Source organism: Lacerta agilis, chromosome 14, assembly GCF_009819535.1.
Source record: "Lacerta agilis isolate rLacAgi1 chromosome 14, rLacAgi1.pri, whole genome shotgun sequence".
Lineage (NCBI taxonomy): Eukaryota > Metazoa > Chordata > Lepidosauria > Squamata > Lacertidae > Lacerta > Lacerta agilis.
Genome location: NC_046325.1, coordinates 43,822,057 through 43,964,625, shown reverse-complemented (window position 1 = coordinate 43,964,625; position 142,569 = coordinate 43,822,057). Strand labels below are relative to the sequence as shown.

General features: G+C 45.4%; 5 protein-coding genes, 4 long non-coding RNA genes and 1 pseudogene across 9 annotated transcripts; 4 read left to right on the top strand and 6 right to left on the bottom strand.

Moving 5' to 3' along the window:
• The first annotated feature begins 17,937 nt into the window (after nt 1-17,937).
• LOC117058735 lies at nt 17,938-18,347 on the top strand. The gene is made up of 3 exons (XR_004427873.1): nt 17,938-18,003; nt 18,109-18,185; nt 18,290-18,347. It is a non-coding gene; the product is annotated as an uncharacterized LOC117058735 (long non-coding RNA).
• A 5,610-nt stretch (nt 18,348-23,957) lies between these two features.
• Nucleotides 23,958-24,545, bottom strand: LOC117058733 (proteasome maturation protein-like). The gene is given in 3 exon segments (XM_033170079.1): nt 23,958-24,176; nt 24,178-24,371; nt 24,373-24,545. Coding segments are annotated over 3 exon segments (414 nt in total). The 5' UTR covers nt 24,529-24,545; the 3' UTR covers nt 23,958-24,112.
• Nucleotides 24,546-32,820: 8,275 nt separating this feature from the next.
• Nucleotides 32,821-41,977, bottom strand: LOC117057986 (centromere protein C-like). Its single transcript, XM_033168825.1, has 4 exons — nt 41,795-41,977; nt 38,046-38,136; nt 36,255-36,327; nt 32,821-33,072 (listed from the first exon to the last, which is right to left on the bottom strand). The coding sequence occupies exons 1-4, from the start codon at nt 41,975-41,977 to the stop codon at nt 33,057-33,059; spliced, it is 363 nt and encodes a 120-aa protein (XP_033024716.1). The 3' UTR covers nt 32,821-33,056.
• A 706-nt stretch (nt 41,978-42,683) lies between these two features.
• LOC117057985 (centromere protein C-like) lies at nt 42,684-52,197 on the bottom strand. Its single transcript, XM_033168823.1, has 7 exons — nt 52,043-52,197; nt 49,337-49,407; nt 47,779-47,844; nt 46,674-46,778; nt 43,879-43,968; nt 42,928-43,021; nt 42,684-42,687 (listed from the first exon to the last, which is right to left on the bottom strand). Exons 1-7 carry the CDS (start codon nt 52,195-52,197, stop codon nt 42,684-42,686), a joined length of 585 nt encoding a protein of 194 aa, XP_033024714.1.
• A 277-nt stretch (nt 52,198-52,474) lies between these two features.
• LOC117058736 lies at nt 52,475-52,893 on the bottom strand. Its single transcript, XR_004427874.1, has 3 exons — nt 52,813-52,893; nt 52,631-52,707; nt 52,475-52,537 (listed from the first exon to the last, which is right to left on the bottom strand). It is a non-coding gene; the product is annotated as an uncharacterized LOC117058736 (long non-coding RNA).
• Nucleotides 52,894-60,689: 7,796 nt separating this feature from the next.
• On the bottom strand, nt 60,690-88,693 carry LOC117057984 (centromere protein C-like). Its single transcript, XM_033168822.1, has 17 exons — nt 88,609-88,693; nt 86,912-86,958; nt 86,474-86,541; nt 85,138-85,232; nt 82,983-83,085; nt 80,573-80,702; nt 80,069-80,257; nt 77,391-78,563; nt 76,055-76,125; nt 74,801-74,866; nt 73,748-73,852; nt 71,410-71,499; nt 70,472-70,561; nt 69,572-69,726; nt 65,833-65,923; nt 64,098-64,170; nt 60,690-60,764 (listed from the first exon to the last, which is right to left on the bottom strand). The coding sequence occupies exons 1-17, from the start codon at nt 88,618-88,620 to the stop codon at nt 60,749-60,751; spliced, it is 2,574 nt and encodes an 857-aa protein (XP_033024713.1). The 5' UTR covers nt 88,621-88,693; the 3' UTR covers nt 60,690-60,748.
• A 321-nt stretch (nt 88,694-89,014) lies between these two features.
• LOC117058737 lies at nt 89,015-94,682 on the top strand. The gene is made up of 2 exons (XR_004427875.1): nt 89,015-89,094; nt 94,609-94,682. It is a non-coding gene; the product is annotated as an uncharacterized LOC117058737 (long non-coding RNA).
• An 8,446-nt stretch (nt 94,683-103,128) lies between these two features.
• On the top strand, nt 103,129-103,699 carry LOC117058734 (annotated as a pseudogene).
• Nucleotides 103,700-110,308: 6,609 nt separating this feature from the next.
• Nucleotides 110,309-110,704, bottom strand: LOC117058100. Its single transcript, XR_004427836.1, has 3 exons — nt 110,653-110,704; nt 110,471-110,547; nt 110,309-110,366 (listed from the first exon to the last, which is right to left on the bottom strand). It is a non-coding gene; the product is annotated as an uncharacterized LOC117058100 (long non-coding RNA).
• A 13,263-nt stretch (nt 110,705-123,967) lies between these two features.
• LOC117059250 (centromere protein C-like) lies at nt 123,968-140,523 on the top strand. The gene is given in 11 exon segments (XM_033170855.1): nt 123,968-124,075; nt 125,486-126,664; nt 127,706-127,776; nt 129,270-129,335; nt 130,282-130,386; nt 133,067-133,156; nt 134,003-134,092; nt 134,838-134,992; nt 138,578-138,652; nt 138,654-138,669; nt 140,447-140,523. Coding segments are annotated over 11 exon segments (1,944 nt in total). The 5' UTR covers nt 123,968-124,055.
• Nucleotides 140,524-142,569: the final 2,046 nt, after the last annotated feature.

The following is a 142,569-nucleotide window of genomic DNA, read 5'->3' as shown; positions in this document are numbered from 1 at the left end:
GACCAGCTGACCTTGATCAAAGGACAGATTCATTTTACTACCCTATCGTGTGTCCTACACTTCTACCTGATTAGACTAGAAAACCTTTAATCGCCAAATGAATTAATAGACCATCCTTGATTTCAAAGTCATCAGCATTCTCTAATTAATTTTAAGTACTCCACGGGCGGATATTTTTAAATCGGGGGGGGGGGTTAACCACACACAAACCCTCCGATATCTAAGGGAACTATGGAACAATATTAGTTAAACCAAATCATGGAATGGGGAGAGAGGATGATGGGAGAGGAGGTGTAGATGTTTGGAAGTCTGTCCCACACGGCGTGGGACAGTGTTGTGATGTCTACCCTTTTTGGAATTCCCCCATTAAATAGTGTCTTTTTGGCACTGAATCCCTCCAACAAACCTTTCGAGCCGAGATATCTCCCAGTCTGTGTGTATATTTGGGATGGTTTTTAAGGTGTTTTTAGATCTTTTGAAGGTTTCATCATTTCTCTGTTTGATGCCCTGGACTTCTTGGGGATGGAGGGTGAGATATAAATGTTTAATAATAATAATAATAATAATAATATCATAGATTAATCATAGAATCATAGGGTTGGAAGGGATCATGAGGGTCCTCTAGTTCAATGTGAGTCTTGTATCTAGGACCTTGAGATTAAGAATCCACATAGAATATGAGAGAGACATTGCATTACCTCTGTAAAGCAAGAAAATCTTTAATAAAAAATATTTTTTTAAAAAAAAGAATCCACATAGAAATATCACTTGAGTAGAAACTCTTCCCCTGAAACTAGCTTTGAGTTGCTTGCTGGAATGCTGGAATGCAGTTTACAAATAAAGGTTAGGGGGATTCTGCCTGGAGTTGGAACCAGCAAACCTTTCCAAGTGTTCACGTTCTTCCACACAACGCGTAGGATTACTTACCCTGTGATGTGACTTTATCAAGTTGTGAGTTGATAAGGCAGCAGCCAAAGGCATAGAATTGGAGTGGAGAAACTTATGCTTTACAGGAGAGGAACACTGTTTTGGTGACACCCTTGTATTGTGTGCGACTACAACGCCCACCATCCCTAGGACCAGCGGTCAGGGATGATGGGAACTGTAGTCCAAAAACAACTGGAGACCCAAGTTTGGGAAACCCTGAGCTATTCAGACTTCCTGTCCCTGAACTCCTATTAATGAAGCTGTCATCTGTGCATGCATTGTCATTTGAGCATGTGCAACGGCTGTCTTCAGAAGTACAGATCTCTGCTTAACTGTGAAGCAAACGTGGCTTAGATCTTCCTTTCCAATTGGCGTTGGTTCAAGGGGAAACTCACAAAACAGCTGAATTTCTCAAGAAACTACAAGACATCTCTGCATCGTGGGTAATGTCTGTGTGTGCAAGGCAGCGTAAATGGCAATGTGTACATGGCCAAATTTCCAAATGTGGCAGGTGGGAAGATGGTAAAGTGCAGGGGTCAGCAAACTTTTTCAGCAGGGGGCCGGTCCACAGTCCCTCAGACCTTGTGGGGGGCTGGAATATATTGGGGGGGGGATGATTGAATTTCTATGCCCCACAAATAACCCAGAGATGCATTTTAAATAAAACACACATTCTACTCATTTAAAAACACCAGGCAGGCCCCACAAATAACCCAGGGTTGCATTTTAAATAAAAGCACACATTCTACTCATGTAAAAAAAACACGCTGATTCCCAGACCATCCACAGGCTGGATTGAGAAGGAGATTGGGCCGGCTCTGGCTCTCAGGCCTTAGGTTGCCTACCCATGGTAAAGAGTGAAGTAACAAAAAAATGAACACCAACCAATGCATCTTAACACATTGGGTTTCATGGACATGTTGAAGAAGCACATGATTATTCCAGGCATAAAGGGCAGAGCAAAGGAGAGTGAGTGGGTTCGTTGAAGAGAGCATGAGACCTGAGTGGATTCGGGTGGTGGAGCCGAAATTAAAGACAAAGATCAATAAATGTAAAATCAATAAAGGCAAATGAGATCAATCAAGACCTGGCAGCCTCTTCAAATGTTCATTTGCGAAAATAAGTCCACTGTATCCACAGCGCCTAGGGCTTGCTGATCAGAAGGTCGGCGGTTTGAATCCCCGCAATGACGGGGTGAGCTCCCGTTGCTCGGTCCCAGCTCCTGCCCACCTAGCAGTTCTAAAGCACGTCAAAGTGCAAGTAGATAAATAAGGAAGGTAAACGGCGGGAAGGTAAACGGCGTTTCCGTGTGCTGCTCTGGACACAACTAGACCTAATGGTCAGGGCTCCCTTTACCTTTACCTTTATCTGAAGGAATGAACAGCTGCACATGAGACTAGAAGCAGTCTGCTCTCTTAAACATGTATAGTATATCCTCGCTCATTTCTGCTAACCTAAAAACAAAAACAAAAAAACCTGCCTTTATAATATGCATAGAACATGCAGACTTATTTGTGGCCCACAATCCATTGCGGCAGGTTGTGAAAAAGAGAGAGAACACTTCATTTTACTTCAGCTGATTCTGAATGAGATGAATATATATATATATATATATATTCATTCTACAAAAACTGAAAAGGGAGAATAAGCAATTTAATTCCACTTCACTGGATTGTGAGCACCACTTCTATGAGAAAGAACTGCCCCCCCCCCTCCCCATGCTGATGTGGAAATTGAACACCTGAATTAAAATACGTAGGAAAAATGGGGGGGGGAGGAAAAGGACACTACGTTTGGTGAGCAAGTGGGACACTTGTTCTCTGGCATTGTACTGACCTCTAGCGTTTATCTGACGATATGTTCCAAAAAGTTCAATTGCATTTCAAATACAGTAAGGTAAATTCCAGATTTACTTTTCCATAAAGGAAGCTGTGACCGTCTATATTGCAGCAAAGCCAAGAGTCTTGTGGCATCTTAAAGACTATTATTTATTAATTCATATACCATTTAATTGCCAAGGTGGCTTATAAGCGGTTTACAAGTATAAAACCAATTACCAAATGTGCATATAATGCAATACACACACACACACAAAACCAATTTAAGTGAAACATAGGGGGGGAGAGACACACCCAAAATTTAAATGAACAACAAACCATGTCTGTTAAAACACCCCAACAATTCAAAGAGTTAAACAAGAAATTAAAACGAAGTCAGGGGGTCAGAGGAATAACCTGATGGCCGTCTGCTATGGATGCTTTAGTTGAGATTCCTGCATCGCAGGGGGTTGGACTAGATGGCCCTCAGGATCCCTTCAAACCGTACAATTCTATGATTCATTGTCTGAAGAAGTGCCCATTTTTAAGAGCTGACAGAACACCAATGGAGCCTCTTGCATTTCAGCAGGGAGATTGTCCCTAAGCTACACCACCCAAAAGTGTTAATTCCTGTCATATATGAATAATGGTGAATATTATTTCTGACATCTGCAACGACCGCTGTGTGTGCAGCCACAATTTGAACTGCATTTTTGTTTGTGAATTCTGGGTAATAGGAGATTTTACAGAACTTTGGAGGTGAATTTAAGTCAAACGTTTAGGTGTGCACACTTTACAGTTGTTGTTTAGTCATTTAGTCGTGTCCGACTCTTCGTGACCCCACGGACCAGAGCATGCCAGGCACACCTGTCTTCCAGAAAACTTATTAAACTTAGTAAAATGCCTTTTACCAACCCTAACTGCTGTGGGAGCAGCATGGAGATGGGAGAGGCTACTACTATGTGGGGTTTATCAGGGTTCAATTTTATCCCCTATGCCAGGCACGTCCAACTCTCTAGCGACTCTAACTCTCTGCACACGAAAGCTCATACCAAGAACAAACTTAGTTGGTCTCTAAGGTGCTACTGGAAGGAATTTTTTATTTCATTTTGTTTTTTCTCTAGCGACTGCGATCTACTCCAAGTATAATAAAACTGGCAGTTATCTACCCATTGCCATTGCCTATAGTTGTGGAGCTTTTGTTTTTAGGGGGAGGAATCAAGGTTTTTAAGGGGGGGATCAGATTTTTGAGGTTTTTGGGGGGGCAATCAAAGTTTTTTAGGTGGGAATCAAAGTTTTTGAGCTTTTGGGGGGGATGGAATCAAAGTTGTTGAGGGTTTTTTTAGGGGGAGAAATCATAGTTGTTTGGCTCCTAAAACAGTGCCCGGGGGGGGGGGATTGCTGCATTCTGGTCGCCCAACACCCCACTGCCCTCATCCTTCCACCACTCAGCAGCAGTACACACAGAATACAACCTCTCAAAGCTGCACCAACGGAAGGGGGAGGTGCGTGTGGACGTCACTATAGTTCAATTGGGCGAGCGCTGTTTAAAATCGCATGGCACGGGGAAATAGCAACGGGGCCAAGGCACGTATCGATCAATCAGGATCATGCGATCGACAAGGATCGACCAGGAACGCCCAGTGATTGACCGGTACATCGCGATGCTATCTAACATCTATGCTATGCTATCTAACATCTATGCTATGCTATTTAACATCTACATGAAACCGCTGAGTGGAGTTATCCGAAATTTTGGAGTCCATTGTCAGCTCTATGCTGATGACACACCGTTGAAGACTTATTTACATCTGCAGGTGGATGTGCTGGACCAGGGCTCAGCAAACTTTTTTAGCAGGGGGCTGGTCCACTGTCCTTCAGATCTTTTGGGGGGCCGGACTATATTTTGGAGGAAGGGGAATGAATGAATTCCTATGCCCCACAAATAACCCAGAGATGCATTTTAAATAAAAGCACACATTCTACTCATATAAACACACGCTGATTCCCGGACCATCTGCAGGCAGAAGAAGAAGAGTTTGGATTTGATATCCCGCTTTATCACTACCCGAAGGAGTCTCAAAGCGGCTAACATTCTCCTTTCCCTTCCTCCCCCACAACAAACACTCTGTGAGGTGAGTGGGGCTGAGAGACTTCAGAGAAGTGTGACTAGCCCAAGGTCACCCAGCAGCTGCATGTGGAGGAGCGGAGACGCGAACCCGGTTCCCCAGATTACGAGTCTACCACTCTTAACCACTACACCACACTGGCTCTGGGCAGGATTTCAATGGTGGTTTGGCCGGATCCAACCCCTGGGCCTTAGTTTGCCTACCCATTTGCTGGACCGTTGTCTTGTCTCGGTAATGGACTGGATGAGAGCCAACAAACTGAAGCTTAATCCAGGTAAGACAGAGGCACTGTTAGTGGGCAATTCCCTAGACCAGATGGGTGGGAGGTTGGCTGCAGCTCCCTCACATGCTGGAGGCAAGTTCCCAATGGGAGCCTGTTGTGGAGGCGCCAGGTTGTGCCCCCTCCAAAAATGCACCTGGGGCGATGACACCCCCAGCCCCCAGCCCCCCCACTATGCCACTGCTAGGGGCTAACCCTACCCCACCCTGATTTCATGCTAATCCAGAATTGTGATGAGGCCCTACAGATCCTCCAGTGGGAGCAGTGTGATGACAACCTTGCATTTTTATTTATATAGGAAGATATATTTTCCTTGTTTAGAAATATATAAGCAGAGGAAAACCAGTTGGACTTCTGCAAGGCAGATTCCAAAAGAGACCCTATTCAACATGAAGAGCTCCCAGAAAAAGCTTAGGAGCAGGTGCTGGGACAATTTAACACCGGTCCTAAAGAATTTACGATGGCTTCCGGTTTGTGAGCACCATTCAAAGTGTGGGTCCTGTATACCTGAAGTAGGGTTGTCACCTGGTTCTTAAAAAACAGAGTTTTAAAATACTATCTTTGACCAAAAGAAAACAAACTTAAAAGGATAGGAATTAGACTGCAAAACCTTGTTTTGAGCAAGTCCAGCTATGAAGCCAGCTGCCTTCCCTCCCTTTGCCCCACTCGATAAAGAATCAGGCATCAACCTGTGAACTTTAAAAATAAGCTTTACTTACTTTATAATCATGCATTGGTTCACAACAATAGAGGCATTAAAATATGTGCAGGAAAAATACTGCTGTACATTTGCAGGAGACCCTAAACCCTTGAAATTGATCAACGGTAGGATTTTGATTAATTGGGATTTCAATGAAAGTACAAGCTGCAAAACTGTGCCAGACGAGGAATCCCTGGGCTGACTTTTGCAAACCAGGCCAGTCTAGCAAAGAGCAAATCTGTTAACACACCGGAGCTTGCTGGGCACACGACCCCAGGGTAAGTTGGGATGAGCCCCAAAGGTATGGTGGGTACACAGCCTGTGGGTTTAAGGTTTCTAGCGGGCTTTAGCTCGCACGAGGCAAATAGCGTAGTGAGATTTATTTGGTATTATTTGTTTACACCATCACTGCGTGTGACCCTTTACAAAGAAGGTCCTTAGACGCCTTAATTTGATGCAAGGAGGCAACAGCGAAAGGTTGAGGGTCCGTGGTGGTCCCTGAGTCCCTGCTGAAAGACCTAAGCCAGAATCCGTCACTTTAGACTTCTGGGTTCCCTGGCATTTCCCATATGTAACCTAACAGGGGCCTCTGCTTTTATTTTCCTTTCTGTCTCCCGGGTCCTCAGACATGCTAAGGCGCCCTAAAAAAGAGGAAGCTACACTGGAAATTGTGGTAGGTTAATTCCATGAGGAATCCATTCCTCACATGTGTGACCCTTGATAAAAAGGTCCCTGCCCCGAGGGGCTTACAATCTTTAATATGACACAGGGAGGGAACAGAGAAAGGTTGAGGTCCAGGGTGGATCCTGTGTCCTCCTGCGAGACATAAGCCAGGGGCTCTGAGTTTAGACTTTGGGATTCCCAGACTTTTCCCACCTGTAACTGAGGCACCAAGGTACCAGAGGGTAGGTAGAAAGAGCCACAGAACCCCATTTTAGATGCAGCTTCACTTTGATTCCATTTTATAAGATGCAGTTCTGCTCACTCTAGCTAAAGCTTAGCACTGCAGCTTTTTTAGACATATCAGCAGTTTCAGCAGTTCAGCAGTTCAGCAGAATGCCAGTAAACGGCCGACCACAGACTTCCTCTTTTTTAAGACTCTGTCTGGGTAGCTAACCACAACTCACCCTGTGACCAAGCCATTTCCTGTGAACATCAGCAGAAGCCAAAATAAGGTCCCAGGTGCAGTTGGGGGTCAACGGCTAGGCATTTAGGCACTGAAATAATAGCATATAGCACCTCCTGGCGGCTAAAGCAGCTTGAAACAGACAAAGGCAGCCGGACAAAGGAAATGTTCTGATTTGCTAACGCAGTATTATAATATTAGTTCTGATAGGCCAGGAGGAGGGATTTAGGAGGAGCTTTACTATGTCATAGAGAGTACTTAAGCTTGCCCCACAGGAGGTGGGGTGTGCATTTGCCTTTTGCTTACTGAATGCACCTTATTGCAATAAAGAAACTTTGCTTTTGGAAACTTTGCTGCCTGAATCTTTCTTCTGGTCTTATTGGGTCAAGGCATACAGGCGTAACATTTCTGGTGCCGTCAAGGACTCGGATCGGGCCTTAAGCCCTCGACCAGAGGCAGCCCCCTTGCCTCCAGGTAGGGCGGCAGGTGCTGGTCAACAGCCCTGTGACCTTGCGCGCACCACCTCAGTCTTCAGAGTTGGAAGGGATCAGAAGGCATCTTGACCCCCCTCCGCCCTGCAAGGAGTGGCAACGGACAAAGAACCGGGGAGACAGGGAAGACAGCCGGCTTTTGGTGAGTACTGACCCTCTATATTAATTAGAGGAAGGGGGACTTGATCTCTCCCCAGCGTATGGTATTAGCCAGCAGGTAAGGGGTCCTCTGGCGAACCCATATACGCAGAGGTAGGGCAGGTAGGACAGGTAGGGCAGGTAGATACATAGATATGTGTAGGTAGGCAAGAAAGGACAAAAGGGGGAAAACTTTGGGAGGTATATGTGTGTGGTGTGTGAATAAGGTACTCCAGTGATTGTGTGTATGCATGAGAGGCCGGGGCGTTAGTGCCACTAGCCAAGCGACGTGTGGTCCCGAGGTGCGGTTTCAGGTAGCGAGAGCTCACCTGGCCACTGACAGGACGTGGAGAAAGGTGTGTGATTGTACCCTGGTAGGAGCGGAGTACCTCAGCAGCCCAGGATGGGAGGAGGGTCCAGCAAAGGGACTCCCCTCCAGTGTTTTCTGGACCATTGGAAGGAAGCCACAGAGGGCGACGATTGGGGATTCCCGTTGAGGAAAGAACGCCTACGATCCCTGTGTGAAGTAGACTGGCCAACACAGGGTACAGGCTGGCCCTCCGAGGGAAGCTTTGATGAGAATCTCATTAATCCCTTATGGCGGACTATAATTGACAATCATCCAGACCAGATCCCATATATCTCAACGTGGAAGGATGCTGTAGACCATAATCCCCCTTGGCTGCGAGGGTGCAGAAAATTGCCACCAAGGGCTAAGATCTGCAGTGTACAGAAGTTAGCAAAACACCCGCCAGTACTGGACAGTCAAGAAGAGGAGCTTATGGTTCCGCGGCCACCCCCTTATGCGCCCCTAGTACAACAGCCTCAGAACGCAGACCCACCGGCTGGGGCAGAAGGGGGACAGGGGAATAGGGTGAAGGTCCCTAACACCCAAACCCTGGAAGAAATATACCCAAACCTCAGAGAATTAAGGGAAAAGATAAGCCGGTATAGGTCCTCCAATCCTAAGCATAAAAGTGCAGCGGCAGCCTACAGCAGGGCCCGTAATCAGGCACTGAAAGACTATGCAAAAAGGTGCAAGGAAGCACCACCAGAAGACCTAATTGCCCCCCTTCGGGTGGTATGGGACAATCCACCCCCACCTGATGCACCTTTAGTCGATGGTGGACCCCCACCTCGGACGTACACCATGCAGTATGTTCCCTTTACCACCACAGATTTGATGAATTGGAAGGTACACACACCACCCTTTAGTGAAAAACCTAAAGCTATGGTGGATTTAATGGCATCTATCTTCGCTGCCCACGAACCAACCTGGCCAGATTGCCAGCAGTTGCTGAATACCCTTTTTACCACAGAGGAAAGAAGGAGGATAGATCAACAAGCATTAGAACACTTGAAGGAACAGAGAGTGTTAGAAACAGATTGGCCCACTCGATATCCATCGTCTGATCCCAAATGGAACGCAAACAATGATGGAGACCGAAACGCCCTGAAAGCATATAGGGAAACTCTCCTACAAGGTATTCGAAGGGCAGCTAGGAAGCCAACAGACCTGTCCAAGGTCTCGGCTGTGACCCAGAAGGCAGATGAGAGCCCTGGAGATTTTCTGGAACGGTTAATGGAAGCCTATAGAATCTGGACTCCATTTGACCCCGACCTCCCCGAGTATGCGGTGATGGTCAATAGCTCATTTATCGCACAATCCACTAAAGATATAAGGACAAAGATACAAAAGCAGGATGGGTTTCAAGGAAAGTCCCGGAGTGAATTGATGGCAATTGCCCAGCGAGTGTATGACTATAGAGGGGAGGAGGAGAAGAAGGAAAAGAGGAAGTGGATGAAGGAGAAGGCGGCAGTTATGGCGGCAGCTTTGGCCCAAGGGGAACCGGCGACTCGGGAGGGCCAGAGGGGCCCAGAGACAAGAGGTAGAGGCCGGGGAAGAGGCCAGCCGCTTGGAAGGAACCAGTGTGCGATATGTAAGAAGGATGGACATTGGAGACGGCAATGCCCCCAGAATCAGGCGGGCAGGATGGAAGGAGGACAGAGGGAACAAAGAGGACAAAGAGGAGGAGTGTTTGGAGGAAGATATGCTAGAGGACCAGACAGGAGAGATTTCGTGGGCCTTGCAAGCATGGAGGAGTATCATGATTAGGCAGGACCGGGTTCTTCTCTCAATTTAGGCCTCCGAGAACCTATGGTCAGGGTGAAATTGGGAGGCCGCATTATGGACTTTATGATCGATACCGGGGCCCAATACTCTGTTATAACCAAACCTGTACAGCCTGAAAGCCAAGAGTCAGTAAATATTGTAGGGGCCACAGGGGATCGGTCCCGAAAACCGTTCTTACAACCATTAGAGTGCCAAGTTGGAGGTCATCACCTCACCCACCAATTCTTGTACATACCAGAGTGCCCAGTGCCATTGCTGGGAAGGGACGTTCTCACCAAGTTGCAAGCCCAAATCGCTTTCACCCCCAAAGGACCAGAATTGAGATTGCCCCCACAGGCAGCAGGCATAATGAAGATCACAGTGCCCAGAGAACAGGCCTGGAAATATCTGGCATACATAGGCCGCCCAACTACCCTTGCTGAAGTAATAGAACAAATACCTGAAACCACACTCCAAGCCCCTCCAGGGGTGTGGGCTGAAGACAATCCCCCAGGAATGGCTAAGAATATTCCACCCATAATTGTTAGAGTGAAGCCATCAGCGACGCCAGTCGCTGTAAGACAGTACCCTATACCGAGACGAGCAGCGGAGGGAATCCAAAAACATCTAGACCGATTGTTACAATTTGGCTTACTCAAACCCTGCCAATCTGAATGGAACAGCCCATTGTTGCCCATCAAAAAACCAGGCCCAGGAAACGAGTTTCGTCCGGTACAGGACCTTAGAAGTGTGAACCAGGCCATAGAGACCCTACACCCTAATGTACCCAACCCGTACACCCTGTTGAGTTTGATTCCACCTGAAGCTCGATTCTTCACGGTGTTAGACCTGAAAGATGCATTCTTTTGTTGCCGGCTGGCACCACAAAGCCAACCCATATTCGCTTTCCAGTGGGAGGATCCACTAACGGGAGCCAAGGGACAGTTAACTTGGACCAGGCTACCCCAGGGTTTCAAGAACTCCCCAACCCTATTTGGAACGGCACTAGCCAAGGACTTGTCTAAATACCCCTCAGTGCCTGGGGAAAAGGTTCTGCTACAGTACGTTGATGATTTGATTCTGGCAGCAAAAGACTTTAGAACATGTAAAGAGGGCACTGAGGAGTTATTACATTTGTTGTGGGAGGCAGGATACAAAGTCTCCCGGAAGAAAGCGCAACTGTGCTTGGAGGAAGTTCAGTATTTAGGCTATAATGTGTCACACCAGCAAAGGGCTTTGAGACCAGAGAGGAAAGAAGCCATATGTCTTATAAGAAGGCCCATGACTAGGAAACAGTTGCGTGGTTTTCTAGGAGCAGCAGGATGGTGTAGAATTTGGATACCAGGATTCAGCATAATAGCAAAACCTCTAAACGAGAGTACCAGGGGAAAGGAGAAAGACCCTTTTGTGTGGGGACCAGAGCAGCAAGAGGCTTTTGAGACTATTAAGAAATGCCTAATGGAGGCTCCGGCCTTGGGGCTGCCAAACCCAGAGAAGCCCTTCCAACTGTATGTACATGAGCAGAATGGCGTGGCAGCTGGAGTTTTGACTCAAAAGCTAGGAAGTTGGAATCGGCCTGTAGCTTATCTTTCAAAGCAACTGGACCCAACGGCTAAAGGATGGCCACCCTGTTTGAGATCGGTGGCAGCCACTGCAGTCTTGGTGACAGAAGCAGATAAATTCACCTTTGGCCAAGAAATGTATGTAAATGTACCCCATGCTGTTCTCACCCTCATGGAGTACAAAGGGAGTTACTGGCTGACAAACCCCCGAATGGCCCAATACCAGGGCCTGCTGTGTGAAAACCCAAGAGTGCACCTAAGAGTGGTGAATACCCTTAACCCCGCCACCCTGATGCCCCTACCAGACGACGAGGAAATAGAACACCATGATTGTCTCCAGGTGATGGACGAAGTCTATTCTAGCAGACCAGACTTGAAAGATGAACCCCTGAAAGAGCCTGATGTTGTATATTACACAGATGGGAGCAGCTTTGTATCCAATGGCGTCAGGAGGGCTGGGTATGCTGTGGTGACCAACGATGAGATTGTAGAGGCAGAAGCTCTGCAACCGGGAACCTCTGCCCAGAAGGCCGAAATAATTGCACTCACTAGAGCCCTGCAATTGGCAGCTGGATGTAAGGCGAATATATATACAGATTCAAAGTATGCCTTCTTAACCCTGCATGCGCATGGAGCTCTATGGAAGGAAAGAGGTCTGATAGGAGCCCATGGAAAAGCCTTGAAGTATGGACAAGAAGTGGAAAGTCTATTAGAGGCGGTGTGGGCCCCTGAGAGGATTGCTGTAATGCATTGCAAAGGACATGGGCGAGGCAAGGATTTGGTCACCAGAGGCAACCATAAGGCAGACAAGGCTGCCCGAGAAGCAGCTATGCAATCACCACCTTCAACCGTGGCTGCACTCATCCCAGAAATATCCACTGAAGTCTTGGAACCTCACTATTCTCCTGAAGAGCAAGAATGGGCACAACAGGAGGGAGCCCGACTGCAAGATGGATGGCTACTCCTCCCAGACAACCGAGTGTTCGTGCCCCAACACTTGGCCAGCAAAATTGTGAGAAACTACCATGAGTCCACACACTTGGGTGGCACCGCTGCTAGGGAACATCTCGGGAGAAAATTGTATGTGCCTAACCTCTCACAATTAACTGCTGCTATCTCCCAGAGGTGTATCCTTTGTGCCAAAAACAACCCCAAGCAAGGAATGCAACCCCCACCGGGTGTACAACATGTGGGATACAGCCCTATGGAGAATCTGATTGTGGATTTTACTGAGTTGCCACCTGCAAGGACTTGCAAATATCTGCTAGTGTTTGTTTGTACGCTGACCGGATGGGTAGAGGCGTTCCCAACACGGACTGAAAAAGCCAGGGAGGTAACTAAGAAACTTCTAACCGAACTAATACCCAGGTTCGGACTGCCCAGGAGTATAGGGAGTGATAATGGACCAGCCTTTATCGATCAGGTAGTGCAGGAAGTGTGCAAGACACTTCAGATAAAGTGGAGACTGCACTCTGCCTATAGGCCACAGAGTTTGGGGAAAACTGAAAGGATGAACCGGACTTTGAAAATCCAATTGGCCAAGTTAACCCAAGAGACCGGACTGAAGTGGACAGATGTCCTCCCTATAGCTCTGTTCCGAATTCGAAGCGCCCCCACCAAGAGACTTAAATTGTCACCATTCGAGCTCCTGTATGGGAGACCACCTCCCTTCGTTCGTGAAATACCAGCTAGTTTGGGGCAAGTGGGAGATCATATCACCCATGAGCAAATACAGTCTCTCTCTCGTGTTTTTGCTTCTCTCAACAGGTGGGCCCTCGAACGAACTCCGTGCAGTCTGGCGGAGCCAGTCCATCGGTTCCAACCAGGCGACAGCGTGTGGGTGAAGGAGTGGAAGCGCGACCCTCTCATTCCTCGGTGGCGCGGCCCGTATACAGTTCTCCTATCCACGCCAACAGCAGTGAAAGTAGCTGAGGTGACCCCCTGGATCCACCACACTCGTCTGAAGAAATCGGAGGGAGTCTGGACTTGTAAAGGAAAACCTGCAGACCCTTTGAAACTGACATTCTCAAAGAACCCTTGTGTCTAGACCCAGGAGGACAACGAGGACGACCGGCCTGCTGCAACCACACCCGGAAGCTGGTTGCCCTGCGCACGCCTGAAGAATTAAGGAGCAGCGGTACGCGGGAGGACCGAGACCTCTGATCCTGTACTTGTAATTAACTGTGGGCTTGAAGGGAGGAGGAAAGGGGGGAGGTGGCCAACTGGCCTAAAGGGAATTGAATGGGAAGAGATTTGATTGTACAAGTAGTCACCAAAAGAAAATTAATTTTGGACCTCTCCCGGAAATCAGTATTAGGCCACCCCTGGATTTTTGAATATACTTGTGGTTGCCGAGTGGTGGCCTACCGCATAGAGGACTGCCCCAACCCCATAGAATTAGGACGGCGTCCCTACCGGGTAGGTTGTCCCAATCCAGAAGTACACCAAGGGGCGCATATCCTATACCAGTACCAGGAAGGATAGGCTCCTCATGCAAAGGCGCCCCTCCCCATCAGAGGAATATCAGGAAAGTTGGTCTGAGGCACAGTGCCACAAGTGGTTTGTCCGTCCTGTTGCTCGACAGGGAATTCTTTTACAAGTAGGGAAACTGAGATGCGAGCATTATAGGTTTATGTTAATGCAACACCCGAGTCTTCCACTGTGGTTACTCTGGAAAGCCTCTGCGATAACTGAATGGGCCCATAGACCTTTCCTCCTCATTCGAAGGGTAGGTGGTAAATTTGAAGTGTACCGAGTCCACTGTCACCTTTACAGTCACCGAGGTCTGGCTGTGTATCAGGCTGGATTAAGTGCAACCGCAGAAAGATACTGTCCACGAATAATCAATTACCCCTATATAGATTGGGAGCATCTCACTTGCGGGCACTGTGAACCTGAGTGAGACAGACGGTGAGAGGCCCACATGTTCGGATCTTGGTGGGTTTTCCTCCCCCTGAGCGGAGGTGTAGCCCTATTTATAATTCTCCTGTGTTATTGGTATAGTTACCTGTTTTGTGGCAGGAAGCGTAGTCAGTGCCCCACTGAGCAAGATGAGGAGACCGATCATCCTCTTCCTGCTGATAACTCTCACACCGTGGATGGCCAAGGGATGGAAGGAAAATACATTCCTAAAACTTACGTCTTCTATAGTCCGGAACCTGAACCAATCGAATTGTTGGATATGTGTGCATGTACCGATGCATCTGGGACAGGGGATACCAGTAATAGGAATTCCAATAGACCTCAACCAGACTAACACAACACTCCATAGGCCTGACGCAAAGCCTGAACGTAAGCAGTATTATCGGTGGGTCGAATGGAGGATCGTTTTTTGGCAAAGCCTGCCCTACATCCCACCAAAGGGTTTTCAGGATCAAACGTGGAGTATTGATTGGATAAAAGAGGGAGGCCCTTGTCTTTACCGACTTAGATCCCCAAAGCCCGGGGGACCGTTTGTGGGTAACTACACGCACTGTAGCGGAATCTATGAAGATCAGATAGATTACTATCCGAACCTCGCCTGGTTTATCCCAACTGATGCCGAAAAACCCCCTTCGTGGCACTTCCCATTCAAAAGCTGGGCTGGGGTATTCTACCTATGCGGTAATGCTGCCTACAAGATGCTGCCAGCAAACTGGTATGGGACTTGTACCGTAGGTACAATATCCCCGGGCATCACATTTTATAAAAGGCTCCCAAAGCAAGGTAGGGGACGGTTTCGACCCCGCAGAAGGTCAAACCCGCTGGTCACACGTAATACAAGATATCATTCTTTCGTAAGGGCTTTCATACCTTGGCTCGGTGTTGACCAATTAGAAAGGGCACTAGTGAATATTTCTGCAACCCTAGAGAATTTCGCTGCTTCCTCTGCAGATGCCTTGTCAGCCCTCCAGTCGGAGGTGGTCCGGATAGCTGAAGCAACTAATTCTACTGCAGATGCCCTAGCAGCCCTCCAAGCCGAGATTATCCAGATGACCTCTACGACCCTCCAAAATAGGATGGCTTTAGATTATCTCCTTGCTAGCCAGGGAGGGGTATGTGCCCTCCTAAATTCCTCCTGTTGTGTTTACATTGACCAGAACCAACGGGTAAGGACCGACATAAGCCACATTAGAGAATCGGCCTCAGTGTATAATGAAAGCCAACGTGTTGACAAAGATATCCGTAAGATCAATAAGGACGCTGACTTATTCCATGAGGTTAGCCTAGACCAGGTGGATTCTGGATTCCCAAGTTTATGGAATTGGATAAGCTCATTGCTCCCGGGATGGGGTTGGTTAAAAGAAATATTAGTGGTTGGGATTTTCATTGTTATTATCTTCTCTGTTATAACTTGCTTATTGCCATGCCTTATCCAAATGGTACGTCGCATGATTACTCGCTCAGTGAATGCTGCAACACGAACTCATGTATTGGTCCTATATGATAAAAGCTCAATGGGTCAATCTGAAGAGGAAGCAGAACAAGCTGCTCCTCTCGATTGAAAGGGGGGAAATGAGGCACCAAGGTACCAGAGGGTAGGTAGAAAGAGCCACAGAACCCCATTTTAGATGCAGCTTCACTTTGATTCCATTTTATAAGATGCAGTTCTGCTCACTCTAGCTAAAGCTTAGCACTGCAGCTTTTTTAGACATATCAGCAGTTTCAGCAGTTCAGCAGTTCAGCAGAATGCCAGTAAACGGCCGACCACAGACTTCCTCTTTTTTAAGACTCTGTCTGGGTAGCTAACCACAACTCACCCTGTGACCAAGCCATTTCCTGTGAACATCAGCAGAAGCCAAAATAAGGTCCCAGGTGCAGTTGGGGGTCAACGGCTAGGCATTTAGGCACTGAAATAATAGCATATAGCACCTCCTGGCGGCTAAAGCAGCTTGAAACAGACAAAGGCAGCCGGACAAAGGAAATGTTCTGATTTGCTAACGCAGTATTATAATATTAGTTCTGATAGGCCAGGAGGAGGGATTTAGGAGGAGCTTTACTATGTCATAGAGAGTACTTAAGCTTGCCCCACAGGAGGTGGGGTGTGCATTTGCCTTTTGCTTACTGAATGCACCTTATTGCAATAAAGAAACTTTGCTTTTGGAAACTTTGCTGCCTGAATCTTTCTTCTGGTCTTATTGGGTCAAGGCATACAGGCGTAACATAACCTCTTCCTCTGTTTTTATTTTCCTTTCTGTCTCCCAGGTCCTAAGAGGCTGCTGTGCTGCAGGCCACAAATGAAAGAAGGGTAGGCTCTTCAAGTTGTGGTGTGTTAATTCCATAGTGCCAACCTAAGCAAAATAGGCCTGGGGGGGGGAGCAGGCCCGTCTCACCCCAGCCCCTTGCCCCCCCTCCTTCCAAGACAGGGGTCGGGCCCTTGTGTGCCCAGGCAGGTGCAGTGAGCGTTGGCAAACAGTGGTGACGTGGGCATGGGCAGCATGGCAGGGGTGGTTGTTCTGCCTCCTTCCTCCCCTGGGTCAGCTGGCCATGCACCCTCGCCAGCGCTCAGGGTGTCCGCACACTGGTTTAGGGGTTGCTCCCCCAGGGGCCCTATGTCCCCCCCCCCCGCAGGAGGGCCCTGCCTCCGCTGGCTCTCCTTCCCTACTCTGCTTCTGGGTTGCTGTGCAGGAGAAGGAGGGATGTGGCGGGGGGGGGGCAGAAGACTGAGGGCGGGAGGGAGCTGGGAAGGCAGATGGGGGGGGAATATTGAGGGGGCTGTGCCCCAGAAGGAAATAATTGGAGAGGCCGGTGCCCTAGAGTAGATGCATATGCTAGGAAAATACAATGTCCTTCGTCTCTCCCAGGGTCATGGTCTGAATCCGGCCCATCAGCAGAAACAGCCCAGCGGTGTGAGGGCGAAAACCCAAACATGCAGGTATGCTGTGAATCCCACAAGTCTCCCCACCCCATACGTCCTTCCTTCCTTCAGACAGAAGCAGACATGGTGTGTGGAAGTGGACCAGGGGAAGAAGTGGCTCTCCCATTGCTGGGGGTGGGGATTGCCATTTCCTCATGCCAGCAATGGGACAGCCAGCTGGAGGAGGAAGGCCTGGTTTAGATATTCCTGTAGTTTTTCAGGAAGTGTTTCTTTGTGGTCCACTTCTTTCCCCCCCATCTATTGCCTTGGGGAACAGCCCCCCCCCCCAGGAGCTGACACTGTGGCTTCAGAACTGCATGAATCTATACCAGCCTACTAGTCCATACCTAAATATTTTGAGAAATAGATACAGTAGTTCTCCATGTTTGGGCTTCAGTTTAGGCATACAGCTGTCCAGGACCACCTAGATCTCAAACAAGGGCATGTTGTGCTTATTTTTGCCACCTTCTTCTTCTTTGGAAATGCTGCCCCGTTGAGAAATCTGATGAAATCTCAAAAGGTGGCAGAAATACATTGCATTACAGGTTCTTTGTTTGCCTTCTTAGCCCATATTTCTCCTTATTTCTCCAGGTTCGAGGCTCCAGCTCCTGCTCCCGGGAGGAAGAGAACATCCCGGCGGTTCCCGGCTGAGATCCCTCACGCCGCTTCCCCACTGCCCCTCCTCTGTACGGCCGAGGCTCCTGCCCGGCCCTGTTTGGCGCAGAAGCAGCAGCCAAAGTTTCCTCCAATCCTTCGAAGAACATCTCAGGATATTTTAGAGAGGGAGGAAACTTTGGCTGCTGCTTCTGTGCTGGGCCGGCCGGGACGGAGCCAAGACGCCCGTACAGAGGAGGAGGCGAAGTGGGGACATCGTTTAAGATCAGGTAGGAGGAAATGCCCCCTTCCCAGGTCCCCCACCCTCCTGCCCCAGACTGGGGCTAGCGTGGCTGGGAGCCAGGCGCCTGCTGAAGTCTCTCTTTGTTTTGCAGCGAGGGAGGGACTCAGCCTGGGAGCCGCCGCATCCCGGGAGGGACTGGAGCCCAGGCGGAGGATACCTGCCTCTGAGGTAATGGGACAGGGGGAAGGAGGGGGAAGGAGATAATGGGACAGGGGGAAGAAGCCCTTAGCCTCAAGTTCTCCCCTGCTTCAAAGATCCCTTCTTTCTTGCAGAATCTCACGCCTGCACTCCTGCTGTCGCTGCTGCCGAAGCCGCCCCCCAAAAGAAAAGGTAAGAGGAAGGGAACCTTTGCAGGGGGCGGGGAGAACACCCTGGAAGTTGAGTGGATGTGTTCCTCCTGTGGATGCGCTTCTGGAAAAAGGTGGACACTAATATGACCAGTTTGGGAAGTGGGGGCCTGCTAAAGGTGAAGCTCGATTACAACTCCCATTTTCCTTGACCATTTTCCTTTTTCTCCTGCTTTTCAGCCAAACACGTGCGGTGGGCAATGGATGTAGAGGGGATTTAGGAAGACTTCTGCTTCAGCCGTGCAGGATGGCCGAAAATTCCTCCCCCCCCCCCAAGACAGATAAATATAAAATAAAATATGTTTATAATCCATAGTGTTGTTTGCCTTCTCCGTGCGGGAATGGCTCCTTCCCGGCCCTGTTTTGCGCAGAAGCAGCAGCCAAAGTTTCCTTCCATTAAAACAGCTTCTCGGGTTATTTCAGAGACTTTGGCTGCTGCTTCTGTGCTGGGCCGGCCGGGACCTGGACGGAGCCGAGACGCCCTTATGGAGGCCAAGTGGGAGAAGATAATAAGATCAGGTAGGGAGAACTGACCCCTTCCCAGGTCCCCCCCCTCCTGCCCCAGACTGGGGCTAGCGTGACTGGGACGCAGGTTCCTGCTGATGTCTCCATTTCCTTTGCAGGGGGAAGGCAGGGGGGCATTAGGAAACACACAAGAAGGGCCTGCAGGATCAGGCCAAGGGACTGTCTGGTCCAGCCTCTTCTCCCAGTGGGAAAGCCACAAACAAGATTCAATCCCAAGAACTCTCTGCCCACCTGGGTTCTCCTGCAATGGCTTTTCTGAAGCACTGTCCCTGGCGTTTGGTCTGTGGCAGACCATTCACGTGTTCAGGGATTCTTCCCTCGAAGCAGCACATAGCATCCAGTTCTCCCCTGCCTCAAAGTTTCCTTCTTTCTTGCAGGATCATTTCGCTTGTGCATCGCAGTGGCTGCTGCTAAAACCACCAACGAAATAGAACAGGTAAGAGGAAGGAAAGATTTGCATGGGGCTGGGAGAACACTGGAAGGCCAATTCTGGGTCCAAACGTCCTTCCACAGTTTCCTGGCAGTTTCCTGACGGGAGTCGTTCACTGTGAGGATTTGCCGAATGTGCCTTCCTCTTAGCTCGTTTCTTCCTTTCATCCTGAGTTCGAGCGTTTTCAAAGTCCATGACACCTTCGTAAAGGCTGTTCTCCAATTGGAGCGCTCGCAGGGCAGCCTTTCCCAATTGTTTATACTACATTTTGTTCAGATTTGCCTTGAGAGAGTCTTTAAACCTATTTCGTTGACCACCAGCATCACATTTTTAAGTTGCTTGGGAAGACGATAATCAGGTGTAGCCCAGGTGTGCAAAGCAGCTTTCCAGGTAATAGGAGGGGGTGGTGTGAGGCACCTGGGCCTTAGCAGTACCAGCCAAGCCCTGGCTCCATGGCCCCCCTAAACCGAGGGAATTCTGTTCCTGGGCAGCTGGCAGAGCCCCTCTTCTCTCGTCATGGAACGGCCACATTCCCCGGGCGATGGCGACTGGACTACTGATCCTAATCTGAATAGCTGAGCTGCCCAGCTTCAGGTCCCCCACCAAGTGCCCCCTTCCAGAAACCACCGCTCTCAACCGACTCTCAACTGCCTCCCCCCCCCCCAACATTCAAACTCCCTTTCCAAGCCTCCTCCAGAATTCCACTCTCCCTCTTCCCCCCCCCCTCCCTGCTTGACATTCCCTTGGGAATTCTTATATCCTCATCTCAATTATCCTATTGCACATTTTTTAAAATATACATTTTGGGGGGATACGCACTAAACCCTGGAAATTGATAAATGGTAGGATTTGTGATTATTTGGGTTTTCAAGGGAGAAACGCAAGTTGCAAGGGCCGTTAGGAAACTATTCAAGGCCCCTGAGAGACTAACTGGAAATGCAAGAGAAGTCCTTCTCCCAAGAAGAAGAAGAAGAAGAAGAAGAAGAAGAAGAAGAAGAAGAAGAAGAAGAAGAAGAAGAAGAAGAAGAAGAAGAAAGAGTGTGGACTCCAACTTGGGAAGGCTGGCTGCCCTGCTGTGGGGGACAAGTCCCTCTTGAAAGGGCCCTGCTGTACTCTTTCCTAAAACTACAACAGTCTCCGCCATGTCTCAGTTCTCCAGAGGTGAGAGCCTGGAACCCCTTGGGCTCTTGCCTCCGATTGGCAGAGAGAGGGGAGACACCCAACTTTTGCAGCAATATTTCATACATCCTATTAGAAGCACCTAACCTTCCCGCTCCTGCTTCCCAGGAAATTGGGGAAAGTGAGCAGCAGGTTCTTTTCCCTGTTCTAAAAAGCAGGTGTCTTCCCACAAACGATTCTGGGAATTGTAGTTTGTCAGGGGTTCTGGGAATTGTAGGTCTGTGAAAGGGATGCTCCTGCTTCCTAGGAAATTGTGGAAATGAGCTGCATCTTCTCTTCCCTGTTCTAAAAAGAGGGGTCTTCCCCCTAACGATACTGGGAATTGTAGTTTGTTATGGGTCCTGGGATTTGTAGGTCTGTGAGAGGGAAGCTGCAATGCCCAGGATCATTAGGTGCACTTTAAATCTAGTCCAACCCTCTGCAAAGCATCTGGAACTAAGGACCTGGGGTTTTAGATCAGAGGAAAGGACTTCAGGTCTGGTTTTCACTTCTGCTTCTTTCCTTTTTTCCTTGTTGAAAACTCCATCTTCAGGTATCCCAGTTGCTGATTGTGGTCCTACCCTGTGCCCCCACCCCACCCCCCTTCGCACATATATTCTCAGCAGAGGAACCAGCTTCACGAGTTACACTTACAAGCCGATTTATAAGGAAACCAACTAAGAGGTTGTTTTTGAACAAAGATCTCTGCTTGGAATGTAGTGATAAGCAGAGATACCATTCAGCCGTTCTCCCAGCACTGAGGCTCAGCCACGTGGAGACTAATCCTGTACACAAGATTTATGTTGTCTGCTTGATGTTGCTTTTGTGATGTTCTATTGCGTCATTATGGGACGCGGGTGGCGGTGTGGGTTAAACCACAGAGCCTAGGGCTTGCTGATCAGAAGGTTGGCGGTTCGAATCCCCGCGATGGCGATGGGGTGAGCTCCCATTGCTCGGTCTTTGCTCCTGCCCACCTAGCAGTTCGAAAGCATGTCAAAGTGCAAGTAGATAAATAGGTACCACTCGGGCGGGAAGTTAAAGGGCGTTTCCATGTGCTGCTCTGGATCGCCAGAAGTGGCTTTGTCATGCAGGCCACATGACCCGGAAGCTGTACGCCGGCTCCCTCGGCCAGTAATGTGAGATGAGCGCCGCAACCCCAGAGTCGGACACGACTGGAACTAATGGTCAGGTGTCCCCTTATTGCGTCATTGTTATTTATTGTTTGTAAACCACTTTGCGATTCATGCAAATGAAAAGCAGTATAGAAATATAATTGCATGTGCTACAAAACAAACAAATAAAGGGGGGAGTATATCTGTTGCCTCCACTGCTTGAGTTATCCTGCTTGAGTTACACTGAGTTGCTGTGTCCCGTGAATAGGCCTAGGATGCTGCCTAAGTCCCACCCTGTTTGAGGGCTTATGCCAGTTTCAGATCAGCCAAACTCAGCTCAGCTGTCTAGGTTCTGGCTAAGCCAGGCTGAGGGAGATACTCCAGATTCTCTCCCGATGAGCTGAGGATAAGGAAGTTAAGCCTGTGTAGTCCAGCTGCTCCAGAAACCTCCTGGCTCAGCTAGAGATCCAATGGGTGCTAACCTGCTCATCCCAGTGGATCTTGCTATAGAAGAAGAAGAGTTTGGATTTGATATCCCGCTTTATCACTACCCAAAGGAGTCTCAAAGCGGCTCACATTCTCCTTTCCCTTCCTCTGTGAGGTGAGTGGGGCTGAGAGACTTCAGAGAAGGGTGACCAGCCCAAGGTCACCCAGCAGCTGCATGTGGAGGAGCGGAGACGCGAACCCGGTTCACCAGATTACGAGTCCACCGCTCTTAACCACTACACCACGCTGGCTATAGGATTGCTCCTTTGGCAATAGAAATGCTTTTTGTTTGTGAAGGTAGCAATTCAAAATAAAAAATAAATTCCTTCCAGTAGCACCTTAGAGACCAACTAAGTTTCTTCTTGGTATGAGCTTTCGTGTGCGTGCACACTTCTTCAGATAAGGCAGCAATTTTGAGTCACAATGATAGGAAAAAGTACAAGCTGGCTTCAGTGGGGCAGAACTAACCACCTAGAATGTATTTGGAAAATATATGTGACTCCTGTTGCTGATTGCTAGTGTGCCCTGGTGCCCATGCAGAGCAGTAATAAGTAAACAGATCCTGGAACAGATTTTCCTTTACTTTCTTCCTGCTCCTGGTTGTCAAACCCTTGCAGAGTTCTAAATGAGTGATGGGAAGCAGTCTCTCTTCAGGGTGAGGCCTTTATCCCTGCAGGATGCAACTTAGCTGGTCATCACAGTCCCGCCGATACTTGCCATTCACAGCATTTATATTAGAATCAAAGAATTGTAGAGTTGGAAGGGACACTGGGGGTCATCTAGTCCAACCCCCTGCATTGCAGGAATCTTTTGCCCAATGTGGGGCTTGTGCATTGCAGGGGGCTGGACTAGATGATCCTTGTGGTCCCTTCCAGCTCTACAATTCTTTGATCCCTTCTATGCCCATATGACGGGACGCAGGTGGCGCTGTGGGTTAAACCACAGAGCCTAGGGCTTGCTGATCAGAAGGTCGGCGGTTTGAATCCCCGCAACGGGGTGAGCTCCCATTGCTCAGTCCCAGCTCCTGCCCACCTAGCAGTTCAAAAGCACGTCAAAGTGCAAGTAGATAAATAGGTACCGCTCCGGCGGGAAGGTAAATGGCGTTTCCGTGCGCTGCTCTGGTTCGCCAGAAGCTGCTTTGTCATGCTGGCCACATGACCCAGAAGCTGTACGCCAGCTCCCTCAGCCAATAAAGCGAGATGAGCGCCGCAACCCCAGAATCGTCCGCGACTGGACCTAATGGTCAGGGGTCCCTTTACCTTTGCCTCCATGCCCATATACTCTGAGACTAAAGGTTTAGTTGTACCCGGTTCTTTCCACCCGATTTTCCCCATGCGGTTCTGACCAGCTCTAGAGTGGACTCCCTTATTTCACTCCCGGACACTTTTCAAAAGTTGTTCCACTTTCTTTCAATTCTCTCTCCTTATTTGGATTTAATCTGGGAAGTTTTCTCACTCCGGGGACAGTCTTGGAGGCTGTGTGCTGATGAGCTGGTCTCTCCCTCTACTGCCACGGCTCATTTCCCAAATTGCGACAGCCTGAACTCTTCAGAGATTGCATTGCCCCGGTGGGGAGCTGGATTTTTTTGTTTGGTTATGTTTGGTTATGTTGCATTTATAGAAAATTTTACTCATTGTTTTTAAAAGATGGCATGTCAAGTCATCAAGCATAAGGAAAGAAAGATTAAACAGCAAATACCTGGGCAATATATGGCAAAGAACAAGAACGTTCCATCTAAAATGTCCCTTTTCTATAGACTTTTTAATGTCTACAGTTCCAGTTGCAGACATGAAACAGTAATAGAGATATTTCCCGATTGTTTTTTAAAAAAATACCCAATTACAAGACATTTGTACTGACAGTAAACACAGAACAAAAGTAATATATTTAAGCATTTAATGAGCCTTTTCCCATCAAGGTAGGTGAGAGATTATCAAAACAAGTGCTGTACAACTACTATTTAATATGGTTTACTTGAACCTACAGGGACACAGGTAAGAAACATTTTCATAAACAGAAGGATGCAGTATGTGCGCTTTATAATAAACCAAGTTTGTGTTCAACCAAAAGATGAGGATCTCCCATTACTTCACTCTGTGCCGTTCAAAATGTCCTCAAAACCAACGCAGTCACAGTTGCCTTTCCAGATATCCAGGGACAAGTTAGAACTAGGAAGGAACGGAAGACGCTGGACCTGCTTCACTGCTTGGAATTCCATTAGCAGCTTCAGCGGTGCATGCAGCCCCAGAATATTTCTCAGAGAAAGAAAATTCATCTTATCTTGACTTAACAACAACAAAATTATCCGGTATGTCCAAAGGATGAACAGGGAAACGTTCGCTCTTCACATTTGTAAAGCTTCTGTTTATCACAGTTTCAGATGCTCCAGCAGCTGAAAAATCAGAAACTGGAATACAGTTGTTCATCTGAGATCCAAACACTCTGGAATTCATCTTTGAATCCTCAACCTGTTTTTTCATGGCTGAAGCAGGTCTTCTTAAATCCCCGCAAACCGCACGTGTTTGGCTGAAAAGCAGGAGAAAAAGGAAAATGGTCAAGGAAAATGGGAGTTGTAATCGAGCTTCTGGCCTGACCCGCCCCATGCAAAGGTTCCCTTCCTCTTACCTTTTCTCTTGGGGGGCGGCTTCGGCATCGGGGGTGGGGGCGGCAGCGGCAGCAGCGACAGCAGGAGAGCAGGCGTGAGATTCTGCAAGAAAGAAGGAATTTTTAAGCAGGGGAGAACTTGAGGTTAAGGGCTTCTTCCCCCTGTCCCATTATCTCCTTCCCCCTCCTTCCCCCTGTCCCATTACCTCAGAGGCAGCTTTCCTCCGCCTGGGCTCCAGTCCCTCCCGGGATGCGGCGGCTCCCAGGCTGAGTCCCTCCCTCGCTGCAAAACAAAGAGAGACTTCAGCAGGCGCCTGGCTCCCAGCCACGCTAGCCCCAGTCTGGGGCAGGAGGGTGGGGGACCTGGGAAGGGGGCATTTCCTCCTACCTGATCTTAAACGATGTCCCCACTTCGCCTCCTCCTCTGTACGGGCGTCTTGGCTCCGTCCCGGCCGGCCCAGCACAGAAGCAGGAGCCAAAGTTTCCTCCCTCTCTAAAATAACCTGAGATGTTCTTCGAAGGATTGGAGGAAACTTTGGCTGCTGCTTCTGCGCCAAACAGGGCCGGGCAGGAGCCTCGGCCGTACAGAGGAGGGGCAGTGGGGAAGTGGCGCAAGGGATCTCAGCCGGGAACCGCCGGGATGTTCTCTTCCTCCCGGGAGCAGGAGCTGGAGCCTCAAACCTGGAGAAATAAGGAGAAATAAGGGCCCCTGCAACAATGGATCACCATAATAAATCTTTTTTGTTTTGCGTAATAAAACAAAGACGTATCACAGCTTACCTGCCCATTTGGGGCTTCCCCCTTGCACCGCTGGGCTGCTGGGCCTTCAAACCCTGACCCTAGGAGAGACGAAGGACATTGTATTTTCCTAGCATATGCATCCACTCTAGGGCACCGGACTCCCCAATTATTTTATTCTGGGGCACAGCCCCCTCAATATTCCCTCCCGCCACCCCATCTGCCTTCCCAGCTCCCTCCCACCCTCAGTCTTCTGCCCCTCCCCCCCAAGCCACATCCCTCCTTCTCCTGCACAGCAACCCAGAAGCAGAGCAGGGAAGGTGAACCAGCGGAGGAATGGATTCCCCATTGAATTAACATACCACGACTTCCAGACTAATTTGCTGGGCTTCATAGCATTTCAAGTGATGGATCCTTCCTTTTGGAGCCCCTGGGAGACAGAAAGGAAAATAAAAAACAGAGGAAGTTACCAACCAGTTTTTCACAACAGAAAATATCATCTGGGGAGCACAGCTGAGGACCTGCCAAGCTATCAACAGCTGTGGACAAGGCAAGCCAGGGAGCCAAGCCGCATGCATCAGTGACAGGTGATGATGATGATTATTATTATTATTATTATTATTATTATTATTATTAATTTATGACTCTCATCTCCTCTGGGCCTCCTACCTACAAAATCCATTTTCCTCTCAACCATCATCTGACAGGCATCCCTCTTGCAGGGCAATATAAGGCTTGCTTGCAAAGGGGCACTTTGTGACATCAGCTGGCAAACAGGGGCCAGGCTGCTGAGTTGCCAGGCAGCTGAATTAAGAAAAATAAAATCAGGGGGGTCAAACTGTGCTGGGATGAGGCCACCGTGGGTCAGGCCAGAAGGTGCTGCTGGGGTGTGTGGTTGTGCCTCCCCTTGTTCTGCAACTTGCTCCCCTGCCCGTTCCTTTAGCTGCTCAATAGAATCATAGCATGGTAGATTTGGAAGGGATCCCAAGGGTCATCTAATCCAACCCCCAGCAATGCCAGGATCCTGCCCACTGCCAGCTCTGGCTGGGCTCCAAACTCCGACCATCACCTTACCAGCCAGATGCACTGACCCCTTGCAATTCTGCATGGGGTGGAGAAAGGGGAGAGAGAAGCGTTTTGCCCTCTGTCCTTCAGGACATGGATATGAGAGCCACGCCATGCAGCCCTGTCAATATCTCAAGCGCCATCACAGAGAGAAGGGAGGAAGCTTGTTTTCTCCTGCTCCAGAAGCTCTCAGGACCTGAAGCCGTGGCTTCAAGCGACAAGAAAGGAAATTCCGATAATTGGAGGTTTTTGAGCAGAGGTGGGAGGGCCGCCTGCCATGGATGCTTGAGCTGAGATTCCTGCATTGCAGGGGGTTGGACTGGATGACCCTCAGGGTCCCTCTAATCCTATGGGGCTCCAGGTTCTCACCTTTGCGAAACTCGCTCATGGCGATGAAGAGTTGGAGCAGTACACGATGGTTCTTTGACAGTGTGTTTCAATGTTGGGGGGAGGCAGTTAAGAGTTTGTTGAGGGCGGTGGGTTCTAGAAGGTGGGGGGCCAAGGGGCGGCTTCTGATTGGCTGCATCAGCTTCCTGCACTCAATCATAAGCCGTTCGGCTTCCAAAGAATGTTCGCAAGCCTAAACACTCACTCATAATTATTATTTTTGTTGAATTTATATTGCACCTTTTCTCCCGAAGGAAGCCAGAATGACATGGGATGTGGGTCTGTTCTTGGCAGTTTCCTGTAGATATGACACAGCTGAGGCGCAACTGGGAACATTGTGTGAATAAAAACCACCGACTTAAAAGTGCCAAAACTTACCTGCTTCTTTAGAAGCTTGTTTTCTCCTGCTCCAGAAGCTCTCAGGACCTGAAGCCGTGGCTTCAAGCGACAAGAAAGGAAATTCCGATAATTGGAGGTTTTTGAGCAGAGGTGGGAGGGCCGCCTGCCATGGATGCTTGAGCTGAGATTCCTGCATTGCAGGGGGTTGGACTAGATGACCCCTGGGATCTCCCCCAACTCTACAATTCTATGATCCCATAATTTAAAGTGCATCCAATGAACATTTAAAGCACACGACGTCCCCCAAATGATCCTGGGCATTGTAGCTTCCCTCTCACAGACCTACAATTCCCAGAACCCCTGACAAACTACAATTCCCAGAATCGTTTGGGGGAAGACACCCTGCCTTTTAGAACAGGGGAAAGAACCTGCAGCTCACTTTCCCCAATTTCGTAGGAAGCAAGAGCAGGAAGCTTATGTGCTTCTAACAGGATGACTTCACAGAGCAGGATGTATGAAATATTTCTGCAAAAGTTGGGTGTCTCCCCTCTCTCTGCCAATCGGAGGCAAGAGCCCAAGGGGTTCCAGGCTCTCATCTCTGGAGAAATGAGACATGTTGTAGTTTTGGGAAAGAGTACAGCAGGGCCCTTTCAAGAGGGACTTGTCCCCCACAGCAGGGCAGCCAGCCTTCCCAAGTTGGAGTCCAGACTCTCCTCCTCCTCTTCCTCCTTCCCGGCACCCCTTGCCCAAAGCCTCTCTTTTCCTGCCACCTAAGCACCCACTTATCCCGGCCCCCTTCCAGATCCCCCGTCTCTGTTCACCCCACTGGGCTAGGGAGAAGGACTTCTCTTGCATTTCCAGTTAGTCTCTCAGGGGCCTTCAATTGTTTCTTAACGGCCCAGAGATATATATACGTACAGTGGTACCTTGGTTCTCAAACTTAATCCATTTCGGAAGTCTGTTCCAAAACCAAAGCGTTCCAAAACCAAGGCATGCTTCTCCATAGAAAGTAATGCAAAATTGACTGACAATTTAAAACAACCGCTAAAACAGTAATTTAACATGAATTTTACTTTCTAATGAGACCATTGAGCCATAGAATGAAAGAAATAAAACAGGCTGCAATCTACCACCACCCAGTATTGAAAGCTGGCAATGATCTACCCATTGCCATTGGAGGGACGAGGCGGGAGGGGGGAGTATAAGTGGGGGGCACTCAAACTGGAGGGGCAAGGAGCACACGTGGGGTGCGTGTGGGGAAGGAGGTGGGTAACTGTATGTGGGAGAGGGGAGTTTAAAGGGGGGGAGGAAAAACACTCAAACTGGAGGGATGATGATCGCCCGGGCGAGTCCCAGGGCTTCTGTCTCCACTTTGGGCAGCATGACAAAGCGGCAGCTGTGAGTCCGTCGGGGTGGCTCTGCCTCCGTGTCCCTGGCATAGTGGCACCAGGACGTGGCAGCAGCACCACTGGCGCGTGGAGAGGAGGCGGTGGCAGCAGCGGTTGCTCTCGCTAGCCGCTGAGCCAGGTGGGCTGGAGCCTGCGCGCAGTGGCGGAGGAACCTTCTCCGGCCCCTAGGGCAGGATGCCGAGTGGTGTGGCGATCCTCCCGGCGGCACACGCGCATGCGCGGCAGCCCATACGGTCACCATGGGAGCAGCAGCCCATACTGTGTGCGTGCCCTCGGTCGCTCTACAGCTGGGCGGAGTCAGAGGGCCATCTCGTCACTCCCCCCAGAGTGGTACCCAGGGCGGCCCGCCCCCTCTGCCCCCCTTCATATGCCCCTGCCTTGCCTAGACCTCACTTGGGTTTGGGCTTGAGAAGGGGTCGGAGAGGGAAGGCAAGAGGGCGGGAAGGTCAACCTGCCCAGCATAGATCCCCCACCACACGCTCCACCCCCAACACCGTCTCTCTGCGCTCTGGGGGAGAGTCGCCAACTTCCTAGTCTCCCTACTCTGGAGTCACTTACATTCCGAGGAGCCGCCAAACTCCACTTTGTACCGAGGATCAACATGGAAGTGTGCATTCAACTCGGAGCACGTTCGGCTTCCGATAAAAGTTTGGAAACCAGAACACTCATTTCCGGGTTTGAAGCGTTCAGGTTCCAAGTACTGTAGTTCGAGAACTAAGCTGTTCAAAAACCGAGGTACCACTGTATTCGGGTATTGTCTCTTCCCCGCCCCCCACCTGAATTTTGCAGCTTATATTCAGGCCAATACGGTAATTGTGGCAGGGGACCTTGTGATCTAGCGGATTCTCAATGTCCATTCTAAAGGCTGACTTGTCCAGGGTTTCTCAGAGCTTCCAAGTTACCATGACAAAAAGCTTAGGACTGCCCCACCAGATTACCAGGAATCATACCCTGGATTTGATATTTCAATATTTCTGTATCGGCAGGACAACAGTGATCTGGGGTCAAGCAGCAATTCCTTCATCACTTCCTGGTCAGACGTGTGTGTGTTTGTGTGTGCCTCTGCAGGGCTGTTGCAACAATTAAAACAGGTGGATGGATCCAGAGATATTCCTGAAGGCACTTCTGGCTGGTATGTTAGTGCTCTTGCTGGAGGCTTTTTTGTTCTGTGCAAAAGATTCACTGCCCTGCTCTCCTGAGTAGAGATGTAAAATTTCTGGAAATTTTGAAGCTCGGGAAAAACCCGGTGTTTTTTCCACGAAGAAAAGGAAATTTTCAGAAAAATTGAAAAAAAAATGCTACATTAGCACTTCTTTTTTCTTTTCCAGATTGAAAGTCATTCTGTTACTTTAGAAACATAAAATATAACTATGGGCAATTTTAATGGGCATAAAATTATCACAACTAGCATATTAAAAATATAGTGTATCCAAACAATTGTTACAAACAGAATTTACTTTTAAAATAATATTTATTTGTATTTCTAACAAACGGAGCGACAATCTCCTGAACTGTTTACTAGTTTATGTGGAACAATAAAAAAAAAACAACTCCACAAAACAATTATTAAAGATTCAGAAGTAACAATTATTCATATTTCCTCTCCACAGTATTTAAAAAAAACATTCTCATAAAAAGAACTGAAGAAGGAAGTGGGACTAAGTTTCAATGAATGGGCATGAAATTTAATCAGAATCATTTTCTGAGCTGTAATTAAGTATATACTTTCAGGCCCTATTTGTGGCTCTATATTTTCTTCCAGTGCTTTGAGTCCTGGTGAAGAGGAACAGAACCAATGCATACCACACGCATGCAAAACCAAAACCAAAACATTTTTCTTTTCTGGTGACAACAGCACCTCCTAAAGGAAGAAATGTATCTTGTTCTTGCATTGGAGAGTTCAGTTTGTAACCTAGGACTGGCTTGTCCTCACAGAAATTAGCATAATCTGATACCATACATATTTTTTTTAGAAATGATTTATAAAAAATTTGAACCCCTTATCTTAAAATATTTTATTCATCATGTTAAAATAACCATCTATTTTTTTCTATTTTTTTGGAGAAAAAAGCAAAATAGGCTTCAGGGAAAAAGCCCGAAAAAACCGTTATTTTCTGATTTTTTTTTCCCGGGCCTTCACATCTCTACTCCCGAGTCAGCCCCCTTGCCCCGGTTCACATGAGTCAGTGCCCTGCCAGAAACGGGCCCTTCTAGGGTAGCATTCACAGCCCAGTGTGAATTTGATCTCCAATGTTTGTTTTGCAAGTTTGTTTTGCTTTTATCCATATTTTGGTTTTTCATGTTCTGTTAAGCACCATTGTAAAATATTTTTGAAGATTGGGATATAAATTTATAAAAGGCAAAATACCTTCCCTACAACAGAGCTCTACTGGACAGCGTGGGGCTTACTTCGTGCCCAATATTCCTTATTGCGGGGGCAAAGGGGGGGCCATGTCGAAATAACACCAACCTGGACATTGAAGGGAGCGTATCGACAGCAGCAGCTGTGGGAGACCATATGCAAGGGTTTCCCATGATATATTTTAAAAATAACATAACATAAAAATTACAGGTAGGTAGCCGTGTAGGTCTGCCATAGTCAAAACAAAATAAAAATAATAAAAAATTCCTTCCAGTAGCACCTTAGAGACCAACTAAGTTTGTTCTTGGTATGAGCTTTCGTGTGCATGCACACTTCTTCAGATACACAGTGTGCATGGAGTGTGCTGTCACTGCAGATGGTGACAGCAGTCACGAAATTAGAAGACGAATGAACAACAAGGTGCTACTGGAAAGAATTTTTTATTTTATCTTGTTATAACATAAAAGGACTAGTATTTAATAAACTATTCCATTGAATCAGGGATGCTCCAAACAAAACAACAACAACAAAACTTTCATATATCCAAGGGGCATGAGACAAACACGCATGGGAGCTCCACCCTGAAACAATATTCAGGACCCACATTTGTGCTCTGGGGGGGGGGCGGTGGAATCACCACCCACACCGTATGCTGGGGGGACTAAAAAAAACTACTCCTTCAGACCGAAAGCAGTGACATATATAGGCTGCATGATATGCTAAAACAAACCTTTTCAAAAATATTAGTATAGAATTTGCATTGAAAGGCAGGAAAGGGGTGGGACTTCCAGTGGAAAGGGGGCGGGGCACCTGTCACTGTTTCCTGGCGACAGGTGGTCTGCCTTCTCTTCTTCTCATCTGCAAGTCAGAAAGAAGTTCACACTGTGAACAAGAAAGTCCAGGTATGGCCAGTTAATCCATTTCAAAGCTGGAAGCTTTCAGTGTGGACTGTACTAGATAAAAGGTGCAGAGAACATGTTTCTGATAAGTTGGAATGATAACAAGTCACGTGGCTTTTGGAATTCGGTCAAATGTCAGCCTCAACTTCTCACAATCCTTATTTTCTATCCAGTTAAAAAAAAACATTTGACTTATCCCTACAAGCAAGTTAACAGGAAACTTGGACAGTAGAATTTAACGTTAGGAACCCTAGACAAAGCATTACAGTGGTACCTCTGGTTGCGAACGGGATCCGTTCCGGAGCCCCGTTCGCAACATGAGCAGTGCGCATCCTGAAGCGCCGTGTCTGCACATGTGCGCGGTGCGATTTGGCGCTTCTGCGCATGCGCAAACCGCCGAACCCGGAAGTAACCCGTTCCGGTACTTCCGGGTTCAGCGTGTTTGTATCCCGTGACGAATGCAACCCACAGCGATCGTATCCAGAGGTATGACTGTATACAGCTGGTGGAATAGCATAGCCCAAGCCAGCTGTGATATGCCTTAAATCTGCGAAGCCAGCAGGGCATTTTATGCTTCTCAAGAACGTAAGTTTCAAAATATCAAACGACGCCTGCGTGATTAGTTTTATTAATGCGCATAATTTATGTAACAAAGATACAAACTGTACAAAAGAAAAGTAGGAGCATCAATTGGTGCTGAACGGAGCAGGGTAAGGAGAGAACACAGGGCCCAACAGCTGCATTGCTGTACAGACCCATCGTCAGTCCTTTCCCCCCCCCACTCTGGGCACAAACGGACCCTTTGATGGAAGTTCTGCAGTCTCTGGAGTAGCTCTGCCTCCATGCCTAATACCAGCAAGATAGCAGCAAAGGCCTGCAGGATGGCATCTTAAGCTGCAGTCGCCGCAGCGTTTAGTTATGCCACTGAAGGAGCCTGCCAAGCTATCAAAGGAGCCAGCCAAGCTATCAGTTCAGTCAATGAAATGACAAGATCAGAAGGGAACTTGTGAAATATAAATAATCAGAAAAACATACAACTCAAACTACAAAAATATCTTTAATTTTGTTGTCCTGCAAGTCTGGAATGCTGCAAGCTAGGGCGGTTCCCCCCCTTTTTTTTCTTCCCACATGAGACGATCTTTAAGTTGCTCCAAGAAATGTTGCTACAAGGGTAGGTTTCATGAATTTTCGGACCTGAAATGAAACAAATTTACAATTATTCCCCAAAACTTTATTTTCCAACTATGCCACAACCCCCCAAAACAACCTGGCTGTGGGGGCGATTTATAACATTATGTCAAGTTACTAACTAAAAGAACATTTGTAGTCAATATAGCCATGCAATGATTACTATTTGGGTGGAAATATTTTGTTGATATGCAACAGATGGTAAGAAATTATCTTAATTTAAACCAGGGAAGGATGCGCATACAGTGGTACCTCTAGTTGCGCATGGGATCCATTCCGGAGCCCCGTTCGCAACATGAGCAGAATGCGACATGCAGTGCCGGGTCTGCGCATGTGTGCGATGTGATTAGGCGCTTCTGTGCATGCACGACTGTACTAGTAATCCACTACTGTTTCACTTTCTTGTATTAAAAAATGCAGACATTCTCTTTCATTTTCTCAGTGCCTTCACATGCAGATGATGATGATGATTATTATTATTATTATTATTATTATTATTATTATTATTATTATATTTCAATTGCAATTTATAAGCTGCTTTCCAGCAAAGACCTTATAGGTCACAAAACATCTGGGGAGGAAAGCTATATAATCAGCTTTGCTGGCCCTTTCCCTCCTCTCTGCTCATTGCTAAAGGAAACTTTAATAGATAGAAGGAATTAGTTTTGTTTTTTTAAAAAGCAAAACTCCAAACCCTCTCTTATTTGCCTATGCCAAAACAAAATAATTTTTTTTCCCTTCCAGTAGCACCTTAGAGACCAACTAAGTTTGTTCTTGGTATGAGCTTTTGTGTGCATGCACACTTCTTCAGATACACTGAAACAGAAGTCACCAGACCCTTATATATAGTGAGAGAGTGAGGAGGGGTATTACTCAGAAGAGTGGTGGGAATGGGGGGTTGGCTGATGGGTGTGGAAAACCTATTGATGACTGTTAACGACTGCAATTGGTCTTAAGGGGAAAGCAAGCTAAAGATAGCTTTGTCATGTATAATGAGGTAAGAATCCATTGTCTTTGTTCAGACCAGGTATCTCTGTGGTTTTAAGTATGGTAGTGCTCTGGTCCATGGGGTCACAAAGAGTCGGACATGACTGAACGACTGAACAACAACAAATTAGTTGCAATTCAGCTACTGGAAGGGGAAAAAAATTATTTTTTATTTTGTTTTGACTATGGCAGACCAACACGGCTACCTACCTGTAACTTGCCTATGCCAGTTTGCCAACACTCTCCTCCCCACAGTTTCCATGCATGTTGTATTTAAATGTAACTCTCAGCAAAAGAAACAGAAACAAGTGTTTCCCTCTTGCTTTTTAGTTCAGTGAACCTCAGCTATTCCAGCCTGCTTGGTGCCAACTGATGAACAGGATTCAGTGCGCTTGCAACTTTGGAGAGGGCTAAATTCCCAGCAGTGGCACATCAAGGGAAAATTGTGCAGTCAGAACAGCCCCTGGGGCCACCCCCGTCTTGAGTTCTTGCAAGATCGGGGCTGTCCGAGATCTCTTGCAACCCTCCCAGAGCCCAGTAAGCAAGGCAGACAGCTCTAGAGCTGCCTTGCTTAGCAAGCTCTGGGACAGTTGCACAAGAGTTTTGGGGGCTTCCCCAAGGACTTCCTTTCTTTCTTTTTGTTTGGGGGCAATCCTCATAAAGCTGTGACTGAGCAAGTAAAACCTGTGTAAATTGCAATCCTGCTATATCAGGATTGCTTACCTAGAAGGCTTAACCATAAGCCACTCTTTGCACCTGTCAAAGCATAGAAAGAGCACAGAAAAATTAAATAAATGAATGGTCTACCACCATCCAGTCATTCCACTCATTAACCTAGCCCCCAATTAATATTCACGCAAGCAGGATGAGTCAAAAGGCCCTACAAGCAGCTTTTGTTAATCTGATCCTGCCACTAAATGAAAGGAGCTTTAAGTTTTTCGGCTTATTGGCTCCACCTGCTGGTGCATCTCTGAAGCGCTTCTAGCAATACAGTACTGATTTGTTTCTCAAATTTCCACCAAGGAACTCAAGGTGACATGCGTGTCTGTGACGGAAAGCTCAGGCAGACCTGAGTCTGGTGGTGCAGCGCAGAGGATTTCTGCCAGAGCGGCGTAGCTCGCGGAGTGCTGAGCTGCTACCTCACTAGCTGCGGGGACAGCTAGGCAGAAGCAGGTGAAAGACAGCACTCAGTGAGAGATAAAGAAAAGCAGTTGAGAACCGGGGTCCTGGCATTCAGCTGGACAATAGTTTAGCCCCTGAACTGTGTGTGTAACATCCAGCCTGAGGGGGAAGGTCTGGAAGTTGGTGAAAGAAGTCTCAGGGAAAGACAGTGATTAGTGTCTTTTGAGAGTATAGACAAGTGAGAAATAGGTAGCTGAATTTGAGACAGGAGAAGTGGAGCTGTGCGGGAAGACTCTACTTGAGTCTCAATTTGGTAAACGGGGAACAGAACTTTGGATGAGAGAAGTATAAACCCAAAATAATTTAGGAGGGGTGTGGTGGAAACTGACAGAAAGAACCGCCTTGCCTCAGAACCCAAGTATTAAGACTTAAGCCAGAGCTTTCCAAACTTTTCAAGTTGATGACACACTTTTTGGACATGCATCATTTCGCGACACAGCAATACAGTTTTGCATCATTTCGCGACACAGTAATTCAGTTTTGCATCATTTCGCGACACGGTAATTCAGTTTAGCATCATTTTTCGTGACATGGCAATTCAGTTTTACAAGCAAACTAGAAGTTAAACTAACCCCTTTCCAGCCCCGGGAGGAGCGCGGGGAGCGTTCGTGCGACACACCTACACACTGCGGCCGACACAGTAACGTGTCACGACAGTTTTGAAAGCTCTGACTTAAGCTTTAATTCCTCAATGTTTACTTTAAAGAACTGTAGGAAATATAAGCTGCATATTTACTCTCTTGTTCAGAAGCCTCCACTGAATATCATATATATGTGGGAGTGTCTTTACTGTTTCTAGAAATAATTCTATCTCCTGACACTTCTTTTGTCTTACCAATTTTGTTCTTAAAATGAAACCTCTAATCTGTTTAACTTTTCCTAAGTCTCCAAGTGTCAGGGTTTTCTTTAAAGAAGCAAAATAGTAAGGGAGGGCATGCCTCATTTTATCCTCAGTGGAGACTCAGAGTGGGACGAAAATATTAAAGAACCCAAAGAAACGCTGCTTTTTTTTTCCTTACCTGCTTCCTTTCATTTGAGTGAAGAAGACAACACATTCTTTATTCAAGAGATTACGTATGTTGTACACGTTCCCTACAATTAAACAGAGTGATTCCATTATAGGACAAGTCTACCATTTTATAAATTCAAAAATCAGGTGGTTTTCATTTCACTTATAGCTGGATATCTGTGGGGCATGCATCCTAAATATCACCACTTCAACAGTGTGCAGTCCAAAGCTTAAAGGACACTGGAGAAGTCTTTGGGTCAAATTTAAAAAGATCCAGTACAAATACAAGGGCTCCCACCCGCACCCCCATTTTTGCCAACACTTCCCTGTGCCTTACCAAATTAACATATTTTCGCCCCATAAGACACACTTTTTTCCTCCTAAAAAGTAAGGGGAAATATCTGTGTGTCTTATGGAGCGAATGGTGGTCCCTGGAGCTGAAAAAGAGGATCGTGCTTTTTATTTTACAAAGAGAAAAGGGGGTGTTGAAAGGACCCCGCTCAGCAGCTGATCAGCAAGAGATCGGGAGAGAGATAAGAGTCCCCGGTTCCCTTTCAGCCCCGCTCTCTTGCCCAGGCCTCCATTGTTGAATGTGCTGCAAAGGGAGGTTGTTTGTTTCCCCAGCGATATGTGACTGGCTGATTAGATTATCTGTCTGGAAACTGTAGAAAAGGCTCCCTTTCCTTTAGAAGCTGCAGAAATGTGAGTTGAACCCCATAAAAACGGGGCTTTTCCTCTTTGCTTTTCCCCCTTTGCAAAAAAGCTGCAAAACTTTTAGTTGATCCTCAAAAAAACCAGGGCTTTTCCCTTTGCAAAAAAAAGCTGCAAAACTTTTAGCTGATCCTCAAAAAACAGGGCTTTTAGAGGAGGAAAACCTCCTCTATTTTTTTTCTTGTTTCCTCTAAACACGAGGTTCGCCCTTTGGAGCGAAAAATACGGTACATTTCATTTTGATTGGCACGTTAGGGACTGCAGTGGGAATGGAGTGGGGGGGGGGACCTATTATGTGACTAGAGCTCCACACACAGTTCTTTGGATACAAGTCTTTTTACTCTATTATTACTATTATTACTTATTAAATCTGTATCCTGCCCTTCATGCAAAGATCACAAGGTGGTTCCCAACATAAAAATACGAAACTATGTTTCCTGAGTACCACTTCCTCCACTGTATCCAAGTGCAGAACATTTTATACTGAATTCATATAATCAATTACAAAAGTGCCAGCATTAAGTGTAAAAATAGCTAACCCTGCACCTGCTGGTCTCACAGCCCCCCAAAAGGGCCACATCAACCCAGTTTAAACAACTGCTTGGGATGTGGGGGGCAAGGTCTTCTCATCAGGTTAGATGCTTCACAGCTGACTGCCTTATTTCTCCTCCAAAAGGCAAAGAGGCAGCGGAATGGGAACGATGGGGAGGCTTCTGAAAGCAGCAAGAGAGGAAACACGACTGATTCTTCCTCTGGTCTCCGTTCAGATGTTGTGCGAAGAAGCAGCAAGGGAAAGGTGCATTCTTCCAGTGCAGGGACACCCAATGTTGCTCTATCCTTTGCAGAAAGCCCAGAAGGAATAGCGGGAAGAAATGCCAATCTACTCTTGATTCCTCTCTTGCTTCTTCAAAGGAGCACGTGAAGTGGCCCGTAGTCATGCAGTCACACACAACATATGCCCCAACACTGCTCAAGAAAACAGGATCATCTCCTTCCGTAGACTTATTCTCCCCCTTCTGCATTCATCTTTACCTTAGCCCTTCCCCCTCTTGAAAATGCTCGTTATTTGGCAGGGGATCGGTACACTTACCCGGCGGGATAAAAAAATAGTCTCCGGCAGTCAGACGGTAGCACTGGTCGTACAGCGTCAAAAGGAGCTTTCCACAGGAAATGTGATAAACCTTCAGAAATGAAAGCCATAAACGTTACTTCACTTTTCATCTCAAAACCTTGTATAAATAAAATATCAACACACCTCTGGGAGTTTAAAAGGCTCAAATTGCTGTATTTAAAAACCCCTGGTGGCAGCAGTCAAATCTAGGAATAATAAGGGTTTTACCTAGTATACAAAAACAACTAATTGGGACGGAGTAAATATGCCAACTAGAATGATGAACAACTAAGCTAAACACCTGCAGATCTTTCCGGAGAGCTCTGAAATTAAGGGTGTGTCAATTAAAATTCTGTCTCCCTGAAATTATACTGAATTCCCCTGCCCACCTGTGGTTTCATGTAGGAAACTAATTTTAGTAGTTTGAATGTTTTGCTGTGTCTCATTTTTAAAATATTTTTTTGTTAAGCAACTTTTATTTTATAAAGGAACGTGGAATATACATGTTTTCAATAAAATTAATAATAATTAACTATATTGATCATAGTTCTGATGTTTCCCACTCCATTTAAGTAGAAATCAAGCAGTGGTTACTCCTTCGAGACACTGAGATGACCAGCAGATTATACCTGGATAAACAAGATTTGGGTTTGATTCAAAAAGGAGCGAATCATTACTAGGTTTCTGCAATTTCTCTTAAGCAGCCATTCTGCATTCTTGAAGGTTATTAGTTATTTTTCTTTTGTAAAGCACATCTGACCCCCATATCAAGCCGACTGGCAGGATAGTCACGCACTATTTTGGTCAAACATTAACCTGTGTCATCTAGCTGTTGAAACTAAGTATTATGGCAGATGTTGGGGCTCACCAAAGCCAGCAGGTCAATGTCTCATTCTACCCCACTCCATGGTAATGCCTGGTACAGGCAACCCCTGATTTGTGTGGGGGGTTGTGTTCTGGGTCATTGCGGGCATAAGCCCGCCCAACCCCCTTTTCCGGCCAGGTCTGGGTCGCTGCAATGAGCACAGTCTTGGTCGCACGTCAACTGGACCCAAGGAAATTGGTTGTAATGTAAAGTGTCTGATGTGATGTCATTATACTCTTGCCTCGGTAAGCAGCAACCAATTAATTTGTAGGTGGTAGTAGGGCTGCCCCTGAAGACGGTCCAGAAACTTCACCTGGTGCAAAATTCAGCGGCCAGGTTGCTCACCGGAGCAAGATGGTTTGAGCATATTACACCGATCCTGGTCCGACTGCACTGACTACCAATTAGTTTCTGGGCCCAGTTCAAAGTGCTGGTTTTGACCTATAAAGCCTTCAACGGCTCAGGACCACAACACCTCAAGGACCACTTCTTTCCATATGAACCTACCCCGGACCCTGAGATCATCTCATTCTTTCGTGTGCCTCCTCCTCGAGAAGTCCGGAGGGTGGCAACACGGGAACGGGGCCTTCTCTGCAGTGGCTCCCTGTCTGTGGAATGCTCTCCCCAGGGAAGTTTGCCTGGTGCCTTCATTATACATCTTTAAGCGCCAGGCAAATAGGTTCCTTTTTAACCAGGCCTTTGGTTGATCAGATTTACATCCTATCCGCCTTTAAAATGTGGTTTTTTGGGGGGAGAGGGGGGCTATCAAGTTGTTTTTGTATTTATTATGTATTTTGTGGTTCTATATCTTGATTTTATTCTGTGAACCACCCTGAGACCCCTTGGTATAGGGCAGTATATAAATTCAATAAAGAATGAGAATGAGAATAAGAGTAGTGCAATTGCACGACAGGAAGAGGTGTTTTCAGTTGGATCCCTAGGACTGTCATAATGCATTGTTCTGGCTTCAGTTCCTTCACTGAAGAGGCTAAGCCTCGAAGAGAGCAGCCCACAGCGACTCCTGAACTGGGAGTGTCCGGCAAAACCATTTCTTGCTTGCTTAAGACTATTGCAGCAGCAGCAGGAGAGAGTGCTGTGCTGCACACATCCATTCCCATTAGCAAAAAGATCCAGCTTTTAAAAGCACAACCGTTTATCCACCAAAAACAATGATTTTGGATACTTTTGGTGCTGTGAATGCCTGGGTGCTACCGAAGGGGTGTGTGGTTGAAGGGAACCAACATCCTGAGCAATTTCCTATGACAGACCTTTCCACCGCCCCTACTCGGCACAGAATCAATACGCTGGGGAGGTAATCCAATCTCTGTACAGCTTTACCTGCTGGCACTGCGTTACGAGAGAAAATACGTTCTCTTTGAACGGAAAAGCAAGCTGCCCTTGCTTCAAAGGGGAAATCCATAAAGTAATGAATTATTAACACAGCAGCAGAAGCTTATGGGGACGGGAAAGTGAAGAGTAAATACTCCATGAGTGTGATGGATTCATTAACATGTACAGAGTCATTTTTGCCTTGTAAATGAAGGAGGTGAGGGGGCAGGGCTATCTCTGCCACAACCACATCCAGAGACTGCTCCAATAATTTTCCTTGTTGCATTAGAAAGGGGGGGGGGATTCTACCACAGACCTACTACAGGAAGTCATCTGACCTAGCAGTGCTCTCATGCACTTCTTAACAGAACATCTAGAACTAGCAATCTTAGAACTAAAATGTATTATTTTTGTGTTTACGATTGTGATGGTTTTTGCACAGATACACTGACAAAGTTCTGTTGGAGTACTCTGAAGTGACTCGATTGTTTGTAGTTGTTTTTCCCCTCTGTAATTGTTACATGTACTAAAATGCAGAGTCCTACTTTTCACAAATTAAAATACATCTTTCCCATCTTTTATACTATGTAAGGCACAGTGCAAGATTCAATGTAGCATGAGCAAGCACCCACTCAAAAATGGGACTTCTGATTTTTCTGCTTCCCCCCCCCCGAGCCCTGCACAATCAGAGTATTGAGGGACCCTCTGGAGATTTGTGGGGGACGTGGGGGGAAGGAAGGGCAAAAAAAGAGAGAGAGAAACCAGAAATCCCATTGCACAGGTGGATTTCTGCTGCACAAGCAGTCAGACGTCACTAGATGTCAGCCACAGAATTTTTGCAAATGCATTTCAGATTTCAACTGTAAAACACTGACTGTGACTAGCCTGTAAATTCCAGTGACAATCTGTTTTCTGTTTAAAAGTGATGGGCACTCGGACTAGATAAAAATCAAAAGAAAAAGATTCCACAGTTCTGCATTCAGCTAAAAGGATGGTGGATCCACACAGGAAATCTATACCCTTTGTCAGGGTATCTCAAGCTTTTGAGGCACATTATTTCCTGTTTTCATTAAAAGCCCAATTCTTTTTTCCATGAAACTCGCTGTTTAGGTCAAACATGCCTCCTGGCTGGAAGGAAGCCCAAAGCAATGACTCATGCAGAGATGCAGCAAGCAGCCTTCTCCAAGGTATGTAATTCTGTTGTGTCTGCAGTAGGATCAGCAAAAATATAATGGGCAGCCCCTTCAGTAAGCGCCTGTTTTGGGCTTATAGGATTGTTTAATCATTTAAGATTTCATAATACATACAAGTTTTCCAGCACACTCTTTGCCCTGCAGAGCCTTGAGATACTTTACCACAGAAATGCACAAGTCATGTAGAAGATTCAACAACTGAGAAGAAACAGTTGCTCCATCTCACAAGAGGGAATATTAACGAAACTGGTAAAATACCAATATGATAGCATACATAGGAAAAACGTGAGAACATAACAATTCCATAATGCAAAAACATATACAATTTCTGGGATACTCACCAGCGTATCTGTGTGGGAATACTGAAATCCCTTTTCTTTTAATGGCTTTAGTATCAGTTTGCCGGCAGAAAAGAAAGGGGTATTCAGATGTTTATATATGGACACCGTGTCATCACTGATGAAAAGCAAATGCGAATTACTGCTGCTCACACAGTCTGTTACAAAAGCAGAAAATGAATACATTACTTAATTTTCATAGGAGATGACAAGGTCAGATTATGTACACTGCAATATAACATGTGCTATCTTAAGGTAAAGGGACCCCTGACCATTAGGTCCAGTCGTGTCCGGCTCTGGGGTTGCGGCGCTCATCTCGCATTACAGGCCGAGGGAGCCGGCGTACAGCTTCCGGGTCATGTGGCCAGCATGACTAAGCCACTTCTGGCAAACCAGAGCAGCGCACGGAAACACCGTTTACCTTCCCGCCGGAGCGGTGCCTATTTATCTACTTGCACTTTGACGTGCTTTCGAACTGCTAGGTGGGCAGGAGCAGAGACAGAGCAACGGGAGCTCACCCCGTCACGGGGATTCGAACCGCAGACCTTCTGATCAGCAAGCCCTAGGCTCTGTGGTTTACCCCACAGCGTCACCCGCGTCCCATCTTAGTCGTATGCAAAAACCTGCTTACTTCATTAAGAGGTAATCATGCAAAATTCTGTAGCGCACTGAAAGTTTGCATTGCAAGCAATGGCAAAATCAGAGAGTTGTAATATTTAAGGTCAGTATACTGTATTCAAAAAGTGAAATATGAAAGGCAAAGGAATGATACAACCAGCTCTGCATGGGGGAGGGGAAGTATCTGCAGGATCATCACGGTTCTTGAAACTTGGCCACAGAGCAAGTTTTCAATATACTTGCTATTCATACCTTTAAACCTGTGTCACATTACTCACCTAGAGAGCCAGTGTGGTGTAGTGGTTAAGAGCGGTAGACTCGTTATCTGGGGAACCGGGTTCGCGTCTCCACTCCTCCACATGCAGCTGCTGGGTGACCTTGGGCTAGTCACACTTCTCTGGAGTCTCTCAGCCCCACTCACCTCACAGAGTGTTTGTTGTGGGGGAGGAAGGGAAAGGAGAATGTTAGCCGCTTTGAGACTCCTTCGGGTAGTGAAAAGCGGGATATCAAATCCAAACTCTTCTTCTTCTTCCTCTTTATTGGTATCTTTATCAAACACAACAGCTGGCTGAGAAAGACTTTTTAAGGTAACAGCTGAGTCATCGGGTGCGTCTGCAAAACAGAAGCAAAAGCAGAATGGGACCCCAGGTCATACAGTGGTTACCCTGTTAAATAACAAGAGGCAAGGCCGGAAGATTCAGTCAACCTGACTGCACTTCTAGATGTGAGCTTTGGGAATAAATACCGTAGTCTTCAGGATTAAGTCCATGCAGGTTTTAAGTGTTCTTTGCAAGTCTCATGAAATCCCCCTCTAACTGCAGGTTGCCTAAGTCCTTGCTCCTTTTCTGAACAGGAGTTCATACTTGTACAGTGCAGAGCTTAGGAGCTACTGGAAAGGAGTGGGGCTGTTTATTTCTGCCAAAGCCCAGCAAAAAGTTAAGAGCTGTGCCCCCACCAATCTCGTATTTTGGACTGAGGCAGATCCTATGATTAAGAAATACGCTTGGCACTGGCATGCTTATTTGTGGGTCGCTGAAAGCGGATCTTAAGACAGTGAAGGGCTGTGAATTTACCGCAGGTTGACTCAAGCAAGTTCATAATATTGTTAAGGCCTTTGCTCTGGTCAGCTCAAGAAAGCTCAGGGTCTACAGAGAGACTCTTTTGATTAATCTTTGCTATTAGTAGTAGGCAAGAGGTTTCATAGCTATCTTTATCTGGCAAAGTAAAAATGACATCTATATTCTAATTAAGCACACCAGTTAGCATATGATGTGCAGTATTTATCCTTTGGAAGTTTTCTTTAGAAAAAGGAAAGAGTGTTGCAAGGTCAGGACCAACATCCATCCATTTGAACTATACAATTAGATGTTGATACTAAAAGTAGCATTTGAACCTTTGCTATCTAATGAAGTATACTTGGGGATTTTTTCCCAGTGCCCCCCATATACATATATAAATGATTATCATACCAAACTCCAGAGCAGGTATTGTCCTTTTAGGTTTTAGTTTCTTGGGTTCTCTCTGTTCAGGCGATATTACCCCATCGACTACAAAGCCACCTGAAATAACAATTAATTTTAGGAATCATTTCTCATAACCAGCTTAGATTATTTTTGTGTGAATCAAGGGATGATGGAATAACTGGTGAACCACTTGCAGATTACAGTCATACCTCACGTTACGGCCGCTGGGGGTTATGTATTTTTGGGTTGCACTCCGTGCCGAACCCGGAAGTACCGGAACGGGTTACTTCCAGGTTTCGACGCTTGTGCATGTGCAGAAGCGCTAAATCGCGCTTTGGGCATGCGCAGAATTGCCTCACACGCGTACGCAGACACAACGGGCTGCAAAAGCGCCTGCCGCACGGATCACATTCGCAACCCGAGTGTCCACTGTAGTTCTTATCAAGTCCAATGAAGAAAGCGGTCTCCCATTAGGATGCCTTACAAGAAACACAGTTCACTACTAAAGTGACTCTTCCCAGGATTCTATTTCACAATTCCTTGATTATACCTCTTAAACTGATACTGGGCAAGAGAAGAAATTTATGGGCTGGTTTTCTGGATTTAAAATGGCTCCTACTTGTGGCAAATTGAGCCCCGTCTGACACTTGACACTCCCCATTTGACACTCCTGTAGTTAAGACTCCATTTTACTTTAATGCATTATTTGGAGAAGGGCGTTAGAATGGGAAACTAAGTATTTTCTTCTTGAAGCAGGAGGGACACAGATTTTTTAGTCATTATTGCCTCTCTTTTATGTTAGCTTGATTAGCTACTGCATTCATTTTTGATTACATTCACAATAATTTTGATTAAACACACTATCATCAAAGTAAAAATAATATTGAGAACTAATAATGGAAATAAGATCAGATATAAACTATTACTCTTTGTAGGAACTACACATACATGTTACCCAAACCTAAATTGCTAATTAAGCTATATACTTTCTGATGTCTTTGGAATAAAATGAGGTCTTCCAAATATGCTTGTGGGTTAAAAATATGTTCATAAGTTCTGGCTTATTTAAAGAGTGAGAGTTGCATGCCTGCTGTTAACTCTCTCTTTACCAAGCTGAGAAGAAACAGCTTGAGACTTTATTCTTGTGCAGAAATGATAGCTGTAGCGGCATTTTGTGTATGTGCCTGCTCGAGAGATATCTCCTAATATATTGGGAGGGTCAGAGCAACAGAGTAATTTTAAAAGTGGCCAGAGTTCAACATTTTTAAAGAGCACTGGTATACATGTTGAAGAATGGTATAAGGCACTCAAAGTCCAAATGGTTTTCAAAGGCAAGCAACATGAGAGGAGCACTCAATAAAGGGGAAATAAGTTGTGCCACCTTCCAAATGTTGGAGGGCAAGCGTCTGCAGCGGTGAGTCTGATGGGGTCCTGCAGGCTAAAAGGTAAATGACCTCTGGGCAGCTAAGTCAAAATTGACTATGGGGTGCGGCGGCGCTCATCTCGCTTTCAGGCTGAGGGGGTCATGTGGCCAGCATGACTAAACTGCTTCTGATGCAATGGGACACCGTGACGAGTGCTAGAGCACACAGACCCACCGTTTACCTTCCCACCGCAGTGGTACCTATTTATCTACTCACACTGGTATGCTTTCGAATTGCTAGGTTGGCAGCAGCTGGAACCCCGTGGCGTGGATTCGAACCGCCGACCATCTGATCGGCAAGCCCAAGAGGCTCAGTGGTTTAGACCACAGTGCCACCTATCACCAGGGTCCTAAATAACACAGAGAAACCACATGAGCCCTGCAGGCTCCCTGCTGCAGATAGGTCTGCCTTCCAATATGTGTACGGCAACAAGAATGGGCAGGATGAGGTAACAGAGTGGGCAGAGCTAAAACATTCTCCACCGCCCTTCCTGACACAAGGGAAACCACTAACATCTAGGGCTATAGAAATGAGATAGAAAGATGCTTTTAAGAAGACACTGGAGGCGTTGCTATTGAGCATGCTGCCGCGAGAAGTACGAGAGGATAGAAGAAATGTTTTCCTTTACTCGTGTGCAGCCGCTAGAATGTTAACAGGACAACATTGGAAAGGGGAAGAGGTTCCAAAACTACAGGAATGGCATTTAAGATTGGTAGAGTTTATGAATTTGGCAAGAGTGACAGCAGCTATCAGAAACATTTCAAAACAAAAAGTGACAGGAGAATGGAAATATGTAGAAGAATATATGGAAAAAGAAGGAGTTGAAACAAAATTGTAGATCTGTTTGGAGTGATTCACTCACAGGAGTAAGGAAAACGTAGACATAAATAAAAGTACTTGGATGTATGCTTGATTGAGAAAAATAAAACAAACAGCATTGACAGGAGTATTTGTAAGGAACACGAAGCAGAACTTTAGGAAGTCTTTTAATTTATAACTTTAATCTTTATTTCTAATTTACCTTTACTATTTGTAACTATTTGTAATTTTTTTTTGTAATTGGATGTGAGTTGTGTGTGTAACTTACCTTTTCTTTTTGCTTTTTGCTCTTTTTGTATTTCTTTAATCTCAAATGTAATACAGTATGACTATTGGATTATATTTTTAAGGATATCTCAATAAAATTGTTTTTAAATTAAAAAAAAAGAAATGAGATAGAAAGAAGAAATTACAATGCCATGCATGGCAAAATAAATATTTATTTTTTTACACCAAGCTGACTTTTACTTTTGAAGCATTCCCCCAACAACAACATAGGGCTGCCCTGCATTTGCCATAACCAGGTAACATCTATGAGCTTTGTATAGAACCTCACACCTGAAGGTGTCATCTTGTATTTCACCCGTTCTCCTCGCCAGTACTCCAATGGTTTAATACGCATTCTTTTGGTCCGGCGAACACTGGGCGTGTTGGAAGGCAGTACTAACAAACAACACAGGTAATGAAAAGCAGATTTAGGTTGGGTTAAAAACCCAGAAGCAGAACAAGAACACACATACAAGGATGAACATCATGTTTGGACCTGCCACACACTTTATAATCCTGCAACTTAAAATAATAGATGCAGTTTTAGAAAATTATTATTCATTTTTATTCCTCGCTCCCCCCCCCCCACCCACCCATGGAATTAGGATCAGTATATCTCCCTCCAGTCCCACTTTAAACATTGCAATAGGTTAGAGAGGCTGTGAGAGTCAAGGTCAGCTAGCAAACTTTATGAACAAGCAGTTTAAACTTTATCTGCACACTCAAAGGTCCAAAACTACAGCCGCTACACAACTGTGGGAAGAGTTCCTCCCACCCCATATTGTATTAACGAATTTTTACAGAGTTCAATCAGTATTTGCACTGTCCTCTCATGTATTCCTTAACGGTGATTAAGTGGGCCTAACTTTAAAAGAGCAGAGCCAGCTACAAGAAGGTGGCAGGTGGAAACATCTTCCCTGGCCCTTTGGCTGCAGAGAAATGACACCTCCCACCAATTTCTGGCTCCTGAACACCTTTAGTCAGCATGCAAAGAGCTGCTGGTACTGACGTTGGCTCAACCAAGGAAAGGGAGGAAGCATGAGGCAAGCTGTGGGACTGAGGCTAACCTGAAAGCAGTCTAAGGCCCACTGGTGGGTCCCAGCCCTCCGTGTGAGAAATAGGACACTAGGACAGTGTCCTCATGCTGTTTTACTAAGTGAACTGCCACAGAAGCCATCACTGGCACCAATTCAGAATAAATGTATGCATGATCTCTCTCTCTCTCTCTCTCTCTCTCTCTCTCTCTCTCTATATATATATATATATATATATATATATATATATATATCCCCAGTTCTAAGACTGGCAACAGGCCTTCTTAACATGCTATATTGCAGAGAGAGAGATCACAGTTTATTTGATGCAGTCTCCATTTAAAAAAAGAAAGAAATCTTACTCATTTTGCGCTTCAGTGCACTTGAGTAAGTCAGACATTGCTCCTCTTCCAAGTCTTCAGATTCATCTAAATAGTAAAATACAAATTAATTCGTATTTTTTAATATCCCACCCTCTCTCCAATCAGCGGAAGGCTAACACAAATTAACTGAATGAACCATAGAACAATAAAATCGTAATCAAAACCACAACAGAACACAGTAAAATCAGTCAGTTTTACCTCCCAGCTTTGAGCCATCCAACGGAGTAGAATTTCTGCCCTTTTATTACTGATGAAGATATTAAAGAGTACCAGGCTCAGAACAGCGCCCTGTAGGAACCACTGGTGAGCACAGTTGGACTCATTTTCCAACCAACTGTGGATCTACCTGATCTTCTGGTCCATCTTTAACCAGTGTGCTAACCACATGTTGACAGTTTGCCACCACTGACTTACATATTTTTCTACATGGGGGTAGTCAATGTGGTGTTCTCCGTATGTCCTTGAGTTATGGCTCCCATTGGTCCCAGACAGTAATAACAGGAATTTTTGTATAACATTTGAAGAGGACCTGATCAGCCGCCACTTGATCTACATGATGCCCTGGGTTTCAATGAAGGACTCATTCATAAGGGCACCAAAATGATGTGAGTACTTTTCAGTGTGTAATAGCCTTGATATTTGGCACATGTTTAGTCCAAGAGGTCCAGATTACTGGAAAATAGATCGTTTTAAAGAGGGTGTCATGGTTAAAAGCTCTTCCACAACCTCCCCAAAAGCTGGGACTTGGCATACATTTAGCCCAAGTCACATTGACTGCAAGAAAACACTGGAAGTTGGGAAACTTTATACTGAATGCTCAAAGGAGAGGCTAACGTTTACCTCACAGTGGAGGACAGCGCAAAGCAAGTGAAGCCAAACATGAAACACAATCGAAACAAAATAAAAAATAAAAAAATCCCTTCCAGTAGCACCTTAGAGACCAACTAAGTTTGTTCTTGGTATGAGCTTTCATGTGCATGCATGATACCCTTGATATGTTTAGTCCAAGAGGTCCAGATTATTGGAAAATAGATCGTTTTAAAGAGGGTGTCATGGTTAAAAGTTCTTCCACACCCTCCCCAAAAGCGTATCTGAAGAAGTGTGCATGCACACGAAAGCTCATACCAAGAACAAACTTAGTTGGTCTCTAAGGTGCTACTGGAAGGAATTTTTTATTTTTTATTTAGTTTTGACTATGGCAGACCAACACGGCTACCTATCTGTAAATGAAACACAATGTTAGAGCTCGCATAGCTGTCAACTTACCCTTTTTTGCGGGAAATTCCCTTATTCCAGCGCCATTTCCCATTGCAAAAAAAGGGAAAGTTGACAGCTCTGGGGCTGTGGTAGTTCAATTGCCTCTTCAGGATTAGCCCTGTGACTGCTTCATCAAAGAACAAGCAGTTATTGCTTGAAGGACACAAGTGCCATTTACTGGCATAGAATACATACATGTATGTGTCTGTTTACAATTATGTACACAGATATACAGCAAAAGGAACTCAAAGAGCATACCAGACCAATCAATAAGCCATACCTGATGTTGAATCTTCCCTGTTAACAGCAATCTGATGTTTTGAAGAAGTTTTATTTTTAGAAACAGGGCCACTTAAGAGAAAAGAACAATGGTAAAATCCTTAGAGAGCAAAAAAATCAGAACAATTTTTTCACAAAAGATTTTCTTCCATCCATGCAAATTAAAAGTACCATAACTAGAAGAAACTGTATGTAGAAACAAGAAGCGTTTCATAGAAAAAAGGCGACAGGCAACGAGAAATGGTTAACTTCTCAAGAGCTATTAGAGTGGACTCAAGGGTTTCTTGTATTTAACTTTCCCCTAGGTTCAATTCTACTGCTTTTAATAACCTTCAAGATGGCCTAAGACAGTCATGTCCAAGGTCCATTTTGGGGGCGTAATCCGGCTTGCCGATCAGTTTAATCCGGCCCCTGTGGCAGTTTATTTCCTGGAGTAAAATCCTGGCCCTCGTGGCCCTTCACTTCATCAAATCTGGCCCTCTTTGAAAAAAGTTTGGACCACCACTGGCCTAGGAGATCAAGGGTGAACTGCAGGACTGAAACTCTGATTTGGATTTGGTTATAAAATTCTAGGTTAGGAGCAAAGAAAGAAACACAACCCATGTACTACATGCCATCAACTGCAGCAAGTACATATGGTGGGCTCTATGAGCAAAGGCAAAATTGAATACAGTGGTACCCCGCAAGACGAATGCCTCACACAACGAAAAACTCGCAAAACGAAAGGGTTTTGCGAGTTTTTAGTTGACTCGCGAGACAAATTCGTCTATGGCTGTTTTTCGCAAGACGAATTCGTCTGGCGAGGTACCACTGTACAAAATCGGCCAGGCATAAGAATAGTTTTTTCCCTTGTGCCATTAAATGGTTAAATTCGTAGTTGTATAGCTGAAAGGGAGGTAAATTATGGGTGGGGTTTCTTTGCTTCTTTGTATTGTGAGAGGAACAGTGTCTGTATGTTTACATTGTAATGTAGCCGAAACAAATGTTTGAAAATAATAAATTATTCCTATTATTATTATTATTATTATTATTATTATTATTATTATTATCATTAGCGTCACCCATCACTGGTACATGTGGCTTGGCTCCCTGGCTTGACTTGACCACAGATGTTGTCAGCTTGGCAAGTCCTCGGCTGTGGTCCCCAGATTATATTTTCTGTTGTGAATATCTCCTTGCTTACAAGGCCTTTCCCTGCCTCTATTTTCTTAACTCTAAAGCTGTGTACAAATCGCACCTTGAAGTCACTGGGTAATTCCATTAAAATGTCAACCTACAGGCTCATCGTTCCTAAATACGTTGCAGATCATTTTAAGGAGAATTTCCCAACGTTTCAGGATCTTGCCTCTTTGGTTAATTGTTAATATGTTTATTGAAATTTATCCCTCCAAATACCCACAAATGTGAGATTAACAGTGTTTTAAAATCCCCTCCTTGACAGCAAAACTAAAAGCTAAGGAGCAGGCGCCGGGACAATCTAACACCGGTCCTAAAGGATCTACGGTGGCTTCCGGTTTGTGAGCACCATTCAAAGTGTGGGTCCTGTATACCTGAAGTAGGGTTGTCACCTGGTTCTTAAAAAAAACCAGAGTTTTAAAATCCCATCTTTGACCAAAAAAACAAACAAAAAAAAAACTTAAAAGGATAGGAATTAGACTGCAAAACCTGGTTTGGAGCAATTTCAGCTATGAAGCCAGCTGCCTTCCCTCCCTTTGCCCCACTTAAGAAAGAATCAGGCATCAACCTGGGAACTTTAAAAATAAGCTTTACTTACTTTATAATCATGCATCGGTTCACAACAATAGAGGCATTAAAAACTGTACAGGAAAAATACTGTTGTACATTTGCAGGAGACCCTAAACCCTTGAAATTGATAAACGGTAGGATTTTGATTAATTGGGATTTCAATGAAAGTACAGGCTGCAAAACTGTGCCAGACGAGGAATCCCTGGGCTGACTTTTGCAAACCAGGCCAGTCTAGCAAAGAGCAAATCTGTTAACACACCGGAGCTTGCTGGGCACACGACCCCAGGGTAAGTTGGGATGATCCGTAGTGGACTGCTGCCCTGCCCACCTCCTCCGGAGACACCTTCCGTCCTGTCTCGGTGGATGATCAGACAGCCCCCCTCCCCGTACTTCTGCTGGAGGCAGAGGTGGCGGTGACGACTACTTCAGATGGGGTCCCCGCGCCCTGGCTCGGCTCCCCGTTCCCGCAGCCTGGCAGCGCGCAGCCCCATGCACTCTGGCCACGCCGCGCTCTGCGAGCCCAGTGCCGAGCTGTGATTTGGACAGGGCGGGCTTGTGGTTGGGCTGCGTAGGGCGAGGCTGCTGGCGGAGAGCCGGGGCCTCCCTGACGGGACCAGCCTCCTCTTCTTCTTCTTCCCTGTTCGGCATGAGCAGGCTGAGGCGGGCGCAATGGAGCTGGAGAGGCTGCGCGCTGAGGAGGAACAGGCAGCCCTTTCCCAGGAGGAAGAGAAGGGAGGCCGGAATCGTGTGGCGCTGCCGTCCAGGGAGCCGGGGTCCCCGCCCGCCGCACTGCGCCCTCCAGCTGCCCACCGTGCCTGGCCCTGCCCGGCGGAGCACGAGGGGCGCTGGAGGGATCTTCGCACCAGGGCGCCAAATATACCTAAGACGGCCCTGGGCAGGAGGGGGGGGGGACCTGGGAAGGGGTCAGTTCTCCCTACCTGATCTTATTATCTTCTCCCACTTGGCCTCTGTACGGGCGTCTCGGCTCCGTCCAGGTCCCGGCCAGCCCAGCACAGAAGCAGCAGCCAAAGTCTCTGAAATAACCCGAGAAGCTGTTTTAATGGAAGGAAACTTTGGCTGCTGCTTCTGCGCAAAACAGGGCCGGGAAGGAGCCATGCCCGCACGCAGAAGGCAAACAACACTATGGATTATAAACATATTTTATTTTATATTTATCTGTCTTGGGGGGGGGGGAGGAATTTTCGGCCATCCTGCACGGCTGAAGCAGAAGTCTTCCTAAAGCCCCTCTACATCCATTGCCCACCGCACGTGTTTGGCTGAAAAGCAGGAGAAAAAGGAAAATGGTCAAGGATAAATCCACTCAACTTGCAGGGTGTTCTCCCCGCCCCATGCAAAGGTTCCCTTCCTCTTACCTTTTCTTTTGGGGGGGCGGCTTTGGCATCGGGGGTGGGGGCGGCAGCGGCAGCAGCGACAGCAGGAGAGCAGGCGTGAGATTCTGCAAGAAAGAAGGAATTTTTAAGCAGGGGAGAACTCCACGCTAAGGGCTGCTTCCCCCTGTCCCATTATCTCCTTCCCCCTGTCCCATTACCTCAGAGGCAGGTATCCTCCGCCTGGGCTCCAGTCCCTCCCGGGATGCGGCGGCTCCCAGGCTGAGTCCCTCCCTCGCTGCAAAACAAAGAGAGACTTCAGCAGGCGCCTGGCTCCCAGCCACGCTAGCCCCAGTCTGGGGCAGGAGGGTGGGGGACCTGGGAAGGGGGCATTTCCTCCTACCTGATCTTAAACGATGTCCCCACTTCGCCTCCTCCTCTGTACGGGCGTCTTGGCTCCGTCCCGGCCGGCCCAGCACAGAAGCAGCAGCCAAAGTTTCCTCCCTCTCTAAAATAACCTGAGATGTTCTTCGAAGGATTGGAGGAAACTTTGGCTGCTGCTTCTGCGCCAAACAGGGCCGGGCAGGAGCCTCAGCCGTACAGAGGAGGGGCAGTGGGGAAGCGGCGCGAGGGATCTCAGCCGGGAACCGCCGGGATGTTCTCTTCCTCCCGGGAGCAGGAGCTGGAGCCTCAAACCTGGAGAAATAAGGAGAAATAAGGGCCCCTGCAACAATGGATCACCATAATAAATCTTTTTTGTTTTGCGTAATAAAACAAAGACGTATCACAGCTTACCTGCCCATTTGGGGCTTCCCCCTTGCACCGCTGGGCTGCTGGGCCTTCAAACCCTGACCCTAGGAGAGACGAAGGACATTGTATTTTCCTAGCATATGCATCCACTCTAGGGCACCGGACTCCCCAATTATTTTATTCTGGGGCACAGCCCCCTCAATATTCCCTCCCGCCACCCCATCTGCCTTCCCAGCTCCCTCCCACCCTCAGTCTTCTGCCCCTCCCCCCCAAGCCACATCCCTCCTTCTCCTGCACAGCAACCCAGAAGCAGAGCAGGGAAGGTGAACCAGCGGAGGAATGGATTCCCCATTGAATTAACATACCACGACTTCCAGACTAATTTGCTGGGCTTCATAGCATTTCAAGCGATGGATCCTTCCTTTTGGAGCCCCTGGGAGACAGAAAGGAAAATAAAAAACAGAGGAAGTTACCAACCAGTTTTTCACAACAGAAAATATCATCTGGGGAGCACAGCTGAGGACCTGCCAAGCTATCAACAGCTGTGGACAAGGCAAGCCAGGGAGCCAAGCCGCATGCATCAGTGACAGGTGATGCTAATTATTATTATTATTATTATTATTATTATTATTATTATTATTATTATTAATTTATGACTCTCATCTCCTCTGGACCTCCTACCTACAAAATCCATTTTCCTCTCAACCATCATCTGACAGGCATCCCTCTTGCAGGGCAATATAAGGCTTGCTTGCAAAGGGGCACTTTGTGACATCAGCTGGCAAACAGGGGCCAGGCTGCTGAGTTGCCAGGCAGCTGAATTAAGAAAAATAAAATCAGGGGGGTCAAACTGTGCTGGGATGAGGCCACCGTGGGTCAGGCCAGAAGGTGCTGCTGGGGTGTGTGGTTGTGCCTCCCCTTGTTCTGCATCTTGCTCCCCTGCCCGTTCCTTTAGCTGCTCAATAGAATCATAGCATGGTAGATTTGGAAGGGATCCCAAGGGTCATCTAGTCCAACCCCAAGCAATGCCAGGATCCTGCCCACTGCCAGCTCTGGCTGGGCTCCAAACTCCGACCATCACCTTACCAGCCAGATGCACTGACCCCTTGCAATTCTGCATGGGGTGGAGAAAGGGGAGAGAGAAGCGTTTAGCCCTCTGTCCTTCAGGACATGGATATGAGAGCCACGCCATGCAGCCCTGTCAATATCTCAAGCGCCATCACAGGGAGGAGGGAGGAAGCTTGTTTTCTCCTGCTCCAGAAGCTCTCAGGACCTGAATCCGTGGCTTCAAGCGACAAGAAAGGAAATTCCGATAATTGGAGGTTTTTGAGCAGAGGTGGGAGGGCCGCCTGCCATGGATGCTTGAGCTGAGATTCCTGCATTGCAGGGGGTTGGACTGGATGACCCTCAGGGTCCCTCTAATCCTATGGGGCTCCAGGTTCTCACCTTTGCGAAACTCACTCATGGCGATGAAGAGTTGGAGCAGTACACGATGGTTCTTTGACAGTGTGTTTCAATGTTGGGGGGAGGCAGTTAAGAGTTTGTTGAGGGCGGTGGGTTCTAGAAGGTGGGGGGCCAAGGGGCGGCTTCTGATTGGCTGCATCAGCTTCCTGCACTCAATCATAAGCCGTTCGGCTTCCAAAGAATGTTCGCAAGCCTAAACACTCACTCATAATTATTATTTTTGTTGAATTTATATTGCACCTTTTCTCCCGAAGGAAGCCAGAATGACATGGGATGTGGGTCTGTTCTTGGCAGTTTCCTGTAGATATGACACAGCTGAGGCGCAACTGGGAACATTGTGTGAATAAAAACCACCGACTTAAAAGTGCCAAAACTTACCTGCTTCTTGAGAAGCTTGTTTTCTCCTGCTCCAGAAGCTCTCAGGACCTGAAGCCGTGGCTTCAAGCGACAAGAAAGGAAATTCCGATAATTGGAGGTTTTTGAGCAGAGGTGGGAGGGCCGCCTGCCATGGATGCTTGAGCTGAGATTCCTGCATTGCAGGGGGTTGGACTAGATGACCCCTGGGATCTCCCCCAACTCTACCATTCTATGATCCCATAATTTAAAGTGCATCCAATGAACATTTAAAGCACACGACGTCCCCCAAATGATCCTGGGCATTGTAGCTTCCCTCTCACAGACCTACAATTCCCAGAACCCCTGACAAACTACAATTCCCAGAATCGTTTGGGGGAAGACACCCTGCCTTTTAGAACAGGGAAAAGAACCTGCAGCTCACTTTCCCCAATTTCGTAGGAAGCAAGAGCAGGAAGCTTATGTGCTTCTAACAGGATGACTTCACAGAGCAGGATGTATGAAATATTGCTGCAAAAGTTGGGTGTCTCCCCTCTCTCTGCCAATCGGAGGCAAGAGCCCAAGGGGTTCCAGGCTCTCATCTCTGGAGAAATGAGACATGTTGTAGTTTTGGGAAAGAGTACAGCAGGGCCCTTTCAAGAGGGACTTGTCCCCCACAGCAGGGCAGCCAGCCTTCCCAAGTTGGAGTCCAGACTCTCCTCCTCCTCTTCCTCCTTCCCGGCACCCCTTGCCCAAAGCCTCTCTTTTCCTTCCACCTAAGCACCCACTTATCCTGGCCCCCTTCCAGATCCCCCGTCTCTGCTCACCCCACTGGGCTAGGGAGAAGGACTTCTCTTGCATTTCCAGTTAGTCTCTCAGGGGCCTTCAATTGTTTCTTAACGGCCCAGAGATATATATACGTACAGTGGTACCTTGGTTCTCAAACTTAATCCATTTCGGAAGTCTGTTCCAAAACCAAAGCGTTCCAAAACCAAGCATGCTTCTCCATAGAAAGCAATGCAAAATTGACTGACAATTTAAAACAACCGCTAAAACAGTAATTTAACATGAATTTTACTTTCTAATGAGACCATTGAGCCATAAAATGAAAGAAATGAAACAGGCTGCAATCTACCACCACCCAGTATTGAAAGCTGGCAATGATCTACCCATTGCCATTGGAGGGACGAGGCAGGAGGGGGGAGTATAAGTGGGGGGGCACTCAAACTGGAGGGGCAAGGAGCACACGTGGGGTGCGTGTGGGGAAGGAGGTGGGTAACTGTATGTGGGAGAGGGGAGTTTAAAGGGGGGGATGAAAAACACTCAAACTGGAGGGATGATGATCGCCCGGGCGACTCCCAGGGCTTCTGTCTCCACTTTGGGCAGCATGACAAAGCGGCAGCTGTGAGTCCGTCGGGGTGGCTCTGCCTCCGTGTCCCTGGCATAGTGGCACCAGGACGTGGCAGCAGCACCACTGGCGCGTGGAGAGGAGGCGGTGGCAGCAGCGGTTGCTCTCGCTAGCCGCTGAGCCAGGTGGGCTGGAGCCTGCGCGCAGTGGCGGAGGAACCTTCTCCGGCCCCTAGGGCAGGATGCCGAGTGGTGTGGCGATCCTCCCGGCGGCACACGCGCATGCGCGGCAGCCCATACGGTCACCATGGGAGCAGCAGCCCATACTGTGTGCGTGCCCTCGGTCGCTCTACAGCTGGGCGGAGTCAGAGGACCATCTCGTCACCCCCCCCCCCAGAGTGGTACCCAGGGCGGCCCGCCCCCTCTGCCCCCCTTCATATGCCCCTGCCTTGCCTAGACCTCACTTGGGTTTGGGCTTGAGAAGGGGTCGGAGAGGGAAGGCAAGGGGGCGGGAAGCATAGATCCCCCACCACACGCTCCACCCCCAACACCGTCTCTCTGCGCTCTGGGGGAGAGTCGCCAACTTCCTAGTCTCCCTACTCTGGAGTCACTTACATTCCGAGGAGCCGCCAAACTCCACTTTGTACCGAGGATCAAAATGGAAGTGTGCACTCAACTCGGAGCACGTTCGGCTTCCGATAAAAGTTTGGAAACCAGAACACTCATTTCCGGGTTTGAAGCATTCAGGTTCCAAGTACTGTAGTTCGAGAACTAAGCTCTTCGAAAACCGAGGTACCACTGTATTCGGGTATTGTCTCTTCCCCGCCCCCCACCTGAATTTTGCAGCTTATATTCAGGCCAATACGGTAATTGTGGCAGGGGACCTTGTGATCTAGCGGATTCTCAATGTCCATTCTAAAGGCTGACTTTTCCAGGGTTTCTCAGAGCTTCCAAGTTACCATGACAAAAAGCTTAGGACTGCCCCACCAGATTACCAGGAATCATACCCTGGATTTGATATTTCAGTATTTCTGTATCGGCAGGACAACAGTGATCTGGGGTCAAGCAGCAATTCCTTCATAACTTCCTGGTCAGACGTGTGTGTGTTTGTGTGTGCCTCTGCAGGGCTGTTGCAACAATTAAAACAGGTGGATGGATCCAGAGATATTCCTGAAGGCACTTCTGGCTAGTATGTTAGTGCTCTTGCTGGAGGCTTTTTTCTTCTGTGCAAGAGATTCACTGTCCTGCTCTCCTGAGTAGAGAGGTAAAATTTCCGGAAATTTTGAAGCTCGGAAAAAATCACGGTTTTGTTCCAGTTTTTTTTTGGGGGGGGGGGACGAAAATTTTCAGAAAAATTGAAAAAAAAATGCTACATTAGCACTTCTTTTTTCTTTTCCAGATTGAAAGTCAATCTGTGACTTTAGAAACATAAAATATAACCCTGGGCAATTTTAATGGGCATAAAATTATCACAACTAGCAAATTAAAAATATAGTGTATCCAAACAATTGTTACAAACAGAATTTACTTTTAAAATAATATTTATTTCTATTTGTAACAATGGAGCGACAATCTCCTGAACTGTTTATTAGTTAATGTGGAACAAAAAAAAAACTCCACAAAACAATTTTTAAAAACCCAGAAGTAACAATTATTCATATTTCCTCTCCACAGTATTTAAAGAAAACATTCTCATAAAGAGAACTGAAGAAGGAAGTGGGACTAAGTTTCAATGAATAGGCATGAAATTTAATCAGAATCATTTTCTGAGCTGTAATTAAGTATATACTTTCAGGCCCTATTTGTTGCTCTATATTTTCTTCCAGTGCTTTGAGGCCTAGTGAAGAGGAACAGAACCAATGCATACCACACGCATGCAAAACCAAAACCGAAACCCTTTTCTTTTCTGGTGACAACAGCACCTCCTAAAGGAAGAAATGTATCTTGTTCTTGCATTGGAGAGTTCAGTTTGTAACCTCGGACTGGCTTGTCCTCACAGAAATCAGAATAATCTGATACCATACGTATTTTTTTAGAAATGATTTATAAAAAATTTGAACCCCTTATCTTAAAATATTTTATTCATCATGTTAAAATAACAATCTATTTTTTCTTTTTTCAATTTTTCGGAGAAAAAAACAAAAAAGGCTTCAGGAAAAAAGCCCAAAAAACACACATTTTTTTCTGATTTTTTTCCCCGGGCCTTCACATCTCTACTCCCGAGTCAGCCCCCTTGCCCATGAGTCAGTGCCCTGCCAGAAACGGGCCCTTCTAGGGTAGCATTCACAGCCCAGTGTGAATTTGATCTCCAATGTTTGTTTTGCAAGTTTGTTTTGCTTTTATCCATATTTTGGTTTTTCATGTTCTGTTAAGCACCATTGTAAAATATTTTTGAAGATTGGGATATAAATTTATAAAAGGCAAAATACCTTCCCTACAACAGAGCTCTACTGGACAGCGTGGGGCTTACTTCGTGCCCAATATTCCTTATGGGGGGGGGGCAAAGGGTGGGCCATGTCGAAATAACACCAACCTGGACATTGAAGGGAGCGTATCGACACCAGCAGCTGTGGGAGACCAGATGCAAGGGTTTCCCATGATATATTTTAAAAACAACATAACATAAAAATTACAGGTAGGTAGCCGTGTAGGTCTGCCATAGTCAAAACAAAATAAAATAAAAAATTCCTTCCAGTAGCACCTTAGAGACCAACTAAGTTTGTTCTCGGTATGAGCTTTCGTGTGCATGCACACTGTGTATCTGAAGAAGTGTGCATGCACATGACAGCTCATACCAAGAACAAACTTTGTGGGTCTCTAAGGTGCTACTGGAAGCAATTTTTTATTTTATTTTGTTATAACATAATAGGACTAGTATTTAATAAACTATTCCATTGAATCAGGGATGCTCCAAACAAAACAACAACAACAAAAAACTTTCATATATCCAAGGGGCATGAGACAAACACGCATGGGGGCTCCACCCTGAAACAATATTCAGGACCCACATTTGTGCTCTGGGCGGGGTGGGGGGGGCGGTGGAATCACCACCCCCACCGTATGCTGGGGGGACTAAAAAAAACTACTCCTTCAAACCGAAAGCAGTGACATATGTACGCTGCATGATATGCTAAAACAAACCTTTTCAAAAATATTAGTATAGAATTTGCATTGAAAGGCAGGAAAGGGGTGGGACTTCCAGTGAAAAGGGGGCGGGGCACCTGTCACTGTTTCCTGGCGACAGGTGGTCTGCCTTCTCTTCTTCTCATCTGCAAGTCAGAAAGAAGTTCACACTGTGAACAAGAAAGCCCAGGTATGGCCAGTTAATCCATTTCAAAGCTGGAAGATTTCAGTGTGGAGAGAGCATGTTTCTGATAAGTTGGAATAAAAACAAGAGTCACGTGGCTTTTGGAATTCGGTCAAATGTCAGCCTCAACTTCTCAAAATCCTTATTTTCTATCCAGTTAAAAAAAAGATTTGACTTATCCCTACAAGCAAGTTAACAGGAAACTTGGACCGTAGAATTTAACGTTAGGAACCCTAGACAAAGCATTACTGTGGTACCTCTGGTTGCGAACAGGATCCGTTCCGGAGCCCCGTTCGCAACATGAGCAGTGCGCATCCTGAAGCGCCGTGTCTGCACATGTGCGCGGTGCGATTTAGCGCTTCTGCGCATGCGCAAACCGCTGAACCCGGAAGTAACCCATTCCGGTACTTCCGGGTTCGGCGTGTTTGTATCCCGTGACGAATGCAACCCGCAGCGATCGTATCTAGAGGTATGACTGTATACAGCTGGTGGAATAGCATAGCCCAAGCCAGCTGTGATATGACTTAAATCTGCGAAACCAACAGGGCATTTTATGCTTCTCAAGAACGTAAGTTTCGAAATATCAAACGACGCCTGCGTGATTAGTTTTATTAATGCGCATAATTTATGTAACAAAGATACAAACTGTACAAAAGAAAAGTAGGAGCATCCACTGGTGCTGAACGGAGCAGGGTAAGGAGAGAACACAGGGCCCAACAGCTGCATTGCTGTACAGACCCATCGCCAGTCCTTTCCACCCCCACTCTGGGCACAAACGGACCCTTTGATGGAAGTTCTGCAGTCTTTGGAGTAGCTCTGCCTCCATGCCTAATACCAGCAAGATAGCAGCAAAGGCCTGCAGGATGGCATCTTAAGCTGCAGTCGCCGCAACGTTTAGTTATGCCACTGAAGGAGCCAGCCAAGCTATCAGTTCAGTCAATGAAATTGCAAGATCAGAAGGGAACTTGTGAAATATAAATAATCAGAAAAACATACAACTCGAAACTACAAAAATATCTTTAATTTTGTTGTCCTGCAAGTCTGGAATGCTGCAAGCTAGGGCGGTTCCCTTTTTTTCCCCTTCCCACATGAGACGATCTTTAAGTTGCTCCAAGAAATGTTGATACAAGGGTAGGTTTCATGAATTTTCGGACCTGAAATGAAACAAAATTACAATTATTCCCCAAAACTTTATTTTCCAACTATGCCACAACCCCCCAAAACAACCTGGCTGTGGGGCGATTTATAACATTATGTCAAGTTACTGACTAAAAAAACATTTGTAGTCAATATAGCCATGCAATGATTACTATTTGGGTGGAAATATTTTGTTGATATGCAACAGTTGTTAAGAAATTATCTTAATTTAAACCAGGGAAGGATGTGCATACAGTGGTACCTCTAGTTGCGCATGGGATCCATTCCGGAGCCCTGTTCGCAACAAGAGCAGAACGCGACATGAAGTGCCGGGTCTGCGCATGTGTGCGATGTGATTCGGCGCTTCTGTGCATGCACAACTGTACTAGTAATCCACTACTGTTTCACTTTCTTGTATTAAAAAATGGAGACATTCTCTTTCATTTTCTCAGTGCCTTCACATGCAGTTTATTATTATTACTACTACTACTACTACTACTACTACTACTACTATTTGTTTTAATTGCAATTTATAAGCTGCTTTCTAGCAAGACCTTATAGGTCACAAAACATCTGGGGGGAAAAGCTACATAATCAGCTTCGCTGGCCCTTTCCCTCCTCTCTGCTCATTGCTAAAGGAAACTTTAATAGATAGATGGAATTGGTTTTGTTTTTAAAAAAGGAAAACTCCAAACCCTCTCTTATTTGCCTATGCCAAAACAAAATAAAAAATAAAAAAGAATTTCCTTCCAGTAGCACCTTAGAGACCAACTAAGTTTGTTCTTGGTATGAGCTTCCATGTGCATGCACACTTCTTCAGATACACTGAAACAGAAGTCACCAGACCCTTATATATAGTGAGAGAGTGAGGAGGGGTATTACTCAGAAGGGTGGTGGGAATGGGTGATTGGCTGATGGGTGTGGAAAACCTGTTGATGACTGTTAACGACTGCAATTGGTCTTACAGGAAAAAGCAAGGGGTGAGATGGCTAAAGATAGCTTTGTCATGTATAATGAGATAAGAATCCATTGTCTTTGTTCAGACCAGGTCTCTCCATGGTTTTAGGTTTGGTAGTGCTCTGGTCCATGGGGTCACGAAGAGTCGGTCATGACTGAACAACAAATTAGTTGTGAAGAAGTGTGCATGCACACGAAAGCTCATACCAAGAACAAACTCAGTTGGTCTATAAGGTGCTACTGAGAGATAAGGTGCTACTGGAAAGAATTTTCTATTTTGTTTCGACTATAGCAGACCAACACGGCTACCCAGCTGTAACTAGTTCCAATTCAGCTACTGGAAGGGTGAAAAAAATATTTTTTATTTTGTTTTGACTATGGCAGACCAACACGGCTACCTGCCTGTAACTTGCCTATGCCAGTTTGCCAACACTCTCCTCCCCACAGTTTCCATGCATGTTGTATTTAAATGTAACTCTCAGCAAAAGAAACAGAAACAAGTGTTTCCCTCTTCCTTTTTAGTTCAGTGAACCTCAGCTATTCCAGCCTGCTTGGTGCCAACTGATGAACAGGATTCAGTGCGCTTGCAACTTTGGCGAGGGCTTAATTCCCAGCAGCGGCACATCAAGGGAAAATTGTGCCGTTAGAACGGCCCCTGGAGCCACCCCCGTCTTGAGTTCTTGCAAGATCGGGGCTGTCCGAGATCTCTTGCAACCCTCCCAGAGCCCAGTAAGCAAGGCAGACAGCTTTAGAGCTGCCTTGCTTAGCAAGCTCTGGGACAGTTGCACAAGAGTTTTGTGGGCTTCCCCAAGGACTTCCTTTCTTTCTTTTTGTTTGGGGGCAATCCTCATAAAGCTGTGACTGAGCAAGTAAAACCTGTGTAAATTGCAATCCTGCTATATCAGGATTGCTTACCTAGAAGGCTTAACCATAAGCCACTCTTTGCACCTGTCAAAGCATAGAAAGAGCACAGAAAAATTAAATAAATGAATGGTCTACCACCATCCAGTCATTCCACTCATTAACCTAGCCCCCAATTAATATTCACGCAAGCAGGATGAGTCTAAAGGCCCTACAAGCAGCTTTTGTTAATCTGATCCTGCCACTAAATGAAAGGAGCTTTAAGTTTTTCGGCTTATTGGCTCCACCTGCTGGTGCATCTCTGAAGCGCTTCTAGCAATACAGTACTGATTTGTTTCTCAAATTTCCACCAAGGAACTCAATGTGACATGCGTGTCTGTGACGGAAAGCTCAGGCAGACCTGAGTCTGGTGGTGCAGCGCAGTGGATTTCTGCCAGAGCGGCGTAGCTCGCGGAGTGCTGAGCTGCTACCTCACTAGCTGCGGGGACAGCTAGGCAGAAGCAGGTGAAAGACAGCACTCAGTGAGAGATAAAGAAAAGCAGTTGAGAACCGGGCTCCTGGCATTCAGCTGGACAATAGTTTAGCCCCTGAACTGTGTGTGTAACATCCAGCCTGAGGGGGAAGGTCTGGAAGTTGGTGAAAGAAGTCTCAGGGAAAGACAGTGATTAGTGTCTTTTGAGAGTATAGACAAGTGAGAAATAGGTAGCTGAATTTGAGACAGGAGAAGTGGATCTGTGCGGGAAGACTCTACTTGGGTCTCAATTTGGTAAACGGGGAACAGAACTTTGGATGAGAGAAGTATAAACCCAAAATAATTTAGGAGGGGTGTGGTGGAAACTGACAGAAAGAACCGCCTTGCCTCAGAACCCAAGTATTAAGACTTAAGCCAGAGCTTTCCAAACTTTTCAAGTTGATGACACACTTTTTGGACATGCATCATTTCGCGACACAGCAATACAGTTTTGCATCATTTCGCGACACAGCAATACAGTTTTGCATCATTTCGCGACACAGTAATTCAGTTTAGCATCATTTTTCGTGACATGGCAATTCAGTTTTACAAGCAAACTAGAAGTTAAACTAACCCCTTTCCAGCCCCGGGAGGAGCGCGGGGAGCGTTCGTGCGACACACCTACACACTGCGGCCGACATAGTAACGTGTCATGACAGTTTTGAAAGCTCTGACTTAAGCTTTAATTCCTCAATGTTTACTTTAAAGAACTGTAGGAAATATAAGCTGCATATTTACTCTCTTGTTCAGAAGCCTCCACTGAATATCATATATATGTGGGAGTGTCTTTACTGTTTCTAGAAATAATTCTATCTCCTGACACTTCTTTTGTCTTACCAATTTTGTTCTTAAAATGAAACCTCTAATCTGTTTAACTTTTCCTAAGTCTCCAAGTGTCAGGGTTTTCTTTAAAGAAGCAAAATAGTAAGGGAGGGCATGCCTCATTTTATCCTCAGTGGAGACTCAGAGTGGGACGAAAATATTAAAGAACCCAAAGAAACGCTGCTTTTTTTTTCCTTACCTGCTTCCTTTCATTTGAGTGAAGAAGACAACACATTCTTTATTCAAGAGATTACGTATGTTGTACACGTTCCCTACAATTAAACAGAGTGATTCCATTATAGGACAAGTCTACCATTTTATAAATGTGGGGCATGCATCCTAAATATCACCACTTCAACAGTGTGCAGTCCAAAGCTTAAAGGACACTGGAGAAGTCTTTGGGTCAAATTTAAAAAGATCCAGTACAAATACAAGGGCTCCCACCCGCACCCCCATTTTTGCCAACACTTCCCTGTGCCTTACCAAATTAACATATTTTCGCCCCATAAGACACACTTTTTTCCTCCTAAAAAGTAAGGGGAAATATCTGTGTGTCTTATGGAGCGAATGGTGGTCCCTGGAGCTGAAAAAGAGGATCGTGCTTTTTATTTTACAAAGAGAAAAGGGGGTGTTGAAAGGACCCCGCTCAGCAGCTGATCAGCAAGAGATCGGGAGAGAGATAAGAGTCCCCGGTTCCCTTTCAGCCCCGCTCTCTTGCCCAGGCCTCCATTGTTGAATGTGCTGCAAAGGGAGGTTGTTTGTTTCCCCAGCGATATGTGACTGGCTGATTAGATTATCTGTCTGGAAACTGTAGAAAAGGCTCCCTTTCCTTTAGAAGCTGCAGAAATGTGAGTTGAACCCCATAAAAACGGGGCTTTTCCTCTTTGCTTTTCCCCCTTTGCAAAAAAGCTGCAAAACTTTTAGTTGATCCTCAAAAAAACCAGGGCTTTTCCCTTTGCAAAAAAAAGCTGCAAAACTTTTAGCTGATCCTCAAAAAACAGGGCTTTTAGAGGAGGAAAACCTTCTCTATTTTTTTTTCTTGTTTCCTCTAAAAATGAGGTGCGAAAAATACGGTACATTTCATTTTGATTGGCACGTTAGGGACTGCAGTGGGAATGGAGTGGGGGGACCTATTATGTGACTAGAGCTCCACACACAGTTCTTTGGATACAAGTCTTTTTACTCTATTATTACTATTATTACTTATTAAATCTGTATCCTGCCCTTCATGCAAAGATCACAAGGTGGTTCCCAACATAAAAATACGAATCTATGTTTCCTGAATACCACTTCCTCCACTGTATCCAAGTGCAGAACATTTTATACTGAATTCATATAATCAATTACAAAAGTGCCAGCATTAAGTGTAAAAATAGCTAACCCCGCACCTGCTGGTCTCACAGCCCCCCAAAAGGGCCACATCAACCCAGTTTAAACAACTGCTTGGGATGTGGGGGGCAAGGTCTTCTCATCAGGTTAGATGCTTCACAGCTGACTGCCTTATTTCTCCTCCAAAAGGCAAAGAGGCAGCGGAATGGGGACGATGGGGAGGCTTCTGAAAGCAGCAAGAGAGGAAACACGACTGATTCTTCCTCTGGTCTCCGTCCAGATGTTGTGCGAAGAAGCAGCAAGGGAAAGGTGCATTCTTCCAGTGCAGGGACACCCAATGTTGCTCTATCCTTTGCAGAAAGCCCAGAAGGAATAGCGGGAAGAAATGCCAATCTACTCTTGATTCCTCTCTTGCTTCTTCAAAGGAGCACGTGAAGTGGCCCTTAGTCATGCGGTCACACACAACGTATGCCCCAACATTGCTCAAGAAAACAGGATCATCTCCTTCCGTAGACACTTATTCTCCCCCTTCTGCATTCATCTTTACCTTAGCCCTTCCCCCTCTTGAAAATGCTCATTATTTGGCAGGGGATCGGTACACTTACCCGGCGGGATAAAGAAATAGTCTCCGGCAGTCAGACGGTAGCACTGGTCGTACAGCGTCAAAAGGAGCTTTCCACAGGAAATGTGATAAACCTTCAGAAATGAAAGCCGTAAACGTTACTTCACTTTTCATCACAAAGCCTTGTATAAATAAAATATCAACACGCCTCTGGGAGTTTAAAAGGCTCACATTGCTGTATTTAAAAACCCCTGGTGGCAGCAGTCAAATCTAGGAATAACAAGGGTTTTACCTAGTATACAAAAACAACTAATTGGGACGGAGTAAATATGCCAACTAGAATGATGAACAACTAAGCTAAACACCTGCAGATCTTTCCGGAGAGATCTGAAATTAAGGGTGTGTCAATTAAAATTCTGTCTCCCTGAAATTATACTGAATTCCCCTGCCCACTTGTGGTTTCATGTAGGAAACTAATTTTAGTAGTTTGAATGTTTTGCTGTGTCTCATTTTTTAAATAATTTTTTGTTAAGCAACTTTCATTTTATAAACGTGGAATATACATGCTTTCAATAAAATTAATAATAATTAACTATATTGATCATAGTTCTGATGTTTCCCACTCCATTTAAGTAGAAATCAAGCAGTGGTTACTCCTTCAAGACACTGAGATGACCAGCAGATTATACCTGGATAAACAAGATTTGGGTTTGATTCAAAAAGGATCGAATCATTACTAGGTTTCTGCAATTTCTCTTAAGCAGCCATTCTGCATTCTTGAAGGTTATTAGTTATTTTTCTTTTGTAAAGCACATCTGACCCCCATATCAAGCCGACTGACAGGATAGTCACGCACTATTTTGGTCAAACATTAACCTGTGTCATCTAGCTGTTGAAACTAAGTATTATGGCAGATGTTGGGGCTCACCAAAGCCAGCAGGTCAATGTCTCATTCTACCCCACTCCATGGTAATGCCTAGTACAGGCAACCCCTGATTTGCGTGGGTGTTGCGTTCCGGGTCATTGTGGGTATAAGCCCACCCAACCCCCTTTTCCGGCTAGGTCTGGGTCGCTGCAATGAGCACAGTCTTGGTCGCACGTCAGTTGGACCCAAGGAAATTGGTTGTAATGTAAAGTGTCTGATGTGATGTCCTTATACTCCTGCCTCGGTAAGCAGCAACCAATTAATTTGTGGGTGGTAGTAGGGCTGCTCCTGAAGATGGTTCAGAAACTTCAGCTGGTGCAAAATTTAGCGGCCAGGTTGCTCACCGGAGCAAGATGGTTTGAGCATATTACACTGATCCTGGTCCGACTGCACTGACTAGCAATTAGTTTCCAGGCCCAGTTCAAAGTGCTGGTTTTGACCTATAAAGCCTTCAACGACCCAGGACCACAACACCTCAAGGACCACTTCTTTCCATATGAACCTACCCGGACCCTGAGATCATCTCATTCCTTTGTGTGCCTCCTCCTCGAGAGGTCCGGAGGGTGGCAACACGGGAACGGGGCCTTCTCTGCAGTGGCTCCCTGTCTGTGGAATGCTCTCCCCAGGGAAGTTCACCTGGCGCTTTCATTATACATCTTTAAGCGCCAGGCAAATAGGTTCCTTTTTAACCAGGCCTTTGGTTGATCAGATTTACATCCTATCCGCCTTTAAAATGTGTTTTTTTGGGGGGAGAGGGGGGCTATCGAGTTGTTTTTGTCTTTATTATGTATTTTGTGGTTCTATATCTTGATTTTATTCTGTGAACCACCCTGAGACCCCTTGGTATAGGGCAGTATATAAATTCAATAAAGAATGAGAATGAGAATAAGAGTAGGGCAATTGCACGACAGGAAGAGGTGTTTTCAGTTGGATCCCTAGGGCTGTCATAATGCATTGTTCTGGCTTCAGTTCCTTCACTGAAGAGGCTAAGCCTCGAAGAGAGCAGCCCACAGCGACTCCTGAACTGGGAGCGTCCGGCAAAACCATTTCTTGCTTGCTTAAGACTATTGCAGCAGCAGCAGCAGGAGAGAGTGCTGTGCTGTGCACATCCATTCCCATTAGCAAAAAGATCCAGCTTTTAAAAGCACAACCGTTTATCCACCCAAACAATGATTTTGGATACTTTTGGTGCTGTGAATGCCTGGCTGCTACTGAAGGGGTGGGTGGTTGAAGGGAGCCAACATCCTGAGCAATTTCCTATGACAGACCTTTCCACCGCCCCTACTCGGCACAGAATCAATACGCTGGGGAGGTAATCCAATCTCTGTGCAGCTTTACCTGCTGGCACTGCGTTACGAGAGAAAATACGTTCTCTTTGAACGGAAAAGCAAGCTGCCCTTGCTTCAAAGGGGAAATCCATAAAGTAATGAATTATTAACACAGCAGCAGAAGCTTATGGGGACGGGAAAGTGAAGAGTAAATACTCCATGAGTGTGATGGATTCATTAACATGTACAGAGTCATTTTTGCCTTGTAAATGAAAGAGGTGAGGGGGCAGGGCTATCTCTGCCACAACCACATCCAGAGACTGCTCCAATAATTTTCCTTGTTGCATTAAAAAGGGGGGGGGGGTTCTACCACAGACCTACTACAGGAAGTCATCTGACCTAGAGGTGCTCTTATGCACTTCTTAACAGAACAACTAGAACTAGCAATCTTAGAACTAAAATGTATTATTTTTGTGTTTACGATTGTGATGGTTTTCGCACAGATACACTGACAAAGTTCTGTTGGAGTACTCTGAAGTGACTCGATTGTTTGTAGTTGTTTTTCCCCTCTGTAATTGTTACATGTACTAAAATGCAGAGTCCTACTTTTCACAAATTAAAAAACATCTTTCCCATCTTTTATACTACGTAAGGCACAGTGCAAGATTCAATGTAGCATGAGCAAGCACCCACTCAAAAATGGGACTTCTCATTTTTCTGCTCCCCCCCCCCGAGCCCTGCACAACCAGAGAATTGAGGGACCCTCTGGAGATTTGTGGGGGACGTGGGGGGGGGGAGGAAGGGCAAAAAAAAAGAGAAACCAGAAATCCCATTGCACAGGTGGATTTCTGCTGCACAAGCAGTCAGACGTCACTAGATGTCAGCCACAGAATTTTTGCAAATGCATTTCAGATTTCAACTGTAAAACATTGACTGTGACTAGCCTGTAAATTCCAGTGACAATCTGTTTTCTGTTTAAAAGTGATGGGCACTCGGACTAGATAAAAATTAAAAGAAAAAGATTCCACAGTTCTGCATTCAGCTAAAAGGATGGTGGATCAACACAGGAAATCTATACCCTTTGTCAGGGTATCTCAAACTTTTGAGGCACATTATTTCCTCTTTTCATTAAAAGCCCAATTCTTTTTTTCCATGAAACTCGCTGTTTAGGTCAAACATGCCTCCTGGCTGGAAGGAAGCCCAAAGCAAAGACTCATGCAGAGATGCAGCAAGCAGCCTTCTCCAAGGTATGTAATTCTGTTGTGTCTGCAGTAGGATCAGCAAAAATATAATGGGCAGCCTCTTCAGTAAGCGCCTGTTTTGGGCTTATAGGATTGTTTAATCATTTAAGATTTCATAATACATACAAGTGTCCCAGCACACTCTTTGCCCTGCAGAGCCTTGAGATACTTTACCACAGAAATGCACAAGTCATGTAGAAGATTCAACAACTGAGAAGAAACAGTTGCTCCATCTCACAAGAGGGAATATTAACAAAACTGGTAAAATACCAAAATGATAGCATACATAGGAAAAACGTGAGAACAATTCCATAATGCAAAACTATATACAATTTCTGGTATACTCACCAGTGTATCTGTGTGGGAATACTGAAATCCCTTTTCTTTTAATGGCTTTAGTATCAGTTTGCCGGCAGAAAAGAAAGGGGTATTCAGATGTTTATATATGGACACCGTGTCATCACTGATGAAAAGCAAATGCGAATTACTGCTGCTCACACAGTCTGTTACAAAACCAGAAAATGAATACATTACTTAATTTTCATAGGAGATGACAAGGTCAGATTATGTACACTGCAATATAACATGTGCTATCTTAAGGTAAAGGGACCCCTGACCATTAGGTCCAGTCGTGTCCGGCTCTGGGGTTGCGGTGCTCATCTCGCGTTACAGGCCGAGGGAGCCGGCGTACAGCTTCCGGGTCATGTGGCCAGCATGACTAAGCCACTTCTGGCAAACCAGAGCAGCGCACGGAAACACCGTTTACCTTCCCGCCGGAGCGGTACCTATTTATCTACTTGCACTTTGACGTGCTTTCGAACTGCTAGGTTGGCAGGAGCAGGGACCGAGCAACGGGAGCTCACCCCGTAACGGGGATTCGAACCGCCGACCTTCTGATCAGCAAGCCCTAGGCTCTGTGGTTTAACCCACAGCGTCACCCGCGTCCCATGTGCTATTTTAGTCATATGCAAAAACCTGCTTACCTCATTAAAAGGTAATCATGCAAAATTCTGTAGCGCACTGAAAGTTTGCATTGCAGGCAATGGCAAAATCAGAGTGTTGTAATATTTAAGGTAAGTATCCTGTATTCAAAAAGTGAAATATGAAAGGCAAAGGAATGATACAACCAGCTCTGCATGGGGGAGGGGAAGTATCTGCAGGATCATCACGGTTCTTGAAACTTGGCCACAGAGCAAGTTTTCAATATACTTGCTATTCATACCTTTAAGCCTGTGTCACATTACTCACCTAGAAGAACCTCTTTATTGGTATCTTTATCAAACACAACAGCTGGCTGAGAAAGACTTTTTAAGGTAACAGCTGAGTCATCGGGTGCGTCTGCAAAACAGAAGCAAAAGCAGAATGGGACCCCAGGTCATACAGTGGTTACCCTGTTAGATAACAAGAGGCAAGGCCGGAAGATTCAGTCAACCTGACTGCACTTCTAGATGTGAGCTTTGGGAATAAATACCCGTAGTCTTCAGGATTAAGTCCATGCAGGTTTTAAGTGTTCTTTGCAAGTCTCATGAAATCCCCCTCTAACTGCAGGTTGCCTAAGTCCTTGCTCCTTTTCTGAACAGGAGTTCATACTTGTGCAGTGCAGAGCTTAGGAGCTACTGGAAAGGAGTGGGGCTGTTTACTTCTGCCAAAGCCCAGCAAAAAGTTAAGAGCTGTGCCCCCACCAATCTCGTATTTTGGACTGAGGCAGATCCTATGATTAAGAAATACGCTTGGCACTGGCATACTTATTTGTGGGTCGCTGAAAGCGGATCTTAGACAGTGAAGGGCTGTGAATTTCCCGCAGGTTGACTCAAGTAAGTTCATAATATTGTTAAGGCCTTTGCTCTGGTCAGCTCAAGAAAGCTCAGAGAAACTCTTTTGATTAATCTTTGCTATTAGTAGTAGGCAAGAGGTTTCATAGCTATCTTTATCTGGCAAAGTAAAAATTACATCTATATTCTAATTAAGCACACCAGTGAGCATATGATGTGCAGTATTTATCCTTTGGAAGTTTTCTTTAGAAAAAGGAAAGAGTGTTGCAAGGTCAGGACCAACATCCGTCCATTTGAACTATACAATTAGATGTTAATACTAAAAGTAGCATTTGAACCTTTGCTATCTAATGAAGTATACTTGGGGATTTTTTCCCAGTGCCCCCCATATACATATATAAATGATTATCATACCAAACTCCAGAGCAGGTATTGTCCTTTTAGGTTTTAGTTTCTTGGGTTCTCTCTGTTCAGGCGATATTACCCCATCGACTACAAAGCCACCTGAAATAACAATTAATTTTAGGAATCATTTCTCATAACCAGCTTAGATTATTTTTGAGTGAATCAAGGGTTTATGGAATAACTGGTGAACCACTCACAAATTACAGTCATACCTCACGTTACGGCGCTGGGGGTTACGTATTTTTGGGTTGTACTCCGCGCCGAACCCGGAAGTACCAGAACGGGTTACTTCCAGGTTTCGACACTTGTGCATGTGCAGAAGCGCTAAATCGCGCTTTGGGCATGCGCAGACACAACGGGTTGCAAAAGTGCCTGCCGCACGGATCGCGTTCGCAACCTGAGCGTCCACTGTAGTTCTTATCAAGTCCAATGAAGAAAGCGGCCAGAGTTCAACATTTTTAAAGAGCACTGGTATATATGCTGAAAAATGCTACAAAGCACTCAAAGTCCAAATGGTTTTCAAAGGCAAGCAACATGAGAGGAGCACTCAATAAAGGGGAAATAAGTTGTGCCACCTTCCAAATCTTGGAGGGCAAGCATCTGCAGCAGTGAGCCTGATGTGGTCCTGCAGGCTAAAAGGTAAAGGACCCCTGGGCAGCTACCTCCAGTCAAAATTGACTATGGGGGGCGGCGCTCATCTCGCTTTCAGGCTGAGCGGGTCATGTGGCCAGCATGACTAAACTGCTTCTGGTGCAACAGGACACCGTGACGAGTGCCAAAGCACACAGACCCACCGTTTACCTTCCCACCGCAGTGGTACCTATTTATCTACTCACACTGGTATGCTTTCGAATTGCTAGGTTGGCAGCAGCTGGAACCCCGTGGCGTGGATTCGAATCGCCGACCATCTGATCGGCAAGCCCAAGAGGCTCAGTGGTTTAGACCACAGTGCCACCTATCACCAGGGTCCTAAATAACACAGAGAAACCACATGAGCCCTGCAGGCTTCCTGCTGCAGATAAGTCTGCCTTCCAATATGTGTACGGCAACAAGAATGGGCAGGATGAGGTAACAGAGTGGGCAGAGCTAAAACATTCTCCACCGCCCTTCCTGACACAAGGGAAACCACTAACATCTAGGGCTATAGAAATGAGATAGAAAGATACTTTTAAGAAGACACCGGAGGCGTTGCTATTGAGCATGCTGCCGCGAGAAATACCAGAGGATAGAAGAAATGTATTAGAAAGTTAAGTTAAGAGAGGATATAAGAAGTTGTGATGTGGAATTTGATGTTTTGTTTGATAAGAATAAGATTTAATATATGTTGATTATAATTGCAAGATTAAGATTAGGTGTAAGAAAGAAGATTTTACAAGGTTACAAAATTACTAAAGAAGATTAGAAATGAACGCAGAAGAGAGGACGTGAGGAAGTCCCAAACCTAGGATTATAAAAAGGATAAGGATGGATAAATAAGTGTTTTGTTGGTGTCTATTTTGTTTTGTATTTTTGTAGTGCTTGTATTTGTATTTTGTGTATGTTTATTATTACTAAAATTCAATAAATTCTTATTAAAAAGAAAAAAGAAAAAATGTATTCCTTTACTCATGTGCGGCCACTAAAATGTTTATTGGACAACACTGGAAAGGGGAAGAGGTTCCAAAACTACAGGAATGGCATTTAAGATTGGTAGAGTTTATGAATTTGGCAAGAATGACAGCAGCTATCAGAAACATTTCAAAACAAAAAGTGACAGGAGAATGGAAATATGTAGAAGAATATATGGAAAAAGAAGGAGTTGAAACAAAACTGATCTGTTTGGAGTGATTCACTCACAGGAGTAAGGAAAACGTAGACATAAATAAAAGTACTTGGATGTAACCTTGATTGAGAAAAATAAAACAAACAGCATTGACAGGAGTATTTGTAAGGAACACCAAGCAGAACTTTAGGAAGTCTTTTAATTTATAACTTTAATCTTTATTTCTAATTTACCTTTACTATTAGTAAAAAAAAATTTGTAATTGGATGTGAGTTGTGTGTGTAACTTACCTTTTCTTTTTTCTTTTTGCTCTTTTTGTATTTCTTTAATCTCAAATGTAATACTGTATGACTATTGGATTATATTTTTAAGGATATCTCAATAAAATTGTTTTTAAATTAAAAGGAAAAAAAAGAAATGAGATAGAAAGAAGAAATTACAATGCCATGCATGGCAAAATAAATATTTATTTTTTTACACCAAGCTGGCTTTTACTTTTAAAGCATTCCCCCAACAACAACATAGGGCTGCCCTGCATTTGCCATAACCAGATAACATATATGAGCTTTGTATAGAACCTCACACCTGAAGGTGTCATCTTGTATTTCACCCGTTCTCCTCGCCAGTACTCCAATGGTTTAATACGCATTCTTTTGGTCCGGCGAACACTGGGCGTGTTGGAAGGCAGTACTAACAAACAACACAGGTAATGAAAAGCAGATTTAGGTTGGGTAAAAACCCAGAAGCGGAACAAGAACACACATACAAGGATGAAGATCATGTTTGGACCTGCCACACACTTTATAATCCTGCAACTTAAAATAAAAGATGCAGTTTAATGCAGTTTTAGAAAATCATTATTCATTTTTATTCCTCGCTCCCCCCCCCCACCCATGGAATTAGGATCAGTATATCTCCCTCCAGTCCCACTTTAAACATTGCAATAGGATAGAGAGGCTGTGAGAGTCAAGGTCAGCTAGCAAACTTTATGAACAAGCAGTTTAAACTATATCTGCACACACAAAGGTCCAAAACTACAGCCGCTACACAACCGTGGGGAGAGTTCCTCCCACCCCATATTGTATTAACCAATTTTTAAGGAGTTCAATCAGTATTGGCACTGTCCTCTCATGTATTCCTTAACGGTGATTAAGTGGGCCTAACTTTAAAAGAGCAGAGCCAGCTACAAGAAGGTGGCAGGTGGAAACATCTTCCCTGGCCCTTTGGCTGCAGAGAAATGACACCTCCCACCAATTTCTGGCTCCTGAACACCTTTAGTCAGCATGCAAAGAGCTGCTGGTACTGACGTTGGCTCAACCAAGGAAAGCGAGGAAGCATGAGGCCAGCTGTGGTACTGAGGCTAACCTGAAAGCAGTCTAAGGCCCACTGGTGGGTCCCAGCCCTCCGTGTGAGAAATAGGACACTAGGACAGTGTCCTCATGCTGTTTGACTAAGTGAACTGCCACAGAAGCCATCACTGGCACCAATTCAGAATAAATGCATGCATGATCTCTCTCTCTATATATATATCCCCAGTTCAAAGACTGGCAACAGGCCTTCTTAACATGCTATATTGCAGAGAGAGAGATCACAGTTTATTTGATGCAGTCTCCATTTAAAAAAAGAAAGAAATCTTACTCATTTTGCGCTTCAGTGCACTTGAGTAAGTTACACATTGCTCCTCTTCCAAGTCTTCAGATTCATCTAAATAGTAAAATACAAATTAATTCGTATTTTTTATATCCCACCTTCTCTCCAATCAGCGGAAGGCTAACACAAATTAACTGAATGAACCATAGAACAATAAAATCGTAATCAAAACCACAACAGAACACAGTAAAATCAGTCCGTTTTACCTCCCAGCTTTGAGCCATCCAACGGAGTAGAATTTCTGCCCTTTTATTACTGATGAAGATATTAAAGAGTACCAGGCTCAGAACAGCGCCCTGTAGGAAACACTGGTGAGCACAGTTTGACTCATTTTCCAACCAACTGTGGATCAACCTGATCTTCTGGTCCATCTTTAACCAGTGTGCTAACCACATGTTGACAGTTTGTCACCACTGACTTACATATTTTTCTACATGGGGGTAGTCAATGTGGTGTTCTCCGTGTGTCCTTGAGTTATGGCTCCCATTGGTCCCAGACAGTAATAACAGGAATTTTTGTATAACATTTGAAGAGGACCTGATCAGCCCCCACTTGCTCTACATGATGCCTTGGGTTTCAATGAACGACTCATTCATAAGGGCACCAAAATGATGTGAGTACTTTTCAGTGTGTTACAGCCTTGATATTTGGCACATGTTTAGTCCAAGAGGTCCAGATTACTGGAAAATAGATCGTTTTAAAGAGGGTGTCATGGTTAAAAGTTCTTCCACAACCTCCCCAAAAGGGTATCTGAAGAAGTGTGCATGCACACGAAAGCTCATACCAAGAACAAACTTAGTTGGTCTCTAAGGTGCTACTGGAAGGAATTTTTTTTATTTTTTATTTAGTTTTGACTATGGCAGACCAACATGGCTACCTACCTGTAAATGAAACACAATGTTAGGGCTCGCATAGCAGTCAACTTTCCCTTTTTTTTGCATGAAATTCCCTTATTCCAGCGCCATTTCCCATCGCAAAAAAGGGAAAGTTGACAGCTGTGGCCGTTTCCCAATGCAAAAAAAAAAGGAAGGTTGACAGCTCTGGGGCTGTGGTAGTTCAATTGCCTCTTCAGGATTAGGCCTGTGACTGCTTCATCAAAGAACAAGCAGTTATTGCTTGAAGGACGCAAGTGCCATTTACTGGCATAGAATACATACATGTATGTGTCTGTTTACAATTATGTACACAGATATACAGCAAAAGGAACTCAAAGAGCATACCAGACCAATCAATAAGCCATACCTGATGTTGAATCCTCCCTGTTAACAGCAATCTGATGTTTTGAAGAAGTTTTATTTTTAGAAACAGGGCCACTTAAGAGAAAAGAACAATGGTAAAATCCTTAGAGAGCAAAAAAATCAAAACAATTCTTTTTTACAAAACGTTTTCTTCCATCCATGCAAATTAAAAGTACCATAACTAGAAGAAACTGTATGTAGAAACAAGAAGCGTTTCATAGAAAAAAGGCGACAGGCAACGAGAAATGGTTAACTTATCAAGAGCTATTAGAGTGGACTCAAGGGTTTCTTGTATTTAACTTTCCCCTGGGTTCAATTCTATTGCTTTTAATAACCTTGAAGATGGCCTAAGACAGTCATGTCCAAAGTCCATTTTGGGGGCGTAATCCGGCCCGCCGATCAGTTTAATCCGGCCCCTGTGGCAGTTTATTTCCTGGAGTAAAACCCCGGCCCTCACGGCCCTTCACTTCATCAAATCTGGCCCTCTTTGAAAAAGGTTTCGACCACCACTGGCCTAGGAAATCAAGGGTGAACTGCAGGACTGAAACTCTGATTTGGATTTGGTTATAAAATTCTAGGTTAGGAGCAAAGAAAGAAACACAACCCATGTACTACATGCCACCAACTGCAGCAAGTACATATAGTGGGCTCTATGAGCAAAGGCAAAATTGAACCCACATATAGTGGGCTCCATGAGCACAAGGAGAAGCGTACGACAGAAGATGAGATGGTTGGACAGTGTTCTTGAAGCGACTGGCATGAGTTTGGCCAAACTGCAGGAGGCAGTGGAGGATAGGGGTGCCTGGCGTGCTCTGCTCCATGGGGTCACGAAGAGTCGGACACGACTGAACGACTGAACAACAACAATAACAATGAGCAACGGCAAAATTGAAGCCAGGAAACAGCGCCCCCCCCGGCCAAAAAAAACACCAACCTACATGACCACCCTCACTTGTCTGAAGCTGGCTTTGCCCTCCACCTCGCTTACCAGATTCTGGGAAGATCGCATGAGGGCCCTGGGACACTCCCAGAGCCCTTGCACCACCTTCCCAAAACCAGGTAAGAAAAGTAACACATTTTTTCTTGGCCTCTAGGAAGGAGGCACGAGGGCTCTGCGAGCAACCCAGTAAGTGAGGCAAAGGACTTAAAAGCACTTTCTGTGGCGGGTGCCACCCCCCCACCCAATTTATTAATTTTATTCCTTTTTGGGCCATGCGCTTAAGGTCACGATTGATTAGTAAATTGCGCCTAAGTGAAGGGCCCATTGTATTGATTTAATATTTATACACCCCCTGTAGTCAAATTAAGATGCAACAACGTAAATGGATGAAAGCACTTACTGCAAGGAACGCGTATTGCTTTCTTTTCGTTCCATAGAAGTATTTAATATTTTTTCTGCCACATGCTGTTCAGAACAATCCTCTTGGTAGAAGGAAATTCCACTTTCTCCAGCACTTGCTAAGGGAGTCAGTCTTACTTCCCGAGGCAACGTCTTCCTCGGTTTGCTTACTGGTTCATCACAGGGGCTTCCACCCACTTCACCACTCTCGTTTCCTGAGATCTGCTCTGAAACCGGCACCCTCTTACTACCTCCAGTGGCTTCACCCTCTTCACCACACTGTTCTCCTCCTCCATGCACGCTTTCGGAGCTCGAAACCAGCACCTTGTTTTTCCTTCTAGGTCTTTTAACAATACTCATTGCGGTTTCCAAATCTTTTCGAGGCGGCGTTTTTTCAGGCTTTCGCCTCTTAGCCGATCTGCTGCGTGACGACCTTTGGGCTGCAGGTGTAATGGACTGCTTGCGCTTTGATGATTTTTTCCTCTGAACAGGAGCCGGTTCCTCGGCGTCTATGGACTTTTGATGACGCTGTGGGGACACAGCTGCAGGTGTGCATTCTTGCCTGTAAACTTCGTGAATTTCTATCGATGATTTCCTTTTTGAATGTATTTGTCTCACGGGTTTTTTACTGCAAGGTAATTGCTCACCTGTACTTGTCGCAGACGATGGCGCTTCCAAAACACTGTGGCCTGAAGAAGGAATCCGTGCCGAGTGTACCTCTACAGGACTTACAGAATCCTGGCAACCTTCATCATGTGATACCACCAAAGGCTTAACTTTTGAGCAGCTCTGCTTCATAGATCGCTGAGGCTGGGATGACTTCTGGATGGTATTTACAGTTAGCTGCGAGCGGCCGCCTTCCACAGTGATTCTTTCATTAGTCCCTGAAACATTCTGCATTCCGTTAACAGTTGTTTCAGCAGCGTTAATTAACTTCTGTTTGCTTTGCTTTATTGGCGCTGGTGTAACAAGTTTCTCTGATGTCCTTTTATTTTGTCTTCTTACACTCTGCTGCTTAGCTTTTCTCCCCCCTTCAGATGATGCAGCTATTAAGTTGACTTTCTGTTGCTTTTTGTTCCTTTGGGGTGTTGAATTCCAAGGTGTAGAACTGAATCCAAATGATTCCTCTATCACAAACTCACACTCGTCTTCTGGCTCTATACTGGCTGTATTTCTAGGAAGGAAAGGTAGGTGCTTGATTGCTTACAAATAACCAACAGCAAGAAAGAAAGCAAAACAACCCCAGCTACCCCCAAATGTTATTCTCAGACACGCTTCTGTTTTGAGAATACACCCAGATATTTTCCAAATCAGTAAAGATTTCATATTGTATTATTCTAAGTAAACTTCAAAAGTTTTAGGTCACAAAGTCAGGAACCCTGGCTTCTGATCTGCTTCAAGTTTTAAAAAGTTTCTGCACACACACACACACACACACACACACACACAATAATTGATATTAAAAACAACATTGAGGGCCTGATAGTAACAGGAAAACTCAGCAGTTTCCATTGTTAAAGAATACCTACCAAATGACTTATCCCACTATTGATCAGAAAAATACAATCCCTCAGGCAATTTGGAAACGTTTAACATAATGAGATTCCTTAAGTTAAGGAAAGAAAAACATATGTTCTTTATCAGAAAGTGTTGGTCTTTGAGCTCTGTGCAGCTGCGTAGTAGGATCTTGTGCCAGCACAGAGTATCATCTCTTGACTTCCTAGAGTCGGCTCCTTCTTAGAGCTGCGTTAGACGTAAGGATTTGCGAGGACAGGATTTGTGAGGAAAGAGACAATGGGGAGGTTTGACCTTGCAGAGAAATATCTGAGGTCAATTTGTTCAGGACCTAATCTGTGGGGTTTCAGACATGTGGTTTACATATATACAGTTATGAACATTTAATTGTTTTATATATGACCTTAAAATTCTTATAACAATTTCTGACCCCACACCCCCCTTGGTGGTGAACTAAAGTGGTGGGCCTAGGACTGGAACAGATCCAAGAGTCACACCTCTCCTAGCAATTGCCCAAACCTCCTTCTACAGACTTGCCCAACTACTTTAAATGCCACAGCAGTAATTCAGTGGCGTGCGAAGACACACTCCAGTGGATCGAGCGGACGAGACCAACAGTTAGACCAACGGCCAAGAAAGCAGTTTCTGCACGTGCTTTAGAGGGAGGTAAGGGGCAGGTGGGAATTGTCCATGTGGGAAGGTAGCCCACTTAGGAGAAGGAAAACTCTGATATTAAACTTCTGCTGCCTTGTGGCATATCCTTGAGAGAAGAAAAGGCTAAGGAGTAAACCCTACCCAACTCCAGAGTGGAGTCCCTAAGATGGACGGGTGGCACTTTGTACGCCTCCTTCCAGCAACTCCTGCAGCCAATCTAGCGCCAAATGTCTTGCTCTGCTTTCCTTTGGATCACATTAACGAGGCTGGGGGTGTGTGTCTTGTTGTTTGGGCAGCATACACCATGTCCAGGCTTGTGCCCAGGGACATCACTTCACTCCTGTTAACTCAGTGACTTAACTTCACCCCCAGAGGCACACTCCATTGCTTCTCGAGACAGATGGATGCCAACATAATTCGGAGGCTATGTTTCAAATTACAACTGCTCAAACACCTTACACAAAACTAAAATACAGTGATATTATGCTTCCAGTACAAAACTTATCTCACCGTTCTTTAGATCTTGTCATGGCATCTAATGATGCTACAGATTCTGGTATTTTCTTTTGACAGGAAGAGATAGCAAAACGTGCTGAAAGTCCCTTTGTTTCTTTCCTTGCATGATGCTCCTCAGATTCTCTAGCGTCTGTTCTGCTCTGTAAATCTTTATCAGGTGCCTTTTCATGCCACCCTGGGCTCCTTTGGGAGGAAAGGTAGGATATAAATCCAATAAATAAAAGTAAACATGCAACCAAATTTGGGGGGGGGGGGCGGGGGTGTGAATTAAGCCACAATGATATTTAGGTTTTCCAGGTTTACCTCAATACTCTGGAACTCTGAAACAACTTCTGAAACCCAATGCACCATTACAAACCAAGTCCTTCTTCCAAGCCAGTCCAAACATGTATGCCTTCAATTATACTATAGAATTTGGACATTTGTTTACTCATCAGTGTGACGTTAAGTGGGAACATAAATATAGCTGCACAGTATTTCACTTTCATGAGAACTTACATTTCCCGATCAGATTTCTCTTGGTCCTCATTCAGGAAAGCAGGTAATCCGAACATCACCGGGACATCCTCATCTGTAGAATCCACATGCTCACTGCTTGGTGTTTCAGCACCTTTTAATGTTGCCACATCTGTTTTAATGGTGGAACAAACCAAATAAACAGAATGGTGATAATTGTTACTATTTTATTCTCATTCCACACTATCATCAGCTAAACATTGCCTGCCCAGACATTTTTCATTATTGATTTTTAAAGGATGTTCATTGTGACTACATTTTTTAAAAAATGGATTTGTATTCTCCTGCTCTCCTCCAAGAGAACAGTGTACCTGTATATTGAAGCATATTTAAAAGCTAAAGCTGCAACGATGATTAAAATTGTCTCACTTAACCGAAAGTATACCACCTTCGGTTATTCACACCTTCCCACCGCCTTTTGAGGGGGTGTGCTTCAGAAGGACAGGCTCATCTCATTTCAAAACATCACTGAGGCTTCTGCATGCCCTGAAGTGACAAGGTGATGCTGTTGACAGATGAGCTCTGTCATCTTTTGAGTGGTGGGTGGTATACAGTCTCTGCACTTTGACAAAGAGGAAGGAGGATACCAGAGCTGGCGGGAACTTTGAATAGCCAAATAGGCAATTGGGGGGGGCAACTAGGGGGTTACTGTTTAGATCAAGTGAAGTTACACTGGGGTGAAAGGGGCTGTACCTAGCTGGCCACATTTGAGAACGGGTTACATTTTTTCCCTTTCCAGGAAAATATGCCTCAAGTAATCAGAAGCTCCAGAGAAGTGGACACGGAGCAACGGATTCAAACTACAGTGGTGCCCCGCTAGACGAATGCCTCGCTAGATGAAAAACTCGCTAGACGAAGGCATTCGTCTAGCGGAAGGCTGCCCCGCAAGACGAAAAAGTTTATGGGGCTGCCTCGCAAGACGAATTTTTTTTTTTGTCTAGCGAAAACCGCGATTTGCATTGGTGCTTGGCTAGACGAAAAAATCGCTAGACGAAAATACTCGCAGAACAAATTATTTTCGTCTAGCGAGGCACCACTGTACAAGAAAGAAGATTCCACCTAAACATTAGGAAGAACTTCCTGACAGTGAGAGCTGTTCGACAGTGGAATTTGCTGCCAAGGAGTGTGGTAGAGTCTCCTTCTTTGGAGGTCTTTAAGCAGAGGCTTGACAGCCATCTGTCAGGAATGCTTTTATGGTGTTTCCTGCTTGGCAGGGGTTTGGACTGGATGGCCCTTGTGGTCTCTTCCAACTCTATGATTCTATGATTCTATTCTATGATTCTAAGTAGCTACAGTGGTACCTTGGTTCTCAAACTTAATCCCTTCTGTGAGTCCGTTCAACTCCCGAAACCATTCGCAAACCAAGGCGCGGCTTCCGATTGGCTGCAGGAGCTTCCTGCACCGAAGCGGAAGCTGCGTCGAAAAACGTTTGCAAACCACAACACTTACTTCCAGATTTGTGGCGTTCAGGAGCTAATTTGTTTGACAAATAAGCCGTTCGAGAACCAAGGTACCAATGCATTTTGCTTTGTTTCCCACTTAAGTTTGGAATATTTCAATAAAGATTTTCTATCAACAGGGCTTGAGGGCATGTTATATTTCATTTTAAGATAATGCAAAGATAAAAATATCAAAATAAATCTCAGGCTAGAAACAGATAGGCCAACATCAATAGAAACTGAAAAGGAAGCAGCAGTGAAGAAGCCCTGTTTCTTACAGCCACCCACCTAACCTCCAAATGTGGCAGGCCCCCTGATCATCACCTCAGACAAATTCCAGGTTTATACAGGAAAGGATGGACCTTCTGATATAGATGCTCAGACTTCAGGTGAAACCCCAAACAAAGGCTATTTTGTAGTTATGGAGTAACTCAGTTCACACATGGCCCCTATGTAAGCTCTATAATGAACAGCTAAATAACTTCCAAAATTCCACACAAGTACAAAATAAGGTATTTAGTGTGAACTTGAACTTCAGACCTGCACATTTGTATTCAAGTGGGTTATTCTGGTCAATCCGTCCCCCACCTGCCGCCCCCATGCCATTTTGAAAAGCAAAATTTCATGTGGTTTCTATGTGCTCCATTTCCATTTAGTTCTGTTCTTTAGCTCCCTCCCCACCTCCTTGCCCCCAGAAATTTTGGACTGAAATCCCTACATTTTTTTATAATAAAACTCACCACTCTTCCCCTTCCCTCACTTCTTACATGGGGAATGGAAACATAGCAGAGATTGGAACTGCTACGTTCACTTTTCAAATTATCTGGAAATGATCTATGTTTAATTTCAATTTTTTTATACTTCAGAAAGTTTTGGTAGCATTAACATACAAAAGACCGACATTTTAATATCCTCATCCAAATTACTACCAGTTGAAAAATAATGCTGCCCACCTGAAATCCTGTCATTTTCTTCTGATGATGGTAAGGAGATGTTTGTATTAAATACATTCTGCACATAGTTAATCTTATTTGGTTCTGGCTCTATCTGTTCTTCCTGACAATCAAAAGGGAAACATAATAGAAAAATACACTGTTGTTATAAGAATTTTTAGGACTTATATACGTATATATAATAAATGTTCATAAATGTACCAAGCAAACACATATATAAATATATAAACCACATGTCTAAAACCCACAGGAAAAGTTCTAAAGCCATTTTGACTCCTTCAGTCCCCTCAAATATTTCTCTACAAGATCAAAGGAAATGCAGAAACCTCCCCATTGTCTCTGTCCCCACAAATCCTGCCTTAAAGGCACATTTAAGGTGTGAATAGGGGCGTGGGTGGCACTGTGGGTTAAACTACAGAGCCTAGGGCTTGCCAATTGGAAGCGGCTTAGTCATGCTGGCCACATGACCCGGAAGCTGTACACCGGCTCCCAGTAAAGCGAGATGAGCACCGCAACCCCAGAATCGTCCATGACTGGACCTAATGGTTAGGAGTCCCTTTACCTTTACCTAAGGTGGGAATAGGGTGAGCCTGTGACCTGGCTCAGGAATTAAGTATTATCATTACAAAAGGATGGCTAGGCTCCCCAAGTAATCCAGTCAAGTGAGCATTAACAGGTAACCTGGCAGACAGGGTAAAAACAATGCCCTCTGATTTCTGTTGTAGACCACCTTTTCTGTGATGTATGTATGATGTTTCTGGGGGTGGTCTTGGACTCCAGGGTGGACAATTTAAAACATCTATATAAAGGCAGGCACTCATGGCTCGGGATTCCTCCTCCTCTCTCCTGCTTGTGGGGGAGCACCCTGTTGCAACAGTTAATAAAGATCAGGCTTACTAGCTGCTTTGCTTCTCAATATTCTCTGGTTGGTCTCTGTTATATTCTCCTACCGTTAGAGAACCTACAAAAGGACTCTATATGGGCTCTTGGGTACCCCGTAAGGGAAAAGGAGCAGTGTTTTTTATATCACTGTTAACAAACACAATAAAAAACAAGCTTCACAAATAAAACATTGTTTCTGAGATTTGGGCTGCCTAAATCATGCTGGCTATCTTATACAATATCAATCTTAATACAGGAGAAAACACACACAGTGTGAACATCCATGCTGAGCCTACACTGTTGTGGACAGCTCAATGAGCTCATGGCTCCTGCAATAATCATGGAGCTGTCCCAATTTTTCATAAGGCTAACACACGTGGTAAGTTACACTCTTGACTTAGGAATGTAGTAGAGATCACACACATTATCTCCAGCTCTGCTCTCGTGGATCACAACTAGCAAGAGCACCTTCTGAGTTGTGGAACTCCGAAAGAGTCACCTATTGCCACATTCCTTATCTTTTTTTGTGTGTCAGGCACAGCACACACACGTATCATAAGTCGCAATCTATTGCCAGGTCAAAAATTGTGAAACCAATATCATGATACCAGCACTAGATCAACAGTTCACCCACAGTTCCCCTGTCTTGTCCGAATTCAGCTTCAATTTATTAGCACCCATTAAAGATGTTACAAATCCAACAGAGCAGAACAGCAGCTGGGGTTTTCTTTTCAAGGCAGCAGTGGCTCTGGTCTGCAGATCACTTTCCCCTCAGATTAGCTCATATGGGCTGAAGGGGGAAATGTTATCAAATAAACCACCAATAAAACCATGTCCATGTCCGAGTAACACGGGTTTACAAAGAAAAAGAATATTTTAAACCAGCAGCATAACAGAAGTGTCACTTTTTCCAATATACAGTGCTACCTCGGGTTGCGGACATGATCTGTTCTGGGGTGCCGTTCGCACCCTGAAAAGTCTGCAACCCAAGTGGTGATATTGCGTTTCTGTGCATGCGCGACCTGCACAGAACACTTCTGTGCATGCGCAGACCATGTAGACCGCTTCTGCGCACGCGCCGAAACCCAGAAGTAAGCACTTCCGGGTTTGCCACATTCGTAACCCGCGCCATTCGCAACCTGCAGCGAACGCAACATGAGGTACGACTGTAATCAACTTCAGCTGACCAAACGCGACTGGATATGTTAAATGACATAACATGCATGGATACATGGACAATCACAAAAAAATATTAAAAAGAGAAACAGCTTACCTTTCTCATATGAGATGGAGTTTGACTGAAGTCTAAGCAAGGGGATGAGCAACATGATATGGCTGGGGAGCATACTGTATTTTCCTCTGCACAAGCTAAAGAGAGGGGGGCAACGGTTAAGTAGAAAAATCTAGTAATACACGCTCGTTGGTTCTTTTAGCTAGAAAGGACACAAATATCCTAAGCTAAAATGCCATTTTAAGGGATTCAAAATTGTGTCTGCAAACCTGCCAGCAGTGGAAAATATAACGAGTAAGATTCCTCAAGAGGAATATGACTGTGTGTCATGAAGCTTGGAGGACAATTCTACACAGAGCTCAGCAAGTCCCCTGATTTAATGGGTTTGGGTACATCTCATTCTCCTTAGGACTGGGCTCTTAGCACAGCAGCAGAGAGCAGCGTTTTACAGACCATGAATTAGTTGATGACATGATAAATCATGGGTAATTAAAAGCAGGAGCTTCCAAATTTATTTTTCTGGCTGTGCTGAAAGAGGGGGAAGGAAGCATATAAGTCCAGGAGAGCACACTTATTCATGTTTCTCTAAACCATAGCTTACTGTGACATCTGAACAATAATGGATACTGTGACATTCTGAACAATAATGGTGGAACCTTAACAGGTATCAGAGAGAAACTGATCTAGAAAGCTCAGAGACGCTCCCAATTCATATCTTCCTACACCACTCCTCTTTTGCCTTTGGTTATACAGGCAACAGCCATTTCAGGCGCACCCAATTGATCCATGCATCATGCTGACGCTTGAAGTGGCCAGAAAAGGGGTGTAACAGGGGCGTAGTGGTCTTACATGCACTCTGCCGACACATGTGGGGTTCAGAAACACAAACCCCACTCAAAACGTTCACTACCTGTATTGAATTTAGCATGTACGATTTATTTATTTTTTAACGAACCAAGTTAAAAAATAAATTGCCTACATACTGCAATCTTTAAGGCACCATAAATCTTATTATTGGAAATGTGGATTTCTTTTTCACTTTTGTGGCACATGGACAGGAATTTAAAGTAGCCCTTTAAAACAGCCCTTTAAAAACAGCTTTAAAAACACAGTGCATGTATACGTTCTGGTACAAACAAGATGTGAAGAATTTATGGATTTGGCCTGTGGTTATGACTACAGAATCTGATAGGTTCAGAAACTGTGGCAAGCTGTACTGCAGTGGGATTGGACTTTATAGCTGACAAGAAAATAATGGTTCACTACCAACACCATCCACAATTTGTGGAATCATGGTCACACTATTTTTTTTTTCAGAAGAGTTCACATACTGTATTGCATACTGCATTGTAAATGATTCACAAAATAGATAACTTACATTTAAAGCAGTCTTGTATATATTTCAATACATTTTCTCCTTGCTGTGCATCAGGAACTTTATTTTGACTGGCAGGGGGAAAAGACAAATGATATGAGTGACTTCAAAAATTATTGCAACCTGCAAATATTGCCTTCTCAGCATATTGATAATGCTGCATTATACAAAGCAAACAACAGTGATTTGATTTCATGATGGGATATGCAATGATTGAACTCTATTTGAAAAGTGGTTTGCTCTTCATTAGGAGTGGGGTTATGTTCAAGAAACACAAGCTGAATCATCAAATTGCTTAGGTATATGGAATTAGTAGCACAGTTCTTTTGATCCTAGCTGATATGAAATACTGAAATATGAGACACACTTAACTATTGAAAGGCTATCTACATTTTTGGTTGCTTCAGAATAATAAAAGTTTAATAAACAAAAGTTAATTACCCTTGTTTGTTGCAGTATCTTGATCTGTAGTTATCTTTTAAGTGATTCTGATGACAAAAAAGAAATAATTCTTATGAATACGCTTCTTGAAAATGACAATATTTATTGCTGTAATCATATGCCACAAAGCTATACAAAGCATAATCAAGGCAACTCAAGGCTGCACACAAGCAGCAGAAGTTTGAATAATCAGTGAAGGAAGAGCCAGCTTCAATAGAAGTAAAATTATACATTCAGTAATGAACAGTTTGAAAAAGCTGTCCTGCAATTGAGGAGTGATAGGACCTGACTTGCTGTTAAGCAGAGTAAGGCAGCTGCCTCTGGCAGCTAGAGTGTCATGAAAAGGCAGCAAGTTGTTATTTCTTTAATTATTGCTGTATTTTCACTTCATGGGAGAAGGGAGGCACTTGCGGGATGTTCTACGTCAGGTACCAAAATAACTTGACTGACCTAGGGTACTAAATATATTGTCTTGGGGATGAGCTTTTTATTTCCTGCTCTGCCTTGGGCAGAAAAATGTTTTTGCATGCATTATAATCTATACTAAATCAGCTGGTGTACTAATTGATGGTAAATCTTCTAAAACATTTAACCTGGCAAGCAGAACCAGGTATGGATGCCTGCTATCCATTTTATTATATAGTATGCGACTTCAGGATGAGGCAACACAACGTAGTCAAAAGAATACAAACTCTCAGAAGTGGGCATCATCCTCTATGCAGATGAAGTGGGTTATTACATCTCCGATGTAAATATTTGAGGAGAAAAATCAGACGAGATATTAATGAACATGCAAGCTTTTTCCAGATGAACCTTGCATTTAGTACTAGATCTAGCACAAATTTATACTAAATAATGACTTCCACACGCACCACGAAACTGATACCGAATGTCTATGACGTTACTACCACTACTAAACCTTTTCGTTATACAATTATCAATTATTGACAAAATGTTCATCATATATATATATATGAACCGTCTCAGGGACACTTGCTATTTTATGCTACCTGTCCATATTGGTGGTTGTTTTTAAAAATGTAAAACACGACCCAAAATTCATGTTTTCTCCCTTTTTCAAAGAGCTGGCCCAGCTTCCCTTCCAACTTGTACTGCAACTAAATCTGCTCGGGTCGCAGAATGAAAACGTTGGAGCTGGAAACATTGTGCCTAAAATACGAACAAGACGGCCCACTGTTTAATAATAATAATAATAATAATAATAATAATAATAATAATAATAATAAAAGAAAAGCGGGGGGCGGGCGGGTAGGGGAGATAGACCTCCAATAGTGAAGTTAGGACGTCCTAGTAACCACTGCCAAGAAAGAAAGAAAGAAAGAAAGAAAGAAAGAAAGAAAGAAAGAAAGAAAGAAAGAAAGAAAGCGCTATAGGTTAGTCAGCTCAATGTTACACCAAGCGAACTTCTATGAATCTAGTCGAAAGGGAGAAATGAGGAGCGAAACTGAGGCCAAACTGAAGGTTGTCACGAGCGAAATCGCCTCACGAAGAGCGTAGCCAGGATTTGTATTGAAGGGCTGGCGCGATTGGCCAGTTATTTAACTATTTATTTCTATTTATTTCCTTGGTTTTTTGAGGGGGGGGAGAGACAGCCGCCCCCCCGCGCCCATGTTACCCCTCCCTGCCCTCCCCCCAATTCTCCCCCCTCCCCCTCCCCCTCCCCCCCCCGGTCTTACCAGGGAGTGCATGATGGCGGCGTTCGGGCAACCGTGAGGGGAGGGGCCGCCTCCGCCTCCGCCGCGCGGGATTTTCTCTCCTTCAACCCCGTTTCAAAAGCTCGCGACCGGGGAGAGGAAGAGGCCGCTCATTGGCCGGGCGGATTTTGCGACGTCATCGGAGGAGGCGGGGTCAGCGCCTGCGACGAGGCAAAAGGAAACAAGAGAGGCGGAGACGGAGGTGGTTTCCTCCCCCCTCACCGCACCCCGTCCCGAGAAAAGATCTACTGCGCGTTTTCTGTGTCATAGACTCGCGCGCGGAAGGAGGTATTGCGGGTTTGCTGCGGCCTCCGTGGGGAAAGGGGGCGAGTGGAAGCGGGGAAAGGGCAACCCTAGAGAAATGCGGGGCGGGAGGGAGGCGGCCGGCGGGGTAGAAGGTCTCCAAGCGAAATAATAAGTGGTACTAAAATACAGAGGTTTCCTTAACTGTGGTGGCTCCTGAGAAAGGTGAGATTAGATACATAGAAATGTTTTTTTAAAAAATTCTAGTAGCACCTTAGATCAGTGTTTTTCAACCTTTTTTGGGCAAAGGCACACTTGTTTCATGAAAAAAATCACGAGGCACACCACCATTAGAAAATGTTAAAAAATTTAACTCTGTGCCTATATTGACTATATATAAAGTAATTCTCTTGAATAGGAATCAAATAAACAAATTTTTCCCACGGCACACCAGGCAACATCTCGCGGCACACTAGTGTGCCGCGGAACAGTGGTTGAAAAACACTGCCTTAGATAACAACTAAGTTAGTTGTTGGTATGAGCTTTCGTGTGCATGCATTATCGTTGATGTTGTTCAGTCGGGTCCGACTCTTCGTGACCCCACGGACCAGAGCACGCCAGGCATGCCCGTGGTGTAGTGGTCAAGAGCGGTGGACTTGTAATCTGGTGAACCGGGTTCGCGTCTCCGCTCCTCCACATGCAGCCGCTGGGTGACCTTGGGCTGGTCACCCTTCTCTGAAGTCTCTCAGCCCCACTCACCTCACAGAGTGTTTGTTGTGGGGGAGGAAGGGAAAGGAGAATGTGAGCCGCTTTGAGACTCCTTTGGGTAGTGATAAAGCGGGATATCAAATCCAAACTCTTCTTCTTCTATAGCAAGATCCACTGGGATGAGCAGGTTAGCACCCATTGGATCTCTAGCTGAGCCAGGAGGTTTCTGGAGCAGCTGGACTACACAGGCTTAACTTCCTTATCCTCAGCTCATCGGGAGAGAATCTGGAGTATCTCCCTCAGCCTGGCTTAGCCAGAACCTAGACAGCTGAGCTGAGTTTGGCTGATCTGAAACTGGCATAAGCCCTCAAACAGGGTGGGACTTAGGCAGCATCCTAGGCCTATTCACGGGACACAGCAACTCAGTGTAACTCAAGCAGGATAACTCAAGCAGTGGAGGCAACAGATATACTCCCCCCTTTATTTGTTTGTTTTGTAGCACATGAAATTATATTTCTATGCTGCTTTTCATTCGCATGACTCACAAAGTGGTTTACAAACAATAAATAACAATGACGCAATAAGGGGAACCCTGACTATTAGTTCCAGTCGTGTCCGACTCTGGGGTTGCGGCGCTCATCTCACATTACTGGCCGAGGGAGCCGGTGTACAGCTTCCGGGTCATGTGGCCTGCATGACAAAGCCACTTCTGGCGAACCAGAGCAGCGCACGGAAACGCCCTTTAACTTCCCGCCCGAGTGGTACCTATTTATCTACTTGAACTTTGACATGCTTTCGAACTGCTAGGTGGGCAGGAGCAAAGACCGAGCAATGGGAGCTCACCCCATCGCCATCGCGGGGATTCGAACCGCCAACCTTCTGATCAGCAAGCCCTAGGCTCTGTGGTTTAACCCACACCGCCACCCGCAAAAGCAACATCAAGCAGACAACATAAATCTTGTGTACAGGATTAGTCTCCACGTGGCTGAGCCTCAGTGCTGGGAGAACGGCTGAGTTTTGTTTCACTTTCATAGCATCTCTGCTTATCACTACATTCCAAGCAGAGATCTTTGTTCAAAAACAAACTCTTAGTTGGTTTTCTTATAAATCGGCTTGTAACTGTAACTCGTGAAGCTGGTTCCTCCGCTGAGAATATATGTGCGAAGGAGGGTGGGGTGGGGGCACAGGGTAGGACCACAATCAGCAACTGGAATACCTGAAGATGGAGTTTTCAACAAGGAAAAAAGGAAAGAAGCAGAAACGCCCTTTAACTTCCCGCCCGATTGGTACCTATTTATCTACTTGAACTTTGACATGCTTTCGAACTGCTAGGTGGGCAGGAGCAAAGACCGAGCAATGGGAGCTCACCCCATCGCCATCGCGGGGATTCGAACCGCCAACCTTTTGATCAGCAAGCCCTAGGCTCTGTGGTTTAACCCACACCGCCACCCGCGTCCCTTAATGACGCAATAGAACATCACAAAAGCAACATCAAGCAGACAACATAAATCTTGTGTACAGGATTAGTCTCCACGTGGCTGAGCCTCAGTGCTGGGAGAACGGCTGAGTTTTGTTTCACTTTCATAGCATCTCTGCTTATCACTACATTCCAAGCAGAGATCTTTGTTCAAAAACAAACTCTTAGTTGGTTTTCTTATAAATCGGCTTGTAACTGTAACTCGTGAAGCTGGTTCCTCCGCTGAGAATATATGTGCGAAGGAGGGTGGGGTGGGGGCACAGGGTAGGACCACAATCAGCAACTGGAATACCTGAAGATGGAGTTTTCAACAAGGAAAAAAGGAAAGAAGCAGAAGTGAAAACCAGACCTGAAGTCATTTCCTCTGATCTAAAAACCCAGGTCCTTAGTTCCAGATGCTTTGCAGAGGGTTGGACTAGATTTAAAGTGCATCTAATGATCCTGGGCATTGTAGCTTCCCTCTCACAGACCTACAATTCCCAGAACCCCTGACAAACTACAATTCCCAGAATCGTTTGGGGGAAGACCCCTCTTTTTAGAACAGGGAAAAGAACCTGCTGCTCACTTTCCCCAATTTCCTGGGAAGCAGGAGCGGGAAGCTTAGGTGCTTCTAACAGGATGACTTCTCAGAGCAGGATGTATGAAATATTGCTGCAAAAGTTGGGTGTCTCCTCCCTCTCTGCCAATCGGATGCAAGAGCCCAAGGGGTTTCAGGCTCTCATCTCTGGAGAACTGAGACATGGCAGAGACTGTTGTAGTTTTAGGAAAGAGTACAGCAGGGCCCTTTCAAGAGGGAATTGCCCCCCACAGCAGGGCAGCCAGCAAAACTGTATTGCTGTGTCGCGAAATGATGCATGTCCAAAAAGTGTGTCATCAACTTGAAAAGTTTGGAAAGCTCTGGCTTAAGTCTTAATACTTGGGTTCTGAGGCAAGGCGGTTCTTTCTGTCAGTCTCCACCACACCCCTCCTAAATTATTTTGGGTTTATACTTCTCTCATCCAAAGTTCTGTTCCCTGTTTACCAAATTGAGACCCAAGTAGAGTCTTCCCGCACAGCTCCACTTCTCCTGTCTCAAATTCAGCTACCTATTTCTCACTTGTCTATACTCTCAAAAGACACTAATCACTGTCTTTCTCTGAGACTTCTTTCACCCACTTCCAGACCTTTCCCCCGGGCTGGATGTTACACACACAGCTCAGGGGCTAAACTTTTGTCCAGCTGAATGCCAGGAGCCCGGTTCTCAACTGCTTTTCTTTATCTCTCACTGAGTGCTGTCTTTCACCTGCTTCTGCCTAGCTGTCCCCGCAGCTAGTGAGGTAGCAGCTCAGCACTCCGCGAGCTACGCCGCTCTGGCAGAAATCCACTGCGCTGCACCACCAGACTCAGGTCTGCCTGAGCTTTCCGTCACAGACACGCATGTCACATTGAGTTCCTTGGAGGAAATTTGAGAAATAAATCAGTACTGTATTGCTAGAAGCGCTTCAAAGATGCACCAGCAGGTGGAGCCAGTAAGCCGAAAAACGTAAAGCTCCTTTCATTTAGTGGCAGGATCAGATTAACAAAAGCTGCTTGTAGGGCCTTTAGACTCATCCTGCTTGTGTGAATATTAATCGGGGCTAAGTTAATGAGTGGAATGACTGGGTGGTGGTAGACCATTCATTTATTTAATTTTTCTGTGCTCTTTCCATGCTTTGACAGGTGCAAAGAGTGGCTTATGGTTAAGCCTTCTTGATAAGCAATCCTGATATAGCAGGATTGCAATTTACACAGGTTTTACTTGCTCAGTCACAGCTTTATGAGGATTGCCCCCAAACAAAAAGAAAGGAAGGAAGGAAGTCCTTGCCTACCCTTGGGGAAACCCCCAAAACTCTTGTGCAACTGTCCCAGAGCCTGCTAAGCAAGGCAGCTCTAAAGCTGTCTGCCTTGCTTACTGGGCTCTGGGACAGTTGCAAGAGATCTCGGACAGCCCCGATCTTGCAAGAACTCAAGACGGGGGTGGCTCCAGGGGCCGTTCTGACAGCACAATTTTCCCTTGATGTGCCGCTGCTGGGAATTTAGCCCTCTCCAAAGTTGCAAGCGCACTGAATCCTGTTCATCAGTTGGCACCAAGCAGGCTGGAATAGCTGAGGTTCACTGAACTAAAAAGGAAGAGGGAAACACTTGTTTCTGTTTCTTTTGCTGAGAGTTACATTTAAATACAACATGCATGGAAACTGTGGGGAGGAGAGTGTTGGAAAACTGGCATAGGCAAGTTACAGGCAGGTAGCCGTGTTGGTCTGCCATAGTCAAAACAAAATAAGAAATAATTTCCCCCCCTTCCAGTAGCTGAATTGGAACTAATTTGTTGTTCAGTCATGTCCGACTCTTCGTGACCCCATGGACCAGAGCACTACCATACTTAAAACCATCGAGAATTCTGGTCTGAACAAAGACAATGGATTATTATCTCATTATACATGACAAAGCTATCTTTAGCCTTCTCACCCCTTGCTTTCCCCTTAAGACTAATTGCAGTCGTTAACAGTCATCAACAGGTTTTCCACACCCATCAGCCAACCCCCCATTCCCACCACCCTTCTGAGTAATACCCCTCCCCACCCTCTCACTATATATAAGGGTCTGGTGACTTCTGTTTCAGTGTATCTGAAGAAGTGTGCATGCACATGGAAGCTCATACCAAGAACAAACTTAGTTGGTCTCTAAGGTGCTACTGGAAGGAAATTCTTTTTATTTTTTATTTTGTTTTGGCATAGGCAAATAAGAGAGGGTTTGGAGTTTTCCTTTTTAAAAAACAACAAAACCAATTCCTTCAATCTATTAAAGTTTCCTTTAGCAATGAGCAGAGAGGAGGGAAAGGGCCAGCGAAGCTGATTATATAGCTTTTTTTCCAGATGTTTGGTGACCTATAATGTCTTGCTGGAAAGCAGCTTATAAATTGCAATTGAAATATAATAATAATAATAATAATAATAATAATAATAATAAACTGCATGTGAACACACTGGAAAAATGAAAGAGAATGTCTCCATTTTTTAATACAAGAAAGTGAAACAGTAGTGGATTACTAGTACAGTCATACCTGTGGTTACGATAGCTGCGGGTTGCGTTCGTCATGGGATATGGAACCTGGAAGTACCGGAACGGGTTACTTCCGGGTTTGGCGCTTTGCACATGCACAGAAGCGCCGAATCACGCTTTGTGCATGCGCAGAAGCGCCAAATCGCACACATGCGCAGATGCGGCGCTTCATGTTGCATTCTGCTCATGTTGCGAACGGGGCTCCGGAATGGATCCCATTCGCAACTAGAGGTACCACTGTATGCGCATCCTTCCCTGGTTTAAATTAAGATAATTTCTTACCATCTGTTGCATATCAACAAAATATTTCCACCCAAATAGTAATCATTGCATGGCTATATTGACTACAAATGTTCTTTTAGTTAGTAACTTGACATAATGTTATAAATCGCCCCACAGCCAGGTTGTTTTGGGGGGTTGTGGCATAGTTGGAAAATAAAGTTTTGGGGAATAATTGTAATTTTGTTTCATTTCAGCTCCGAAAATTCATGAAACCTACCCTTGTAGCAACATTTCTTGGAGCAACTTAAAGATTGTCTCATGTGGGAAGGAAAAAAAAGGGGGAACCGCCCTAGCTTGCAGCATTCCAGACTCGCAGGACAACAAAATTAAAGATATTTTTGTAGCTTGAATTGTATGTTTTTCTAATTATTTATATTTCACAAGTTCCCTTCTGATCTTGTCATTTCATTGACTGAACTGATAGCTTGGCAGGCTCCTTCAGTGGCATAACTAAATGTTGCGGCGACTGCAGATTAAGATGCCATCCTGCAGGCCTTTGCTGCTATCTTGCTGGCATTAGGCATGGAGGCAGAGCTACTCCAGAGACTGCAGAACTTCCATAAAAGGGTCCGTTTGTGCCCAGAGTGGGGGTGGAAAGGACTGGCGATGGGTCTGTACAGCAATGCAGCTGTTGGGCCCTGTGTTCTCTCCTTACCCTGCTCTGTTCAGCACCAGTGGATGCTCCTACTTTTCTTTTGTACAGTTTGTATCTTTGTTACATAAATTATGCGCATTAATAAAACTAATCACGCAGGCGTCGTTTGATATTTCGAAACTTACGTTCTTGAGAAGCATAAAATGCCCTGTTGGTTTCGCAGATTTAAGTCATATCACAGCTGGCTTGGGCTATGCTATTCCACCAGCTGTATACAGTCATACCTCTAGATACGATCGCTGCGGGTTGCATTCGTCACGGGATACAAACACACCAAACCCGGAAGTACCGGAACGGGTTACTTCCGGGTTCAGCAGTTTGTGCATGCGCAGAAGCGCCAAATCGCACCGCGCACATGTGCAGACGCGGTGCTTCAGGATGCGCACTGCTCATGTTGCGAACGGGGCTCTGGAACGGATCCCGTTCGCAACCAGAGGTACCACTGTAAAGCTTTGTCTAGGGTTCCTAACGTTAAATTCTACGGTCCAAGTTTCCTGTTAACTTGCTTGTAGGGATAAGTCAAATGTTGTTTTTAACTGGATAGAAAATAAGGATTTTGAGAAGTTGAGGCTGACATTTGGCCTAATTCCAAAAGCCACGTGACTCTTGGTATTATTCCAATTTATCAAAAACATGCTCTCTCCACACTCAAAGCTTCCAGCTTTGAAATGGATTAACTGGCCATACCTGGGCTTTCTTGTTCACAGTGTGAACTTCTTTCTGACTTGCAGATGAGAAGATGAGAAGGCAGACCACCTGTCGCCAGGAAACAGTGACAGGTGCCCCGCCCCCTTTTCACTGGAAGTCCCACCCCTTTCCTGCCTTTCAATGCAAATTCTATACTAATATTTTTGAAAAGGTTTGGTTTAGCATATCATGCAGCGTACATATGTCACTGCTTTCGGTTTGAAGGAGTAGTTTTTTTTAGTCCCCCCAGCATACGGTGGGGGTGGTGATTCCACCGCCCCCCCCACCCCGCCCAGAGCACAAATGTGGGTCCTGAATATTGTTTCAGGGTGGAGCCCCCATGCGTGTTTGTCTCATGCCCCTTGGATATATGAAAGTTTTTTTGTTGTTGTTTTGTTTGGAGCATCCCTGATTCAATGGAATAGTTTATTAAATACTAGTCCTATTATGTTATAACAAAATAAAATAAAAAATTCCTTCCAGTAGCACCTTAGAGACTCACAAAGTTTGTTCTTGGTATGAGCTTTCGTGTGCATGCACACTTCTTCAGATACACAGTGTGCATGCACACGAAAGCTCATACCGAGAACAAACTTTGTGGGTCTCTAAGGTGCTACTGGAAGGAATTTTTTATTTTATTTTGTTTTGACTATGGCAGACCAACACGGCTACCTACCTGTAATTTTTATGTTATGTTGTTTTTAAAATATATCATGGGAAACCCTTGCGTCTGGTCTCCCACAGCTGCTGCTTTCGATACGCTCCCTTCAATGTCCAGGTTGGTGTTATTTCGACATGGCCCCCCCTTTGCCCCCCCCCAATAAGGAATATTGGGCACGATGTAAGCCCCACGCTGTCCAGTAGAGCTCTGTTGTAGGGAAGGTATTTTGCCTTTTATAAATTTATATCCCAATCTTCAAAAATATTTTACAATGGTGCTTAACAGAACATGAAAAACCAAAATATGGATAAAAGCAAAACAAACTTGCAAAACAAACATTGGAGATCAAATTCACACTGGGCTGTGAATGCTACCCTAGAAGGGCCCGTTTCTGGCAGGGCACTGACTCATGTGAACCGGGGCAAGGGGGCTGACTCGGGAGTAGAGATGTGAAGGCCCGGGGAAAAAATCAGAAAAAACCGGTTTTGGGGGGGCTTTTTCCCTGAAGCCTTTTTTGTTTTTTTCTCCGAAAAATTGAAAAAAGAAAAAATAGATTGTTATTTTAACATGATGAATAAAATATTTTAAGATAAGGGGTTCAAATATTTTATAAATCATTTCTAAAAAAATATATGTATGGTATCAGATTATGCTAATTTCTGTGAGGACAAGCCAGTCTGAGGTTACAAACTGAACTCTCCAATGCAATACATTTCTTCCTTTAGGAGGTGCTGTTGTCACCAGAAAAGAAAAAGGTTTCGGTTTTGGTTTTGCATGCATGTGGTATGCATTGGTTCTGTTCCTCTTCACCAGGACTCAAAGCACTGGAAAAAAAAATATAGAGCAACAAATAGGGCCTGAAAGTATATACTTAATTACAGCTCAGAAAATGATTCTGATTAAATTTCATGCCCATTCATTGAAACTTAGTCCCACTTCCTTCTTCAGTTCTCTATGAGAATGTTTTTTTAAATACTGTGGAAAGGAAATGTTAATAATTGTTACTTCTGGGTTTTTAAAAAGTGTTTTGTGGAGTTTTTTTTTGTTCCACATTAACTAATAAACAGTTCAGGAGATTGTCGCTCCATTGTTACAAATAGAAATAAATATTATTTTAAAAGTAAATTCTGTTTGTAACAATTGTTTGGATACACTATATTTTTAATTTGCTAGTTGTGATAATTTTATGCCCATTAAAATTGTCCAGGGTTATATTTTATGTTTCTAAAGTAACAGATTGACTTTCAATCTGGAAAAGAAAAAAGAAGTGCTAATGTAGCATTTTTTTTTCAATTTTTCTGAAAATTTCAGTTCCCCCCCCCCCCAAAAAAAAAAAACTGGAATAAAACCGTGATTTTTTCCGAGCTTCAAAATTTCCGGAAATTTTACCTCTCTACTCAGGAGAGCAGGACAGTGAATCTTTTGCACAGAACAAAAAAGCCTCCAGCAAGAGCACTAACATACTAGCCAGAAGTGCCTTCAGGAATATCTCTGGATCCATCCACCTGTTTAAATTGTTGCAACAGCCCTGCAGAGGCACACACAAACACACACACGTCTGACCAGGAAGTGATGAAGGAATTGCTGCTTGACCCCAGATCACTGTTGTCCTGCCGATACAGAAATACTGAAATATCCAATCCAGGGTATGATTCCTGGTAATCTGGTGGGGCAGTCCTAAGCTTTTTGTCATGGTAACTTGGAAGCTCTGAGAAACCCTGGACAAGTCAGCCTTTAGAATGGACATTGAGAATCCGCTAGATCACAAGGTCCCCTGCCACAATTACCGTATTGGCCTGAATATAAGCTGCACCTTTAAAATTCAGGGGGGGGGGACAATACCCGAATACAGTGGTACCTCGGTTTTTGAACAGCTTAGTTCTTGAACTACAGTACTTGGAACCTGAATGCTTCAAACCCGGAAATGAGTGCTCTGGTTTCCAAACTTTTATTGGAAGCCGAACGTGCTCCGAGTTGAGTGCACACTTCCATGTTGATCCTCGGTACAAAGTGGAGTTTGGCGGCTCCTCGGAATGTAAGTGACTCCAGAGTAGGGAGACTAGGAAGTTGGCGACTCTCCCCCAGAGCGCAGAGAGACGGTGTTGGGGGTGGAGCGTGTGGTGGGGGATCTATGCTGGGCAGGTTGACCTTCCCGCCCCCTTGCCTTCCCTCTCCGACCCCTTCTCAAGCCCAAACCCAAGTGAGGTCTAGGCAAGGCAGTGCGTGTAGGCAGGGGCATATGAAGGGGGGCAGAGGGAGCGGGCCGCCCTGAGTACCACTCTGGGGGGGGGGGTTGACGAGATGGCCCTCTGACTCCGCCCAGCTGTAGAGCGACCGAGGGCACGCACACAGTATGGGCTGCTGCTCCCATGGTGACCGTATGGGCTGCCGCGCATGCGCAGTCTGTACGGACGTTGTGCGTGTGCCGCCGGGAGGATCGCCACACCACTCGGCATCCTGCCCTAGGGGTCGGAGAAGGTTCCTCCGCCACTGCACGCAGGCTCCAGCCCACCTGGCTCAGCGGCTAGCGAGAGCAACCGCTGCTGCCACCGCCTCCTCTCCACGCGCCGGTGCTGCTGCCACGTCCTGGTGCCACTATGCCAGGGACACGGAGGCAGAGCCACCCCGACGGACTCACAGCTGCCGCTTTGTCATGCTGCCCAAAGTGGAGACAGAAGCCCTGGGACTCGCCCGGGCGATCATCATCCCTCCTGTTTGAGTGTTTTCCCTCCCCCTCTTAAACTCCCCTCTCCCACATACAGTTACCCACCTCCTTCCCCACACGCACCCCACGTGTGCTCCTTGCCCCTCCAGTTTGAGTGCCCCCCCACTTATACTCCCCCCTCCCGCCTCGTCCCTCCAATGGCAATGGGTAGATCATTGCCAGCTTTCAATACTGGGTGGTGGTAGATTGCAGCCTGTTTTATTTCTTTCATTCTATGGCTCAATGGTCTCATTAGAAAGTAAAATTCATGTTAAATTACTGTTTTAGCGGTTGTTTTAAATTGTCAGTCAATTTTGCATTACTTTCTATGGAGAAGCATGCCTTGGTTTTGGAACGCTTTGGTTTTGGAACAGACTTCCGAAATGGATTAAGTTTGAGAACCAAGGTACCACTGTACGTATATATATCTCTGGGCCATGAAGAAAAAATTGAAGGCCCCTGAGAGACTAACTGGAAATGCAAGAGAAGTCCTTCTCCCTAGCCCAGTGGGGTGAGCAGAGACGGGGGATCTGGAAGGGGGCCAGGATAAGTGGGTGCTTAGGTGGAAGGAAAAGAGAGGCTTTGGGCAAGGGGTGCCGGGAAGGAGGAAGAGGAGGAGGAGAGTCTGGACTCCAACTTGGGAAGGCTGGCTGCCCTGCTGTGGGGGACAAGTCCCTCTTGAAAGGGCCCTGCTGTACTCTTTCCCAAAACTACAACATGTCTCATTTCTCCAGAGATGAGAGCCTGGAACCCCTTGGGCTCTTGCCTCCGATTGGCAGAGAGAGGGGAGACACCCAACTTTTGCAGAAATATTTCATACATCCTGCTCTGTGAAGTCATCCTGTTAGAAGCACCTAAGCTTCCTGCTCTTGCTTCCTACGAAATTGGGGAAAGTGAGCTGCAGGTTCTTTTCCCTGTTCTAAAAGGCAGGGTGTCTTCCCCCAAACGATTCTGGGAATTGTAGTTTGTCAGGGGTTCTGGGAATTGTAGGTCTGTGAGAGGGAAGCTACAATGCCCAGGATCATTTGGGGGACGTCATGTGCTTTAAATGTTCATTGGATGCACTTTAAATTATGGGATCATAGAATGGTAGAGTTGGGGGAGATCCCAGGGGTCATCTAGTCCAACCCCCTGCAATGCAGGAATCTCAGCTAAAGCATCCATGGCAGGCGGCCCTCCCACCTCTGCTCAAAAACCTCCAATTATCGGAATTTCCGTTCTTGTCGCTTGAAGCCACGGCTTCAGGTCCTGAGAGCTTCTGGAGCAGGAGAAAACAAGCTTCTAAAGAAGCAGGTAAGTTTTGGCACTTTTAAGTCGGTGGTTTTTATTCACACAATGTTCCCAGTTGCGCCTCAGCTGTGTCATATCTACAGGAAACTGCCAAGAACAGACCCACATCCCATGTCATTCTGGCTTCATTCGGGAGAAAAGGTGCAATATAAATTCAACAAAAATAATAATTATGAGTGAGTGTTTAGGCTTGCGAACATTCTTTGGAAGCCGAACGGCTTATGATTGAGTGCAGGAAGCTGATGCAGCCAATCAGAAGCCGCCCCTTGGCCCCCCACCTTCTAGAACCCACCGCCCTCAACAAACTCTTAACTGCCTCCCCCCAACATTGAAACACACTGTCAAAGAACCATCGTGTACTGCTCCAACTCTTCATCGCCATGAGCGAGTTTCGCAAAGGTGAGAACCTGGAGCCCCATAGGATTAGAGGGACCCTGAGGGTCATCCAGTCCAACCCCCTGCAATGCAGGAATCTCAGCTCAAGCATCCATGGCAGGCGGCCCTCCCACCTCTGCTCAAAAACCTCCAATTATTGGAATTTCCTTTCTTGTCGCTTGAAGCCACGGCTTCAGGTCCTGAGAGCTTCTGGAGCAGGAGAAAACAAGCTTCCTCCCTTCTCTCTGTGATGGCGCTTGAGATATTGACAGGGCTGCATGGCGTGGCTCTCATATCCATGTCCTGAAGGACAGAGGGCTAAACGCTTCTCTCTCCCCTTTCTCCACCCCATGCAGAATTGCAAGGGGTCAGTGCATCTGGCTGGTAAGGTGATGGTCGGAGTTTGGAGCCCAGCCAGAGCTGGCAGTGGGCAGGATCCTGGCATTGCTGGGGGTTGGACTAGATGACCCTTGGGATCCCTTCCAACTCTACCATGCTATGATTCTATTGAGCAGCTAAAGGAACGGGCAGGGGAGCAAGATGCAGAACAAGGGGAGGCACAACCACACACCCCAGCAGCACCTTCTGGCCTGACCCACGCTGGCCTCATCCCAGCACAGTTTGACCCCCCTGATTTTATTTTTCTTAATTCAGCTGCCTGGCAACTCAGCAGCCTGGCCCCTGTTTGCCAGCTGATGTCACAAAGTGCCCCTTTGCAAGCAAGCCTTATATTGCCCTGCAAGAGGGATGCCTGTCAGATGATGGTTGAGAGGAAAATGGATTTTGTAGGTAGGAGGTCCAGAGGAGATGAGAGTCATAAATTAATAATAATAATAATAATAATAATAATAATAATAATAATAATTAGCATCACCTGTCACTGATGCATGCGGCTTGGCTCCCTGGCTTGCCTTGTCCACAGCTGTTGATAGCTTGGCAGGTCCTCAGCTGTGCTCCCCAGATGATATTTTCTGTTGTGAAAAACTGGTTGGTAACTTCCTCTGTTTTTTATTTTACTTTCTGTCTCCCAGGGGCTCCAAAAGGAAGGATCCATCGCTTGAAATGCTATGAAGCCCAGCAAATTAGTCTAGAAGTCGTGGTATGTTAATTCAATGGGGAATCCATTCCTCCGCTGGTTCACCTTCCCTGCTCTGCTTCTGGGTTGCTGTGCAGGAGAAGGAGGGATGTGGCTGGGGGGGGGCAGAAGACTGAGGGTGGGAGGGAGCTGGGAAGGCAGATGGGGTGGCGGGAATATTGAGGGGGCTGTGCCCCAGAAGGAAATAATTGGGGAGTCCGGTGCCCTAGAGTGGATGCATATGCTAGGAAAATACAATGTCCTTCGTCTCTCCTAGGGTCAGGGTTTGAAGGCCCAGCAGCCCAGCGGTGCAAGGGGGAAGCCCCAAATGGGCAGGTAAGCTGTGATACGTCTTTGTTTTATTACGCAAAACAAAAAAGATTTATTATGGGGATCCATTGTTGCAGGGGCCCTTATTTCTCCTTATTTCTCCAGGTTTGAGGCTCCAGCTCCTGCTCCCGGGAGGAAGAGAACATCCCGGCGGTTCCCGGCTGAGATCCCTCGCGCCGCTTCCCCACTGCCCCTCCTCTGTACGGCCGAGGCTCCTGCCCGGCCCTGTTTGGCGCAGAAGCAGCAGCCAAAGTTTCCTCCAATCCTTCGAAGAACATCTCAGGTTATTTTAGAGAGGGAGGAAACTTTGGCTCCTGCTTCTGTGCTGGGCCGGCCGGGACGGAGCCAAGACGCCCGTACAGAGGAGGAGGCGAAGTGGGGACATCGTTTAAGATCAGGTAGGAGGAAATGCCCCCTTCCCAGGTCCCCCACCCTCCTGCCCCAGACTGGGGCTAGCGTGGCTGGGAGCCAGGCGCCTGCTGAAGTCTCTCTTTGTTTTGCAGCGAGGGAGGGACTCAGCCTGGGAGCCGCTGCATCCCGGGAGGGACTGGAGCCCAGGCGGAGGATACCTGCCTCTGAGGTAATGGGACAGGGGGAAGGAGGGGGAAGGAGATAATGGGACAGGGGGAAGCAGCCCTTAGCGTGGAGTTCTCCCCTGCTTAAAAATTCCTTCTTTCTTGCAGAATCTCACGCCTGCTCTCCTGCTGTCGCTGCTGCCGCTGCCGCCCCCACCCCCGATGCCAAAGCCGCCCCCCAAGAGAAAAGGTAAGAGGAAGGGAACCTTTGCATGGGGCGGGTCAGGCCAGAAGCTCGATTACAACTCCCATTTTCCTTGACCATTTTCCTTTTTCTCCTGCTTTTCAGCCAAACACGTGCGGTTTGCGGGGATTTAGGAAGACCTGCTTCAGCCATGAAAAAACAGGTTGAGGATTCAAAGATGAATTCCTGAGTGTTTGGATCTCAGATGAACAACTGTATTCCAGTTTCTGATATTTCAGCTGCTGGAGCATCTGAAACTGTGATAAACAGAAGCTTTACAAATGTGAAGAGCGAACGTTTCCCTGTTCATCCTTTGGACATACCGGATAATTTTGTTGTTGTTAAGTCAAGATAAGATGAATTTTCTTTCTCTGAGAAATATTCTGGGGCTGCATGCACCGCTGAAGCTGCTAATGGAATTCCAAGCAGTGAAGCAGGTCCAGCGTCTTCCGTTCCTTCCTAGTTCTAACTTGTCCCTGGATATCTGGAAAGGCAACTGTGACTGCGTTGGTTTTGAGGACAGTTTGAACGGCACAGAGTGAAGTAATGGGAGATCCTCATCTTTTGGTTGAACACAAACTTGGTTTATTATAAAGCGCACATACTGCATCCTTGTGTTTATGAAAATGTTTCTTACCTGTGTCCCTGTAGGTTCAAGTAAACCATATTAAATAGTAGTTGTACAGCACTTGTTTTGATAATCTCTCACCTACCTTGATGGGAAAAGGCTCATTAAATGCTTAAATATATTACTTTTGTTCTGTGTTTCCTGTCAGTACAAATGTCTTGTAATTGGGTATTTTTTTAAAAAAAAATCGGGAAATATCTCTATTACTGTTTCATGTCTGCAACTGGAACTGTAGACATTAAAAAGTCTATAGAAAAGGGACATTTTAGATGGAACGTTCTTGTTCTTTGCCATATATTGCCCAGGTATTTGCTGTTTAATCTTTCTTTCCTTATGCTTGATGACTTGACATGCCATCTTTTAAAAACAATGAGTAAAATTTTCTATAAATGCAACATAACCAAACAAAAAAATCCAGCTCCCCACTGGGGCAATGCAATCTCTGAAGAGTTCAGGCTGTCGCAATTTGGGAAATGAGCCGTGGCAGTAGAGGGAGAGACCAGCTCATCAGCACACAGCCTCCAAGACTGTCCCCGGAGTGAGAAAACTTCCCAGATTAAATCCAAATAAGGAGAGAGAATTCCAAGAATTAGTGGAACAACTTTTGAAAAGTGTCTGGGAGTGAAATAAGGGAGTCCACTCTAGAGCTGGTCAGAACCGCATGGGGAAAATCGGGTGGAAAGAACCGGGTACAACTAAACCTTTAGTCTCAGAGTATATGGGCATGGAGGCAAAGGTAAAGGGACCCCTGACCATTAGGTCCAGTCGCGGACGATTCTGGGGTTGCGGCGCTCATCTCGCTTTATTGGCTGAGGGAGCTGGCGTACAGATTCTGGGTCATGTGGCCAGCATGACAAAGCAGCTTCTGGCGAACCAGAGCAGCGCACGGAAACGCCATTTACCTTCCCGCCGGAGCGGTACCTATTTATCTACTTGCACTTTGACGTGCTTTTGAACTGCTAGGTGGGCAGGAGCTGGGACTGAGCAATGGGAGCTCACCCCGTTGCGGGGATTCAAACCGCCGACCTTCTGATCAGCAAGCCCTAGGCTCTGTGGTTTAACCCACAGCGCCACCCGCGTCCCGTCATATGGGCATAGAAGGGATCAAAGAATTGTAGAGCTGGAAGGGACCACAAGGATCATCTAGTCCAGCCCCCTGCAATGCACAAGCCCCACATTGGGCAAAAGATTCCTGCAATGCAGGGGGTTGGACTAGATGACCCCCAGTGTCCCTTCCAACTCTACAATTCTTTGATTCTAATATAAATGCTGTGAATGGCATGTATCTGCGGGACTGTGATGACCAGCTAAGTTGCATCCTGCAGGGATAAAGGCCTCACCCTGAAGAGAGACTGCTTCCCATCACTCATTTAGAACTCTGCAAGGGTTTGACAACCTGGAGCAGGAAGAAAGTAAAGGAAAATCTGTTCCAGGATCTGTTTACTTATTACTGCTCTGCATGGGCACCAGGGCACACTAGCAATCAGCAACAGGAGTCACATATATTTTCCAAATACATTCTAGGTGGTTAGTTCTGCCCCACTGAAGCCAGCTTGTACTTTTTCCTATTATTGTGACTCACAATTGCTACCTTATCTGAAGAAGTGTGCATGCACACGAAAGCTCATACCAAGAACAAACTTAGTTGGTCTCTAAGGTGCTACTGGAAGGAATTTATTTTTTATTTTGAATTGCTACCTTCACAAACAAAAAGCATTTCTATTGCCAAAGGAGCAATCCTATAGCCAGCGTGGTGTAGTGGTTAAGAGCGGTGGACTCGTAATCTGGTGAACCGGGTTCGCGTCTCCGCTCCTCCACATGCAGCTGCTGGGTGACCTTGGGCTGGTCACCCTTCTCTGAAGTCTCTCAGCCCCACTCACCTCACAGAGTGTTTGTTGTGGGGGAGGAAGGGAAAGGAGAATGTGAGCCGCTTTGAGACTCCTTTGGGTAGTGATAAAGCGGGATATCAAATCCAAACTCTTCTTCTTCTATAGCAAGATCCACTGGGATGAGCAGGTCAGCACCCATTGGATCTCTAGCTGAGCCAGGAGGTTTCTGGAGCAGCTGGACTACACAGGCTTAACTTCCTTATCCTCAGCTCATCGGGAGAGAATCTGGAGTATCTCCCTCAGCCTGGCTTAGCCAGAACCTAGACAGCTGAGCTGAGTTTGGCTGATCTGAAACTGGCATAAGCCCTCAAACAGGGTGGGACTTAGGCAGCATCCTAGGCCTATTCACGGGACACAGCAACTCAGTGTAACTCAAGCAGGATAACTCAAGCAGTGGAGGCAACAGATATATTCCCCCCTTTATTTGTTTGTTTTGTAGCACATGCAATTATATTTCTATACTGCTTTTCATTTGCATGAATCGCAAAGTGGTTTACAAACAATAAATAACAATGACGCAATAAGGGGACCCCTGACCATTAGTTCCAGTCGTGTCCGACTCTGGGGTTGCGGCGCTCATCTCACATTACTGGCCGAGGGAGCCGGCGTACAGCTTCCGGGTCATGTGGCCTGCATGACAAAGCCACTTCTGGCGAACCAGAGCAGCACATGGAAACGCCCTTGAACTTCCCGCCCGAGTGGTACCTATTTATCTACTTGCACTTTGACATGCTTTCGAACTGCTAGGTGGGCAGGAGCAAAGACCGAGCAATGGGAGCTCACCCCATCGCCATCGCGGGGATTCGAACCGCCAACCTTCTGATCAGCAAGCCCTAGGCTCTGTGGTTTAACCCACACCGCCACCCGCGTCCCATAATGACGCAATAGAACATCACAAAAGCAACATCAAGCAGACAACATAAATCTTGTGTACAGGATTAGTCTCCACGTGGCTGAGCCTCAGTGCTGGGAGAACGGCTGAATGGTATCTCTGCTTATCACTACATTCCAACTAGAGATCATTGTTTAAAAACAAACTCTTAGTTGGTTTTCTTATAAATCGGCTTGTAAGTGTAACTCGTGAAGCTGGTTCCTCTGCTGAGAATATATGTGCGAAGGGGGGTGGGGTGGGGGCACAGGGTAGGACCACAATCAGCAACTGGAATACCTGAAGATGGAGTTTTCAACAAGGAAAAAAGGAAAGAAGCAGAAGTGAAAACCAGACCTGAGGTCATTTCCTCTGATCTGAAAACCAGGTCCTTAGTTCCAGATGCTTTGCAGAGGGTTGGACTAGATTTAAAGTGCACCTAATGATCCTGGGCATTGCAGCTTCCCTCTCACAGACCTACAAATCCCAGGACCCATAACAAACTACAATTCCCAGGATCGTTAGGGGGAAGACCCCTCTTTTTAGAACAGGGAAGAGAAGATGCAGCTCATTTCCCCAATTTCCTAGGAAGCAGGAGCATCCCTTTCACAGACCTACAATTCCCAGAACCCCTGACAAACTACAATTCCCAGAATCGTTTGTGGGAAGACACCTGCTTTTTAGAACAGGGAAAAGAACCTGCTGCTCACTTTCCCCAATTTCCTGGGAAGCAGGAGCGGGAAGCTTAGGTGCTTCTAATAGGATGACTTCACAGAGCAGGATGTATGAAATATTGCTGCAAAAGTTGGGTGTCTCCCCTCTCTCTGCCAATTGGAGGCAAGAGCCCAAGGGGTTCCAGGCTCTCACCTCTGGAGAACTGAGACATGGCGGAGACTGTTGTAGTTTTAGGAAAGAGTACAGCAGGGCCCTTTCAAGAGGGACTTGTCCCCCACAGCAGGGCAGCCAGCCTTCCCAAGTTGGAGTCCACACTCTTTCTTCTTCTTCTTCTTCTTCTTCTTCTTCTTCTTCTTCTTCTTCTTCTTCTTCTTCTTCTTCTTCTTGGGAGAAGGACTTCTCTTGCATTTCCAGTTAGTCTCTCAGGGGCCTTGAATAGTTTCCTAACGGCCCTTGCAACTTGTGTTTCTCCCTTGAAAACCCAAATAATCCCAAATCCTACCATTTATCAATTTCCAGGGTTTAGTGGGTATCCCCCCTAAATCTATATGTTAAAAAATGTGCAATAGGATAATTGAGATGAGGATATAAGAATTCCCAAGGGAATGTCAAGCAGGGAGGGAGGGGGAAGAGGGAGAGTGGAATTCTGGAGGAGGCTTGGAAAGGGAGTTTGAATGTTGGGGGGGGGGAGGCAGTTGAGAGTCGGTTGAGAGCGGTGGTTTCTGGAAGGGGGCACTTGGTGGGGGACCTGAAGCCGGGCAGCTCAGCTATTCAGATTAGGATCAGTAGTCCAGTCGCCATCGCCCGGGGAATGTGGCCGTTCCATGACGAGAGAAGAGGGGCTCTGCCAGCTGCCCAGGAACAGAATTCCCTCGGTTTAGGGGGGCCATGGAGCCAGGGCTTGGCTGGTGCTGCTAAGGCCCAGATGCCTCACACCACCCCCTCCTATTACCTGGAAAGCTGCTTTGCACACCTGGGCTACACCTGATTATCGTCTTCCCAAGCAACTTAAAAATGTGATGCTGGTGGTCAACGAAATAGGTTTAAAGACTCTCTCAAGGCAAATCTGAACGAAATGTAGTATAAACAATTGGGAAAGGCTGCCCTGCGAGCGCTCCAATTGGAGAACAGCCTTTACGAAGGTGTCATGGACTTTGAAAACGCTCGAACTCAGGATGAAAGGAAGAAACGAGCTAAGAGGAAGGCACATTCGGCAAATCCTCACAGTGAACGACTCCCGCCAGGAAACTGCCAGGAAACTGTGGAAGGACGTTTGGACCCAGAATTGGCCTCCCAGTGTTCTCCCAGCCCCATGCAAATCTTTCCTTCCTCTTACCTGTTCTATTTCGTTGGTGGTTTTAGCAGCAGCCACTGCGATGCACAAGCGAAATGATCCTGCAAGAAAGAAGGAAACTTTGAGGCAGGGGAGAACTGGATGCTATGTGCTGCTTCGAGGGAAGAATCCCTGAACACGTGAATGGTCTGCCACAGACCAAACGCCAGGGACAGTGCTTCAGAAAAGCCATTGCAGGAGAACCCAGGTGGGCAGAGAGTTCTTGGGATTGAATCTTGTTTGTGGCTTTCCCACTGGGAGAAGAGGAGGCTGGACCAGACAGGCCCTTGGCCTGATCCTGCAGGCCCTTCTTGTGTGTTTCCTAAGGCCCCCCGCCTTCCCCCTGCAAAGGAAACGGAGACATCAGCAGGAACCTGCGTCCCAGTCACGCTAGCCCCAGTCTGGGGCAGGAGCAGACCTGTCTTAGCCATTGAGCCTACTGGCGCAATGCACCAGGGCGCCATGGCCTGGAGGGCGCCTCTAACCTCCAGCCCCGCCGGCAGCGCCGCCCTTGCCCACCTCTTCTCGGGCTGCGGGTGCGGGGAGGCTGTCGGTGAGCCAGGTAGCTGGGGCTGCCGCACCGCCAGTAGGCTCAAAGGCTAAGACGCCTCTGCTCGCAGACGCTCCCTTTCTGCCTGGCTGGGACCCCCTAGGGCGGAGCAGCTTCGCCCGGCCTGCCTTCGCCCCGCCTGGCCCCAATCACGACTCCTCCTGCGAGCCGCCCCGGCTTTGAGGGCGAGCGAGCGTGGCTGCCTCCTCTCGGCCTTCGCAGCCCGCCCTTTCGTGCTGCTTCTGCGCCACACTCGACTCCAGGTGGGCGCTCGGCGGGGCTGCCGCCACCGGTGGTAGTGGACTGCTGCCCTGCCCACCTCCTCCGGAGACACCTTCCGTCCAGTCTCGGTGGATGATCAGACAGCCCCCCCCGTACTTCTGCTGGAGGCAGAGGTGGCGGTGACGACTACTTGAGATGGGGTCCCCGCGCCCTGGCTCGGCTCCCCGTTCCCGCAGCTGTGATTTGGACAGGGCGGGCTTGTGGTTGGGCTGCGTAGGGCGAGGCTGCTGGCGGAGAGCCGGGGCCTCCCTGACGGGACCAGCCTCTTCTTCTTCTTCTTCCCTGTTCGGCATGAGCAGGCTGAGGCGGGCGCAATGGAGCTGGAGAGGCTGCGCGCTGAGGAGGAACAGGCAGCCCTTTCCCAGGAGGAAGAGAAGGGAGGCCGGAATCGTGTGGCGCTGCCGTCCAGGGAGCCGGGGTCCCCGCCCGCCGCACTGCGCCCTCCAGCTGCCCACCGTGCCTGGCCCTGCCCGGCGGAGCACGAGGGGCGCTGGAGGGATCTTCGCACCAGGGCGCCAAATATACCTAAGACGGCCCTGGGCAGGAGGGTGGGGGACCTGGGAAGGGGTCAGTTCTCCCTACCTGATCTTATTATCTTCTCCCACTTGGCCTCCATAAGGGCGTCTCGGCTCCGTCCAGGTCCCGGCCGGCCCAGCACAGAAGCAGCAGCCAAAGTCTCTGAAATAACCCGAGAAGCTGTTTTAATGGAAGGAAACTTTGGCTGCTGCTTCTGCGCAAAACAGGGCCGGGAAGGAGCCATGCCCGCACGCAGAAGGCAAACAACACTATGGATTATAAACATATTTTATTTTATATTTATCTGTCTTGGGGGGGGAGGAATTTTTGGCCATCCTGCACGGCTGAAGCAGAAGTCTTCCTAAAGCCCCTCTAGATCCATTGCCCACCGCACGTGTTTGGCTGAAAAGCAGGAGAAAAAGGAAAATGGTCAAGGTTAATGGGAGTTGTAATCGAGCATCACCTTTAGCAGGCTCCCACTTCCCAAACTGGTCATATTAGTGTCCACCTTTTTCCAGAAGCGCATCCACAGGAGGAACACATCCACTCAACTTGTAGGGTGTTCTCCCCGCCCCATGCAAAGGTTCCCTTCCTCTTACCTTTTCTTTTGGGGGGCGGCTTCGGCAGCGGGGGCAGATTCGGCAGCAGCGACAGCAGGAGTGCAGGCGTGAGATTCTGCAAGAAAGAAGGGATCTTTGAAGCAGGGGAGAACTTGAGGCTAAGGGCTTCTTCCCCCTGTCCCATTATCTCCTTCCCCCTCCTTCCCCCTGTCCCATTACCTCAGAGGCAGGTATCCTCCGCCTGGGCTCCAGTCCCTCCCGGGATGCGGCGGCTCCCAGGCTGAGTCCCTCCCTCGCTGCAAAACAAAGAGAGACTTCAGCAGGCGCCTGGCTCCCAGCCACGCTAGCCCCAGTCTGGGGCAGGAGGGTGGGGGACCTGGGAAGGGGGCATTTCCTCCTACCTGATCTTAAACGCTGTCCCCACTTCGCCTCCTCCTCTGTACGGGCGTCTTGTCTCCGTGCCGGCCGGCCCAGCACAGAAGCAGCAGCCAAAGTTTCCTCCCTCTCTAAAATAACCTGAGATGTTCTTCGAAGGATTGGAGGAAACTTTGGCTGCTGCTTCTGCGCCAAACAGGGCCGGGCAGGAGCCTCGGCCGTACAGAGGAGGGGCAATGGGGAAGCGGCGCGAGGGATCTCAGCCGGGAACCGCCGGGATGTTCTCTTCCTCCCGGGAGCAGGAGCTGGAGCCTCAAACCTGGAGAAATTAGGAAAAACATGAGCTAAGAAGGCAAAGAAAGAACCTGAAATGCAATGTATTTCTGCCACCTTTTGAGATTTCATCAGATTTCTCAAGGGGGGAAGCATTTCCAAAGAAGAAGAAGGTGGCAAAAATAAGCACAACATGCCCTTGTTTGAGATCTAGGTGGTCCTGGACAGCTGTATGCCTAAACTGAAGCCCAAACATGGAGAACTACTGTATCTATTTCTCAAAATATTTAGGTATAGACTAGTAGGCTGGTTTAGATTCATGCAGTTCTGAAGCCACAGTGTCAGCTCCTGGGGGGGGGGGGCTGTTCCCCAAGGCAATAGATGGGGGGGGGGGGAGAAGTGGACCACAAAGAAACACTTCCCGTAAAACTACAGGAATATCTAAACCAGGCCTTCCTCCTCCAGCTGGCTGTCCCATTGCTGGCATGAGGAAATGGCAATCCCCACCCCCAGCAATGGGAGAGCCACTTCTTCCCCTGGTCCAGTTCCACACACCATGTCCGCTTCTGTCTGAAGGAAGGAAGGACGTATGGGGTGGGGAGACTTGTGGGATTCACAGCATACCTGCATGTTTGGGTTTTCGCCCTCGCACCGCTGGGCTGTTTCTGCTGATGGGCCGGATTCAGACCATGACCCTGGGAGAGACGAAGGACATTGTATTTTCCTAGCATATGCATCTACTCTAGGGCACCGGCCTCCCCAATTATTTCCTTCTGGGGCACAGCCCCCTCAATATTCCCTCCCCCCATCTGCCTTCCCAGCTCCCTCCCGCCCTCAGTCTTCTGCCCCCCCCCCCCGCCACATCCCTCCTTCTCCTGCACAGCAACCCAGAAGCAGAGCAGGGAAGGTGAACCAGCGGAGGAATGGATTCCCCATTGATTAACATACCACTACTTCCAGACTAATTTGCTGGGCTTCATAGCATCTCAAGCGATGGATCCTTCCTTTTGGAGCCCCTGGGAGACAGAAAGGAAAATAAAAAACAGAGGAAGAGGTTACAGGTGGGAAATGTCTGGGAATCCCAAAGTCTAAACTCAGAGCCCCTGGCTTATGTCTCGCAGGAGGACACAGGATCCACCCTGGACCTCAACCTTCCTCTGCTCCCTCCCTGTGTCATATTAAAGATTGTAAGCCCCTCGGGGCAGGGACCTTTTTATCAAGGGTCACACATGTGAGGAATGGATTCCTCATGGAATTAACCTACCACGATTTCCAGTGTAGCTTCCTCTTTTTTAGGGCGCCTTAGCATGTCTTAGGACCCGGGAGACAGAAAGGAACATAAAAGCAGAGGCCCCTGTTAGGTTACATATGGAAAATGCCAGGGAACCCAGAAGTCTAAAGTGACGGATTCTGGCTTAGGTCTTTCAGCAGCGACTCAGGGACCACCACGGACCCTCAACCTTTCGCTGTTGCCTCCTTGCATCAAATTAAGGCGTCTAAGGACCTTCTTTGTAAAGGGTCACACGCAGTGATGGTGTAAACAAATAATACCAAATAAATCTCACTACGTTACTGCCTCGTGCAAGCTCAAGCCCGCTAGAGACCTTAAAACCACTGGCTGTATACCCACCATACCTTTGGGGCTCATCCCAACTTCCCCTGGGGTCGTGTGCCCAGCAAGCTCCGGTGTGTTAACAGATTTGCTCTTTGCTAGACTGGCCTGGTTTGCAAAAGTCAGCCCAGGGATTCCTCGTCTGGCACAGTTTTGCAGCTTGTACTTTCATTGAAATCCCAATTAATCAAAATCCTACCATTTATCAATTTCTAGGGTTTAGGGTCTCCTGCAAATGTACAACAGTATTTTTCCTGTACAGTTTTTAATGCCTCTATTGTTGTGAACCGATGCATGATTATAAAGTAAGTAAAGCTTATTTTTAAAGTTCCCAGGTTGATGCCTGATTCTTTCTCAAGTGGGGCAAAGGGAGGGAAGGCAGCTGGCTTCATAGCTGGACTTGCTCAAAACAAGGTTTTGCAGTCTAATTCCTATCCTTTTAAGTTTTTTTTTGGTCAAAGATGGGATTTTAAAACTCTGGTTTTTTTTAAGAACCAGGTGACAACCCTACTTCAGGTATACAGGACCCACACTTTGAATGGTGCTCACAAACCGGAAGCCATCGTAGATCCTTTAGGACCGGTGTTTATTGTCCCGGCGCCTGCTCCTTAGCTTTTAGTTTTGCTGTCAAGGAGGGGATTTTAAAACACTGTTCATGTCACATTTGTGGGTATTTGGAGGGATAAATTTCAATTAACATATTAACAATTAACCGAAGAGGCAAGATCCTGAAACTTTGGGAAATTCTCCTTAAAATGATCTGCAACGTATTTAGGAACGATGAGTCTGTAGGTTGACATTTTAATGGAATTACCCAGTGACTTCAAGGTGCGATTTGTACACAGCTTTAGAGTTAAGAAAATAGAGGCAGGGAAAGGCCATGTAGTTCAACCTTGTAAACAAGGAGATATTCACAACAGAAAATATCATCTGGGGACCACAGCTGAGGACCTGCCAAGCTGACAACATCTGTGGTCAAGTCAAGCCAGGGAGCCAAGCCACATGTACCAGTGATGGGTGACGCTAATAATAATAATAATAATAATAATAATAATAATAGGAATAATTTATTATTTTCCAACATACTTGGAATTTGTTTCGGCTACATTGCAATGTAAACATACAGACACTGTTCCTCTCACAATACAAAGAAGCAAAGAAACCCCACCCATAATTTACCTCCCCTTCAGCTATTTTTTTTTTAAGTAAATTTTTATTATTATTTTTCAAATATACAACAAATTAATTCAACATCTAATACAAATTATATCCCATAACTCTGCCGAGTTTGACTTCCCTCCCCCACGTCAGTCGGTTTTGTAGTCCAATCTTGTCGCACAGTTTTTTATTCCTCCATATAAGTCTATGTCAAAGGTTTATTCCAATCCTACCAGTGTCTTCAAACTTCCTCTATTCAATCTTAAGTACTCCACAAATTTACTCCAACCTTTTTGAAACCTCGAGTCATCCTGGTTTCTGACCCTGCCAGTCAGTTTTGCAAGTTCAGCATATTCCGCCATCTTCGTCTGCCACTCATCAATCGTTGGTAATTCCTGTAATTTCCATTTTTGGGCAAGCAATATTCTTGCAGCGGTTGTTGCATACATGAACAATCTTTGGTCTCTCTTGGGTATTTCATCTCCCATCAAACCCAATAAGAAGGCTTCAGGTCTTTTTGGGAAAGTATATTTGAACATCTTTTTAAGTTCATTATAAATGGATTCCCAAAAGGCCTTGACCTTGCCACAAGTCCACCACATGTGATAAAAACTCCCTTCTTCCTGTCTACATTTCCAACACATCTTATCATGCATTCTATACATTTTTGACAATTTTACTGGAGTCAAATACCATCTATACATCATTTTGTAAAGATTTTCCTTTAAAGATACACATGCAGTAAATTTCATCGTCTCTTTCCATAATTTTGTCCATGCATCATATTCTATATTATGCCCAAAGTCTATAGCCCATTTTATCATTACTTCTTTCGTCAACTCATCTTTAGTATACCATTCTAACAACAAGTCATACATTTTTGTCAAAAATTTGCCTTTACCTTCTAACAGCTCAGTTTGTAATCTAGATTTTTTCTCCTCAAAACCGGTTTTTTTATCTTCTAACATCAAGTTATTCACCTGATGATATTGTATCCATCCTGTAAAAGTATCTTCAATCTGGTGATATGGTTTTAACTTCCACCCTCTTTCCGTTCTCATTAACAAGTCCCCATATGTGGATCTTTTACCTTCCATGTTAACTTTCTTTAATGTTAATACATCAATCGGTGAGATCCACCATGGGGTTTTTCTCTCCAAAAGACTCTTATTCCTATCCCAAACTTCAAAAATGGCCCTCCTTATCACATGGTGCGTAAAACCTTTGTGCACTTTTACTTTGTCATACCAGAGATAGGAGTGCCATCCAAATCTATTATCATGTCCTTCTAAATCTAATAGGTCAGTGTTCTGTAATGTCATCCATTCTTTAAGCCAACACAAACAGGACGCTTCATAATACAACTTCAAGTCCGGCAGGGCAAAGCCCCCTCTTTCCTTCTTATCTATCAATAGTTTGAATTTTATTCTTGGCTTCTGCCCTTGCCAGATAAATCTTGACAAATCTTTTTGCCATTCTTTGAATTGTCCTGTTCCTTTGATTATCGGAATCGTTTGAAATAGGAACAACATCCTCGGTAAAACATTCATTTTGATTGCAGCAATTCTTCCACTGAAGGATAATTTAAATCTAGTCCAGACTTCTAAGTCTTTTTTAATCTCTTTCCAAACTGGTTTGTAATTATCTTCAAATAAATTAATGTTTTTAGATGTTAACCAGATTCCCAGATACTTCACCTTCTTTGATACCGCTATACCGGTTTTTTGCTCTAGTTCTTCTACTCTTTCTTTCTCCATGTTCATCACCATCATCTTCGTTTTAATTTTGTTTAATTTAAATCCTGCAAGTTGACCAAATTTCTCCATCTCATCTAATATTTTCGGAACACTGCTCTGGGGTTCCTCTACCGTTACCACCAAATCATCCGCAAAGGCTTTTAGCTTAAATTCTTTTGCACCAACTTTAATTCCTCTTACTTCCGGGCAGTTTCTCAATCTTTTAGCCAAGATCTCCAGGACCATTATAAATAATAAAGGTGACAGCGGGCAACCTTGTCTGGTGCCTTTTGTTATATCGAAACTCTCTGTTATTTCATTGTTCACTATTAATTTTGCTCTTTGGTCTGAATATATTGATTCGATTCCTTTCAAAAAAGACCCCTCTATTCCCATTCCGACCATACTCTTCTTCATAAACTGCCAAGAAATGTTGTCAAAAGCTTTTTCCGCATCGACGAACATTAATACCGCTGGTTTATCATTCCTGGCTTCCAGATATTCTATTACATCAACAATATGTCTGACGTTATCCTTTAACTGTCTGCCAGGTAGAAAACCTGTTTGATCTTTATGAATTATTTCATTTAATATTGCTTTCAATCTTGTAGCCATGATATCTGCGAAAAGCTTATAATCGTTGTTAAGTAATGAGATTGGTCGGTAATTTTTAACGCTTAATCGATCTGTCTCTTGCTTAGGTATTAAAGTCACATATGCTTCCTTCCATGTACTAGGGATCTTTCCACCTTTCAAAATGTTGTCCATTACCTCTTTCAGCACTGGACTCAGTTGTTCGCTGAGAATCTTGTAGTATCTTGCCGACAGTCCATCTGGTCCTGGAGATTTTCCCAGTTTCATCCTTTTAATTGCTTCTTGTATTTCCATCGCCGTAATTTGAGTATTTAAAAAATCTGCTTTCTCTTTCGGAATTTTATCCAATTTATATTTTTCCAAATATAAATCTATTTTTCTTCCATTCTCTTTCTCCTGCTGGTATAAATTTTTATAATATCTCTGGAAGGCTTTTTTGATTTCCTTCGGATCTTCTATTATACTCTCTCCAATTTCCAATTTGTTAATGATATTTTGATTTTGCCTCTTCCTTAATTGCCAAGCCAGTAACTTTCCAATCTTGTTTGCTGATTCAAAATTTTTTTGTTTCATTTGCTTAATTTTCCATTCTATCTCTTGATTCACCAGCATGGAGAACTGAGTCTGTAATATTTTTAAATTTTGTTTTAATTGGTTATCCATAGGTTTCAATATCAATTTCTTCTCACAAATCATTAATTGGTTCAAAATTTCTTGTTTCTTTTTTTCCTTTTTCTTTCTCTGTTGACTATTCTTTTGAATCAAAAATCCTCGCATCACGGCTTTGCTCGCGTCCCAAACCACGTCAAGCCTGGTTCCTTTTCTTAGATTCAGATTAAAGTAATCCATTATTTCCTGTTTTGCCTTATTCACAACTTCTGGATCGTCGAATAAACTTTCGTTCATTCTCCATCTGATGGGACTTTTCTCTTTATTCTTCAATTCCAGATCAATCGAATTGTGGTCTGACAATGTCCTTGGTGTTATCTCACATCTAGATACTCTCCCAATCAATTCTTTTGTTATCCATATATGATCAATTCTTCCAAAACTTTGATTTGGTTCTGAATAAAACGTGAAATCTTTTGTAGTTGGATGTTTCAACCTCCAGATGTCCACAAGTCCAAAATTTTCCGTCAAATCAAAAAAAGATTTTGGTAGTTTGCCTTCCTTTACTGTCTTCTTTGAAAACGATTTATCTAACGTCGGCATCACTACACCATTGAAATCGCCCATCATTATCAATTTCTGATCCATGAAATCAGACATTTGGTCTTCTAAATTCTTGAAAAAATCTGCTTTGTTATCATTAGGTGCATATACTCCGATTACCAATAGTTTCTCACCTTGCAGTGTGATTTGCACAATTAAAATCCTTCCTTCTTCGTCCTTTGAAATCAATTTTGGTTCAAGCTTCTCTTTTATATACATTACCACTCCTCTCTTTTTCGAGACGTCGGAGGAGACAAATTCTCTTCCAAGCTTTTTATTAATTAACACATGTCTATGTTTTTTTGCAATGTGAGTCTCTTGAAGACAAATTATATCCAAATTTCTTCTATTTAAAACATGTCCAATCCTGTTTCTCCTATTTTTATCGTTTAATCCATTCACATTCCACGAAATTAACTTTAAAGCCATGGTTTCTTTCTCTCCTGTTTCAAAGGTCTTTTAAAGTTTAGTATTATTATTATCGTTATTCTCTTCTTCTTCTTCTTCCTCCTCCTCCTCGTCTCCTGTTGTCCCATCTTCTTCCTCCTCTTCTTCTGCTACTCCTCCGTGCGCCCCTAGCTCCTCTAGTTTCTCCTCCTCTTCTTTCTTCTTGATCTTCTTCTTCTTACCCTGTTCTATCTTGCTTTTACTTGGTGCTGGTCCAGCTGTTTCTGCTTTCCCCAGGTCTTCTTCATATCTTCTTGTGAATTTCTTCACTTCCAATTCGTCTGTCAGTTTAAATCTTTTATCTTTATAGTAAAAGGAGATCCCTTCCGGATATTCCCATCTGTGTTGGATTCCTTTCTTGTTGAGTAGAGCCACTAATGGTTTATAAGTGTCCCTCTTTCGCAACAGCCTAGTCGGGATCTCCTTAAACACGATGATTTGCTTTCCATCAATTACTAACTTGTTTGTATAGCTCAATCTCAGGATAGCATTTCTCATTTCCAAAGAGTTAAACATGACCAGACAATCTCCTGGGAACTTCTTAGCCTTGGCCTTTGCTGATCTGACTGTAATTCTAAAAGCATTAGTAATTGTATATGCTACCTCCTCCTCTTTCAGATCCATCCATTTGGCCAATTCTTGAATTAGTTTCTGTTTTATATCCTCGTTCACCTCTTCTTTTATACCGCGGAATTTCAGGTTCATCTGCTTCTGTCTCATCTCCATTAGGGCCAAATTATCCCAAATCTCTTCCTGTGATTTATTTGCCTTTGTCACTTCTTCTTTTACTTGTTCTGTTTCTTTTTTTACTGCTCTCACCTCTTTCTGAGTTTTCTTCAATGAATCTTCCATAGTTTTGGATTTTACTGACAGATCTTGTATTTTTGTTTTTAATTCTCCTACTGCACCTTCTATCTTCTTATCTAATGTTTCCTGAACATTTTCCAATTTTTTCTCCATCCGCTGTTCATTTTGTCGAAATTCCTCTTTAATTTTTTGCCATAATGCTTCTAAATCCTTGACCTCCTCTTGTCTAGAAGGTCGTCTATCTAATGGGGTCGTTGGATTCTTTTTTTCTCTTCCTGTCATTCTAAAAATAAAAATTACAATCTACCTGTAATAACGAGCCTTCACCACTAGAGGGAGAACAGTTAGATCTTATTTTATCCACTGCAGTAACCAAATTCCACCCGAGGGGGGAGCTCAGCTTACTGCAAAAAAATCAAGATCAGCAATACCAAGAGTCACCACGGAGTGTCAGCTGTTAGCCCAGTTTTAGTTACTTTCGCTTCTTTACAGAAGTGAAAGCTAAATTGTTGCTATTGGTTTTCTCACGCACCACCAGAAAAAGACAAAGAAGCAGAAGAAGAGTCTGAAACTGTATCCACTAAGTCACCAGTTATGCCTGCGCAAAGAGTCAAAAGATTTAAGTTTGAGAAGCTTGAGTTACTTTGAAACAAGGAAAGCCGCTAAAAAAGAAGAAAAAAAAAAAAAAATTAAGTTCCTGCCCCGATGGGCTTTGTAATCCTCCCCCCGACCGGGGGTTCGATCTCCTTTAAATACTATAATCCTACCCCGATGGGCTTTGTAATCCTCCCCCCGACTGGGGGTTTCGATCTCCCTTTATGCCACCAATTAATCCAGCCCTGATGGGTTTTATAATCCTCCCCCCGACAGGGGAACGCGACTTTCCCACCACTAACGTCTCCGGACTAGGAAATAAAATGTCGAATTCTCAGGGGAACCCCCCACCGCGGTCCCTTCGCCGTCAGCTTGCTTAGATTGCTAAAATAATAACTCCGTGCCCTCTGGATGGGTTTTACCCCATCCACAGCACTTCTTTCCTGAGCTATTTGTCGGTTGGCTTTAGGTATTGGGCTGAGGTGCAGGCGATCTTCCACCCCCCAACCTCACAGCAGGGACTTCTCCAGGGGTCTCCCGAGGTTTCTCCACTACTCCAAAATCCAAATATTTCCAAATTAAATCCACAATGCCTTTCTCCCTACAAGAAAGGGTCTGTTAAACTCGATTACTCACTCGGTAGGTTTCCGACTTGCAAATCAGTCCTGTGACGCTCTGTCCTGCGCCATTTTCCTCACCGCTGTCGGGCGGACTCCCTTGTTGCGCCCTTCAGATATTCGAATTCATCCAATGTTCCAAATTACTTCAAATTTGCTGGGCTTATGCCCAATCCTTAAGTCCGAATCCGATCTTAATTTAGAGGAAATCCAGCGCTTTCATCAGGAGCCAGAGGCTGCGCAACGTAGGGATAGCGATGCTCCCTTGCGCCAGCAGCTCGATCCCGTCTTGCGGATTTACTACAAAACCCGCCGATCAGGAGAGCACGCTTTGGCGCTGCTGGGTGCCACCGACCACAGGGTACCCCCCCGTGGGTCTGGGGGTCGCAGAGCCTTTGCGAACCTCCCAAAAATTCCCTATGTCGCTCGGAATTCCCCGAGGGGCTATTCCGCGCTCCCTCCGATGGCCGCGCCGAACCGGAAGTCCAGGTGGGAAATGTCTGGGAATCCCAAAGTCTAAACTCAGAGCCCCTGGCTTATGTCTCGCAGGAGGACACAGGATCCAACCTGGACCTCAACCTTCCTCTGCTCCCTCCCTGTGTCATATTAAAGATTGTAAGCCCCTCGGGGCAGGGACCTTTTTATCAAGGGTCACACATGTGAGGAATGGATTCCTCATGGAATTAACCTACCACGATTTCCAGTGTAGCTTCCTCTTTTTTAGGGCGCCTTAGCATGTCTTAGGACCCGGGAGACAGAAAGGAACATAAAAGCAGAGGCCCCTGTTAGGTTACATATGGAAAATGCCAGGGAACCCAGAAGTCTAAAGTGACGGATTCTGGCTTAGGTCTTTCAGCAGCGACTCAGGGACCACCACGGACCCTCAACCTTTCGCTGTTGCCTCCTTGCATCAAATTAAGGCGTCTAAGGACCTTCTTTGTAAAGGGTCACACGCAGTGATGGTGTAAACAAATAATACCAAATAAATCTCACTACGTTACTGCCTCGTGCAAGCTCAAGCCCGCTAGAGACCTTAAAACCACTGGCTGTATACCCACCATACCTTTGGGGCTCATCCCAACTTCCCCTGGGGTCGTGTGCCCAGCAAGCTCCGGTGTGTTAACAGATTTGCTCTTTGCTAGACTGGCCTGGTTTGCAAAAGTCAGCCCAGGGATTCCTCGTCTGGCACAGTTTTGCAGCTTGTACTTTCATTGAAATCCCAATTAATCAAAATCCTACCATTTATCAATTTCTAGGGTTTAGGGTCTCCTGCAAATGTACAACAGTATTTTTCCTGTACAGTTTTTAATGCCTCTATTGTTGTGAACCGATGCATGATTATAAAGTAAGTAAAGCTTATTTTTAAAGTTCCCAGGTTGATGCCTGATTCTTTCTCAAGTGGGGCAAAGGGAGGGAAGGCAGCTGGCTTCATAGCTGGACTTGCTCAAAACAAGGTTTTGCAGTCTAATTCCTATCCTTTTAAGTTTTTTTTTGGTCAAAGATGGGATTTTAAAACTCTGGTTTTTTTTAAGAACCAGGTGACAACCCTACTTCAGGTATACAGGACCCACACTTTGAATGGTGCTCACAAACCGGAAGCCATCGTAGATCCTTTAGGACCGGTGTTTATTGTCCCGGCGCCTGCTCCTTAGCTTTTAGTTTTGCTGTCAAGGAGGGGATTTTAAAACACTGTTCATGTCACATTTGTGGGTATTTGGAGGGATAAATTTCAATTAACATATTAACAATTAACCGAAGAGGCAAGATCCTGAAACTTTGGGAAATTCTCCTTAAAATGATCTGCAACGTATTTAGGAACGATGAGTCTGTAGGTTGACATTTTAATGGAATTACCCAGTGACTTCAAGGTGCGATTTGTACACAGCTTTAGAGTTAAGAAAATAGAGGCAGGGAAAGGCCATGTAGTTCAACCTTGTAAACAAGGAGATATTCACAACAGAAAATATCATCTGGGGACCACAGCTGAGGACCTGCCAAGCTGACAACATCTGTGGTCAAGTCAAGCCAGGGAGCCAAGCCACATGTACCAGTGATGGGTGACGCTAATAATAATAATAATAATAATAATAATAATAATAATAGGAATAATTTATTATTTTCCAACATACTTGGAATTTGTTTCGGCTACATTGCAATGTAAACATACAGACACTGTTCCTCTCACAATACAAAGAAGCAAAGAAACCCCACCCATAATTTACCTCCCCTTCAGCTATACAAGCTGCACTTTAACTTTTCACGGTCAGAATTTGGAAAGAAAGAAGAAGTGAGGCTCATATTCAAGCCAATACGGTATGTGCCGCTCAAACTCAGTAGGCGTGGCATTAAGCCTCAGCAGCTCAACACCAGTCCAAGTCATTTGGAGGACAGGCAATGGGCCGCCATCGTAAGGGGAAAGGTCAGAAATGGGGAGAGCAATTGCATGGTTTGCTCCTTTAGCTCTTGCTGAATAAAAAGATGGCCCCTTCAAGAACAGAAGTCTAGCCTTCTCGCAACCTGTGTTTGTTTCCTATGGGTTTACTGTGGTGAGGGACTGGCAGAATTTACCCCCTTAATGCATAGTTACAGGTAGGTAGCCGTGTTGGTCTGCCATAGTCAAAACAAAATAAAAAAATAAAAAATTCCTTCCAGTAGCACCTTAGAGACCAACTATGTTTGTTCTTGGTATGAGCTTTCGTGTGCATGCACACTTCAGGTGAAACCCGAAAAATTAGAATATCGTGGAAAAGTCCATTTATGTAAGCAATTGTTTTCATTAGCTACTGGAGTTTAATATATGGGATAGACTCATGACATGCAAAGTGAGATATGTCAAGCCTTTGTTATAATTGTGATAATTATGGCGCACAGCTGATGAAAACCCCAAAGTTGTGATTGTGAATTTGGGGTTCTCATCAGCTGTACGCCATAATCACCACAATTATAACAAATAAAGGCTTGACATATCTCGCTTTGCATGTCATGAGTCTATCTCATATATCAGTTTCACCTTTTAAGTTGAATTACTGAAAGAAATTAACTTTTCCACGATATTCAAATTTTTTGAGCTTCACCTGTACTGGAAGAATTTTTTTTATTTTTTATTTTCCCCTTAGTGCATAGTTATTAACTGCCTCTCCCTTGAGCAGCAGTATTATTCTGGGCCGTCTTTAGCAGATGCGGCTCCAGGGTGCCAATATCTGCCCAGTGCGCCCAAATTACCATGGATAGCGGGGTGGGGGGTGGGGGGCAAGCTGCGCACTGCCAGCCATTGGGGGGTGTGTGTGAAACTCTCCCCCATGCTGCTGCGGGAGAGCAATCCCCACAGAGGCTTGGGAGGGAAGGTGTGCGCCGGCTAGCCATAGGGTTGGCAGGGCACAGCTTCCATCCTAAGCCTCTGTGGGGATCGCTCTCCTCCCGAGGAGGCTTGGGACGCAAGCTGCATGCCCGCCAGCCATATGGTTGGCGGGGCGCAGCTGGCGAGCGTGCAAGGAAAGGGGAGGCTGCCGGCAAAGCTGCAAAGCTCCCCCACTCGCTGGGGGCCCTTGAGAGGCCGGCGCCCTGGCACAACAAACCACTAAGCCCTATGGGAAAGATGGCTCTGGTATTATTACACTTTGATTGTAGGAAACCATTTCTGAGGCATTGCTTACAAATATACCAGTTGAGTGTAAGTGGAAATGAAATGCTTGGGTTCCTACAGGGAGCCAATCTGCCCCACATCAGAGAACACCTGAATGCACTCAGCTGACTCTGTATAGTGGTAAGTATCCCCGCCTGTCACGCGGGAGACCGGGGTTCGATTCCCCGATGGGGAGCCATGACGACCCAGGTGGCGCTGTGGGTTAAACCACAGAGTCTAGGGCTTGCCGATCAGAAGGTCGGCGGTTCGAATCCCTGCGACGGGGTGAGCTCCCGTTGCTCGGTCCCAGCTCCTGCCCACCTAGCAGTTCGAAAGCACGTCAAAGTGCAAGTAGATAAATAGGGACCGCTCCAGCGGGAAGGTAAACGGCGTTTCCGTGTGCTGCTCTGGTTCGCTAGAAAAGGCTTTGTCATGCTGGCCACATGACCCGGAAGCTGTCTGTGGACAAACGCCGGCTCCCTCGGCCTATAGAGCGAGATGAGCGCCGCAACCCCAGAGTCGGACACGACTGGACCTGATGGTCAGGGGTCCCTTTACCTTTACCTTTACACTCTGTGCCACTCCCCTTCCCTCCCTCTTCTTTCTGAATTTCTCTGCAGTTTCTCCCTCTCAGTGCCCCACCTTCTGCCCCAGGGATCCATCTCATGCAAGGAAAGAAACAAAGGGACTTTCAGCATGTTTTGCTATCTCTTCCTGTCAAAAGAAAATACCAGAGTCTGTAGCATCATTAGATGCCATGACAAGATCTAAGGAACGGTGAGATAAGTTTTGTACTGGAAGCATAATATCACTGTATTTTAGTTTTGTGTAAGGTGTTTGAGCAGTTGTAATTTTTCTTCTCTCAAAGATATGCCACAAGGCAGCAGAAGTTTAATATCAGAGTTTTCCTTCTAAGTGGGCTGCCTTCCCACATGGACAATTTCCACCTGCCCCTTACTTCCCTCTAAAGCACGTGCAGAAACTGCTTTCTTGGCCGTTGGTCTAACTGTTGGTCTTGTCCGCTCGATCCACTGGAGTGTGTCTTCGCATGCCACTGAATTACTGCTGTGGCATTTGAAGTAGTTGGGCAAGAAGGAGGTTTGGGCAATTGCTAGGAGAGGTGTGACTCTTGGATCTGTTCCAGTCCTAGGCCCACCACTTTAGTTCACCACCAAGGGGGGTGTGGGGTCAGAAATTGTTATAAGAATTTTAAGGTCATATATAAAACAATTAAATGTTCATAACTGTATATATAAACCACATGTCTGAAACCCCACAGATTAGGTCCTGAACAAATTGACCTCAAATATTTCTCTGCAAGGTCAAACCTCCCCATTGTCTCTTTCCTCACAAATCCTTATGTCTAATGCAGCTCTAAGAAGGAGCCGACTCTAGGAAGTCAAGGGATGATACTCTGTGCTGGCACAAGATCCCACTACGCAGCTGCACAGAGGACCACTCAAAGACCAACACTTTCTGATAAAGAACATATGTTTTTCTTTCCTTAACTTAAGGAATCTCATTATGTTAAATGTTTCTAAATTGCCTGAGGGATTGTATTTTTCTGATCAATAGTGGGATAAGTCATTTGGTAGGTATTCTTTAACAGTGGAAGCTGCTGAGTTTTCCTGTTACTATCAGGCCCTCAATGTTGTTTTTAATATCAATTATTGTGTGTGTGTGTGTGTGTGTGTGTGTGTGTATGCAGAAACTTTTTAAAACTTGAAGCAGATCAGAAGCCAGGGTTCCTGACTTTGTGACTTAAAACTTTTGAAGTTTACTTAGAATAATACAATATGAAATGTTTACTGATTTGGAAAATATCTTGGTGTACAGTGGTGCCTCGCTAGATGAAAATAATTCGTTCTGCGAGTATTTTCGTCTAGCGATTTTTTCGTCTAGCGAAGCACCAATGCAAATAGCGGTTTTCGCTAGACGAAAAAAAATTTTTTCGTCTTGCGAGGCAGCCCCATTGACAAATTCGTCTTGCGGGGCAGCCTTCCGCTAGACGAATGCCTTCGTCTAGCGAGGCATTCGACTAGCGAGGCATTCGTCTATCGGGTCACCACTGTATTCTCAAAACAGAAGCATGTCTGAGAATAACATTTGGGGTAGGTGGGGTTGTTTTGCTTTCTTTCTTGCTGTTGGTTATTTGTAAGCAATCAAGCACCTACCTTTCCTTCCTAGAAATACAGCCAGTATAGAGCCAGAAGACGAGTGTGAGTTTGTGATAGAGGAATCATTTGGATTCAGTTCTACACCTTGGAATTCAACACCCCAAAGGAACAAAAAGCAACAGAAAGTCAACTTAATAGCTGCATCATCTGAAGGGGGGAGAAAAGCTAAGCAGCAGAGTGTAAGAAGACAAAATAAAAGGACATCAGAGAAACTTGTTACACCAGCGCCAATAAAGCAAAGCAAACAGAAGTTAATTAACGCTGCTGAAACAACTGTTAACGGAATGCAGAATGTTTCAAGGACTAATGAAAGAATCGCTGTGGAAGGCGGCCACTCACAGCTAACTGTAAATACCATCCAGAAGTCATCCCAGCATCAGCGATCTATGAAGCAGAGCTGCTCAAAAGTTAAGCCTTTGGTGGTATCATGTGATGAAGGTTGCCAGGATTCTGTAAGTCCTGTAGAGGTACACTCAGAACGGATTCCTTCTTCAGGCCACAGTGTTTTGGAAGCGCCATTGTCTGCGACAAGTACAGGTGAGCAATTACCTTGCAGTAAAAAACCCGTGAGACAAAGACATTCCAAAAGGAAGCCATCGGTAGAAATTCACGAAGATTATAGGCAAGAATGCACACCTGCAGCTGTGTCCCCACAGCGTCATCAAAAGTCCATAGACGCCGAGGAACCGGCTCCTGTTCAGGGGAAAAAATCATCAAAGCGCAAGCAGTCCATTACACCTGCAGCCCAAAGGTCGTCACGCAGCAAATCGGCTAAGAGGCGAAAGCCTGAAAAAACGCCGCCTCGAAAAGATTTGGAAACGGCAGTGAGTACTGTTAAAAGACCTAGAAGGAAAAACAAGGTGCTGGTTTCGAGTGATAGCTCTGAAAGCGTGCATGGAGGAGGAGAACAGTGTGGTGAAGAGGGTGAAGCCCCTGGAGGTAGTAAGAGGGTGCCGGTTTCAGAGCAGATCTCAGGAAACGAGAGTGGTGAAGTGGGTGGAAGCCCCTGTGATGAACCAGTAAGCAAACCGAGGAAGACGTTGCCTCGGGAAGTAAGACTGACTCCCTTAGCAAGTGCTGGAGAAAGTGGAATTTCCTTCTGCCAAGAGGATTGTTCTGAACAGCATGTGGCAGAAAAAATATTAAACACTTCTATGGAACGAAAAGAAAACAATGCACGTTCCTTGCAGTAAGTGCTTTCATCCATTTACGTTGTTGCATCTTAATTTGACTACGGGGAGTGTATAAATATTAAATCAATACAATGGGCCCTTTGCTTAGGCGCAGTTTACTAATCAATCGTGACCTTAAGCGCATGGCCCAAAAAAGAATAAAATTAATAAATTGGGTGGGGGGGTGGCACCTGCCACAGAAAGAGCTTTTAAGTCCTTTGCCTCACTTACTGGGTTCTGGGATGCTCGCAGAGCCCTCGTGCCTCATTCCTAGAGGCCAAGAAAAAATGTGTTACCTTTCTTACCTGGTTTTGGGAAGGTGGTGCAAGGGCTCTGGGAGTGTCCCAGGGCCCTCATGCGATCTTCCCAGAATTGGTAAGCGAGGTGGAGCTTCAGACAAGTGAGGGTGGTTATGTAGGTTGGTTTTTTCTTGCTGGGTGGGGAGGGGTTTCCTGGCTTTATTCAATTTTGCCTTTGCTCATAGAGCCCACTATATGTACTTGCTGCAGTTGATGGCATGTAGTACATGGGTTGTGTTTCTTTCTTTGCTCCTAACCTAGAATTTTATAACCAAATCCGAATCAGAGTTTCAGTCCTGAAGTTCACCCTTGATCTCTTAGGCTAGTGGTGGTCGAAACTTTTTTCAAAGAGGGCCAGATTTGATGAAGTGAAGGGCCGCGAGGGCCAGGGTTTTACTCCAGGAAATAAACTGCCACAGGGGCCGGATTAAACTGATCGGCAGGCCGGATTACGCCCCCGAAATGGACTTTGGACATGACTGTCTTAGGCCATCTTTAAGGTTATTAAACGCAATAGAATTGAACCCATGGGAAAGTTAAATACAAGAAACCCTTGAGTCCACTCTAATAGCTCTTGATAAGTTAACGATTTCTCGTTGCCTGTCGCCTTTTTTCTATGAAACGCTTCTTGTTTCTACATACAGTTTCTTCTAGTTATGGTACTTTTAATTTGCATGGATGGAAGAAAATCTTTTGTAAAAAAAAAGTTTTGATTTTTTTTGCTCTCTAAGGATTTTATCATTGTTCTTTTCTCTTAAGTGGCCTTGTTTCTCAAAATAAAACTTCTTCAAAACATCAGATTGCTGTTAACAGGGAGGATTCAACATCAGGTATGGCTTATTGATTGGTCTGGTATGCTCTTTGAGTTCCTTTTGCTGTATATCTGTGTACATAATTGTAAACAGACACATACATGTATGTATTCTGTGCCAGTAAATGGCACTTGTGTCCTTCAAGCAATAACTGCTTGTTCTTTGATGAAGCAGTCACAGGCCTAATCCTGAAGAGGCAATTGAACTACCACAGCCCCAGATCTGTCAACCTTCCTTTTTTGCATTGGGAAATGGCGCTGGAATAAGGGAATTTCCCGCAAAAAAGGGTAAGTTGACAGCTATGTGAGCCCTAACATTGTGTTTCATTTACAGTTAGGTAGCCGTGTTGGTCTGCCATAGTCAAAACAAAATAAAAAATAAAAAAATCCTTCCAGTAGCACCTTAGAGACCAACTAAGTTTGTTCTTGGTATGAGCTTTCGTGTGCATGCACACTTCTTCAGATACGCTTTTGGGGAGGTTGTGGAAGAACTTTTAACCATGACACCCTCTTTAAAACTATCCAATTTCCAATAATCTGGACCTCTTGGACTAAACATATCAAGGTTATCATGCATGCACATGAAAGCTCATACCAAGAACAAACTTAGTTGGTCTCTAAGCTGCTACTGGAAGGAATTTTTTTATTTTTTATTTTGTTTCGATTGTGTTTCATGTTTGGCTTCACTTGCTTTGTGCTGGCCTCCATTGTGAGGTAAACATTAGCCTCTCCTTTGAGCATTCAGTATAAAGTTTCCCAACTTCCAGTGTTTTCTTGCAGTCAATGTGACTTGGGCTAAATGTATGCCAAGTCCCAGCTTTTGGGGAGGTTGTGGAAGAACTTTTAACCATAACACCCTCTTTAAAACGATCTATTTTCCAATAATCTGGACTTCTTGGACTAAACATGTGCCAAATATCAAGGCTGTAACACACTGAAAAGTACTCACATCATTTTGGTGCCCTTATGAATGAGTCCTTCATTGAAACCCAGGGCATCATGTAGAGCAAGTGGGACTGATCAGGTCCTCTTCAAATGTTATAGAAAAATTCCTGTCATTACTGTCTGGGACCAATGGGAGCCATAACTCAAGGACATACGGAGAACACCACATTGACTACCCCCATGTAGAAAAATATGTAAGTCAGTGGTGGCAAACTGTCAACATGTGGTTAGCACAATGGTTAAAGATGGACCAGAAGATCAGGTTGATCCACAGTTGGTTGGAAAATGAGTCAAACTGGGCTCACCAGTGTTTCCTACAGGGCGCTGTTCTGAGCCTGGTACTCTTTAATATCTTCATCAGTAATAAAAGGGTAGAAATTCTACTCCGTTGGATGGCTCAAAGCTGGGAGGTAAAACGGACTGATTTTACTGTGTTCTGTTGTGGTTTTGATTACGATTTTATTGTTCTATGGTTCATTCAGTTAATTTGTGTTAGCCTTCCGCTGATTGGAGAGAGGGTGGGATATAAAAACAAACAAACGAATTAATTTGTATTTTACTATTTAGATGAATCTGAAGACTTGGAAGAGGAGCAATGTCTGACTTACTCAAGTGCACTGAAGCGCAAAATGAGTAAGATTTCTTTCTTTTTTTAAATGGAGACTGCATCAAATAAACTGTGATCTCTCTCTCTGCAATATAGCATGTTAAGGAGGCCTGTTGCCAGTCTTAGAACTGGGGATATATATAGAGAGAGATCATGCATGCATTTATTCTGAATTGGTGCCAGTGATGGCTTCTGTGGCAGTTCACTTAGTCAAACAGCATGAGGACACTGTCCTAGTGTCCTATTTCTCACACAGAGGGCTGGGACCCACCAGTGGGCGTTAGACTGCTTTCAGGTTAGCCTCAGTACCACAGCTTGCCTCATGCTTCCTCCCTTTCCTTGGTTGAGCCAACGTCAGTACCAGCAGCTCTTTGCATGCTGACTAAAGGTGTTCAGGAGCCAGAAATTGGTGGGCGGTGTCAGTTCTCTGCAGCCAAAGGGCCAGGGAAGATGTTTCCACCTGCCACCTTCTTGTAGCTGGCTCTGCTCTTTTAAAGTTAGGCCCACTTAATCACTGTTAAGGAATACATGAGAGGACAGTGCAAATACTGATTGAACTCTGGAAAAATTGGTTAATACAATATGGGGTGGGAGGAACTCTCCCCATAGTTGTTTAGCGGCTGTAGTTTTGGACCTTTGAGTGTGCAGAAATAGTTTAAACTGCTTGTTCATAAAGTTTGCTAGCTGACCTTGACTCTCACAGCCTCTCTATCCTATTGCAATGTTTAAAGTGGGACTAGAGGGAGATATACTGATCCTAATTCCATGGGTGGGGGGGGGGGTTGCGAGGAATAAAAATGAATAATAATTTTCTAACACTGCATTAAACTGCATCTACTATTTTAAGTTGCAGGATTATAAAGTGTGTGGCAGGTCCAAACGTGATGTTCATCCTTGTATGTGTGTTCTTGTTCTGCTTCTGGGTTTTTACAAAACCTAAATCTGCTTTTCATTACCTGTGTTGTTTGTTAGTACTGCCTTCCAACACGCCCAGTGTTCGCCGGACCAAAAGAATGCGTATTAAACCATTGGAGTACTGGCGAGGAGAACGGGTGAAATACAAGATGACACCTTCAGGTGTGAGGTTCTATACAAAGCTCATATATGTTACCTGGTTATGGCAAATGCAGGGCAGCCCTATGTTGTTGTTGGGGGAATGCTTCAAAAGTAAAAGTAAGCTTGGTGTAAAAAATAAATATTTATTTTGCCATGCATGGCATTGTAATTTCTTCTTTCTATCTCATTTCTTTTTTTTCCTTTTAATTTAAAAACAATTTTATTGAGATATCCTTAAAAATATAATCCAATAGTCATACAGTATTACATTTGAGATTAAAGAAATACAAAAAGAGCAAAAAGAAAAGGTAAGTTACACACACAACTCACATCCAATTACAAAAAAAAATACAAATAGTAAAGGTAAATTAGAAATAAAGATTAAAGTTATAAATTAAAAGACTTCCTGAAGTTCTGCTTCGTGTTCCTTACAAATACTCCTGTCAATGCTGTTTGTTTTATTTTTTCTCAATCAAGCATACATCCAAGTACTTTTATTTATGTCTATGTTTTCCTTACTCCTGTGAGTGAATCACTCCAAACAGATCAACAATTTTGTTTCAACTCCTTCTTCTTCCATATATTCCTCTACATATTTCCATTCTCCTGTCACTTTTTGTTTTGAAATGTTTCTGATAGCTGCTGTCATTCTTGCCAAATTCATAAACTCTACCAATCTTAAATGCCATTCCTGTAGTTTTGGAACCTCTTCCCCTTTCCAATGTTGTCCAATTAACATTCTAGCGGCCGCACACGAGTAAAGGAGAACATTTCTTCTATCCTCTGGTATTTCTCGCGGCAGCATGCTCAATAGAAACGCCTCCGGTGTCTTCTTAAAAGCATCTTTCTATCTCATTTCTATAGCCCTAGATGTTAGTGGTTTCCCTTGTGTCAGGAAGGGCGGTGGAGAATGTTTTAGCTCTGCCCACTCTGTTGCCTCATCCTGCCCATTCTTGTTGCCGTACACATATTGGAAGGCAGACTTATCTGCAGCAGGGAGCCTGCAGGGCTCATGTGGTTTCTCTGTGTTATTTAGGACCCTGGTGATAGGTGGCACTGTGGTCTAAACCACTGAGCCTCTTGGGCTTGCCGATCAGATGGTCGGCGGTTCGAATCCACGCCACGGGGTTCCAGCCGCTGCCAACCTAGCAATTCGAAAGCATACCAGTGTCAGTAGATAAATAGGTACCACTGTGGTGGGAAGGTAAACGCCGGGTCTGTGTGCTCTAGCACTCGTCACGGTGTCCCGTTGCACCAGAAGCAGTTTAGTCATGCTGGCCGCATGACCCCCTCAGCCTGAAAGCGAGATGAGCGCCGCACCCCATAGTCAATTTTGACTTAGCTGCCCAGAGGTCATTTACCTTTTAGCCTGCAGGACCACATCATACTCACCGCTGCAGACTCTTGCCCTCCAACATTTGGAAGGTGGCACCACTTATTTTATTTCCCCTTTATTGAGTGCTCCTCTCATGTTGCTTGCCTTGAAAACCATTTGGACTTTGAGTGCTTTATAGCATTCCTCAACATGTATACCAGTGCTCTTTAAAAATGTTGAACTCTGACCACTTTTAAAATTACTCTGTTGCTCTGACCCTCCCAATATATTAGGAGATATCTCTCGAGCAGGCACATACACAAAATGCCGCTACAGCTTTCATTTCTGCACAAGAATAAAGTCTCAAGCTGTTTCTTCTCAGCTTGGTAAAGAGAGAGTTAACAGCAGGCATGCAACTCTCACTCTTTAGATAAGCCAGAACTTATGAACATATTTTTAACCCACAAGCATATTTGCAAGATCTCATTTTATTCCAAAGACATCAGAAAGTATATAGCTTAATTAGCAATTTAGGTTTTGGTAACATGTATGTGTAGTTCCTACAAAGAGTAATAGTTTATATTTGATCTTATTTCTATTATCAGTTGCCAATATTATTTTTACTTTGATGATAGTGTGTTTAATCAAAATTATTGTGAATGTAATCAAAAATGAATGCAGTAGGTAATCAAGCTAACATAAATGAGAGGCGATAATGACTAGAAAATCTGTGTGCCTCCTGCTTCAAGAAGAAAATTCTTAAGTTTCCCATTCCAACTCCCTTCTCCAAATAACGCATTAAAGTAACTACAGGAGTGTCAAATGGGGAGTGTCAAGTGTGAGATGGGGCTCAATTTGCCACAAGTAGGGGCTATTTTAAATCCAGAAAACCAGCCCATAAATTTCTTCTCTTGCCCAGTATCAGTTTAAGAGGTATAATCAAGGAATTGTGAAATAGAATCCTGGGAAGAGTCAGTTAGTAGTGAACTGTGTTTCTTGTAAGACATCCTAATGGGAGACCGCTTTCTTCATTGGACTTGATAAGAACTACAGTGGACGCTCGGGTTGCGAACGCGATCCGTGCGGCAGGCGCTTTTGCAACCCGTTGTGTCTGCGCATGCGTGTGACGCAATTCTGCGCATGCCCAAAGCGCTATTTAGCGCTTCTGCACATGTACAAGCGTCGAAACCTGGAAGTAACCCGTTCCGGTACTTCTGGGTTCGGTGCGGAGCGCAACCCGAAAAGACGTAACCTGCAGCGGCCGTAACGTGAGGTATGACTGTAATCTGCAAGTGGTTCACCAGTTATTCCATCATCCCTTGATTCACACAAAAATAATCTAAGCTGGTTATGAGAAATGATTCCTAAAATTAATTGTTATTTCAGGTGGCTTTGTAGTCGATGGGGTAATATCGCCTGAACAGAGAGAACCCAAGAAACTAAAACCTAAAAGGACAATACCTGCTCTGGAGTTTGGTATGATAATCATTTATATATGTATATGGGGGGCACTGGAAAAAAAATCCCCAAGTATACTTCATTAGATAGCAAAGGTTCAAATGCTACTTTTAGTATCAACATCTAATTGTATAGTTCAAATGGACGGATGTTGGTCCTGACCTTGCAACACTCTTTCCTTTTTCTAAAGAAAACTTCCCAAGGATAAATACTGCACATCATATGCTAACTGGTGTGCTTAATTAGAATATGGATGTAATTTTTACTTTGCCAGATAAAGATAGCTATGAAACCTCTTGCCTACTACTAATAGCAAAGATTAATCAACAGTTTCTCTGAGCTTTCTTGAGCTGACCAGAGCAAAGGCCTTAAAAATATTATGAACTTGCATGAGTCAACCTGCGGTAAATTCACAGCCCTTCACTTTCTAAGATCCGCTTTCAGCGACCCACAAATAAGTATGCCAGTGCCAAGCGTATTTCTTAATCATAGGATCTGCCTCAGTCCAAAATACGAGATTGGTGGGGGCACAGCTCTTAACTTTTTGCTGGGCTTTGGCAGAAATAAACAGCCCCACTCCTTTCCAGTAGCTTCTAAGCTCTGCACTGCACAAGTATGAACTCCTGTTCAGAAAAGGAGCAAGGACTTAGGCAACCTGCAGTTAGAGGGGGATTTCATGAGACTTGCAAAGAACACTTAAAACCTGCATGGACTTAATCCTGAAGACTACGGTATTTATTCCCAAAGCTCACATCTAGAAGTGTAGTCAGGTTGACTGAATCTTCCGGCCTTGCCTCTTGTTATTTAACAGGGTAACCACTGTATGACCTGGGGTCCCATTCTGCTTTTGCTTCTGTTTTGCAGACGCACCCGATGACTCAGCTGTTACCTTAAAAAGTCTTTCTCAGCCAGCTGTTGTGTTTGATAAAGATGCCAATAAAGAGGTTCTTCTAGGTGAGTAATGTGACACAGGTTTAAAGGTATGAATAGCAAGTATATTGAAAACGAGCTCTGTGGCCAAGTTTCAAGAACCATGATGATCCTGCAGATACTTCCCCTCCCCCATGCAGAGCTGGTTGTATCATTCCTTTGCCTTTCATATTTCACTTTTTGAATACAGGATACTTACCTTAAATATTACAACTCTCTGATTTTGCCATTGCTTGCAATGCAAACTTTCAGTGCGCTACAGAATTTTGCATGATTACCTTTTAATGAAGTAAGCAGGTTTTTGCATATGACTAAGATAGCACATGGGACGCGGGTGACGCTGTGGGTTAAACCACAGAGCCTAGGGCTTGCTGATCGGAAGGTCGGCGGTTCGAATCCCCGTGACGGGGTGAGCTCCTGTTGCTCTGTCTCTGCTCCTGCCCACCTAGCAGTTCGAAAGCACGTCAAAGTGCAAGTAGATAAATAGGTACCGCTCCGGCGGGAAGGTAAACGGTGTTTCCGTGCGCTGCTCTGGTTCGCCAGAAGCGGCTTAGTCATGCTGGCCACATGGCCCAGAAGCTGTACGCCGGCACCCTCAGCCTGTAATGCGAGATGAGCACCGCAACCCCAGAGCCGGACACGACTGGACCTAATGGTCAGGGGTCCCTTTACCTTAAGATAGCACATGTTATATTGCAGTGTACATAATCTGACCTTGTCATCTCCTATGAAAATTAAGTAATGTATTCATTTTCTGCTTTTGTAACAGACTGTGTGAGCAGCAGTACTTCGCATTTGCTTTTCATCAGTGATGACACGGTGTCCATATATAAACATCTGAATACCCCTTTCTTTTCTGCCGGCAAACTGATACTAAAGCCATTAAAAGAAAAGGGATTTCAGTATTCCCACACAGATACGCTGGTGAGTATACCAGAAATTGTATATGTCTTTGAATTATGGAATTGTTCTCACGTTTTTCCTATGTATGCTATCATTTTGGTATTTTACCAGTTTCGTTAATATTCCCTCTTGTGAGATGGAGCAACTGTTTCTTCTCAGTTGTTGAATCTTCTACATGACTTGTGCATTTCTGTGGTAAAGTATCTCAAGGCTCTGCAGGGCAAAGAGTGTGCTGGGACACTTGTATGTATTATGAAATCTTAAATGATTAAACAATCCTATAAGCCCAAAACACCCGCTTACTGAAGGGGCTGCCCATTATATTTTTGCTGATCCTACTGCAGACACAACAGAATTACATACCTTGGAGAAGGCTGCTTGCTGCATCTCTGCATGAGTCTTTGCTTTGGGCTTCCTTCCAGCCAGGAGGCATGTTTGACCTAAACAGCGAGTTTCATGGAAAAAAGAATTGGGCTTCTAATGAAAACAGGAAATAATGTGCCTCAAAAGTTTGAGATACCCTGACAAAGGGTATAGATTTCCTGTGTTGATCCACCATCCTTTTAGCTGAATGCAGAACTGTGGAATCTTTTTCTTTTAATTTTTATCTAATCCGAGTGCCCATCACTTTTAAACAGAAAACAGATTGTCACTGGAATTTACAGGCTAGTCACAGTCAATGTTTTACAGTTGAAATCTGAAATGCATTTGCAAAAATTCTGTGGCTGACATCTAGTGACGTCTGACTGCTTGTGCAGCAGAAATCCACCTGTGCAATGGGATTTCTGGTTTCTCTTTTTTTGCCCTTCCTGCCCCCCACGTCCCCCACAAATCTCCAGAGGGTCCCTCAATTCTCTGGTTGTGCAGGGCTCGGGGGGGGGGAAGCAGAAAAATGAGAAGTCCCATTTTTGAGTGGGTGCTTGCTCATGCTACATTGAATCTTGCACTGTGCCTTACATAGTATAAAAGATGGGAAAGATGTTTTTTAATTTGTGAAAAGTAGGACTCTGCATTTTAGTACATGTAACAATTACAGAGGGGAAAAACAACTACAAACAATCGAGTCACTTCAGAGTACACCAACAGAACTTTGTCAGTGTATCTGTGCGAAAACCATCACAATCTTAAACACAACAATAATACATTTTAGTTCTAAGATTGCTAGTTCTAGATGTTCTGTTAAGAAGTGCATAAGAGCACTGCTAGGTCAGATGACTTCCTGTAGTAGGTCTGTGGTAGAATTCCCCCCCCCCTTTTTAACGCAACAAGGAAAATTATTGGAGCAGTCTCTGGATGTGGTTGTGGCAGATATAGCTCTGCCCCCTCACCTCTTTCATTTACAAGGCAAAAATGACCGTACATGTTAATGAATCCATCACACTCATTTACTCTTCACTTTCCCGTCCCCATAAGCTTCTGCTGCTGTGTTAATAATTCATTACTTTATGGATTTCCCCTTTGAAGCAAGGGCAGCTTGCTTTTCCGTTCAAAGAGAACGTATTTTCTCTCGTAACGCAGTGCCAGCAGGTAAAGCTGCACAGAGATTGGATTACCTCCCCAGCGTATTGATTCTGTGCCGAGTAGGGGCGGTGGAAAGGTCTGTCATAGGAAATTGCTCAGGATGTTGGTTCCCTTCAACCACCCACCCCTTCAGTAGCATCCAGGCATTCACAGCACCAATGCTAATTTTTGCTAATGGGAATGGATGTGCGCAGCACAGCACTCTCTCCTGCTGCTGCTGCAATAGTCTTAAGCAAGCAAGAAATGGTTTTGCCGGACACTCCCAGTTCAGGAGTCGCTGTGGGCTGCTCTCTTCGAGGCTTAGCCTCTTCAGTGAAGGAACTGAAGCCAGAACAATGCATTATGACAGCCTTAGGGATCCAACTGAAAACACCTCTTCCTGTCGTGCAATTGCACTACTCTTATTCTCATTCTCATTCTTTATTGAATTTATATACTGCCCTATACCCAGGGGCCTTAGGGTGGTTCACATAATAAAATCAAGGTATAGAAACACAAAATACATAATCAAAACAAAAACAACTCAATAGCCCTCCTCTCCCCCCAAAAAAACCACATTTTAAAGGCGGATAGGATGTAAATCTGATCAACCAAAGGCCTGGTTAAAAAGGAACCTATTTGCCTGGCGCTTAAAGATGTGTAATGAAAGCGCCAGGCGAACTTCCCTGGGGAGAGCATTCCACAGACAGGGAGCCACTGCAGAGAAGGCCCCGTTCCCGTGTTGCCACCCTCCGGACCTCTCGAGGAGGAGGCACACAAAGGAATGAGATGATCTCAGGGTCCGGGTAGGTTCATATGGAAAGAAGTGGTCCTTGAGGTGTTGTGGTCCTGAGTCGTTGAAGGCTTTATAGGTCAAAACCAGCACTTTGAACTGGGCCCGGAAACTAATTGGTAGTCAGTGCAGTCAGACCAGGATCGGTGTAATATGCTCAAACCATCTTGCTCCGGTGAGCAACCTGGCCGCTGAATTTTGCACCAGGTGAAGTTTCTGAACCATCTTCAGGGGCAGCCCTACTACCACCCACAAATTAATTGGTTGCTGCTTACCGAGGCAGGAGTATAAGGACATCACATCAGACACTTTACATTACAACCAATTTCCTTGGGTCCAACTGACGTGCGACCAAGACTGTGCTCATTGCAGCGACCCAGACCTGGCCGGAAAAGGGGGTTGGGTGGGCTTATGCCCACAATGACCCGGAACCCAACCCCCACGCAAATCAGGGGTTGCCTGTACTAGGCATTACCATGGAGTGGGGTAGAATGAGACATTGACCTGCTGGCTTTGGTGAGCCCCAACATCTGCCATAATACTTAGTTACAACAGCTAGATGACACAGGTTAATGTTTGACCAAAATAGTGCGTGACTATCCTGCCAGTCGGCTTGATATGGGGGTCAGATGTGCTTTACAAAAGAAAAATAACTAATAACCTTCTAGAATGCAGAATGGCTGCTTAAGAGAAATTGCAGAAACCTAGTAATGATTCGCTCCTTTTTGAATCAAACCCAAATCTTGTTTATCCAGGTATAATCTGCTGGTCATCTCAGTGTCTCGAAGGAGTAACCACTGCTTGATTTCTACTTAAATGGAGTGGGAAACATCAGAACTATGATCAATATAGTTAATTATTATTAATTTTATTGAAAACATGTATATTCCACGTTCCTTTATAAAATAAAAGTTGCTTAACAAAAAATATTTTAAAAATGAGACACAGCAAAACATTCAAACTACTAAAATTAGTTTCCTACATGAAACCACAAGTGGGCAGGGGAATTCAGTATAATTTCAGGGAGACAGAATTTTAATTGACACACCCTTAATTTCAGAGCTCTCCGGAAAGATCTGCAGGTGTTTAGCTTAGTTGTTCATCATTCTAGTTGGCATATTTACTCTGTCCCAATTAGTTGTTTTTGTATACTAGGTAAAACCCTTGTTATTCCTAGATTTGACTGCTGCCACCAGGGGTTTTTAAATACAGCAATGTGAGCCTTTTAAACTCCCAGAGGCGTGTTGATATTTTATTTATACAAGGTTTTGAGATGAAAAGTGAAGTAACGTTTATGGCTTTCATTTCTGAAGGTTTATCACATTTCCTGTGGAAAGCTCCTTTTGACGCTGTACGACCAGTGCTACCGTCTGACTGCCGGAGACTATTTTTTTTATCCCGCCGGGTAAGTGTACCAATCCCCTGCCAAATAATGAGCATTTTCAAGAGGGGGAAGGGCTAAGGTAAAGATGAATGCAGAAGGGGGAGAATAAGTGTCTACGGAAGGAGATGATCCTGTTTTCTTGAGCAGTGTTGGGGCATATGTTGTGTGTGACTGCATGACTACGGGCCACTTCACGTGCTCCTTTGAAGAAGCAAGGGAGGAATCAAGAGTAGATTGGCATTTCTTCCCGCTATTCCTTCTGGGCTTTCTGCAAAGGATAGAGCAACATTGGGTGTCCCTGCACTGGAAGAATGCACCTTTCCCTTGCTGCTTCTTCGCACAACATCTGGACGGAGACCAGAGGAAGAATCAGTCGTGTTTCCTCTCTTGCTGCTTTCAGAAGCCTCCCCATCGTTCCCATTCCGCTGCCTCTTTGCCTTTTGGAGGAGAAATAAGGCAGTCAGCTGTGAAGCATCTAACCTGATGAGAAGACCTTGCCCCCCACATCCCAAGCAGTTGTTTAAACTGAGTTGATGTGGCCCTTTTGGGGGGCTGTGAGACCAGCAGGCGTGGGGTTAGCTATTTTTACAGTTAATGCTGGCACTTTTGTAATTGATTATATGAATTCAGTATAAAATGTTCTGCACTTGGATACAGTGGAGGAAGTGGTACTCAGGAAACATAGTTTCGTATTTTTATGTTGGGAACCACCTTGTGATCTTTGCATGAAGGGCAGGATACAGATTTAATAAGTAATAATAGTAATAATAGAGTAAAAAGACTTGTATCCAAAGAACTGTGTGTGGAGCTCTAGTCACATAATAGGTCCCCCCCCCACTCCATTCCCACTGCAGTCCCTAACGTGCCAATCAAAATGAAATGTACCGTATTTTTCGCTCCAAAGGGTGCACCTCGTTTTTAGAGGAAACAAGAAAAAAAATAGAGGAGGTTTTCCTCCTCTAAAAGCCCTGTTTTTTTGAGGATCAGCTAAAAGTTTTGCAGCTTTTTTTGCAAAGGGAAAAACCCTGGGTTTTTTTGAGGATCAGCTAAAAGTTTTGCAGCTTTTTATGCAAAGGGAAAAGCCCTGGTTTTTTTGAGGATCAGCTAAAAGTTTTGCAGCTTTTTTTGCAAAGGGGGAAAAGCAAAGAGGAAAAGCCCCGTTTTTATGGGGTTCAACTCACATTTCTGCAGCTTCTAAAGGAAAGGGAGCCTTTTCTACAGTTTCCAGACAGATAATCTAATCAGCCAGTCACATATCGCTGGGGAAACAAACAACCTCCCTCTGCAGCACATTCAACAATGGAGGCCTGGGCAAGGGGGCGGGGCTGAAAGGGAGCCGGGGACTCTTATCTCTCTCCCGATCTCTTGCTGATCAGCTGCTGAGCGGGGTCCTTTCAACACCCCCTTTTCTCTTTGTAAAATAAAAAGCATGATCCTCTTTTTCAGCTCCAGGGACCACCATTCGCTCCATAAGACACACAGATATTTCCCCTTACTTTTTAGGAAGAAAAATGTTTCTTATGGGGCGAAAATATGTTAATTTGGTAAGGCACAGGGAAGTGTTGGCAAAAATGGGGGTGCGGGTGGGAGCCCTTGTATTTGTACTGGATCTTTTTTAATTTGACCCAAAGACTTCTCCAGTGTCCTTTAAGCTTTGGACTGCACACTGTTGAAGTGGTGATATTTAGGATGCATCCCCCACAGATATCCAGCTATAAGTGAAATGAAAACCACCGCATTTTTGAATTTATAAAATGGTAGACTTGTCCTATAATGGAATCACTCTGTTTAATTGTAGGGAACGTGTACAACATACGTAATCTCTTGAATAAAGAATGTGTTGTCTTCTTCACTCAAATGAAAGGAAGCAGGTAAGAAAAAAAAAAGCAGCGTTTCTTTGGGTTCTTTAATATTTTCGTCCCACTCTGAGTCTCCACTGAGGATAAAATGAGGCATGCCCTCCCTTACTATTTTGCTTCTTTAAAGAAAACCCTGGCACTTGGAGACTTAGGAAAAGTTAAACAGATTAGAGGTTTCATTTTAAGAACAAAATTGGTAAGACAAAAGAAGTGTCAGGAGATAGAATTATTTCAAGAAACAGCAAACACCCCCCCCCCCACATATATATATGATATTCAGTGGAGGCTTCTGAACAAGAGAGTAAATATGCAGCTTATATTTCCTACAGTTCTCTAGAGTAAACATTGAGGAATTAAAGCTTAAGCCAGAGCTTTCAAAACTCTCGTGACACGTTACTGTGTCGGCCGCAGTGTGTAGGTGTGTCGCACGAACGCTCCCCGCGCTCCTCCCGGGACTGGAAAGGGGTTAGTTGAATTCCCAGTTTGCTTGTAAAACTTAATTGCCACGTCACGAAAAATGATGCTAAACTGAATTACCGTGTCGCGAAATGATGCAAAACTGAATTACTGTGTCGCGAAATGATGCAAAACTGTATTGCTGTGTCGCGAAATGATGCATGTCCAAAAAGTGTGTCATCAACTTGAAAAGTTTGGAAAGCTCTGGCTTAAGTCTTAATACTTGGGTTCTGAGGCAAGGCGGTTCTTTCTGTCAGTTTCCACCACACCCCTCCTAAATTATTTTGGGTTTCTACTTCTCTCATCCAAAGTTCTGTTCCCTGTTTACCTAATTGGGACCCAAGTAGAGTCTTCCCGCACAGATCCACTTCTCCTGTCTCAAATTCAGCTACCTATTTCTCACTTGTCTATTCTCTCAAAAGACACTAATCACTGTCTTTCTCTGAGACTTCTTTCACCGACTTCCAGACCTTCCCCCCGGGCTGGATGTTACACACACAGCTCAGGGGCTAAACATTTGTCCAGCTGAATGCCAGGAGCCCGGTTCTCAACTGCTTTTCTTTATCTCTCACTGAGTGCTGTCTTTCACCTGCTTCTGCCTAGCTGTCCCCGCAGCTAGAGAGGTAGCAGCTCAGCACTCCGCGAACTACGCCGCTCTGGCAGAAATCCACTGCGCTGCACCACCAGACTCAGGTCTGCCTGAGCTTTCCGTCAAAGACACGCATGTCACATTGAGTTCCTTGGTGGAAATTTGAGAAATAAATCAGTACTGTATTGCTAGAAGCGTTTCAGAGATGCACCAGCAGGTGGAGCCAATAAGCCGAAAAACTTAAAGCTCCTTTCATTTAGTGGCTGGATCAGATTAACAAAAGCTGCTTATAGGGCCTTTAGACTCATCCTGCTTGCGTGAATATTAATCGGGGCTAGGTTAATGAGTGGAATGACTGGATGGTGGTAGACCATTCATTTATTTAATTTTTCTGTGCTCTTTCCATGCTTTGACAGGTGCAAAGAGTGGCTTATGGTTAAGCCTTCTAGGTAAGCAATCCTGATATAGCAGGATTGCAATTTACACAGGTTTTACTTGCTCAGTCACAGCTTTATGAGGATTGCCCCCAAACAACAAACAAAAAGAAAGGAAGGAAGGAAGTCCTTGCCTACCCTTGGGGAAGCCCCCAAAACTCTTAGGCAACTGTCCCAGAGCTTGCTAAGCAAGGCAGAGACTTTAAAGCTGTTTCTGTGAAGGCGTTTCCCACCAGAGAAAGTGCTCTAAAGCTGTCTGCCTTGCTTACTGGGCTCTGGGAGGGTTGCAAAAGATCTCGGACAGCCCCGATCTTGCAAGAACTCAAGACGGGGGTGGCTCCAGGGGCCGTTCTGACTGCACAATTTTCCCTTGATGTGCCGCTACTGGGAATTAAGCCCTCTCCAAAGTTGCAAGCGCACTGAATCCGTTCATCAGTGGCACCAAGCAGACTGGAATAGCTGAGGTTCACTGAACTAAAAAGGAACACTTGTTTCTGTTTCTTTTGCTGAGAGTTACATTTAAATACAACATGCATGGAAACTGTGGGGAGGAGAGTGTTGGCAAACTGGCATAGGCAAGTTA

Coding starts and splice junctions, on each gene's coding strand:
- LOC117057986 (XM_033168825.1), bottom strand. CDS start 41,977: ATGTATTCATTTTCTGCTTTTGTAACAGACTGTGTGAGCAGCAGTAAT. Junction 38,137..41,794: donor ATTCCCACACAGATACGCTG/GTGAGTATCCCA, acceptor TCATTTCTGAAG/GTTTATCACATTTCCTGTGG. Junction 36,328..38,045: donor CTATTTTTTTATCCCGCCGG/GTAAGTGTACCG, acceptor GTTTAATTGTAG/GGAACGTGTACAACATACGT.
- LOC117057985 (XM_033168823.1), bottom strand. CDS start 52,197: ATGGCTCCTTCCCGGCCCTGTTTTGCGCAGAAGCAGCAGCCAAAGTTT. Junction 49,408..52,042: donor GACGCCCGTACAGAGGCCAA/GTGGGAGAAGAT, acceptor TTTTCTCTTAAG/TGGCCCTGTTTCTAAAAATA. Junction 43,022..43,878: donor AATACCTGCTCTGGAGTTTG/GTATGATAATCA, acceptor TCTGTTTTGCAG/ACGCACCCGATGACTCAGCT.
- LOC117057984 (XM_033168822.1), bottom strand. Junction 86,542..86,911: donor AGATACTGCAACAAACAAGG/GTAATTAACTTT, acceptor TCCCCCTGCCAG/TCAAAATAAAGTTCCTGATG. Junction 65,924..69,571: donor ATTCCCACACAGATACACTG/GTGAGTATACCA, acceptor TCATTTCTGAAG/GTTTATCACATTTCCTGTGG.